General features: G+C 35.7%; 4 protein-coding genes across 5 annotated transcripts; 2 read left to right on the forward strand and 2 right to left on the reverse strand.

The window, feature by feature from the left end:
- Positions 1 to 23283: 23283 nt before the first annotated feature.
- LOC138315456 (alanine aminotransferase 2-like) lies at positions 23284 to 51328 on the forward strand. Its single transcript, XM_069256495.1, has 11 exons — positions 23284 to 23391; positions 23718 to 23848; positions 27213 to 27329; positions 27648 to 27777; positions 28498 to 28577; positions 29171 to 29304; positions 29976 to 30084; positions 31118 to 31183; positions 32152 to 32307; positions 42916 to 43028; positions 46901 to 51328. The coding sequence occupies exons 1-11, from the start codon at positions 23313 to 23315 to the stop codon at positions 46989 to 46991; spliced, it is 1206 nt and encodes a 401-aa protein (XP_069112596.1). The 5' UTR covers positions 23284 to 23312; the 3' UTR covers positions 46992 to 51328.
- Positions 32302 to 38543, reverse strand: LOC138315455 (uncharacterized). Its single transcript, XM_069256493.1, has 2 exons — positions 38405 to 38543; positions 32302 to 36679 (listed from the first exon to the last, which is right to left on the reverse strand). The coding sequence occupies exons 1-2, from the start codon at positions 38526 to 38528 to the stop codon at positions 35463 to 35465; spliced, it is 1341 nt and encodes a 446-aa protein (XP_069112594.1). The 5' UTR covers positions 38529 to 38543; the 3' UTR covers positions 32302 to 35462.
- A 14230-nt stretch (positions 51329 to 65558) lies between the features above and the next one.
- On the forward strand, positions 65559 to 92801 carry LOC138315457 (RNA-binding protein fusilli-like). 2 transcript variants are annotated; one of them, XM_069256496.1, is made up of 13 exons: positions 65559 to 65927; positions 66537 to 66680; positions 69163 to 69388; positions 78171 to 78260; positions 80514 to 80568; positions 81576 to 81686; positions 81974 to 82149; positions 82516 to 82610; positions 84399 to 84614; positions 86129 to 86383; positions 86611 to 86869; positions 87118 to 87410; positions 88691 to 92801. In XM_069256496.1, exons 1-13 carry the CDS (start codon positions 65802 to 65804, stop codon positions 88847 to 88849), a joined length of 2205 nt encoding a protein of 734 aa, XP_069112597.1. In that variant the 5' UTR covers positions 65559 to 65801; the 3' UTR covers positions 88850 to 92801. The 2 variants fall into 2 exon arrangements, with proteins under 2 accessions (XP_069112597.1, XP_069112598.1); XM_069256497.1 differs by having other exon boundaries at positions 65610 to 65927; positions 87118 to 87280; positions 88691 to 88829.
- Positions 92802 to 100809: 8008 nt separating this feature from the next.
- On the reverse strand, positions 100810 to 106811 carry LOC138315458 (uncharacterized). Its single transcript, XM_069256498.1, has 5 exons — positions 106284 to 106811; positions 105278 to 105374; positions 104675 to 104822; positions 103575 to 103724; positions 100810 to 103020 (listed from the first exon to the last, which is right to left on the reverse strand). Exons 1-5 carry the CDS (start codon positions 106467 to 106469, stop codon positions 102819 to 102821), a joined length of 783 nt encoding a protein of 260 aa, XP_069112599.1. The 5' UTR covers positions 106470 to 106811; the 3' UTR covers positions 100810 to 102818.
- Positions 106812 to 144179: the final 37368 nt, after the last annotated feature.

Genomic DNA, 144179 nt, shown 5'->3' on the forward strand with positions numbered 1-144179 from the left:
ACCAGGATTGTCATCTGACTTTATCTACCAATGACACAGATATCCTTGTGATTCACCAGGATTGTCATCTGACTTTATCTACGAATGACACAGATATCCTTGTGATTCACCAGGATTGTCATCTGACTTATCTACGAATGACACAGATATCCTTGTGATTCACCAGGACACAGATATCCTTGTGATTCACCAGGATTGTCATCTGACTTATCTACGAATGACACAAATATCCTTGTGATTCACCAGGCTTGTCATCTGACTTTATCTACCAATGACACAGATATCCTTGTGATTCACCAGGCTTTTCATCTGACCGTATCTACGTACGACACTGATATCGGTGTGATTCACCAGGCTTTTCATCTGACTGTATCTACGAATGACGCGTTTATCCTTGTGATTCACTAGGCTTGTCATCTGACTTTATCTACCAATGACACAGATATCCTTGTGATTCACCAGGCTTTTCATCTGACCGTATCTACGTACGACACAGATATCCTTGTGATTCACCAGGCTTGTCATCTGACTTTATCTACAAATGACACAAATATCCTTGTGATTCACCAGGCTGTCATCTGACTTTATTTACCAATGACACAGATATCCTTGTGATTCACCAGGTTTGTCATCTGACTTTATCTACGAATGACACAGATATCCTTGTGATTCACCAGGATTGTCATCTGACTTATCTACGAATGACACAGATATCCTTGTGATTCACCAGGCTTGTCATCTGACTTTATCTACCAATGACACAGATATCCTTGTGATTCACCAGGATTGCCATCTGACTTTATCTACGAATGACACAGATATCCTTGTGATTCACCAGGCTTGTCATCTGACTTTATCTACCAATGACACAGATATCCTTGTGATTCACCAGGCTTGTCATCTGACTTTATTTACCAATGACACAGATATCCTTGTGATTCACCAGGTTTGTCATCTGACTTTATCTACCAATGACACAGATATCCTTGTAATTCACCAGGCTTGTCATCTGACTTTATCTACCAATGACACAGATATCCTGGTGATCCACCAGGCTTGTCATCTGACTTTATCAATGAATGACACAGATATCCTTTTGATTCACCAGGCTTGTCATCTGACTTTATCTACCAATGACACAGATATCCTGGTGATCCACCAGGCTTGTCATCTGACTTTATCTATGAATGACACAGATATCCTTTTGATTCACCAGGCTTGTCATCTGACTTTATCTACGAATGACGCGTTTATCCTTGTGATTCACCAGGCTTGTCATCTGACTTTATCTACCAATGACATAGATATCCTGGTGTTCCACCAGGCTTGTCATATGACTTTATCTATGAATGACACTGATATCCTTGTGATTTACCAGACTTGTCATCTGACTTTATCTACGAATGACGCGTTTATCCTTGTGATTCACCAGGCTTGTCATCTGACTTTATCTACCAATGACATAGATATCCTGGTGATCCACCAGGCTTGTCATCTGCCTTATCTACGAATGACACAGATTTCCTTGTGATTCACTAGGATTGTCATCTGACTTTATCTACCAATGACACAGATATCCTTGTGATTCACTAGGCTTGTCATCTGACTTTATCTACCAATGACACAGATGTCCTGGTGATTCACCAGGCTTGTCATCTGACTTTATCTACCAATGACACAGATATAGTTGTGATTCACCAGGCTTGTCATCTGACTTATCTACCAATGACACAGATATCCTTGTGATTCACCAAGCTTGTCATCTGACTTATCTACCAATGACACAGATATCCCTGTGATTCACCAGGCTTGTCATCTGACTTATCTACCAATGACACAGATATCCTTGTGATTCACCAGGCTTGTCATCTGACTTATCTACCAATGACACAGACTTCCTTGTGATTCACCAGGCTTGTCATTTGACTGTATCTACGAATGACACAGATATCGGTGTGATTCACCAGGCTTTTCATCTGACTGTATCTACGTACGACACAGATATCCTTGTGATTCACTAGGCTTTTCATCTGACTGTATCTACGAATGACGCGTTTATCCTTGTGATTCACTAGGCTTGTCATCTGACTTTATCTACCAATGACACAGATATCGGTGTGATTCACCAGGCTTTTCATCTGACTGTATCTACGTACGACACAGATATCCTTGTGATTCACTAGGCTTGTCATCTGACTTTATCTACCAATGACAGAGATATCCTTGTGATTCGCCAGGCTTTTCTTCTTTGACGATTTTTTGTTATATTCCTAAACTACTGAGGAACTTTTTTCCGTTCTCTCCACAGGGGGCCAGTTCAATGAAAATGGATGTTGTCATACATTTTTTTTGTATTTGGAGGATGGAGTGATGAATATTCTACCTAACAGTCATGTGATTTTTTTTTCAGAAAATACGAGATTTGAAAAATTATTTAAAAAATCAGGATATTTACTACTTTAAAGAGATGATTGAACTGGCCTGTGGTTCTCATAGAAGCTTTGTTTTCTTTACCAAGAAAGGTGAAGGTCATTTTAGAGCACTTTTGCGTCTATGCATACACAAATACACAGGATTCCCTTTCATCAATATTCATTAAGTTTTAAAAATTTACCCATGTTACCTCAGTCTTACTGAGTCTCCTAATTTCAAATGACCACAGAGGTTTTGTCACAAGTTAGGCAGTACTGAAAAAATAGAACTTATTTATGTTTTATTTGTACATTGCCATTGGAGTTTCATGAGCTAAAGAATACTGATTAACTAAGTGGTATTTGAGAGTTTTGCTATTTGAAAGCTATACGCGAAGGAAGGAGGATGAATCCAGTTAGAGCTAGCTAGGTTACCACAATAGTGCCACATCTGGTAGTCGGCATGGTATCCTCTTGTCACAACTAGTGATGGTTACTGATAATTAAATAATCATGGCTTGTTTAACATTCCAGAAATAGTTGGCTTTATGTAGGATCGTGTATAATAAACCTTACGATTTGGAGTCACAGATAATAAAAATAAAGATAAAATCACGAAATTGATAGGTTTTCTAATCGAAAACATGTCTGTTAGGTTCAGAGGTCAAACCTTCTAACAGCCCATAAGGATTTTCTAAAGAGCAAAATAGTTTTCACTCAATGTTAAGACATATGGAAGAATGTATAAGGAATTGTAGTTGCAACACCAACGCCTTTCGAAATCCCCAATAAATATTTTAGCAATTATAACGTCAATCACGTTCATATAGAGATACACAATATAATATCAATTAGGCCTATTTGTCATTATCTTTATTTGTGGGGTCAGAATACATATCATAAAGCTAAAGCGCGAGGACTTAATTTACCATTTCTTGATTGAAACATTACTGTATCAGTGTGCTACTGCTTTTAGTTTCCAAGTTGATTTCATATCAATGATATGAATTAGTGAAGTAGATCTTAATTCCGCTTTAACAAATATCGAAATGCATTTATAAATCTCCTAACAAACATAGACTGCATCACACAATTAATGAGGTGCAAAAGGAAAATACTGCATCAGTTATTGGCATTCTACCATTTTATGCATGATTTCAGAACAAAATCGATTTTTTAGTGTTCTGGAATTAATAAAACCTACACACAGAAGAATCATATACATGTTTACTTTTGTTCTTATTCCTTTATTGTACCTTCAACAAATGAATAGTTTTCACGCTTGTCAACATACCTGTTTTGGAACGAGCATCAAGTGGTTGGTAAATGTTAAAGTTTAACGATCGACATTATCCTTGGCATGTTGTCATTATAAATCAGTTCATTCCTACGAAGGAGGAAGAGAGACAACTCCAATGGGAAACATTTCACTCGGTGATGAAATAATTTTTAAGCAAACAAAGAATATTAGCCTCTTAGGGCATTCTGACTTGTCCCTTCTAGCATCTTGTAAGTCACACAAAATCCCCAACAAATTAAACCAAAAAAACTAACGGGAGGTTAGCGCTAAACAGGAAGTCGTATACAAATCAGAGAACACAAGCCACTGATCACAGTAAATCGGTGTGACCTAGAATAAAAAGGATTGGAAGACAAGTCCCTAGAAACGTTTGAGTGTTCACAGAACTTTGTCAATTTGACTATAAAGAAGCATTGCCGATAGTGTGAGGCAGTGGTGTACATTGTTATGTTCAAAGTATATTTTATCTCGCACACAAGGGCAGTAATGCAACATGCAATTAAATTACTCTATTTCTCTATTTTTCTTTCAGTGTAATTAGTAATTACCCAATCGCATGCAATTACGTTTGTTCAAATATAAAAGTATTTCCTTCCAAAAAATAATTTATCGTTCCAAAGCATTAATCGTTCCATCGTTCTGAAGTGTAAATCAAAAGATTGCAAACAAATGTTTCACAACCCGATGGAATCTTGGAAATAGTGACATATATGCCTATTTTTTTTTTTCAATCTAGACCTACTTGAAAAAATTAATACGCAACATCAAAGTCTCTATTATGACGTCATGATAACGTCGGGTTTTGACGCTAATCTCAGAATTTTTTTTCATAGAGGTATGAAAAAATATAGACCAATCAGAGAGTCATTTTTAATATGAAAACTAGGGGGAAACAGTTAATTATTTGTATCGCACTGAACAGATTAATAGCATTGCAGTCCCCACATTCATAATCGGATGAAATGTGAGTAAACGCAATGGACGCTGGGAGAGATTGGAGAACGATGGATAAATTATCACCATGGATATGATGCTTTATATAAAGTAAGCTCATTATACTACCTGGCGGTCAAACGCTCTTGTGTTTCCGATGACGTAATTTTTATCCGACAGACGCCCAATGCTATCATTTTTATTTGGAAATGCTCCTTTTTTAAATAACTTAAGATTTTTCTTCGTCAGTTCGGTTTGACAATAAACTGTTTTACAAAGGGAGATAAGATACTAATAAAAGTACACTGAACGAACTAATAAACGAAGGAGGCATGGAAGATTGGGGTTGATAGCAAACACTTCAATAAACAAGATACAACACAAAAATGACTATCAAATATTTATTACAATAATCACACAACAATACGTCTGCACAGCAGGCACTGTAAATGGGATACCCATTACAGGTTATGAACAACTATGTTATATATTTTTTTCTAACACACATTCACGCATCATTCATATCCACCTAATGGTTCTGTTACTAGGTACAGACTGTGGCATGTGCTCAATTATCTACAGAACTTTGTACAGAAAAAAAGACACAAACCATGGCTCAAAAGAGACAGAACACAAAAACGACACAACTGAACAGAACCGATAGAAATACATCTCGGTCACTACAAATGAGGCAGAGCTTTCGTCTACTGGCCAACGTTCTGACCGTCTAAACGGTACGGGTACCGCGCAGAGTGTCAATAACTGCCGAGAGACATTCACAGACAGACGAATGTAAAAGTAAACATGTAGACAGACAAATAGACAGACAAATGGACAGATAAGTATTAACACAGTCGGGAAATATCGAATATTCAAATAGATGTCCATCAGACAATACAAAAGAGAAAGAGCTTTTATCAGTTGGCAAACGTTCTGACCGCCAAAGCGATACAGGTACCGCTCTGGGTGTCAACAACCACCAAAAGACACTCACAAGCTTCTTTCTCAGACATAATCATGGAGACAGACGAATTGACAAACAAACCTAAACACGTTACATGCAGACAGACGAATTGCCAAACAAACGTAAACACGTTACATGCAGACAGACGAATTGCCAAACAAACGTAAACACGTTACATGCAGACAGACGAATTGCCAAACAAACGTAAACACGTTACATGCAGACAGACGAATGGTCAAACAAACGTAAACACGTTACATGCAGACAGACGAATGGTCAAACAAACGTAAACACGTTACATGCAGACAGACGAATGGTCAAACAAACGTAAACACGTTACATGCAGACAGACGAATGGTCATTCAAACGTAAACACGTTACATGCAGACAGACGAATACACAAATAAAGATACAGTAACACATTCAAACGACACAACCCAGCCACTCATTCGCAATGTATTAATCTGAAAGGTATGATATCCAAGTGGAAGTAGAGTTTGGTTAGCAAGTCCTCGATCTTTTACACGGAGCATTGACCATATCGTCGTCATCGTACGCGAGCTTACGTTTGGTGCCCGTGTATCTACTGTAGTTGATGTATATGTAGCCAAGCCTACTATTGATGATGTGGTCAAACTCTTCCTCCTCTGCCGACCGATGTAGAGCATTGTCCAGGAGATCACTCAAGTCGATGTCAAGGTCATAGTTTATGGGCACATTACGGTCTTACGTTGCAAGCAATATATGATGGAGTACCATTGCTTGGTCTGGTATATGGCAAGCCGTTTGGGTTTTTACCTATTGAAATGAAGATATCTCTATTTAATTAAAGATATCTCTTTTTAAAATGAAGATATCTCTATTTAATTAAAGATATCTGTAATTCAAATAAAGATATCTCTATTTAATTAAAGATATCTGTAATTTAAATTAAGATATTTCTATTTCAACTGAAAATAGAGATATCTTCTTTTAAATTACAGTTATCTCTATTTCAAATTCAGATATCTCTTTTTGAATTACAGATATCATTAATCTTAATTGAGATATCTTTATTTTAAATAGAGATATCTTTAATTATTGTCCAATTAAAGATATCTTTATTTAGAATAGAGATATCACTATTTAAATTAAAGATATCTCTATTTAAAATAAAAATATCTTGAATTCTTTTTATATAGATAGGTCTTCATTTGAAATACAGATATCTGTAATTCAAATACAGATATCTCTATTTCAAATACAGATATCTCTATTTAAAATAGAGATATCTTTAATTGAATTACAGATATCTGCAATTACTTTGCAATACAGATATCTCTATTTAAAAAAGATATTAAGACTTGCGTAATTGTAATTGTGATTTAAAATACAGGATAGATCACTTTAGTGTTTGTCAGATGACCACAAGAATTAAAGATATCTGTAGATTAATTTTGAAACACAAAGAAAATAATGATTACTCCCTAATCCTGATCAATTTTAATGAAACGCTTTTAATTGAATTAGATTTTAAGAATCCATATGCATGTATGATAACTGTAGGTCTATCAAACCGATAAACTTGCTACATGTATTTGGAGGGGATTTCTTAAGAACAGGACATGGCAACTGCTCTCCGAAAAACAGCGAACTGATGCAGCTATAATTGAACAAGAGGCCCAGAGGGCCTGTATCGCTCACCTGGTTTTTGTGTTTTGTAATTTATCACAAAGACTCGTACAATTAGAAAAATAGGTAAAATTGACTCCAAAATTTGTTTAATTTTGAATCCCAACCATATCATGATGCTATATATACCATACAAATATGTTATCCAATACAAAGGTTCAGAGAGGAAGTAATTTATATGAAAAAATAGCCTAATTGACCTTTTTGGCCCCACGTCTAACGCCCCAGGGAGTCAGCCCTATATTTTTTACAATTTTAAATCCCCATCTTATAAGGATGCTACTATTGCATTATGAGTGATCTTCCGTGCTGAGTTGCAGAGAAGAAGTCGTTTATATGATAACAGCAAAAATTGCTCCCTTTCGACCCCGCCCCTCAGCCCCCTGGGGGATCAGTCCCATCATTTATACAATTTTGAATCCCCACCCTATAAGGATGCTACCATTGCATTATGAGTGCTCTCCCATGCTAAGTTGCAGAGAAGAAGTCGTTTAAATGGAAATAGCCAAATTGACCCCTTTTGAACCCACCACTCAGGCCCCCGGGGGATCAGCCCCATCATTTGCACAATTTTGAATCCCTACCTTATAAGGATCCTACCATTGCTTTATGAGTGCTCTCCCATGCTAAGTTTCAGAGAAAAAGTCGTTTAAATGGAAATAGCCATATTGACCCCTTTTGAACCCACCACTCAGGCCCCCGGGGGATCAGCCCCATCATTTGCACAATTTTGAATCCCCACCTTATAAGGATGCTACCATTGCATTATGAGCGTAATCCCATGTTTAGTTACAGAGAAGAAGTCGTTTATACGGAAATAGTCATATTTACCACTTTTGACCCCACCCCTCAGGCCCACGGGGGGGTCAGCCCTATCATTTGTACAATTTTGAATCCTCACCCTATAACGATGATACCAATGCATTATGAGTGCTATCCCATGCTTAGTTTCAGAGAAGAAGTCATTTATATGGAAATAGCCAAATTGACCCCTTTTGACCCCGCCCCTCAGGCCCCCAGGGGGTCAGCCCCATCATTTGTACAATTTTGAATCCCCACCCTATAAGGATGCTACCATTGCATTTTGGGTGCTATCCCATGCTTAGTTTCAGAGAAGAAGTCGTTTAAATGGAAATAGCCAAATTGACCCCTTTTGACCCCGCCCCTCAGGCCCCCGGGGGGTCAGCCCCATCATTTGTACAATTTTGAATCACCACCCTATAAGGATGCTACCATTGCATTTTGGGTGCTATCCCATGCTTAGTTTCAGAGAAGAAGTCGTTTAAATGGAAATAGCCAAATTGACCCCTTTTGGCCCCGCCCCTCAGGCCCCTGGGGGTTCAGCCCCATCATTTGTACATTTTCAGTTAGTAGCCCATAAGGATGCTACCAGTCAAATTTTGTTGAAATCCGACCAGCGGTTATGGAGAAGAAGTCGATTGTTGACGGACGGACGGACGGATGACTGACGACGATTGACGGACGACGGACGCCACGATATGGCATAAGCTCACCTTGGTCCTTCGGACCAGGTGAGCTAATGATATTGAAAGCGGAAACGTTGTAACACCGTCTGCATTCCCCGCCATATTTTGCGTCCAATCGGATCACCTCGTCATTTTCTCCGAAACTAGACTCGGACCCTAAGTAGTAACCATTTTGAACTACTTTCGGAAAAAATGGCGGCGCCCATGGTAGCACGCTTCAACGTAATCAGTTGGCTATAAGAGGTATTTATTCCTCGACTGCATCTATATCTACTGTACATGAGTTATAGATGATGGTATCTTTGATTTTGTATATAGATTACAACTAGAAATTTGATTAATTGCCTCATTTTTGATAATGACTCAGTCGCTCTCTTTTGGGCGGTGTACGGTCAAACAGCAAGCCTTGATTCAAAAGGTCCCAGTGAAAACAGTTCCGATATGTAGAGTCATCAATGTAAAAATTAAAATTCAAGAAACATTTTACGACTTTGTTGTTTATTCATTTTTCAACCGTTTACGTTCAATATTTCAAACTTATACTATCTAAAAGTATATATTTAAATGTCTAGAATTGAATTTTATCTAGCGGTAGTAAGATAATTTAGCATATTGGAGGGGATCCTGTGAACAAATTAATCAAATTTTTGCACAGTCTCTTTAAAAAAATCTACCCTAGGAGTAATGGTAGAGAAAAATATGCTATAAAAGGTGTTTTTTTTTCATTACGTATCCCTACTTTGAATAAAGTGTCCGATAGTTGTAATTAGGGCTGAAACGATTAGTAATTTTTGTATTCGATTATTCGGTCACATGTAATCGATTACTAATCGATTAATCGTTTGAATTGAAGGCAACTATATTGTTTCACTACTGACTACTGAAAACGTCCGCCATGTTTTGTTATCAACTAATAATAACACCTACCGTATAATATGACAGAGGACATGCCTTATATAATATAAGCCTACCAACAAATAAGAATAGATTTATTGACAAAACAAACGTATTTTATCCCAAACAAGCTCTGAATTCCGTTCCTGTATTGTCTTCCGTAACATCGTTTAAATCAAGTCTGCTAACCCGCTGTTTTGACATGACCTTCACACCGACGACTAATCAACCAAATCTGGATCGCCACGGAGCGACATGACCAAATTTTCGTCAATGAACTTTTTTTTTTATTTCCGTGATCAAAAAAATAAAATAAATCAACAACTCTTATATTCAATTAGAATATGAACAAAAACATTCTTTTTATATGATAAACACATGCAATAGTAAAATCTAAATGTTCAAGATTACTGCTCCTTCCGCTCCCGAGCATCCCGGCGGCGATTAGGCCTCCGTGACGTAACAACATGGAGTCGATCGCTAGTGAAAATTGACGAACAGCGTGTTGCAAGCTTTCTCATGACATCCACTTTTTCATTGATTAATGACTTTAACTTCCACAGAGACGTAATTTAACAAGTATTTCTCACATCATATATGCTTTGTTGAGTTCAAAACATGTACATAAAGAGATGAAACTCCAGTCGGAATGGCTTACTCAGATATCCATGATCTGTCAACGTGTTTAGTCAGCTTACAATGCACTGGCTATGCATGTTACGATTAACGATTAATAAAATCTTTAATCGATTATCAGCAATTAGCTTCATTAATCTAATCGCCTCCGATTATTCGACTAATCGTTTCAGCCCTAGTTGTAATGTCCTCAAATTTCTTGTGGTAACGAAGATGAGTTGTTGTAAAATAAGAAAAAAAAAAGTTAAATAATAAATGCAATTGATCTTGTGAACCATCAAATGCAATTGATCTTGTGAACCATCAATTGCAACATATATAGATAACCTTTTTTATTTAAGGAGGGGCCGGTATGTTTGGGTTTTTGTGTGTGTGTGTGTGTAGTTTTTTTTTTTTTTTTTTTTACACACAAGTCCGTTCTGCCACGCGTCCCGCTCTTGAAAGTTATAATTACTGTACGTCGCTATATTGTACAATTTAACGACTAACGACTTTTATTTTCGTCTCATTCCCCCTTTCTTTGATTTATTTAAATGATGAAAATTGTTCCATAATATTACTTTCTCGGAAAATGTTAAATGTGATTGCAATGTATACATGTATATACTCTTTAACATCATAAACGTTTACGTATTTCAAGATTATGATCATTTTCGCAATTTTTAAAATTCGCTACATTTCGTTTTTCAATAGCATTTTCCGTGTCTCTTATATCTTAGCAAGTTAACTACAAAGTATTTTGTCTTATTTTGAGTACCGCGTTCGCATAAATTCCAGATACATTATATCTGTTCTGGGACTATCGGACCTTGGAATAACTGGCCTTCGGACTATTGGGCCGTAGGGATATGAGAGACGGGTATATTTCTAGATTTAATATGACTTAGCCACACAAAGCTAAAACCAAACACGAAGTGGTAATCAATTAGCGTCTTTATGGTACATTAATGCTAGGAATGGGGTACATGTGGCTACTTCAAACAGCGATATCAGACTCAAAATGTGTTTTTAATGGACATCACCAATTTTGTTAAAAGTGAATGTCTTGTAACATGTAATTGTTTTATCTTTACGTATTATTAAAATGATGATTAAGGATATCATTCAAAAGGTTTTGAATATTCTATGAACTTCTTTAAAACCATGATTACAAACTAATGAAATTAGCGGTATATTAATAGCTGCAGTATAAGTAAATTTGTTTGTACATGTATGATTATAATGGCTGATAAGTAAAATCAGAAGAGGAGTTTGTAATAATTACGATAATGTTTCCTTGATTGTATATATGTTCACGTATATATATATTTATATCTCATTTTCTGTATCTCTTATTCGAGGAATAAAAGTTTTAACTATGGAGAATTAAATTTTTAATGATATATTAATTGAACTGATAATGCCACGCGACCGGAATCACGGATAAAGCATGTAAACAAATTAGATTATTGTCTATATCGTTTTCATATGAAAAAATGTATCTTATCTGGTCTTCAAGTTGGAACAGTCACCACACAAATAAATGAATATTTCGGTACAAATGTGTTTTTAAGATGCTCCATCGCCGACAGAGAATAAACGATACTCATCATTTGAAAAAAAATGGTGTTTACTCATGTAAATGTATGTCTTACTTACACAAAAATATGTAAAATAGTATATTTTACTAAATGGTGCATGCGTGATCAGTACTTTATTCCATATAGGACATAGTGCTATGGACTTTTTTGGAAAGCAATTAATTATTTTTGACATTTTTTATTTTGAAGTAAAATTAGAAGCTCAAACTTTTCAATGACGGTAACTTTATTTACAAGCACAACATTACATAATTTGCATAATGTAGTCACGATATGTAAAGTCGAGAAGCGTTCCGAAAAACAAATGAACATGGCGGTGACGGTTAAAGTAAGTGAGGTACACGATGTTTAAATGGAGTTTCTACAAAGTACGGGTCATGACACCTCCAAAGGAGATTGTGGATGAACACAGTTATGGGTACTGTTTACCACCACAAGCGTAGATTTTGTGATTTTTGCTTGGTTTTTGAGGTACCCATTAGAGCCGAGACGACATTTCGACCGGACAGGGAAATGTCTACCTAGCATATTTTTCGTAAATTTCCCGATTCATCAAGCCATAACTTCGTCAATACTTGGCCAATTTTGTTCATCAAGCACTCAATGGAAAGATAAATTATTTCTCTTTAAGGTAAGATATCCGTCAATGTTGTATATAACCCATTTATTAAAATAATCATGGTTTTAAAAAAATAGGTCCGTTTTTCTCGACCGCCGAGTTCATACCCTTGATACTATAATATATATATATGTATACTATTGGTTAAAAAGTTTTCGTGCCAGGTCCCTGTGTCCGGGAGGAGTCCTTACCCCTATATCCACGGTCCGCCACGTAATCCGTAAAAGACCGCGGCACAACTTCGCAAGACCTGGCTCAACTTGAATACAAAGACAAATATAGCCAAAATTCCACAGCGCACTACGTTTCGGGCAAACGGGGCTACCATGGTTGAACATAGTGTAAACCTATTACTTGAACCATCACTGCCATGTTCATTTGCTCTTCGGAACGCTTCTCGACTTTACCGACAACCACAACACTACAAAATTTGCATAATGTAGTCACGATATGTAAAATCGAGAAGCATTCCGAGAGAAAAATGAACATGGCGGTGATGGTTAAAGTAAGTGAGCTATTCCGAATTTGCATATTACAGAGTTATCTGCACTTACGGGTAGGTATTGATTGTGACGTCATATGTTTGCGAGCGTAACGTCATACGTTTCGGAGAAAACGACGTGAATTGCGCTCACAAAACAATGACGTAACGATCGATACCTATCCGCAAGGGAGCTTACTCTAGATCTGTAATATGCAAAGACGGAATACCAGGGGCGTAGCTAGAGTCTTTTACATGTGCAAGCCCTGGTTAGGGGGTTCAGGGGGGGGGGGGGGGGGGGGGGCCCCGAAGCCCCCCGATGGAAAATCGTTTTAAGGAAATGTTTAGCCCCGAAAATGATATTTGATAATGCTTGGTATTGCTAAACTATATTTTTTAAAATCAAAGGTATAGGACTGTTTTCTACCTGTACCTGATAATTATGTGTTAATGTTTAGTACTTAAAAAGTGTATGAAAATCTCATGATAAGTCCTGCATGTATCTTGAGTGACTCTAATGGGATTTGATGATAGATTGACGGAACTTTCTTACGTTATCGATTTTTTTTATGTGTAAAAATCGAATTAAACATATATGTGAAAAAATGAATGAATATAAAATCAGCGCCTCATATTGTAAGGCATAAAAGTCGCACTGATTGAAAAAAAATAATAGTATTTTGTCTTCTTAAAGTCTATCTTGACGGGAAGTTTTAATTCTCTATACAATGTATCGCTCCAACATTTACTAAATAGAATCTTTTCCGCTAAGCCTGCCTATATCATATGTTGTTTTTTTTGTCTAATATATAGACTTTATATTTGGCAAAAAAAAATAAATAAAAAGCCTTATAATATAAGCAGGTTTTAGCGGACTATCTAAGTAGAATCTTCTCTGTGTCACTATAATTTGCGAGGTGTCACTTTCGATATTTCATCTGTCGTCCTTTGACTTTGCGTGTCTTTCGTTTTAATCTTGAACAAACCATCTTGTGTCTTAGAAGATTCATATTAACGCATAACGTATATTTCAGTATTATTAATTTTAGATAAATCATCTACGTAAACGTTTAGGTTATTTTAACTTTGATTTTAATTTACATTTAAGACTTTGACGGATCTACATAGATGTTTTAACTTTACAAGACAATGAATAACCCATACTAGGATTTTTTATGTGCAAGCCCGGGCTTTTTTTTTTAAAGAGCAAGCTACGCCCCTGTAATACGATGTTTAAATGGAGATTCTACAAAGTACAGGTCATGACACCTCCAAAGGAGATTGTTGATTAACACAGTTATGGGTACTGTTTACCACCACAAGCGTAGATTTTGTGATTTTGACTTGGATTTTTAGGTACCCATTAGAGGCGAGACGACAATTCGACCGGACAGGGAAATGTCTACCTAGCATATTTTTCGTAAGTTTTCCGATTCATCAAGCCATAACTCCGCCAATACTTGGCCAATTTTGTTCATCAAACACTCTTTGCTAAGATAAATTATTTCTCTTTAAGGTAAGATAATGGTGTATAGAACCCATTTATTAAAATAATCACGGTTTTAACAAAATAGGTCCATTTGTCTCGACCGCCGAGTTCATACCCTTGATACTATAATATGTATATGTATACTGTTAGTTAAAAAAAGTATGCCAGGTCCCTGTGCATAGAATCTAGAGTTAACAAAATTTAGTATACATATAACTTCAGTTACAGTTAATATGATTTGGTATTGCCTAAAAGAAATAAGGTCATAAAATACCACTTTGTACGAACATTTTGTTAACAATAATAGTCTAATTGCATTTAATCTGAAGTCCTCCAGTTCATTGAGATAAATGGTAGTTAAATATTCCACCAAGGCGAACATGTAGTAGCTGATAATTTGACGTTGAATTGAGATAAAAAAAATCTCTCTCTTTCACAGTACTGAGAATTCACCACAGTTGGTCTTGCATGTGCTGGCTACATTCAAGTACACTGTGCAATATGAGACCATTAAACCACAAAAATGGCACAAACATACATTTTCATTATCGCGTATTTCTACGCATATTTTAACAATTCGATTAATGCATGAACTATACTGCGGAAAACGTAAAGCAAGTTTCCATAATGCACATGGTTGTATGTTTTCATGTAAAAGAGAAAAACGAGAAAAATCTTTGTCAGCTTTCATCCTTTCACAAAGTTGAAACTGATCATATTTTTAACATTGACATTTACTAAACGTTTCCATTTGCATGTGTTTGGAAATGTACCACATTTTAAAGGCCTAATAAACCTCTTCCGGAGCAAAATATAAAGGTTTCTTAAAGAACATTAAGGGGGGGGAATAACATCAGAAAAGCACACCGATAGACCTAAAATAAGGTTACGACACCAAACATATGCAAGATTTCCTGCGTAATATATGAAAACAGTGGAGAGTCCATTCGCTGTTTTGCCGACTGGCGCAGTGATAGTCAACTACCGCGCGGTATTTTAGGACGACGGTGGGAAACATAATACGACCCCGCGTTAATGAAAATAAACATTTTATTTATTTTAATCAAAATCGTTCAGAATGTGATGATAAATGTAGTATTAACAGTAAGTTAATAATTGTTAAGACTCTACAAAATTATCGATCTTGTTTTACATTCCCATTTTGAAAATTAAAAGCCGTTTCGGAAAGGTAGTGTCCCTTTAAACTCCATCCAGAACAAAAGACATATCATATTTATCCAAAATTTGAACAATGTCAGGGATAAATCCTCTGTTTAAAACTGCACAATTTAAAGGCCCATTACCTTTCTGGAACAAAATATAAAGGTTTCTTAAAAAACATTAATAACATCAGATAATGCATACCGATGACCTAAAATAAGGTTACGACACCCAAACATATGCAAGATTTTCCTGCGTAATATATGAAAGCAGTGGAGTGTCAATTCGCTGATTTGCCGTCTGGCGCAGTGATAGTCATCTACCGCGCGGTATTTAGGACGAAGGCGGGAAACATAACACGACCCGCGTTATGAAAATAAACATTTTATTTTTTTAATCAAATCGTTCAGAAGGTGATAATAAATGTAGTATTAACGGTAAGTTAATAATTCTTAAGACTCTACAAAATTATCGATCTTGTTTTACATTCCCATTTTAAAAAGTTAAAAGCCGTTTCGGAAAGGTAGTGGGCCTTTAGAATTGGAAAGACGTTTTATGAAAATTTCGCGAGTTAAAACTCCTATATCCATGGAACATCTTCTACCTAGGAACAATAATTTTTTATACTAATATACACTTCCAAAGAAAACCAACCAATTAATGATATGGACATGTCTGTCCTCGTTCTTATATCAAAACCTTGTATAGATTTGACAATGCAATTTTGTGCTTTTTCTAGCATGTATACTTCATTTTTCTTTAATTGCAACAGCTCACATCCGTAGAGTGCAGATGGATAAACTTTGTACTTAGTAATCTTAGCAGTGGTCAAAGGATTCAGGACACAATGATGAGCACCAGAATGAATAAGAGACACTCATTTACACCACAGGCGTTTGGCTCTATAGACATTTTTTTCTATATATATGTAATACTGTGTAACACAATATTACATAAAATGTCTTTAGAGCCAAACGCCTGTGGTTACACCACACTTTACGTTCTGTACGTTGTACATTGTTACTTTTACAATTCAATGTTATACCAATATGAACAATTGTATCTACAATGTACAATTGGTTGTTTATTTTCATAAACTGTAACATTACAAGGAACCTTTAGTTTCTTTTTGGAAGTAAAGATTACAATCTTAGATTTAGAAGCGGAAAAAGTAAACCTCCATTTTATACTGTAGTTCTCGCAGAAAGTAAGTATTGAAGGTTAGCTAAATTATTGCTAATAATGTATTTGTCGTCGGCCTGGGTTGGTAAATTTACACGCGATGAATTAATTACCGAACCTTTCCCGCTGAATTCTACTTCATTAAGCAAGTCGTTGAAGAAAACGATATACATTTTTGCAGATAAAGAACTACTCTGTAAGATCCCTCTTTTTATTATTACACTTTCCAACATGAAACCATTAAAGGCAACATTACTGGAGAAGGGGGAATATATCTGTTTAAGAATAATCCATACCTTTCCATTGATACCCCTTCTTGCCATACAAAATCAAAAGCCTTATTGCTATCTAAAAAAGCAACGAGTTCATTTGATCCATTATCCAGGTTATAACTGATACTTTCCTGTAGATTAAAAGATGTGACTACACAGTCTTTTTACGATATGCTGATTGATGTCTGTTAGGAAATGTCCGTGATTCTAAAAGTGGACTCAAACGGGAAGATATCCCATTCCATAAGTCAGCACAACCATATATCCAGATACCTATACCACTTTCTTATACATGTACATGAATGTGCGTATAGAGCTACATATGTAGCTGATGTTAGTTAATTCTGGTGCGTTTTGTATTGATAATTAACTCACTCTTATCCGGTTGCGCAGTATAAAAACTTGGATAGAACTCAAAAGGTACTTAGCACCAATTCTTGTAATTTAAACGATTTTTAAAAACCTTTACAGTTGGGCTTCAACTAGTTGAGTTCCACAGATCCACCACTCGCCGACTAATATGCCTTAAACATATGCACGTGTATGTTACTGAAAGTCCTACTCTGTTTCTTAGTTTCATAGTGTTTCCTCTGGTTCTAATGATTGTGTAAGTAGCTTGTTCTTACCTTATTTCGACATGTCGTTTAATTTTGAACATACATACTTCAACAACATCGTTACGTTTGCGTGTATACTCTAGTGTTGGAAATCCTAACATTGTTGTTCATGTTTTAACTAAATATTAGTCCTATAATGATATTGGCTTTTTAACTGATTTACATACATGTTGGCTAAATTCAAATGCTTGTCAAATGTCACACCTAGGTTATTTTTCTGTGGATACCTTTTGTATTGCTCATGCGGAGAAAATACTATTAGAATTTTGTGTTAATTCACTAATTATAATATACATTGTACATATACATGCATTGTAGATATCTAATCAAAATAAATTCAATTAATATCTTTTTAAGAAGTACGAACACATTATGATAAAAATAAAAGATAACATGACAGAAAATATCTAAATGGGATCGTGAAACTTCTGTCGCTGCCGAGTGTCGAACCCCTTCTGAGTTTTCTTGTGTATTGTCTAAAGAGAGTAACCTCCCTTGGATGGAAATATTTGTTGTATCCGGTTTCATTTCGTCATATAGTTATTATTCAGCTCTATTATTTTATGCTGTTTACGCGTGATTTGTTGGCATTCGATAAGTTAAAGGTGATATAACTTTGACTTTTATATGTAAGGTGCTCCGTGAATGCTATAACACCGCCATAATGTTTCGGAATTGCTCGACACGGCTGTGTCGAATTTCACCTGTTTGTCCTCTGCCTCAGGCTCAGGTCAACCAAAATTTGTTATGTAAACAAGGAAGGCACAGGAACTTTCATTCACAAAAACCATGTCGTGGGAAAGTGTTGACGATAGACAACATGAACCCTCATTTAAGGGTGATGGAATATGCTGTTCGGGGCCCGATTGTCATTCAGGCGGGTAAAATAGAAGAGGAACTGCAAGCAGTGAGTATGACACTTGAAAGATGACAACAAGCAAAGCAGTTTGATCGAGTTACACGTATACGTACCTTGCCCTGACAACACACGTAGACATTTTGACAAATATATATTCCTATACCAGACATTTCTGAATGTATGTTATAGTGATATTTATATATATAACTGTCTACTTTAAATCAAACTCTTTCCACATTTAAGCAACTTATTTCTTTTATTCAAACAAGAATATAAATTGTACATTTATACATATACAGAATACACTGTACAGTTGAAATGGATTACATGTAAATTAGAATGACATCCATGTATTGTGTTGTTCAACAGTTTTTATATAGACATTGTGTTTGTTCATTTGAACTTATCTTCTACTAGATTGTATAATAAAGATTAACTTGTATTTGTTTTTACAATTCGAGCTTTACATTTTATCAACAGGAAATTTAACTAAAGCACACAGCAAGTGATTGTACATGTAATTTTGATACAGTGTACAAATTTATATTCTACACTGCAACAATATGACTACAATGTAAACTGTAATTTATGACATAAAGACATTGTGTACCAGGATCATTATGCAAAGTTTACACTTACAGTCCGGGCGTCCACACTTACGGATGCCTACATGCATAGTTATTCAACCTTACGAGGTATTTAGAATGTCATGCGGGACGCCTAGTTGAAATTGATGTGTTAGGTGCCTTTGTTTTCAGATGCAATAATATAAGGTTATTGTCAGGAGCAATATTGTTATAATTTTAAAAAACCTGTCATTTTCATCATGTGGGACATGTCCTTTAAGGTTAGAGGTGTGCTTCGTGGTCATTATGATTGAATCGCAATGCCCCTATCTTGCACTCGTTCGATTTTTCTAGTTGCAGAAATACTGCAGAAATATTAGGTTTGATTTTTATAATGCTTTTATGACATTATATCTGTAAATTGTGTTACAAGTGTACGATACCTAAAAGTTTAAACACTGTATTCCTTGAACTTTCTTCTGGATTTGCCTCTCATTTCCATTATTTATGTCAAAACCTCTTAATTAAAACACTTAAACTTTATTAAGATTGTTTATTTGTCTAAATAACCTAGGGTATTGTCTTGTCGGCCATAGTTTTATATAATGTGGGGGACGCCTTTAAATGAGTGGGAACACCCCTGGTGATGCCCCCCAAACAACTGACTGCGTTCCATGTTCCAATAGCTACCCATTTCTATAGCCCCAACCTGGTATTGCGGCAATCTCAAGGCCTGTATCCAGGGTGATGAAGTTGACAACCTTTGGGATATAGCAAAAATGTAGGAGATCGAAAGATTTGTGATACACGTCTTCAGAGTTTCGCCTTTATTTTCACCATCGACCGGAGGAGTATAAAATTGGATGGTACTTGGTTAGGGTTTGGAGATCTGTCTCCAGCCACCAGTGCTAAAAACTATGAGTTAAAAAAATTTCACCAAAGCTTTGGTTTTGTTCGCAAAGTAGTAAATGCTACAGGACAAGTACATTCCTCACGGACAGGTAAGTTCACTGGAATATGTGTATTAATAAACATTAAGTACATGTACCTTGTACCTTGTATAGTACAGTATAACTTGTTTAAAACCAATGTTTAAGGGATCAGCATATTTGGCCGAAGTAGACTCGTTCCAGTTTAAAAGGATTTTATTTTCTAAATATTAAAAAGGAAAATGACATACTAATGCCAGAATAGGCAGGTATCCAGATTAGACAAGATTTGGTTTTGACAGGCTATCCTGTAAAACAGAGTACTGAGTAAGTGAGTATGGACTGTTCTTTAAAGGATTTGTGCAGTCAAAAATGATAATTTCAGTTTATGCTGGAAACGGCTTTATTAGCACGTGTAGAAACCTCTCCGTTCCGCGCGCGACCGGAATAACCTGTAAACCGTCGATATCGAGGTCCAAACTTCTGACCGCCCGATTATGCATATTTTCTAGCTCTAAACCGTGTGACGACACAATAGTCCGTGGCTTATAGCTGTACTATAACTGATGTGCTATCACTTACATCGACGGTCACAGGAAAAGCCGATCGACGATTTTTTATAATTACTTTTGAGTGAAGTTAATCGTACAATAACTTTGGCTCGAATGTAAATAACTAAAAGAGTGAAATTTGATGTTTCAAATACTCTAATTTATGCTCTAATAGCAGGTATCTTCGTGTAACTATGAAAGAAAATCCACACAGAAATAAAAGTTTCGGATTTTTTGTTGGAGGAGTTCAGCAACGAATAAGCTTTAATTAGATAATATTTTCCTGTAGTCTGTATCTTTGATACATTGTGAATTACAAAGTTTGTGACTGTAAAATGAAATTTTACGTAACAATTTACGAAATCCTTGATTAAAGTATATTGACGTACATACCAGAAACATATACATATATGCATGTATGTTTCTGTACATACACACCGATGATTGATCATTACAAACATTGTGTTGTGTGTTGCTAACTGAATAAATTGAGAGTGAGAGTCAACATGTGATAGAAAGAATTTATTTTTGATATTATAAAAGATCTAAATATTGAGATATTAAGCAAAACAAACTATTTTTTCAGACCGTGCGGTCGCTTTCATTTTTTAATCGATATACGAGTAGATACTTCGATGTAAATATATTATTAGCCATGCCTTTGGTTTGATGGTTATGTAATACCTGGACCAGGATGTTTTTACCTGTACACCATGCCATTCATCGAACTCACCTGTAATTACCTGGCCGCGGGCAGTTTGCTATTCGGTGGACTATTTCGGGTATTTGCTATTGTCTTACTGTCAATCAGGTTATGACATCCGTTATTTGAATTCTGATTTGAATTATGGAAACCCCGTACATCTATGCTCTAGATTTTTTATTGTCACCTCCATGTAAAAGCAAATGGAAATAAAATATCCCTGATCATACCTAGGAATATATATTAAATATATACATATATATATATATATATGTCGTACACAGGTAAAACAATAATGGAAGTTGACTTAATCTGAAACAAAAATGGTTCTAAGAACTATTTCAACTAAAGATTTAACCTTAAAAATAATTCCAGTCTAGTACTGTAATTACGGGAATGGTGGCATACCCGTAATTTCTAAGGTATTAGTAAAAATTCTAAGCATGTATTTTCACCGTTTCGAATCTACAAGTATAGTTATACAAGAAGGGTTACAGCATTACCACACTAAATATACTTATTTAAATATCACTAAGTATATTTTTGAAAAGGTACAAGATATTATATCTATTTATAATACCTGTATACAAGTAATTTCATTTTTCATTTGAACACTATATGTGGTTACTTTTTGGATTATACGAATCTCGGTATGGTGTACAAAAGGATCGACAATGAATATACTATTTTAATGATTTAGTATAATTTTGAAATAGTGAATTTAAATCTACACTTATACTGTAATTTAAAACATATATCAGAAATATCATTGATGTATTTCTGCTTTTTAGTAAACGTTATGGATAAAGTTCCAAAGGCAACAATATAGATATACATATTATTTTCGGTATAAGATCGGTATTGTTACTCCAATATCACGTAACTGATAACCGTCCACATTTTATTTTTACTCAAAAACTGTGCCGTGTTTGCATCGTTATGGCTGAAGTTTGAAATAAAAACACGGATTCTAGATATAGTCATGCTAAATTTTCGGATTTTAATCGTAAAAAGATAGGTGTTACATTATACTGTTTTTTATTACACCGAATTTACATAATATGCTATCTTAATCTCAGTCCAGACTGATCCGAACATCATTTTGATATCGCTATCAAATTGGACTGATTAATTAATCTAAAGTTAGATATACGCTTGTTTGAATGTTTGAAATGGTGTAAAATTGAATGTTTTGAAACTGAAAATATCTACATCATAAAGCTAGAATAACCATTTACTCGAAAAACTCAAATTGTAGATCTAACGTATACGTGTATGTGCTGTATAGATGTATAGTACTAGGCTTACCTTGTGTAGCCGTGGACTACTGTGACATCACAAGACCACGTGACCGCCTAGCTCATTATCTCTGAACCGTAGTCGACACTACCCGTAAATCACGACCAAAACCAACCGATAGCGCTAAAAGCTAGGCGATTCGTTGGGTGGGACTTAATTTTTCATCCATCCAAAGCAATATCCTGACGTATTATCAAAAAAAAATTTTGGCTGCACAAATCCTTTAATAGCATATTTATGTTTGACCTACATACATTTTTATACCCATGTACACTGCATATCAAACAATTGACCTCTGTGAAGCATTATTCATAATTCAAGACTATATTTATTAAATTCATTTCTATAAGCCTTCTTCACTGGCAGGATAGCCCTACTACTGTGTACTGCCGTGTGTCTGATTCCACTTATTATCTACATGTACAAATTGTATAAAGATGAAAACATTTTTGATTACTATACTGCTAGTTGTTATTGTTGATTTCAATTTACCTCTTTACCAAATTAATTTGATAACTGTCATTTGATGATATGGGCTTTCATGAATAACAGTTATGCATTAAATCTAAGTGTAAAAAAATTACCATATACCTAGTATTAATTATAATAATAAATTTTATTGAATTATTTGACAAGTGTAAGAGTTGAAGCAAAATAATTTTGAATGTTGTGAAGGTGGTGGCCTTGTGTACAGACCCAGCGACGCTGATGACTGACCCTCGATATCCTTCGGATGCTAAGGAGCGAGCCCAGCGTATCCTTGACAGCTGTGGTGGTGCCAGTATAGGTAGGTAATGTGACTTGTTTTAAAAAACCTACTGACATTAGTAAAGGAACCATGTACAAGATTTAAGCCACTTTATCTCAAGTTTTGTGATCCTTTACGGCCAATACATGTGATTTGATGACTTGATACCTAACAAAGTACCGGTACTTGTCTTAAGAATATGTTCACATACAATTTTTTTTCACAAAATTCATGATCACAGAAACTAGAGGAAGGTTCTTCAATTTGATACAATGTATTTGCCTTCCTTATATTGAATTTTCAAATGCATTAAATGGCCACGAATGAAAGTTGTGTACTGTAAATGATGACTGTTGTATCTACAGGAGCCTACAGTGACAGTTCTGGTGTACCAGTGGTGAGACAGGACATAGCTAACTATATCCAGGAACGGGACGGCCTGCCAGCTTCACCAGATGATATATTCCTGTGTACCGGTGCTAGTGATGGCATCAAGGTATTCAATACTTATTTAAAAAAATCGTATAAATTGATTTGTTGTGCTCCCAACATGGCAAAATTTAAGGTACATTTGAAGTGTGTTTTCAGCATTGCTTCAGTATATTTGTCAATATTCTAACACAAAGTATGATTTTTAAAATGATTAGATTATCTTGAATAAAACCTCTTATGTCATTCTTTTGTGTATTCTACACAAATGCTGATAGTCTACCTAATAAATTTGAGGAATTAAAGCTTAGGCAATTTGGAATCGAAGCCGACATAATAGGAGTTACAGAGATGTATCCAAAAAACTGCAGATATCTACCTAACAGAACAGAATTTCATATCCCAGGGTATGACTTATTTATGAACGAAAATGCATTACATTGTCATAGAGGGGTTGGTATATACACAAAGGAAACACTGAAAGGAGTAGAAGTAAACATAGGAAATACATTCAAGGAAAGCGTATGGGTGAAAATCTGTAATCTTGCTGATAAAAAATTGCTTACTGATAGGATGTCTGTATAAAAGTCCGAATTAGAGTCCTGAAAACGTAGAGGAGCTTAACAAGCTCACTACATCTGTATCATCTGACCCAGAGTACAGTCATCTGTTATTAGTTGGCGATATCAACATGCCGAAAATTAATTGGAATACCTGGTCGTCAAACCACGACAAGGAAGGAGAGAGCTTTGTCGAATGTTTGAGAGACAACTACCTCTATCAGCATGTCAAAGAATATACAAGAGAAAGGAAGGGAACAGAACCGAGTATCTTAGATCTTGTTATAACTAACGAAGATGAAATGATAAGAGATATTGCTTGTGAAAGTCCAATTGGAAGCAGTGATCATTTGGTACTTGTCTTCAATTTTTTCTGTAAATCTCTAAAGACTTTAAATCAAAAGCCACGCCTAAAATATAGTAAAGGCGATTATACCAGTATGCGAGAAGATATGCCAGAGGACTGGTCAGACATACTCCACGGAGATATTTCTGAAGTGTACACAAAATTTACTAATCTAATTATTGAGAAAGTAAATAAGTTTATTCCAAAACACAAACCTCGCCTCTACCAAGGAGATCAAAAAGATAGGACACCATTAAAAGGGTTATTTTGAAGAAGATTAGGAAAAAACATAGAGCATGGCAACGGTATATGGAAACCAGAACCGAAGAAAAATTCAAAGAATACGCAAGAATCAGAAATCAGCTTAAGTGGGAGATAAGAAAATCCAAACGAGAGTTAGAAAGAAAAATAGCAGAAGACATCAAAGAACAACCTAAGAAATTTTGGAAATATGTCAACTCAAAAAGAAAAGTTAAAACAGGCATTTCCGACCTCAAGGGCCTAGATGGAGATCTCCAGAAAATTGCTGTGAGAGACAAGGACAAAGCAGAAGTACTTGCTAAATTTTTTAGTAGTGTTTTTACCCAAGAACCACCAGGAGGCTTACCAGACTTCCAAGAAAGAGACATTAGTTATCAATTTGAGGAAATTAACTGCATGCCAGAAGCAATTGAAAAATTGCTATATGATTTAAATGAAAATAAATCCCAAGGACCGGATATGATGCACCCTAAAACCCTCAAGGAACTACGCAAGCAAATAAGTAACCCTCTAGCAGAAATTTTTAACAGATCACTCCAGGAAGGCAAACTACCAGAAGCTTGGAAAGAGGCAAATATAACAGCAATTTTCAAAAAGGGCTCAAAATTTGAGGCAGGAAACTACAGACCAGTCAGTCTTACAAGTATTATTGGGAAAAAACTGGAAAAATTAGTAAGAAATAGCATTGTAAATCACATGGACAAAAATAATCTTTTGAGTAATAAACAATTTGGTTTTATAAATGGGAGATCTACGCAACTTCAGCTACTAATGGTTTTGGAAGAATGGACAAAAATAATTGATAACGGTGGTCAACTGGATGTAATTTACATGGACTTCATGAAAACGTCGTCTAATAAAGAAACTTAAAGGATATAGAGTGAGTGATAGGGCTACTAACTGGATAGCAAATTTTCTTAGCAATAGATGCCAAAAGGTCATTGTAAATGGAGAAACATCAAAGATATATCCTGTATTAAGCGGCATACCCAGGGAAGCGTTCTTGGACCAATTTTATTTGTACTCTACATTAATGATTTACCGGAAAATACAGAATCCCAGTTGCCACTTTTTGCAGACGATACAAAATTATACAGAGAAATCAGAAGCATAGATGATAAAAACATTTTGCAAAGTGACTTGATAAATCTTGAAAAATGGTCTGAAAAGTGGTTACTTAAATTTCATCAAAATAAACGTAAAGTCCTTGCGATTAAATCCAAAGAAAAGAGAGTATATAGTATGTCTGGAACAACAGGCGAGCAATTAGATCTTGATAATATTACATCAGAAAAGGATATTGGAGTAACAGTGGATGAAGATTTAAATTTTAGAACACACATCCAATTAGGAGTAAATAAAGCAAACAGCATTTTAGGACTGATAAGAAGAACCTTTACCTTCCTGGATGAAAAAATGTTTTAAACTACTGTTTAAGGCTCTCGTGAGACCCCACCTGGAATATGCCTCAAGTGTGTGGAGTCCTTATATGACAAAGGACATAGAACTTATTGAGAACGTCCAACGAAGAGCTACAAAGCTCATACCAGGCTTTAAAGACTTGCCATACCCAGAGCATCTACAGAGACTAAATCTGCCTACCCTAGAACATCGTAGGAAAAGAGGGGACCTGATAAATGTTTTCAAAATCCTGAAAAATATTTTATGATGAGCGCGTCACATCGTCTATTTTCCAAATGGATACCAACAACAGGACAAGAGGAAACTCCTTAAAAATATTCAAAAAACGATGTAACACTGATATTGGAAAACATTTTTTCAGTTTTCGAGTTGTAGATACCTGGAACAATTTACCCCAGCATGTTATAGATGCAACAGATGTCAAGAAATTTGAAATTCTTTTAGACAATCATTGGAGAAACTGTCAACAAATATTTTAACTTTAATATATGCTTATTAACTCAAATGAACATTAAATTACATGTATATATTATGTATACTGTATACTCTACATATAGCGATTAGAAGAATATGGATACAAAGAACATTTATAATTACACTAGAAGTAGTTATCATTGTATCATTGAATTCATGTAATATTGATATGGATATAGAGGCTAAAAGTCTGCATCAATTATATGTCGTATTAAATCGTATTAAATTTTAAAAAGTCTACTGTTTACAGTATGTATTAAAGATATCATTAATGCTTAGAAATGTGCATAAACCTGACTAAATACATATTAACTTACTATGTTATGACGCTGACTGGTTTTATTCTGCAGCTCTATATGTTGTTGTAGACTATAATGAAGATGTTGATGACGGGGGAGTCAGGACGAGGTCGGGCGGGCGTAATGATCCCCATCCCCCAGTACCCCCTCTACACAGCAACTATAGCAGAATATAATGCATATCCTGTAAGTAACAATTATGTTTATCCAAGGTTGTAGGTGCTTATAAATCCTTGGTGTATTCTACTCTCAGAGCACCACAAAAATAATCAACTTGCTCTAATTGTTCCATTTTTAAATGAAATAATTTTCTTTATATATTGTTGTTTTTGATTTAAGATATTCATTATACTTTACATTATCAAATAAAAAACAGAAGATATATTGACTGTATGTACTGTGTGTACTAGTGTATATTGAGTGTTTATTTCAGTTTTCTGGACTAAAAAATGATTGACTAAAAGAATTATGACAGAAATATACAAGTTGAGATAATCGTTCCAGATTAAGTATTACATGAATGAAGACCATAATTGGGCACTAGATGTGAGTGAGTTAAAGAGAGCAGTGGATGAAGCCAGACCAGAATGTAAACCCAAGGCCATTGTTATCATCAATCCTGGTAATCCAACAGGTAAGTGACAGTTACCTAGCAACACAACATGTAGAATTCTGTCTTTACGTATTAAAGAGTTATCTGCCCTTGCGGGTAGGTATTGATTATGACGCCATGTGTTTAATGTTTGTGAGCAGTACATAATACTTTCCAGAGAACAAAAAAAAAGTTTCACTCACAAAATGATTTAATATGTCACAATTAATACTTTCCTGCAAGGGAGCTGCAAGGGAGATAACTCTGTAATATGCAAAGATGGAATTTACCATAGTATAATTGTATGAAACATTTCAGAAGTTAGTGAATACATTTGTAGGTACCAAGCAAGCCAAAGAATGTGATATTAATAGAAACCAATCATAAGGATATGATATTAATAGTAACCAATCATGTAGGATGTAATTACCACGCACCTTTTATAATCCAGACAAAATTTATATGACGGCCCGATGGCCAAGTTTACATTGTTAAGATTTTCCGACATATTACCACAAGCCCTCCACCTCTGGTAGCAAGTTCAAGGCCCACACGGAGCACAGTTGCCAGGTACTGACCACAGGTCCATGGTTTTTCTTTGTGTACTCTGGTTTGCTTTATCGTAAATCATAATAATAAATAATTTACATATGTATTAACAATTTGGATGTTTTTTAATGTATTGTTCACTTTTCTGTTGATAAATTGTTGTAAAATATTTCTTATAAATATTCTCAGATATATTCTCTTAATATTTAACAGGTTCAGTATTAGATAGACAAAACATTGAAGATATTATAAAGTTTGCCAAGGACGAAGAACTTTTTATTTTAGCTGATGAGGTGAGGAAAATAAATATTTTTTGATAATATGCCTCTGACAACATAATAAGATATCTTGATTATGACATTAAAATTTTCTGTAAATATGATATTTGACATCTATTCTCCAAACTTAAGATAAACCATGTTTTATGTACTGGTATCATAGTCCTAGAGTGCCAGTGCATGATCTGTATACACATTATATGTAGATGAAGTTATTACCTGGTTAAGACCTCTCTTTATATGTTGTGTCCTAGCTACTTTCTCTATATTTTATGTGCCCCACTTTCTCTATATTTTATGTATTCTACTTTCTCCCCATTTTTCTCTATATTTTATGTGTCCCATTTTCTCTATATTTTATGTATCCCACTTTCTCTTTACAATATGTGTCTCCACTTTCTCTATATTTTATGTGCCCCACTTTCTCTATATCTGTGTGTCCCGTTTCCTGTATATTTTATGTGTCCCATTTTTCTCTACCAGGGTATATTTCATGCATCCCACTTTCTATTTACGATATGTGTTTCCACTTACCAATATTTTTTTTCTGTCCCGCTTTCCTTCTTTCATATTATCTATATATTATGTGTCTCACGTTCTCTCTACAGGTGTACCAACATAATGTGTATGCTGAAGGATCTGCCTTCCACTCGTTTAAGAAGGTATTAACGGAGATGGGTGGTGCATACAAAGATATGGAACTGGCCTCTTTTATGTCTGTCTCTAAAGGCTACATGGGAGAGTAAGTATAGCATATAATGTTATATTGACATAATTAAGGTAGACTTATCCTGATAGATGTGTACAATGTTTTGTGATGGTTACCGAGTTAACTGCTCTACGCACAGGGACTTCAGCACACATTTCCAACCAACGATCAATATATCCAGTATGTATCTATTATATATGTACATAAAGTATATAACATATTGACATTTGTTTGGAAATTCATGCCTAGTCTCTGTGGCTCTACCACCTAACTATTAATGGTAATTAACACCCCTTCCTCTATAAGTTAACAGCAATTTATGAAAGATTTTTAAGTCGAGTCCAGGAGACTAATTTTCAAATTTTGATGAATACAAAGATGATATTATGGAGGATTCTAAAAATTTTGGTGAGTCCCACAGGAAAATCATGAATCCAGGACTCGTCTAGGCGAGTCCCATAAATCACTGAGTTAAATTCACATACAAGTCCCACTTTCTGTATCATGTTGCTCAAACTATATATACATCACTGTAGACTCTCACGCAGGTCAACCCTTTCTTAAAGGCCATGGAAGAGAAAGAGAGGATATTAGCCATTAAGAATCCAACTGAATTTTACAAAATTAACTAAACTTTAGAAATCTTATGTCCTGTTATTGAAGTGATATTCCTATCTTATGAGCCATTATTTCAATTTTTACAGGTGTGGATTCAGAGGAGGCTTTTGTGAGGTCATAAACCTTGACCCTGAGGTTAAAGTTCAACAGATAAAATCAATATCAGCAAAGTTGTGTTCCGCTGTGGCTGGGCAGGTAATTTTCCTCCTTGCTCAATTGGCCCGATATCTTTGTGGTCTGCATGTTGTTCATCAAATTGTTTATTAAATCACTTCTAGTCATAAATTACTGTCAATTTTACCAAATTTATCTGTCAATCATACATGGAAGAAGGAGAACAAATTTTGTAATACAAAATACAATACAGTACAAACTATGTATATATACCGTATTCGACCCAATATGTGCCCATGTCCCTATAAGCGCCCTTCCCCCTTTTTGAGGCTTCAATTTCAATTGCCCAGGTATAAATAAGGACCAAAACTACATAAAACGGTATAGATTTGCAATAATATTGACTTATTAGCACCTTTTCATTTTTATCAATGTTTTATCAAGCCCTGGGTGCTTCTTGGGTCGAATACGGTATTTGGACCTGTTCCCTAAAGGGGCTGGACAGCAGGTACAGAAAAATTAGCAAAATACATTATATTTAGTTTGAGGCATTTTTGTATTAATGCAAAATAATTTTATTTTGTATAAGTTGTGATTCAGGTCCCTGTAGGTAAGAGTGATGTAATCACAAGATATCTGAAACAAATCTTTAAAATATTTTTTTTTTTGGCTGTAGGATTAATTAAGGAAATGGATTATATTTATTCTGCACATCTTTCATTATTATGATTAGACTTTATATCCTTGACCTGGATGTGGAAAGCAGATTCTTTTTCTTCATACTACTATAATTAATATTTATTTGTTTTCACACTAAATCCGACTTTCTGATTGGCTGATACAGTGTCCTTTGAAGAAAAAATCTGAGAATGTTATGAAAACCCGACGTTATCATGACGTCACAATTTAGACGCTGACGTTGTATATTGATGTAGAAAAAATAATCCATTGGAAAATCAATGGAATCGTATGTTTAAACAAATTTTATGTTATCAAGTAGTGTGAAAAATTAATTTTAAGCACAGTTTGCAAACAAAATTTTGTTCATACCCCGATGAAGTTAAAAATAGTGCCATCAATGCTGAAATGTTATGTATATTTTTGTTGATTGTAGGCAGCGATGGATGTTGTGGTAAATCCTCCACGCCCAGGAGAGCCCTCATATGATTTGTTTATTAAGGTTATTGTATAAATTTATTTTAATTCAATTCAACTATAAACACTGCACACACAATATATCAATCAACAAACCACAAAACACTGATGATGGAAGAATATCTAAAAGAGAACTGTATGCTTGCTCTTCAATTCGTCAAATAACAACACAATACAATGTTTTTTCATGTTTTTTATTGTAAACTCTTTTAATGAAAAAAAAGAAATTATCATCATAACTGTTACATGAATTGTCATGACATTTGCCTATGTTATAATATCTGTTACATTGTATCAATCAATTTAATATTTACTCTTTTAAAATTAATAAATAAAGTGAAAGCAACTACCAGGTATTTTTAAACTTTAGTCTAGAATTTATGTAAATACATTAAAACTAACACAACTTTGATTTTCCCCCTTAAATAATCTAATACAGTTTACTTACAACACACAGTATGCCATTCTGTATTCAGAACTAATGACCTCTTAACTTTGTTAACAAGATGCTCATTTGGATACTTAGTAGCCAGTTATTTACACACATCAATAGTTTTGCCATTTTAACTAAAAGTGAAAAAAATGATCTTAGCGGCTTTTACCTTTTTGCGATTTGACTTTAAGGATATACAGTATATGATTCAATCAAATTTTTTGTGATCATGTGAAACCTTGAAAATATCATCCCCACAAAACTAACTGGCTATACAGTGATATAAAGTATCTAGTTATGGGATAATTAGGATGGATGCTTCATTTCAATACATCCACTGAATGTTACATATACATGTCATGTAGGAAAGGTAATATATAAAGCAAGTATGGTAAATTAGTTTAAGGCATCAGTAACAGTTACACAATGGAGGTAAATCATTGTAATAACAGTCATTTACTTTTGTCACAACTGTCAGCTCCATTACAGCGTTAGAAGTAAACAGTGTAGCAATATTAACATTTATTAATGTAAACTGCAGTGACTTTTTTGTTTTGTAGGAGAAAACAAAAGTTTTGAATGATCTGAAACTGAAAGCTAGTATGGTGACAGAGACATTTAATAGTATGGAGAGGTTTTCTTGTAACGAAGTCAAGGGAGCCATGTATGCCTTCCCTCAGATACACATGCCAGAATCTGCTGTACAGGCTGCCAAGGTAGGTCATAGTTCATATTATTTACCATATTTAAAGTTATATGTGCCGTATTTTTCATACTCACGAATCAAGATGAGCTGTTAATATGTTATTCATCACCAAAAATTACCAACTTTTTGAAAATTACAGTGCTTTCAATGCATAGGTTTTAATTTTACATGTATAAATAAGAGCTGAAAATGATTTTTGGCAGTACTGCCAAAAATCATTTATTTACATCAATAGTGAAGTGAAATGAGTACATACGGTGAGACCATGAAGCCAAATTGTGGTCTACAATTTCATTACACATTTTTACAATGTTTTTAGTAATTATAAAGTGACTTCTGCAGGTATGTTTTCATTTAAACATATTTAAGGCATAAAAACAACAATTTTTCAGTACAAAATTCCTGTGTTATAACTAACATTTATAAGTCATCTGAAGCCATTTGAATGGTTTTTACAGCTTTAGTCATCAAACCTTATGGTTTTTAATAAATTAATGATGAAAAATAGCACGTCAAAATTATCGCCCAGTTACGGCACATATAACTTTAACCTCAAGTAACTCCCTCCCTCTATACAGTTGTACGGGAATTGCTAATTTTATTCTCAAATTAGCCTCCTTCCTATGTTAAAGTTCATACAAAAGTAACTTAAAAAAAAAAAAAACTCAACTTACATTATGTACGTATAAATGTTTACTGTAAGCATGTACATGTATATTCCCTAATAAACCTTTCCCTTTTTGTTACAATTAACTGAATGACTGCTTTATGTACGCTCTATCTTACAAGATAATTTTACGAACTATTCCCAAAGAAGACCCTCTCCATGTAAATTAGTACCAATCACTCTGATGTATCAGAGTTACGTCCCTTCATTTCACTCCAGGAAGTAATATTTAATTCTGATATATCAGAAAGACTCCAATAGGACCCCTTGCCAGAGTCAGTGATAATTAGAAAAAAAAACGAAATAAAGCCCTCCACAATGTAAATATTCAATACCATATTTACGCTCAAAAAGTTCCCTTCCCATTGTGTTAAAATTCACTCTATTCAATTCATACTAAGATATTTTCAAATCCTCATGTACAAATTCACTTTACATTTGTAAAAATCTACAGTATTGATACTTTATTTACTTCATTCTCATATTGCCCTATAATCATGCATGAAATATAAAATAAATGACATGAAATGCATATTTCACACAAATGCTGTGTCGATACATGTAAAATGGTAATATCAATTGTATTGGAATATCTTACCCCATAATTGCTGCCATAAGATGAACGTATGACAATAAAAACTACTTAGTATATTTTATACCTGTTTGCACCAGATGATATAAGAAATTTTGAACAAAAAAAAAAAAGCTTGCTTCTGACAACAAAATTATGGAGTAGTCTGAATTATTACATCAAATGCCAGAATCGTGGAGTAGTCTGGATTCTTACTTTAGATGCCAAAAGCAAAGAATAGTTTGAATTCTTACTTCAAACCCTAAAATTATGGAACAACCTTAAGTCTTAAATAACCCTATATTAGCTAAGGAAAATCTCATTCACACCTGAAGATGCATTTGAACTCTTCTGGAACAGTAATGTTCTGGGGTGAATGAGTTAGGTATAAGACTGTTTCAGTATCCTAGAACCAAGTGGTAAAATTAATGACCTTTCACTACTTATTCCGACTTAGATGATGATGCAATGGAAATCTTATTATATAAAATGTGACATCAATTGAGGAAATATAACTATAAAAAAACTATACAGATATGTTTTAAGCACAAAATATCGTGGCAAAATTATGTAAATATGAGCACCAGATGACAAATATCACAATGAAAAACTACTCAGTTATACTATTATACTTATTAACGTCAACTTCAGGTGACAAAATAGATCGTTTATAATGTCCACTTAAGGTGAGGAAATATTACTGTAAGAACGTTTTATATACTTTAAACTGGCAGACTATTTACAGGCAAAAAGCTTTACTGGATTTGTACAAATGTAGTTGATTTGTTTCGCAGCGCATTATTTTCTTGAATGGTTGGTTTACAACACACAATTATTTTTATAGTTTTTTTTCGGCTTGCTTAAAACACTGAAACATTACCATAAAATCATACAATGTTAGTATCGAAAGATGAAATGATCAAATGAAGAGCAGAGACTATCGATGGTATAAACTTTCGAGGATGAAAATTTAAATTTAAAACATTTGATCTACATTTATTGACTTATTATATATACAACATTATCATTTCTACAAATGTTCACAGATAACAAAGTATTAGAATAAAAAGAAAGCGTTTTACAGTTGTAGATTTTTATGCACACGGTTAAAAATGAATTTAACAAAATATTCACTCTGATGAGGAAACTTTTACTTAAACAAAAGTTTAAAAATAAATATCGTATTATTATCAAATAAAACAATAAATGACAAATATTACGGGTAAAGAATCGTATTACTAAAATCAAATGCTGGAACTTTAGGATAAAACTGATGTAAATAGTAAAAATATTATAATACTTGAAAAATAATATTTGACACAAGATATGGGGAAATTCAAACTTGATACAATTAATGTCTGTTTTACCTATCAAGCATAGAATTATATAATCAATAGTGATAATCAAGTAGTAAATCATCAGTAAAAATGAATCAACAACTGTTTAGGAAACAAGATGTCATTCCCAACAGACAATTTGGTGAATGTTTCGTATCCATGGATACCGTGTTCGATGGTTTTTATACATATGTTATAGATACAATCAGTTTTACATACAATATATTTGTAAACTAACACAGGAAATAGATTGTGCAAGGTCGTACGTTGAATTTTTATTTCAAAGAAAGATTGTTTTTGAGTATTTTGTAGATACCTGTAATGCCAGAATGATTTATAAGACTAGATGATCCAATAGATGTATACGTGTACCAACAATGCCTAAGAAATTACTTTCAGGTTTGGAATATTCGAACACTCCATTCGATAATTCAATTATTTCATCAACCTAAAATTAAAAAAAAAAACAACAACACCACAATGTCTTGTTCCAAGCATCCCTGTCCAGATCCAAGTTTTTACCTCTTGCATATAAATTTGTGTTCTTATGTCTGATGTTGGCTGAGCGAATATTTGAGTGTCGTCTCTCGCTATGTCCTCGTAGTACACGATACAGTTATCGAGGGGGACAGTTTTGGACGTTCGCGCGCGGTACTCTTACAACCGGCCCTCCCCGTCTCCCAAACATCACGTATATTATGCAGGTCAGACTGGCGAACGAAAGTCTGGTTTCCCTGCGTTCCTTCTTTCCATTTGAAATACTTGAGTTCCAGAGTTTGTGGCGAGACTGCCACACAGTTCTGATCAGTGATACTGTAGTTGTAGATGATATCGCCGAAAGGCTTCTTCCTGGTGGGTTTCACATAAGACAGCTGCATCCTTATGTACTTAGGCTCCACATCGGGAGGAATACTCGGACATTGTGCTAACGGCAGAGTACTGGTAATTGATGGATGTATCACGTTGTAACAAGACAGAGATTCGCCTGAGAACGGAGATGTCTTCTTTATCCATATCTTTTGTGATGTTGCAAACACACCAATTTCATGGATGTCCGACTCACTTGTAGTGGATCCCATTATGGATTTTACGCTGGTCACATTTAACCAGTGACCGCTGCTTATACCTACAAGGACTGGAGATTGCATAAATACAACCACTCCTAGGAGATATCGATCGGCATCCGAGCCTTTAAAGCCGTCGCTGTCAAAATGGATAATTTCCGTGTCGAAGTTGATTTCTAAGTAAAACACAGCAGCAGAAAATCCCAAAATGATCAGGGATAGGATCAGCGTTAGAAAGAAACAACATTTACTCAGTCTGCCTCTCTCAGCAGTGCGGCAGAATGTCGCAAGCATGATGATGACAGCGATGACTACTTCAATGATTGACGATGATGCCTTAAGTATTTGTACGATGTTGGTAACTTCCTCTCGACACAGAGCAATTGCGAAGTTGATGAGGACCTGCGGTAAGTCCTCTATGACTAACGTTACGACTGACATCACATCCGAAATTTTGGATACCCTTTCCAATCTCTTTGTATCGCACTCATATGGGTTTGTGCTCCATTTGTATTTCAATATGTCTAATATCAGTTCTATTATGAAGGTTGCGGTCCCTATGCAACAGAAAACAAGTGACACATCAACAAGGACTTTGTCTTGACGCCCGAATACCAAACCGTCTTCAGCATTCTTAATTTCGCCATAGAAGACCCAATCCATAATAAAGTCGCTCAGATTGCAAAGTTGCGTAAGAAAAAACGCAAATTTGAAACACCCGTATTTCGCCATCTTGACAGGATCTGAAAAAATAACATAAATATATACTTATTGCGTTGCCAAGAGTAACAAAATTATACCCAGAACAATGTTCAGTGTATTATTTCTTCTAATTTAGGCTACGATGCTGGGCTTCCGTAAATTTCTTTAGTTACATGTCTGAAAATATAGTGCCAATTGTAGAAAATGTTTCTTTACATGTATTAAATTCTCCTGAAGACACAAGTGACCTATTCTTATCGCCGTTTGTCCGTCGTGTGTCCGTAAACAATCTACAGTTTAGATATCTCCAAAACTACTGAAGCTAACTGCATATTTTGCATAAATCTTCTATGGTCTAAGCTTAAGATTGATAAAACTTGTGAAATAATTGATCCCTACCCCCAGAGGTCTATGAAAGGGACCAAAAGATGTGAAGGAATCAAAATACTATTCATAGCGCAACAAGACTATGGTCCTTTATATTCATTTCATTGCTCTGGCATCTCAAATTTTCAATAGGGGAGGAACCTTTTCACTATAGTTTATATAAAAAAACACATTTTCGAACATTATTTGTTCAAAATCAATAGAAAAGGAATCAAACTTGGTTAAAATATAGACATGGGATGGTAAATGAACATTACAACCACAGAGACCTGAGTAGTGGGATCAAAAGGGATCAAATGCAAGAAAATAAGATCAAATATTCCGCAATTATGTAAGGCCACATACAAAATTATTAATTTTATGGCGGCCCTTGGAGTTTTTCCTTGGGAGGGGTCAATTTTACTATAGTTTATGAGTATTATTATTGTTTGATTCACGTAACGTTATCATGACTAATTTGTTATCGATCCATGTACATGTATGTGGATATATCAAATGTATTATTGTATATTATTTTCAATATGTATAGAAAATTATTCAAGTTTGGTTAGAACCAATGACATGATATTGTTTTAGAGCCATGAATATACATTGTAGTTTCTAAACAATTTGTTCATTTCCCCAAAGGATGCTTCAGGTCGAAGTGTTTCTTAACCAAAGAATTTTTTTAAATTTTTACGAATCGAACTTACAAATCAATTTTGAAAATGAAAGTGAAAGCAAAAGTTCTTTGAATGGGTCAAAGTACGTTTACATACATTCAAAATATTACTATTTATTTCGCATGCCCAACATCATATAACACATTTGGATACATGATTTGATTTATCTTATACATCACATTTAGTAATACGATTATTTATTTCCGTGTACGAGTATACATTTATATATTAGTGTGACTACACCACGCTATTTAAAAAAAGTACTTCCCCGTAGTTTGACAGTCTTTATTCGTTGTGTCGATAATGTGATAGGTTTGAACTGCTACCTATATATTCTGTCCTCAATAAAAAATATACATTTAATGTTGTTTGTAACACTAGAGGTAGATAAGCCTATATCTAAATAACAAAATAGCAGGCGTCCAGCAATAGTCTATATCTTATTAAGAGTGCTTGCAGTTATGGGATGCATGTGTATGATAATTAAATGTCTTTAGATTTCACACGTAACCTAATCTCATAGGTCCACAACATAATAATGTGTACAAATAAATATGACATAATTCACACAAAGGCTATAACTGAAGAAAAAATCACAAATTAAGAGAATTTTGTTTAAAATACATATGTACATGACTATATAAACAATTTTTAAACACATATGCCGATGTTTTATAAGCATAATGAACTGCTATTAAAATATTTGATAAAACTTACCAATTGATTCCCTCACAAAGTGCTGTGTGTCCTTACGATGTCGGCCCACTGAGTCAGACGAGCTAATGCACACGTTGCAGTCACGAAATCGCGGGGAATTCCAGCCAGTGCTATTTATATACATGTATTGTAAATTTCCAATTGATGAAGATCGCAATGCATTTTAGGAGCTAATTATTTTACGAACATTAAACATTATAGTTTGTATATTTTTTAATATTTTTTTTCTGAAAATGACATTACTTCAAAATATGTCTTTCATCGTTCCTTTTCTTAACTTAATTGTATGCAATTTCTTCATTAGTTATTTTCTCATACGTTTGGAAAAAGCGCCGTTTTAGTTCTGGCGTTTATTTCGAAATTCAAGTGATTCAAAATTCCGTGTTGTGTTGGCAAAATAACAATATGTGTACTGAAGACAGTTGAATGTACATATTTGTAGTTAGAATCGCCAAGTAAAAAACTAAAACAGCACAAACTACACGTTGGAATTCCCATCTATTAATAGAATTAGCATTGATGGGAATGAAAACAATTTCGTCATTGTTCAATGCATTTAGGAGTAACACTAGATAACTAAGTAACACTTATATTGGCATCTATTTACTCCTTAGAGCGATTCATCTCCTATAATTTAATAATCACTGGATATCGATGTATCATTATCTTGATTGCACCACCCATATAACCTACTTATAGTTCACATTATACATGTATTCAGTAAAAGTGAAAGTGAAAGAACTATCAATTCTTAGAAACAGCTTATGTATTGTTTCAGAAATCAGGCCCTGGTGTCTCTCAGCTACGGTCAGCGATATATAGTAAATTCATTATGCTTTGTTTGATGCCCGCTACGTTTCCGTAACGAATATAATTTACGTCAGAGCATCAATAGAAGGCCTGAGCTGAAATTCATAACACGAAACAAATGAAAAAGTGAAGTGTAGTGATAGTCAGCTTATACTGCGACACCGGAAAACACCGGAAAACAGAAGACGGGCATGGTCTTTGTAATTGCCATTTCATTTATTTTCTTAATACTGTTCAGGAAATAATGACTAGTGTAGTCTACACGATAAGCTAATAACTTTTGCGACTCTACAAAATCATCAAACTAGCTTAACATTCATATTGTTTAATAAAGCCGTTTTGGTTGGTATGTACCTTTGGAGCCAGAGATATTTAAATCTAGTTCAAGATTTAGGTCAAAGCTAGAAAGCTACACGGAAAAACTCGATCAACAGATAGTCTTATTGGTCCAATAGAAATACAATGTACGAAACAAATTCATTGTTTAAAATAAAAACTGGATCCTCTTACAAAATAAGAAGTTTTTGGTACATACAGAATACACGGTTAGTATCTTACAATACAAGGTTTATTTTGGTGCGAGACTATAAGGTAAGCCGAGATGACGAGCCTTTGCCGAGTCATCTCGGCTCTCCGTGTCGAGCTTGTCCAGAAAATGTGTGATTATGAATTAGAATGTCTTGCATATAAGCTTATGTTATGGTGCAGCGTCCGTCCGTCGTCCGGCCGTCCGTCTGTCCGGCCGTCCGTCGTCAACTTTTCCATTTAAACAACTTCTTCTCCAAAACTTGGAGACCTAGAGAAATTTGACTTATAGCATGCTGGGATGAAGGGCTACCAAGATTGTTCAAATGAATGACCTTGACCTTCATTCAAGGTCACAGGGGTCAAATAAGCGAAAACCTTAACAGACTTCTATATATTCAAGAGGCCTAGAGACCTGAAATTGGGCCTGTGACATGCTGGGATGAAGGGCTACAAAGTTTGTTCAAATGAATGACCTTGACTTTCATTCAAGGTCACAGGAGTCAAATAGGCTAAAAATTCTTCTTAATAACCAAGAGGGCTAGAGACCTGATATTGACATGGGACATGCTGGAATCAAGGGCTACCAAGGTTGTTCAAATGAATGACCTTGACCTTCATTCAAGGTCACAGGGGTCAAAAAGGTGAAAATCTTTAAACGACTTCTTCTTAATAACCAAGAGACCTAGAGACTTGATATTTGGCATGTGACATGCTGGAATAAAGGGCTACCAAGTTTGTTCAAATGAATGACCTTGACTTTCATTCAAGGTCTCAGGGGTCAAATAGGCTAAATATTTAGATGACTTCTTCTTATTAACCAACCAAGAGGCCTAGTGACCTGATATTGGAATGAATGGCTACAAAGTTTGTTCAAATGAATGACCTTGACCTTCATTCAAGGTTACATAGGTCATATAGGCTAAAATCTTTAAACGACTTCTTAATAACCAAGAGGGCTAGAGACCTGATATCGGGCATGGGACATGTTGGGATGAAGCGCTACAAAGTTTGTTCAAATGAATGACATTGACTTCCATTCAAGGCCACAGGGGTCAAATAGGCTAAAATCTTTCAACGACTTCTTCTTAATACCCAAACAGTCTAGAGACCTGATATTTGGCATGTGACATGTTGGGATGAAGCGCTACAAAGTTTGTTCACATAAATGACCTTGACTTTCATTCAAGGTCTCAGGGGTCAAATAGGCTGAATATTTAAATGACTTCTTCTTATTAACCAACCAAGAGGCCTAGGGACCTTATATTAGGCCTGTGACATACTGGGATAGAGGGCTACAAAGTTTGTTCAAATGAATGACCTTGACTTTCATTCAAGGTCACAGGAGTCAAATAGGCAAAAAATTCTTCTTAATAACCAAGAGGGCTAGAGACCTGATATTGACATGGGACATGCTGGAATCAAGGGCTACCAAGGTTGTTCAAATGAATGACCTTGACCTTCATTCAAGGTCACAGGGGTCAAAAAGGTGAAAATCTTTAAACGACTTCTTCTTAATAACCAAGAGACCTAGAGACTTGATATTTGGCATGTGACATGCTGGGATAAAGGGCTACCATGTGTATTCAAATGAATGACCTTGAACTTGATTCAATGTCACAGGGGTCAAATAGGCTAAAATCTTTAAACGACTTCTTCTTAATAACCAAGAAGGCTAGAGACCTGATATTGGGCATGGGACATGTTGGGATGAAGCGCTACAAAGTTTGTTCAAATGAATGACATTGGCTTCCATTCAAGGTCACAGGGGTCAAATAGGCTAAAATCTTAAAACGACTTCTTCTTAATACCCAAACAGTCTAGAGACCTGATATTGGGCATGGGACATGTTGGGATGAAGCGCTACCACGTTTATACAAATGAATGACCTTGACCTTCATTCAAGTTTACAGGGGTCAAATAGGCTAAAATCTTTAAACGACCTCTTGTTAATAACCAAGAGGCAAAAGGACCTCTAATGTGCTTAGGGGTGATATAAATTCTTATTTACTCTATTTGTTAAGTTCGAACCATGCATGATTACCAGATTGCAGGTGAGCGATTCGGGCCCATTGGGCCCTTGTATTGTAAGATACTAACCGTGTATTCTGTTTACCCTGCAACCAATATGAAATTCAAAACGAAAATAAATTATCAGTTTTTACTTGGTTTCGCTCGAAGCGAGACGCTTTTTTGATGCGGAGGAAAAGATTCATTCACTAAACCAAATGAGAGTGTACTCCTTTTTACTTCCGTGGGAAATATATCACCGCATTCGCAAACAGTACCAATATTTCTATTTAGAGTGTAACATCGCTGAAACAATATGGAAACACTCCAAAAACAATGATTACCCATCAAAGAATTACTTTACAATACATACCTTTACCATGAGTCAAGAAAACGACGCTACCGCCATACAAGATTTTTGATATCGAAAAAATGTCGTCATCCCGGTGAATGTGACGTCACTAAATGTCGTTTCATGCACTTGAAGGTTAAAGTTTGTGGTCAAATTAGAAAATGTTCCGCCACAGGTGGAACAAATTCACGTGATCGTATTGACGGATAAAGCACAGGTTTATCCGCCAGTAGTTATCCGTCAGTATGTGGGGCAGTTGCAGGATAAAAATAATTAAATGACTTAAATAGATGCATAGATACAATTTATTCATATACCGTATAGTTGATATTTTCGCGATTTTGCGCGATCTTTGTTAGTCACGAACCTGGATTCCAAGTAATAAGAAGCACATTCACAATAACGTGAACAAATAGAATAACAAATAAGTACAGAATACAGGACTTCCAAGTTTTTACATTTTGAAGTAAGGCCTCTGTATCATTTAAAGGGGCCGAACTTTAAAATCATCACCGCTCTGCATTCAGAATTTTTTCGTGTACTATAATATTATTATTGTATGGCAAATTAGGGTGTGCTTAAAACAATATGTAAGTTTTTTTCAATAATTTTCTCTGGCATCTTGAATATCTCATCCTTCCCAAGGACGGCATCATCCACTTTCAGATGAAGAATGTGATAAAGAACATTTTTGTGCAAAACATTTTGGCGAACAATTCCTTTAACTTATTATTATTAAGTGGTCAATCGCCTTTTGTGACACGGACTTCACGTTATTATCAGTCTATAAAAAATGTTTTCTCTTGTTGAACAGGCCCTGGGAAAACCTGCTGATGTCATGTACTGTGAGAATCTGCTCCAGGAGACTGGAGTCTGTGTTGTTCCCGGCTCTGGATTTGGACAAAGGCCTGGCACCTATCATTTCAGGTGAGAATAATGTTTCTTAGAGATAATTGTGGTGAATTTTGAAGCGAATTGAAGAAAGATTGAAAGGTTTCAACTTTAACGTTTAGTCATTCAAGGATTGTTAGGTTCACTAAAAGAGTTGACAGAAAGAAAACCACCGATCGACGCCAATACTAGTTTATTGATTTAGGATGGCCTTGAACTCCAAATCTAAGCCTTGTCGGACCCAGGTGCATGGTAAATTACAAATCAAAGTACTGAAAGTACTAAATGGCTCGGTCTCGATGATTGGAGGAATATATTTCTAAAGTCAACACTTTTTTTTGGACAATAAGAAATAAATTTTGCTAGTGTTCCTTCCAGTTTGGACTTTTGAGGATTTCTTGGACACCAAGGTGTTAAATAAGAAACACATACTAAACTCTTGGGAGCCCATTCTAATATTTCCTATGATGTTATATGCCAAATGATTTTATAGCATCTTTAACCTTTTCCTTGTTAATTTGATGTCAATTAAAATATCCATTCTGAATTGCTATTCTCATCAAGTTTCTGGGAACACAGTATCAGTTAACATGTATTGTTTTGCAGCAGACAGACAAGAGGCATATTTTTCTATGCCAAAATGTCTTAAATGTAGAATATGTCAGTCCTCTAGAAGACTTATCAATACAGTCATACCATTTCTGAATAAATTGGTCAATTGGTCTACTTTTAACAAGTTTTTGTAATTATTCTTTTGTAAAACAGCAAGTTGATTGATATAATATCCAAACATGATTTAAACTAGCTCTGGATAAAATATCTTAAACATCTTACAGACATTTAAAAAACGTCTGGTCCATTTTCATGTAAAATATACATTAATTTATAAATATTACTTGATAATTTATTTGATGTTATGTAGTTATGCCAAAAAGTAATCATTCTACATTTTATTTCAATATCAATTGGTTATCTTGTTAGCTCGCCATAGACCATGAATTGTTTTATACACTTTCCTAACTTGAGGAAATTACAAATGAATTTTTCTACAATATTTGTATTTTCAAATCCCAATACTTCTGATGAGTATAATAAAACTGGCATTACAAGTGACTAAAATATTTTCAGTTAAAAATAAACAGGAAGAGATACATTCCTTAGTTTCTTAAAGATAGCAAACTAGGATTTAATTGTTTGTTCTGCAGTTTTTTCCTTTTCTTTAAAAAAGCTACCATTAATGTTAAAAAATATACCTAGATATGTATACCCTTCTTATCAAAATAATTATATATCCCATAACGTAAACTGGTGTTGTTGGACCAATTTACGTTTTGAGAATATTACAACTTTTATCTTTCTGATATTGGGTTATAATTTCCATGTAATGCAATGTTGTTCAAATCTGTGTAACATTTGTTGTAGAACAGTGTCATCGGCATATAAAATGATAAAAAGTCTGGGATACATTTCAATATTATCTATAATTAATTTGTCAATAGTTGTCAGACAATTAACATTCTTTTTTCCACCAGATAAGATTCCAAGTCATCAAGGTAGATTGAAAATAGGAAAGGAGATATAAATAAGGTACCATACTGTGCATGTATATGTTCAAGGTAAATAAACAATATGTAAGCTGATCTTGCAGAATTGCAGAAAAGGTAAAATCACCACTTTCAGAGTGATCAGAGAAGATTGATCGTCAAGGAGGGAAAACCACCTGTGTTAAGCGAATTAACATTTAATTTATTTTGAATAAATTGTGCCGAAGATGATGATTAGTGTATTATTAACGATAATCTAAATATGTTTTCTAAAAATATTAACAAATTATGTCATATAGTGTTATAAATTTAATGTTTTATTTATTCTTTTTATTTCAAGCATGTACATGTCATAGAAAATAAACAAATACCAAGTATATGCTTAAATCATATTAAAGTAAAATTCACAAATCACAACACTTATGTGTATTGTATATATGGAATGAAGATGTCATGATGATGGTAATTATTTGGATCAAAAATGTTTAAACAACATTAAATGTATTATACAAATGTATGTATGGAATTTGAACATGATGTTAGTAATTATTTTCAGATCAAAAACTATTACAGTATTAATTAAACTACCACAGTTGAACATTATTTCTTTCATTTTGTTCACACAATTTTTCTCCTGGACTGGTTCCAATTGAAATGATACTTGCATGTAGACATTCTGTAAAACATAAGGAAACAATAACTGTATTAACAGAGTAATTACTGAAAAGGCTAATATCATATAATTAAACATTTTTTTTTATAAATATCAATACCAGTTTAGAGAGTAAATATTATTGAAATTTATTTCCCGTTGTTCTTTAGTCCTCCTGTTCTTTAGAGTTTTGTCCTTCATAAGTTGATTGTATTATAGCAGTTGTCATATAATGTATCTGATAATGTGCACAAAGAAGTATAAGTATACGCAGGTGTGCATGGGCACGTTGATAAGTTATTAAAAAACTGGCGGATGCTGAATATGAAAGGCGTAAAGTCTATTTTGCCGAGTAAAAAAATCAAAGAACATATATTGTTCATACCCAAAGATGTAATCGCACTAAAAACAGTGATCATGTAGGCTTTTGTGTGAGTGCATTTGTAAGACTTTGTCATGTGGTAGAGATTAGTTTCGCTCGAGTGATCACACAATGCAAGTGAGAGTCGGGAGTATGTTTATGTAAGTTTTAATTGCTAATCTCTGATGATTGTTGATAAAATATAACTCAGGATAATTGCTAAACATTTAACAGTTTTCTCCACGTTTGTTGTAGATTGAAACAGCTTTTTAATGCCGTTCTACGGTAGAATTATGAAAAAGAAATCGGCATTTTCATCGATCTACAAATGTAGTAGTCCAAAAAAATCTCACTTCGAGTTATACGAACATTTTATGTATGATTTGTGCCATTCGGTTCAAATATTTACTTCGTTAATTACGTAGTTTACTGAATATGCTACATTGTATATATATTATCAGAACGTCAAGCTCCTGTAGGCCTACATTTGATGAAAGAGGCTAAAATGAATTTAAAGTATGGTTTAGTGACAACCTCTAAATGTTGTATATATAATCTGATAATGTATACATGTGCTTATAAAATTATCGATAATTATGGATGTGGTAAATATTCATACCTTATTAACTGCCGTAAGTTGGAAGATTACGCCACATTTAGAAAATGAGCAGTAGACAAAGTTTATCCTAAAGTTTGTTAGAGTTGTCTTTCTTCCATTGTGGATTTACACGTACATGTGGCATAACGCAGCCGTGATAAACAAATCTCCATTTCGTCCTGAAATTTATCTGCTCCCGCACTAATATGATTCAAAGAACAAAAATCATTATTGTAACAATTTTGATGTTTTAGGTGAAATATTGATTTCATTTTTTCCGTTGCGGGATAATTGTCACTAGTAGGGACTAAACGCGTGGGGCGAAACGAAGCATTTTCGGGACGAAACGTCTTCATGCGTTGTAAACAACATTTTCGGGACGAAAAGTCTAGATACATTGTAAACAATTCAAGTTAAAATTTTCCAACCTAAGATCATTTGGATAATGTATATGGTAAGGATATGAAAGCAGTAATCTACTAATCCTATTTCAACATTACAGATACGCTTATTTCAGTAACTTTCATATTCAAAATTTGCTATTTAAAATTCCCGGTAAAATCAAAGTTGTTGAATACATTGCCGTTAGGAGCGCTAGTATCTGCGAGCAAGTTCTTAGCCAATCATATTGAGGAAATTGACTGAAAGAGAATTTTGCAACCACGATCACAATGGCGAGGTGATTACCTCGCCAAAAAATCAGAGCTGGATGAATGTTAGTTATAATTAGCTATGCTATTTTTCATTTGACAGGACCACCATTCTTCCTACTGTTGAACAACTAGCTGATATGCTTGAGAGATTCAAAGTTTTCCACGAAGGCTTTCTACAAAAGTATAAGTGAGGTGGTTTGAAAGAAGACCAAAGAAAGATGTTTACCAAAATATTATATCGAGTCTTTTAAACAGTTCATTTCATTTTACACTCCAGGGTCTGATTATTACAGACCTGTCAAAACTAACCTCCATTTTATGAAATATTCAAGATGCATTTATGTTTAATCCACTGAACCTGTTGGGTAACCCAGAACATACTGTATAAACATGTTGACACATTAAGTCTATTGTTTATATACCATTCTTAATGGTTTATCAGAAAACCCCCACTATCTTATATCTGTAGTGAGTTTTCTTCCTTATGGGTAGGTATCGTCTGTAATGTAAGTGCCGTTTCTCCTTAAATATGTCATTACACTTATAAACACGTGACGTAATAATTAGTACCTATCCACAAGGGCAGATAACCATGTTACGTGCAAATACAGAATATGTTGTTGCAAGATGCTGACAAGCTAAATTGATATAATAGTGGATCAGTTTAGAAGTCATTCTCCAGTCTTTCGCGTTGATTTATATAGATTTATGTCATTCTGTTTGTACATGTAAATATATGTAAAATATGGAGTTTCTTCCTTTCTTTGCTTGTTAATGTGGATTTATTGACAAATGTCATACATGTAGTTTAATCTATAGATGATTTTTAAAAAAAACTAAATGAAAAATATAAATTAGAAACCCACTTATCTATGTGCACTATTATTTGAAGATATTTACCATAGAACAGTACTTAGTGGGTTGGTCAATAGATTTACATGCTGATAATTTTTTGTTTGGTATGAAAAGATTATAAAATATGTAATTAACGTAGTTCCAATGTTGTGAGCATAATACTTTTACGATGAAAAGCGATGGAATACAATCTGCGATATAATGTATAAGATATATGAATAGTAAGTGATGGGAAAATAAGTTTGCGCATTTTGAGATAATTTTTATCAGATCCCTTGTAATGTAAAATATATTTGTTATGGCTGTTTTTAAGTCGAAGTTAGTATTTTGTTTATTAGAGTTTGTTGTTTTGTCCTCATAATATTTGAGAGTAGGCTTGCATTATACTGATAATCTAGTTCACGACCGTTTAACGTTGCTATTTGTTAGCTGTATTTGTTACAGTATAAAAATGTATTGTTACCGTAATTGTTTAATTGTTTGATTCACCATACCACGGGTTTGTTGTTGATATTTACACAGGTTAGCTTGTAGCCAAAGTAGTGATTGTTTTTAAAAATTTTATCATGTAATTTTTGAAGTACTTAACCGTTTAGGCGATTATTATCTTGTGAATGATATTTTCGCGCTTTCACGATAAAATGCTTTGATCGCGCAAATTTCATTCGCGAAATGTTACGAAATAGTTGAATCATAAATATCGTTATAGCCAGCTAGCGGAAATTAAAAACCGTTTGTTAAAAACAATTTGTTTTTTATATTTGAGCTAAATCGCGAAAATGTACGTATACGCTTCAAAATAACTGGCTATACGGAATTTATTGTTATTCGAAACTTTAAGTTCAACTCTATCAGTGGTTTCCTTAGTTATATTGTAAAACAAACAAAATTGAGCTTATTTGTGTAATGTTGAATTGTTGCAGTAAATGTATTTCATTCTCATGATACTGAAACTGTATTCACCAAAATCGTAGATTTCTCATTGATGATTAAATCGCCAAAACTGCCGATACCAATACCTCTTAAATATTTATTTTTTATAGTAAGTAAGATTTCGTTTTGCAGAAGAAATTAAACCGACATACTGTGTAATAACGTTACATTCATATACTTTGTTGCATTTTCATGATGTTTTCGCATCTGTTTGTTATTATCTAAATTAAAAGCAGAATGTTTGTATCCCGTGTAGCTGGTTAAAGTCATAGCTACAAAGGAGTTTATTTTGAAACTGTATTTAACAATGAGAAAGGTGATCATGTATCTTAATCAGTAATCAACCGTATAATATCAGTCGACTTATTGTTATACACTATACATGTATGTATGTAAATCTTTCTTGTATAGTGAATCTTGTGATTTATGCTTAGATAGGCAGATACTTGTATACAGCAATCATTTTTGACATTGTCACACATTGTCAGACATTATATCCTCAAATATAGATGGGCAGATACTTGTTAAATGACTACAGCGAAATTTTTTGTCAATGTCAGACATTAATGTATATCCCCAATATAGATAAACATACACTTGTTAAATTACTACAACGATCATTTATGACATTATCCGGAATTATATCCACAGATATAGATGGCAGATACTTGTTACTACAACGACCACTTATGACATTATCGGACAGTATATTCACTGTATACTTTCTGCTATATTCAGCATCTAATTTTCTTTTTTCAACGTTATATATTAGATAGTATATTTATACATATTATGTAACCGTATTTCTGAATCTCATTTTCAGCTAAATTAAAAGATCTGCTATAAGTTATTTATAATCGTAGGTGTTCAAAATCCTTTTTGGAAGTCCTTATTTAAACGAAATATTTTACTTCTATACATTTCGATTTATACATTTTATAACAGTGTTTTAGCCTGAATCTTGTCATCAGTTTTCATCTCTATAAGTTTTTTTTATTTAAATACAATAATATAAACATTATATCAAAATTTGTTGTTAGTTTCCTCCTAGTCCTCGTATATTCTTTAAAATATATATTTTTTATTATCTTCTTTAGTATGCAGAGTTGTTTATATATTTATGTGAACTAACATTCACTGAGTAGTCAATTCAAAGTATACTGTAGTCTGTTACATTACTATCGAAATTCCTCCCCAGATCAGCTGACGTTGCACGATCTCATTCGGACCAATCAGAGGTACTTCCCTTTATTTGACTCAGAAGGAGTGAAACGAAAAAAGTGACTTTGATAGATTAGAATGCAGTATCTAAATGTTTACAACGTTGTATTAATGATATAAGGTTTCAAGACAGATATATATTTACTCACATTACTAGTTTGGTTGTATTTTGTCACAAGATAAAAGATTTTGTTCAATATATATTTATTTTCAATACATTATAATATTGCATCGTATATTTTAGCGATACAAAATGTTACTTTAGTCAAACATGAGTTCTTCATTACCGCATCAAATAGTTCTTTTGGCACAATTAGTAGATTTTTTTCTTCAATTGATTTTGAACATTCTAATACAACTCTAAATTCGTACAAATGCATACTAAAAGAAAATTGTTTAAGCAATGTGTTATAGTTTGTAATGTACCCAAAAACATAGAAATTTAAGGCCCAAAATAAGTTTGGAAAAAGAAGCATGGCATTAAAGACAATTATTCTTCGGTTCCAAAAGTGATGATGAGCACGAATTAATAATCTGTTTTTGATACACTTGTTCGCGCGTTCGTTTGTACTATTTCATATGTCATGTTTCAGTTTAAATATTATATCCAAAACCATGTCAAATGACACAACTTAAAACAAAACTAGCACAGCATCACCAATTCATGAAAAGAGCACATCCAGATGTCCCTTAATTAAAATCTCTGCTTGATATCTCAACTTACGACAAATACAATAACATAGAAAATAACTACTAAAAACACTTCGATGTTCTCTTTGTCTACCCATGAACAGATGGCAAATACTTAGAAACAAAACAAGATGATACATAAATGATCTAGATACAAATTTGATTTTACATCGAAGCATATGTACATGACCTTTAAAACAACATTTGGTGCGGCTGCCTTGAATATTTGCACTTAGTGTGTGTTTGTTTTGTAACGGTTTGTTTGTTTTAATCATGGTAATATAGCTACTCGGGTGCGTTCTTTACGAAAAAGACATCCATCGAGACAGTACAAAAAGCCTTCCAAGGGAATGAATTGTTGTTCAACAAACAAAATATTGTCAAATAGAAAATCAAAATCGCATCAATTTACTGCTGAAGGATAGGTTATAAATATATCGACTATCATTCTTTGAGTATATAACAGTGGGCAGATAGTGTTTTGCATTTTTGACAATACATTATGCATGAGAGTTTGATTGCTGATGACTGAGATCAAAGTTAATGTTGTGTCGTGAAATAGTGAAATGAGTGTAAAATGCATGTCGACAATATGTAAATAAAAGTGTTATGAATACTATTTCAAAACCTATATTAGTATTTGGAAAATTATTAGGAGGCGCCATAAGATGCTGATAAACTATTTTATTAGTTTCCAATGTGATTGTTCAGATCAGCATTAGGTTGTTCCTTAATGATATGTGTATCATTTTCATTTTCACTCAAAAAAGCTTTATTTCATAAACATCACAAAGTAGGTGTTAAAACAATAAATACATCATATGTATGATTTGTCTATGTGTTATTTCTTATGTTTTGTACAAATGTAGGGATTATTGTGAAACCTAAAATGTTCATAACAAAACATCGTCCTCAGTAAGGCGCACACAATTTATGGAACTTTATCACCTATGGACCTATCATTGCACTCTCTTACCACACGTAATCAATATTATATTCAGATAATAGAGAAAACAGTAACGGTAATTACGTAAATGCGTACCATATTAGTAACTACGTGTATTACCGTGCATAGGACTTGTTTTAAAAACTTGAACTATACGAAAACTTTTTGACCTGGATCATTACCGGGGTATCTGTATATTGCAGTATAATTATAGGTAAAGTATTGTCTGTACCTTTAATGATTTCATGTAGATTTTAAGATTCCAGTTTCAAAACTCTTTTCATGTCTCATACAGTGGCATCGTCAATAAATTATCGTCCATAAGCACCTTTAGTCAAGGGCGATAACTCGTATGTACTTATCTCTTCCCTGTAAACTCAAAAGTTATCTCCACTGTTGCAACAACGTGCTGAAACAAAATTAATAACAGACACGTTTTATTGCTTTATTTATGGACAATTCATTAAGATTCTATAAAGAACTGCTTTTTATTGCAAAGCCAACTTAACTAATGTTAACTAATGTATCAAACTCAAACTCTTGAATAAGCATGACATTTCGGAGCCTAATTATGTATAAATTATATGCATTATATTAAAGACATTGACACACAATTAGACTGGTTTAGTATAGTTTTAAATGGGTTGAACATTGTTATTAAAATCAAATTGCTTTACTGATTTATTTAGGTTGTAATTCGAACAATAACCAACAAATACGACGATTGACTCACCATTAATTTATGCATTAGCTCGGTATAAGATGTGAAATTCGATGTCACCTTAATATCTTAATAATTCATAGTTCATTGAATTAAGAATGAATTTCTTTTACTTTCTTCGTCTGTTGTTATACTCGTTCAGCTGCTAGATACGCTGCATTTTATATATAAAAAAGACATTTAAACTAACTTAAGTTTTGGTGTCATATGCATTTACGTCGATATTAATTATGCCTTTGACTTTCACATTTAAGATTTATTTGTGTTTTATTTCGTTTGTATTCTTCACGCACGTGTTAAGGACTTGGTACGAACCTAAATGGGTAGATATGATTATATTACTTGTCATCACAGAAGCATAATCGCATTTATTAAACAATATATGAACAACCTTTCTAAATGCTGAGCTGAAAAAATTGCCGGAAAACCTTTTTTTATCAGCCAGCGAATTAGGAATCATCGAACAACGAACCGCCAATTACAACTGCTTTCAATGAAAATGACAAGTAATTCATACTAAAAAACAAATATGTAGTTCATGACCAACCTTTATAAATGGAATCAACAGAATACCGGATTTGGAAAAGATTTGCTAGATGGCTGTCTCCGGTGAAACAAGAAGAGAAATTTTCATTTCAATTTCACAAGTCAGACGAAATGTATGATCATCGGTGCAACATATTCACATAGACTTTGCTACCCTGTTGGAACGTTTGAAGGATTGTTACCTATCTGGTACATATACATCTTGTTCTATCCTCCTAGTATGTTTTCGAGTCACTGTATATCTTTATGTTTTTGTATTTTTGTTTGATGTTACATTATCCATTTTTGCATATTGGTGATGGTTTGTTTAAAGGGACAATTCATTCTACGAGAACATTAAAATTTGTATATATATCGGAAAACCCCCAGTTAATGAAATTAGATCAGTCAGTTTTACTGTGATATTTCAGAAAATCCCATGGTGGTGAAATGCGTGTGAAATGTTCAAACTCACTCGCTGTCCGCCATTACACATTGTGGTCGAATATCTTGTATGCCGAACCCTGTCCCTTGCTCGTAGAGTAATGCTACTTTTGTCTAGAACAGCTCAAATTGCTCTGACAGAAGTGTGTTTACCTTATTAGGTGAATTGTCTTGCCTAAAAAATCATTATATCACCTCCACAGTGGTTATGTAGTTCATTTGTTTAACATGCGTGACTTTGGCTCGGATATGGGTACAGCGTACATATTGTACCTGCTTAATCGTATTGAAACGATTTGTAATTACAACAGTTTCAATTAAAATACAGAACAATGACGAGGAATTTGTTAATATCTTATGTTATATATTTCATAAGAAATGTAGAACAATACATTTATGCCATATTTTGCTTCTTGGTTATGTAAAAGAATTAGCCTGAGTGAATTGTAGTTTAATATGTTACAGGTGCGCTTATTTTTGCCATTATTTTATACCGTTTGTTAAGATATGATTAAAATTTAATTTCTTTACTGAGATGAAATTTAACCAAGAGTTTAAACAAAAGTAAAATATATGCGTCTAATCATTTAACACTTTTTGTCGTTTTAGATATATACGAAAATTTGCACAGTGTGGCAAAGTCTATACATAAACTCTCGTTCTGTAACATCTTTAAGTTCAACGTATGGTCATACATGTCGTCAGACTCGTGCAAGTTGAAATGAGAATTTCTCTACGAGCGGTAGAATCCCGCTTAAGATACAGCTGGCTGTAAGATATTTGCATCACAGTATTGTATATTGTGTCAATGTGTGACACTATTGTGTGGAGATATTGTATCAATGTGGGACACTATTGTGAAAAGATATAAATATTTGAAGACGGAGTCTGTATTAGACTTCCCTTGTATTTTTTTTTCATTTATAGTTATTGAAACAAACATACAACAGCTAAGTTGATTGATTTCGAAATCTGATAATCAGTAGGTACTGTATTCATGAATTCTTAAAAATACTACAACAATAATTTTTTTCAAGACGGTAGAATCTTAAACTCGGACTTACATGTCCGGACACTAAACCTACGTGAAGAAACAAAGTCCAAAGCATCGAATTCCACATACAAATATTACTTTCTCTTTGTGGTTTTGATTGGGTTTGCTTTTAACGATCAGTACGATACCCAATCAGTATTGATCATATCCCAAGCACTTAGACATAGCGATACAGACAATAGAAGACAGTGATGATTTGTGAGGTACCATTGTGTGGATTGCTCGGTTCGTGAAATGCCTAATGTTTCATACAAACCTTTATAGACTCCGGTGGTTCAGTCACAATAGATAAAAATGTACATACCATCTCATTGTCCTTTGGCTACGTGTGACACACAATTCACCTACAGTACAATGCGAGAAATTCTAGATCACTTTCCTTTCTCGGGGAAACAAAGAAACTTTTGTCCGGCGTTGACAAACGCGTTATAATCGAATCTAAGATATAGATAGTAAGTACTTATAACTAACTCTGATAATTAGGACAATAATTACAACTAATTACAATATAAAACAATTTCTTTTGTGTCTAGAGTCTAGTTAAGACTCGTTTGTTTATACGTTGAAAGTGAAATTTTGAAGAAAGTTGTTATGAGGAAGGTTTCGAGTTTCCTTTTATAGACAACTTTACCATTACATTTGTTCTTTAAACACAAGGACCTGGAGAAAAACTCACCACACAACAAGCAATTTTATGACAGATGTACCTTCTTAAAATTACAATTACGCCTCTATTATTGTAAATGCTAATTGCGGACGAAATTGGCTAAAACTTCATTTGTTAAGTTGCCTATGATAACAAAATGCATTATATGTTGCATCAATTTTCAGTTGTAGACGCCATTTTTAAGAAGTCTAGTGATATACATCTATTTATATATTGACAAATTGTTTCTGATATCTTCTCACTGTCACTGTATGTGATTACACTTATTCTTTTTGTTAATATACCGGTGTAATCAAGACTTAATGTATAACATGAACTATTTGTTGTATAGAAATGTCCCGTTGTTTTGTTGTTGCTAATGAACCACAGAGATAAAAACAACGAAATTGGTTGTAATCATTATTCAAAGTACTATTGCATCAGCTTACCACGAATATTTCAACTCACGCATTGAGTTTTAAGTTCCAAACAAAAAAAGAAAGTGTCCAATCATGAACATTCTCGTTATACAACAATTATAAACTAATAGTTGTGATCATGATTTATGAAATGAAAGAATAATGATCCCTTGTTGCGTCAAGTAAAAATTAAAATATAATATATAAAGAAATAGACTTATAATCAAATTAAGAATAGCAAAATGCAGATGTCAATATAACTGAGCTGATAATAAAACGATACAATATAGAAGATATCAAATAATTTACGTTTGATATACCCTCTGGGGTTAAAAAAATCAGTTTCACAAAAATGTTAAATATGGCAGTGGCAGATTTATAATCTTAATGCGATTTGTTTTTATTTCACCTTTGAGAATGATATTATCTCTAGCAGTGACAACAGATATTAAAATTAAGATTTGTCTATGTATGTCACTACATTTTACATTGCTCTATTGATTGCTCTTTACTGACATTTTATCAAAATGATTGCCTTGTAACTACGTATATACGTGTAGCAAGTTGCAATATGAAAAGTGTATCCGAACAGTTTATCACATGTAAACTATCATGAATATCAAAAAAAACGGAACAAGTAAACACACAAACCCCCAGTTTTATACCGTAGTATAAATATCATTGCAATATCTTTCCTCAGAAGAAGATGCTTGTATGACATAAACAATAACAATGAACCATCTTAAGGGACAATAACAAACCTGTCCTCTCCACGACCTCCCAGCATAAACATTATGTGACTAGATTTGGGACAGAGACCTTCTCTGCAGACGTTTCTGTGACATAAAGTAGATTTTTATACATATTGAATAAATAGAGGGGTTGCAGTGCATGTAACAAATGGTCAGGTCTGTAGAGAGTACATGTCCTCTCTATCATGTACTACTACGGAGTGCTAAGAAAGGATGATTTTGTAGAACGCAAGACTGCAAATGACTTCATTTTTAAAGTAGTCCAATTAATATATTAATTCTATGGGAAAATATGTTTATGTAGCATATGAATAACTTGTTTAATGAAGTAGTAGATTTGGATTAAAGACGTCAATAGAGTGAACACATATTGACAAATCTAGGCGATCTGTCCCTTTATCAAAATATTGTCAAATTTTGGGGGGATCAATTGATAAAGGGGCAGAAATTTGGCAATATTTTGTAATATGTACTCAGATTTCTGTTATTTTTTATGTGACTAACAAACAAGAAAAGTAATTAGGTCTTCTTTGGAATTTCCCTTGAAATACGCTCCAAAGAGCTTTCACATTCTAAATACATAACGTTGGTAAACACGGGAATATTATCAACGAGAACACAAAAGGTGACAGACAAGAAGAATATTTTCCAACTTCTGACAGATAACTGGATTCCTGTTTTGGCTTGATTATGCTGCAAAACATTACTCACAGCTAATTACCAGAATACTTATGATAGAGAAAGCTTACTAACACTCTTTGTTGAGCCTCAACAAAATAGAAAGCATTGTTGGTGCTTTTCAAAAATGATTCTGTCTTAGTCATAAAGTGTATTATCTCCTTCTGTTGACGAATTTATCAGGAATCCGCTAACATTGTTTAGAAACAGAAAGGTCTCCTTAACAATGATGTACAGGTAACGATATAACAAAACACTTAGACTCGGATTCCTTAACCCTAATTACATGTAGAGTAAGGGTGAACCTGCTAACGCGGTAATGACTTAATTTGGTGTGTGTATTATGTGGACACATAAAGACATTGCATGACAGCGACGTACACCTTAGCAGTCTATAGTAACAATTACAATGTCACATACATACTCAATCCAGTAGTAATACACTCTACTAACACAGTAGTGAAAAGTAATGCATGTTTGCATCTAAATATAGCCTCTTTATTTCTTCTTTTCTATTAATGAAATATATTTTTTTTTCTGTTTTAAACACTATATTAACACAGTAGTGAAATGTATTGCATATTTGAAAATACGTATATTATCTTTATCTCTTCTTTTCTATCATTTTTTCTGCTTTAAACGATGATGTCAAACACAAATGAAAGTAGATTCGTCTATGAATGCCATACAGTTAGGTGTGTCATTTTTGGTATGTGTATCCTATTGATATTTTCTTCATTTAAAGATGTCTCTGGCTATTGATGATGACGGAAATCCGATGCTTTAAGGTTGGTTGATGAAACCTTCCATATAACAGCTAATGTCATGTTAGAGCGACCTCCGTGTATGTAATGTTTTGGAGACTGTGGTACGTTTGTGTGGTGTATCATTTTAACAGACCTCCGTGTATGTAATGTTTTGAAGACTGTGGTACGTTTGTGTGGTGTATCATTTTAACAGACCTCCGTGTATGTAATGTTTTGTAGACTGTGGTACGTTTGTGTGGTGTATCATTTTAACAGACCTCCGTGTATGTAATATTTTGGAGACTGTTGTGCGTTTGTGTGGTGTATCATTTTAACATACCTCTGTGTATGTTTTGGAGACTGTGGTACGTTTGTGTGGTGTATCATTTTAACAGACCTCCGTGTATGTAATGTTTTGGAGACTGTGGTACGTTTGTGTGGTTTATCATTTTAACAGACCTCCGTGTATGTAATGTTTCGGAGACTGTGGTACGTTTGTGTGGTGTATCATTTTAACAAACCTCCGTGTATGTAATGTTTTGGAGACTGTGGTACGTTTGTTTGGTGTATCATTTTAACAGCAGAAACTCTGTTTTATAGTGATGTCTCGCTGAAGACATTTGACTTCCACCCGGTCACATTATACTGACAACAGGCAATACTAGTCGTCTTACTACCTTTAAGCTGACAATTGTTTTGTAGACTACATTGTTTCTCGGTCAGGACCCAGCTCACAGGGCGAACCCCAACTCTAGACCACAAATGTGACATTGCTAAGGGATTAAGAAGTCAGATAGGAAAAACAAAAGAGAAAGATTACATCCCAAATTTAGTCGCCTTTTACTACCACGCGATTTGGGCAAAATGTAACGAAAGGCGCCATACGATATTACCAAGAATTACGATATACACAGTACCTTTCTCTTCACTAAATGAATAATAGAATCTGTCCCTGCCTTAAAGGTAGGACAGGGAAATCTCTACCAGAGGAGGAGATCCACGACTATCTACCCCGAGGCTTGCCGAGGGTTAGACTGTCGTGAATCTCCTCCGAGGATAGAGATTTTCCTGTCCTTCTCTCAAGGTAGGGAGTGATCCTTGTAATTTCCCCCAAAAAATGTTAAAACCACACATACGCGATTTCAGAAAAAAAGCAAATGTTTATTTACTAATTGATCAACTTGGACAATTTTATTTTACTTGGTCAAAACTAAAACTTGTTGCACTGTGACAAACAAGAATCTAAATCAATATACACACGTATTGTATCAAAACCATTTAAATACTCTTTCTATTGGGTAAGCATCAACGAAATATGTGAAGGCATGTGGACTTCCGATTGCGATGATCATAAGGTCAAAGTTCAGCACGCGCGTGAAGCACGAGCTCGGGGTCAAGGGGATATGAATAGTCCAATTGGACTGCACATGTTAATGTTTATTTGCATATGGTTTATCACGCGACCATGTCCTACACGTGCAGGCTGTCTTGTCCTTGGTAAGACAGAGAAATCTTACTCTCACCGGAAGTGCAAATACCTCTGTCCGATGGGGTAGAAGAGTAGATATATCCCATGGCAAGCGAAGATGGCCATACAGACATCATGGTCTTTTTTTTTTTTTTTTTTTTTTTGCTCGTCTGTGAAAAGCACATTTGTTTCTTTTCTTTCTGTTGCAAATTTCTTATTCTGAAATATATATCGACAATTAGAAATAAGTGTCTGGTATGTAAAGCAGGAACTGCCGGGGGTTACTGAGAATGAGGTAGATGGCCGGGTACGTAGTTTTACAGATACAAATCGCGGTCTGTTTCCGACCCCGGGGCCTCGTGTCAGGTGATGTATAGATAACTTCACTGAATACACAGTCGTAAACATAAAACTCTGACTCCCGTGTAGATGACGAATTTGTGACCTCCAGTTTTACTCGGAAAAATAACACTTACGTCTCCTAAATTGCCAAAAGTAGCTGTGGAATATATTAAACGTTTATCTCTGTACGTTTGCCAGAATGCGTGAAGTCATATTCAGCCTCGTTTTTTCTCTGATACATTAGCAGGAAAAATAACCTAGAGGTATCAACTGAATAAAAAAATTCCTTTCGGGAAATATGACTGAAAACAAAGTCAAACAAAAGTATATGTCATAAAAACGCGAAAATCATAAGCTTTCAGGTTGTTTTTCTCTACAAACATGCATAGTTTTTCTTTTCTTTTCTTTTGGTGTTTTTTTACATACAAATGTGATTTTCTTATAATTTTGCTGAATATTTCATGAGATATCATTTTTATTCTTTGCTCCATGAAACAATTACTCCATTGTGTAAGCGGGAACGCCAATCGCAAACGACGTTACAAATGGTATTTGTATAGCTAAGAAGTGATAATGCATTTCTCTCAACCAATGGAACTAACACTTGTAAGAAGAAAGATTGATTAATGGTAATATATTACGTTCCTTGCATACCGTCCTCTTACGTTTGCAAATGTTCAGCAAATTATGGCATTATTGTTCAGAAGAATATTGTATTGAAATTTTAATCAATTTTCTCCGTGATAAACTGATGTCTTCTTTTATAATACTAAACTTTATATCATTGATTTCATTGCCAGAGGTTTTTTTTTCATTTTTCCAATGTTTTATACAGGTGAGTTGAGTTACTGTGCATCTGATCTGCAGGTAGGGTGTAAGAAGTGTACCTGCTGTCCCGATTGCATGATCGTAAAGGCGACTAAATCTAGGATCTCACTCTTTCTCTCCTTTCTAACTGACTGTCTTCTTATAACATCTTCCTTGACACCGCCTCACTTTTGGCCTTTTGTGGAGCGCTCACCCCATGTATGGAAGGATCTGGATTCTGTCTCCTAGCTGAGACACACCATAGTCTATAAAAGTTGTCTTTTCTGCTCTTGCTTGGAACTCAGCATAAAAGGAGTGGAACGACTGGTTCCTTCGTTGTCAGTATAATGTGATTGGATGGGATGTGTTTGTTCGGTGTCTATGATGACATGCTTCAATGAAATAAAACAATAAAAATGGCGGGAGTAACTCTATTACAGGAGACATAACACGAATACCGGTATACCGCAGCTTCCAAAACACACATACCTCACACACGCAACACATCGCATACACGGGAGGACCTCCTTGAATGACACTTGCTGTTGATAGGGCATTAATATAATCAACTAACCAGCCAACTCATTCTGAGTTTGTAAGCTCGTACATATTTTTTCTGAAAAAAAAAAGTTTGTTTTGACAATTTTCCTTCAAAAGACAATGGCCAATGATATGCAGGACCTCTGAATGGCATGTGTTAGAACATCAGCCTGCTATTCAGTATGGTTAACCCAGTAACTGTAAATACCATATAGATGCGTCAAACTTGAAAAAAAACCAGACATGTTCTAGTGGATGGTTAGACAACAGGACGGAAAATGTGTGGTTTCAGATTAAGATATAGAACACGAGTTATTGTAAAATGAACAATATGGTTTCCATTTATAATTTTACCAGATCAGATATCATTCTTTTATCCGATTTGGAACCACCAGTGTCGTGACGGCAGTAACAAACTGGGATTAGTAGTAATAATCGCTATATATATATATATGATTTTAGTGCGTGTATTGCGTGTGTAGTTATCGGTATGGTTTGGGAGGCTGGTGGTATATTAGTGTTGTGTCCCCATGTATTTAAAAGAACTCTTGCGATATAGTGCTATTTCACTGAAACATGCCGCCAAACACACCGAGCAGCACACCTACCCGGTCACACTATGCTGACAACAGGCAAACCAGTCGTCCCACTTTCTTAATGCTGAGCGTTAAACAGGAGCAGAAACTAACACTTTTATCAGAACTCAACCAACAATAATGAATATGTTAATTGTGAATATCCGGTATAAGAAAACAACAATTTGAAATGGTATTGGAAAACAGAACATCTCAATTACATAAGATTGAAGCTAGAGGATCATTCAGTCTAGTCCTATATGGGGATACAAAATATGGAGTATGGAAACGTCAGTTATTTATAAAATAATCAAAGGAATCATTTACGTAGCGGGTCAACAATGAATTCCAAGTGACAACACACATGTTACGTGTATTGGGGAGTTAACATATTGCTTTCAAAGAATAAAACATCATAAAGCAGACGACCATATTGATTAATACATCTCGTCCAGTCTCGCCGACAGCCGTGATTACACAGATGTGACAAGGCGCATGCGCTGCAATGCGCGCAGCCTTTTGAAGGAACCAGCTGTTTCCCAATAGTCATATATTTAACTGTAGGGAAGTCGGTGTCCGTGACTAGTTGAGTGGAACAGCTGGTAGGTCCCGCTAACTGTACAAAAGTGGACAGAGGACACAGCTGTAGGGATAAATTTAACTCGTAATAGGTCCTATTGATGTCCAGCGCGTTTTAATCAAGAGAACTTATTAAAATTAACGGTGAAAAATAATCGATATATTTAAGATATAAATTAACAACATGGTGTCAGCTTGGTGAGAAGAACGCGTGTGCTGGTACATACTAAATCATTATTGTCCCTACTGAAACCAAAATAGAAAAAAAATATCCAAACTATTTTCGATTTGGTAATTAGAGAAAACTCTTCGACCTTAAAATAAATTACGGCGATCTAGGATTAAGCGGAAAACACCGGAGTTCTTGGAAAAAATAGTCGACCTTAAATAATAAGGCAACCCAGAGAATAGATTGTACTTATATATTCCCGTCGTTTTGTGGGATTTACTGGTGATTAAATGTAGCTATATATCTATATAAGTGCCTACACACGAGTGATGTTGACTATGTCAATAACTTACGTACCGTTATACTAAGTGATTGACCACCACAGACCCCTAGTATTGACGTTATTGTTACCAGTAGTATGTACTCACTACCTTTAATCTGATTCCTAAGTGTGCACTCATTGAAGGTCAACCCTTAACACACACTAAATAAATACATACTTCACAAATATTTGCGGACGTCTTCTCGTAATATACTGTTCGCGCCGGTATTTGTTCTTCGCCACTATAAAGGGTCTGGATCTTAAAGGAACAAAACTTAAATCGACGCTAGCATGTCAATATAGGCAGGTTGTGCTCGTTTGATTTCAATTAAACAAGACTGAGATTTCTTAGCTTTTGTGGAATCATACAGTGCGATTTCACGACTGAGTTGTCATGAGCTGTCATTCCTTTATCGATAAAGATGTTGTAATATATACCAAAAATACACATATACAAAAAATATACCAAAAATAAGCCTACATCTCCTTTCCGGCATATCTGGATTCAATTTACCTTTTATCAAAAATCGAGGGTTTATATCCGTATTATTGCGTAAACAGAAAAAGAGAGACATTTTCATATGTGCTCTATGTTCTCACATAGAATGATTAAGATAACACATACTGTTACCAGCTATAAAACGTTTAAGTTGTAAAATCGCAAAATGAAGTGAACAAAACATCATCAAAACAATAGGTTTAACCTTTGTCCATATGATCCCAAAAGCTCCGCACTGTACCTGCATTTAGCCTATTTCAATAATCAATTAAAACAATCAGGAAAAGATACGATATCATAAATATAGAAAAAATATTGAAGTCCGATACCGCACTCTTTTTAGCCTGCTGGTAGTTTGCTCCCAGCCTCTGTACCAATTACACTTTGGGACTGATGAAACCGCCACCAATGGCCGTATAGCCTTCGGACAATTCAGACTTCCAACAGAAAATCCACGGCAACATCACCCTCCAGACCTAACCTGAGACCACTCAGACTTTCAACAGTGCCGCCGAAACGGTCTCAGCCTCCGGACCATTCATACTTCAATCAGAACAATAACCGGACAAGCCAGACTTCAAACTGACCAGCCTCAAGCGCCGGACCGGTCAGAAATTAATTCTTCGGATCAAAGTAAACAACAGTGTTGCCAAGGAGGTCTCAGCCTCCAGACCACAAAGGCAGACTTGTGATTGACCCTTTCCCCTCCCCCATCTCTCATAAGTTTGAACAAAATTAACTAGAAGCATTATAGTCTTAGAAAAGTTTCGTTTCGGAAACGACGGTACTTAGCATGTTATCCATTGTACAATGGATACTAATAACAGGGTCTTTAATATACGAAAAGATGTGTCTATTGATTACATAAATAACACAAAATCAGTTTACTACACCTTTTAATGTTTTTGATATATCAAATCGACATTTTATGTCAACGCCGTAATTCCAGTGGAACGCGATGGGTTGTTTATCTATTTTCGATGATTAAACGATATTTATCCACAAACTGCTTTTAAACATTGTACAATGAAATATCATAAGTATATATGATTATCTAAGCAAGTTTCGGCATTATATGTTTGCGCTGAATGTTGTATGTATTTCTCTCATTATGCGTCATATCTTTATCTAAAATTGCGATGAGATTTAGGTTGTTTTTTGTGAAGAATGTTATTTTTTAACTAAATATTGAATACCGCAGTCATCTATATATCAATGTTAGTACCTTATTTCATTAAAAATTGTTTTTCACGCGTTATATTTCGCATTCGTATGCATGTACATACTACTAGCAATATAGTTTATTTATTATACAAAAGACTATCATATATCTTTAAAACTAATGACAAACAGGTAGATGCATTATAAACATTATAGCTAGTAACAACATGTGTAGACTTTCCACAGTGTAAAAACGCTAGCTCTGATGCCCTACGCATGAAAAAATCAAAATATGTCGAAAAAGTCACTTTACAATTACTGATAATTATGTAAAATGTGTAATGAGGGTTAAGACCACTGTTTGGCTTCCCGATTTTAACACGTATGTAATGTAGGTTTTCTGCACGATAGACGTAAACATTGTAAAATATAACTGTGTAGGGATTGAATGTATTTTTCTAATTTTCATAGCGGCTATAAATAACAGAAGCTATCTCCATATCCCATGGAGCGCGTTAGGTTTCCGATTAGTACTACCCCCAAAGACTTCATCAGCATGATCTGACCTGGTCTAAAACAAAGACAATTAGTGATGAGATAGAGTTTTAACTGAAACCTGACCACGACATATAATTGTCACCAATTACCGATGGTATTAGAGTTAATCTCGACTCCCGTCGACAATTCGCACTTGTTATCTGCTACAATGGGCGATCGCCGATATTGACTCGCAAATAATATCAGAGTTATTACTGCGTTCTCAACACATGTTCTGTTACTAATTGTCCAGGAGTTTCATTACAAAATCTGGTTATTAATTGTGGTATCCGTTTATTGGCTATAAAAACTTGTCTTTCTTTGGTGATATTAGGATAGGGATATAGGCCTACATGTGGGATAACGACACACATATAACTGCTCTCTACATCACAGTACACAATTACTCGCCAAAATGAGATAATTTGAATAATAGGTATAATTTGAGCTATTATCGTCTGAAATTGACTGTAATCGGTTTTGTAGGGCTCGCTACACATAAAATCGTGCATATTCTGGCAATATGAACATGTATACAAATGTGTCAAGTGTCATAACGAACCCGGGGGACTGGCGCTAGGAGGGACAGGCGCTGGAAGGGAGTACATCATATCATAGACGGACATAAAAAAACCAGTCCGCACCCACGGGGAAAGGACTTTTTTCCGGATGGTCAGGTGTGAAAACCCCCGAGGTTGTGTTCTCTACTGAACTGATCAGGGGTTATATTTATAAGTAAAGCGTATGGAATTTTGAGTTCATATTACTTGTGATTGTCGTGTGGATCAGTGATCATAAGCTCTTGGATATATATGTTTGTCTCTATCCTGTGTCAATATACTTACTGTGGAGTACCTCACATACCTCTGACTAACTCGCTACTGTTGTCTTGTCCGATTTAAGCATTTTTATCGGATCAAAAAAATTGCACTGGAAATAATAGACACACCGGAGTCCTTTGTATGTCTCAGGTGTGTTGACACTTCTTCTCGCCGCGGTCTCACAGAGGAATTTTTAAAACCCAGTCGCGTTTGTCTTAACTGGGCCTGTTTTGTATTTAAATGATCTTCTTCATTGATTAGCGCTACTATTGTGAACAATTTAACACCGTGACAGCTTATTCAGTAAACTTTACCTATTCCCGGTGCTATCTCTTTTCGGAACTGTGCGTGCGCAGGGAGCCCTTACTGCCACGTTAGGACGAGCCTGTGTTTGGCCAATAAGATTGCTCAGGGATAAAAAGAGCGCGTTATCGTCACAGCTGGCTGGCTCGAGTGACAAAACATTTCGTTTGCATTAGAGTTAGTTATACAGGTGAGGATCGTACACCGGTGTGGATGTGTGGCTCACTGTGACACTATACCATACCAGCATGGCTGCCTCTCACCTTCTCATATGTTTCTGTGTGACGGCAGGAAAGAACGGAGAAGATCTGGGAGTGGACGAACAACAGATAGTCGTATTTGTATCTCTTCTTTTCGATGTGACCAATTGTAAGGTATGTTACCTGTGTATTTTGTTTGATAAAACTTTACAGAATATGCCTCAAGTGTTGTGTGGCTATTTATAAACACCCTCATCCGGTTGAACACGGTGACAGTAGTATCTAGTTTTTGATAACACGTTTCCCTTCAATAGAGGACCCTATCGATAACTTTGGCTACTTGTATTCTTGTTTTAAATGTGCACATATGGTAGCGCTTAATTTGCCCCTGCCACGTTTTGTTGTTTTGCAGCGGTACACGCACGTTACTCAATGTTGACAAATTTTCACCTGTGTGTTTACGCCTGTATATTTGGGAGGGGTGTAACTTAACCAACTATTTGTAACTATACACGTGTATTCAAGTAAATAAATATCCTGGCTAAATATCCACATATCTACCTGCTGATTAAAACTTTTGAAAGTTTTACAACACGTAATTAATTTCGTACCTGTCAGCGTTTGACCTCAGTGTTAATGTCGGGCTACTGTATATGTATATACATCCACACAGAGTAAATTAGCGCTTCTGTATACGTTTTTATGTTTATATATCATACATGTTTTACATGTATTATGTTTTACCTGTGTTAATTAACATTGTTTACCTGTATTAATAAATAGGTAGTCGCCGTCCAGCATCAGTATGTCCGACCACAGCCAACAGAACTTTCAGAAACCGTCCTTACTGAGGAATGTAAATTGGAGACGGGTCTAGATGAGGATGTAATTAAGAACTCCCAGCCCCTCGAACACGTTCTCGATGAGGTAAGACCTTATGTGAACTCCACACGATGTAGGCCCATTAATTTCTATCCACTACCATCCATAGTAAATACATTATACCATACACCAGTGACACACATCAAATTGAACGCACCATAAAATGGATTACGCTTTTCAGGAGCTGGAAAGTTGGACAAATGTAAAGAATAGATGTTAAAAGTTTCCTGCATCTCATAGAATATGTTAAGCTTATAAATTCTTGCTACATTTGCGAAACTTTCTTAATTTGATATAAATTGTTACGCATGGACAGACTCTTTAATAATCGAGAAGCATACAAATTAACAGATATGTAATAAGCAATTTGGAGCAATCCCAATTATTTTCTCACTTGTAAGGTCCACTCCCCAAACTAAACTTCCGATAGTCCAGTTGACTTGACCACACTAACCAGTAACGCATGTCTTAAAGATAGGAATTTGATCAGCGGACCTTGAAAATAAATATTATTGTAAGATCTAAGGAGCATTACTAGTATTAACTCAGTATAATGTTTGTCGCCTGTAAAATGTTAAACTTGGTCACGCCCACATGTGATAGTGTTGTTATGATTCATACATACATATATCTACTTCATATATTTTACTCTTATTCTGGGCGGAAAAAATGGAATATGTATATTTGTTGTATAGATCGATGCTGATATTTTCTATTGAGCATACTTCACAAAAGCATTGTACACTTAATGGTGACACTTTAAAAAAAATACACCAATTTGTCAACAGTTTGGATTTAGTCTATTCATCAGTAAGCAACATAATTTTATTATAAAATTGGTCTGTTGTAAACTTTGAAGTTTTAAACGCCGAGGCAGATGTTTTGAAAATGACAATAGGTTTAACGGTAAGCTGACAATGCTATAGCCATTTGTAAACAGCTGTTGCAGCGACTGTCCACGTGTTCGCGAGGAGACAAGCGCTGTAATATTAATACGATATATAATACAATTCACGATTCCAACCCTCAACCTGTTACCTCTCTCGTATCGATTTTTCTCCTTGTAATTCTAAACTTTCCGCATATCATAACCTTAATCCTGTGGAAATGATGAAATAAGATTTTTAGGTTGTAAATATGACCAAAAACGGTAACAATATATTGCTTCCCTTATGGATGTAATGCTATATGCTTTTGTTAACTTTTACCGTTCTATTTACCGTTAAAGTGTAATGACAGCTGTAGGAAAATATCACGGTTTGTTTGTTTTTCGTTCAGTAACATGCATATATCTTATGAATTACTGCTTATTTATATTTTTCGTAAAATTTTACAATTTTATTCCCGAGAAGACATATTGGGACTTGAGAGGGTCAGATGATCATGGCTTGTTTATGTTTTCCGTTAAATCCTCTGCTGTGCCAGAAGTCTATAACCTGCTTGTCTGCCATTGTCACATAGGGGATTATCCTAGCCAGGGACTTATAACATACGGTCATATTATCTAATCTCTCCTCGACACACGAACATGTGCCTTCTCCCGTAGTTATACGGTTAGACCACGAATAAATGAAAACTCCGAACGAGGATTTTAAACAAAATGGATAAGATAAGAATCGCCGTGTCAAACATGGTGGTGATGTAATGTCTTCAACTCTACCCGTGTTTCTAAACAGCTGTTCGTAAGAGTTAGCATTACCCCAGATGTAACGTACCCAAACTAATCCATTGTTTTTACTGACAGAAGTAGGGGAAGGGTAATGTGTAGTTGGTCGACTGTGTGTGACTTTGGCTTATCGGGACATCTGACTGTACCAACGAGTGTTACTTCTCACACTTAAGTTACATACCATGTGAACAACACAATATGACAGCCTTACTAAGATATACCTGTAAACCCGTGTAATCGTCAAGAATTCTGAAAAGGAAAATGCTATGCCATTTATAATTTATGACCCACATCCTAAAAAATGCACCCTTTCCCTTAAAGAATCATCCTCCACCTACCAATAGACACTGAGTTTATAAGTGAATGAACGTTGATCTACTCGATACACAGTGAAGTTAAAGACTGGCAATGTTGTTCCCATACTTAAACTGTTTATTGAACGAAAATAATTACCCAGAGGCCACATACCGTGAATTTACACAGACAAATGCTGGCAAGGGTAGGACATGGTTGATAGCTTCTGGTGACGTTTTAAAAGTTTGTATTATATGCGATATATCTCAATTACTGAAAGACACGGGGCTATACGTGTAAAGTCTTTCAACACCACAATTCGGGTTAGAAAGGGCCACCATATGAAGGGGGATATAGTAGAGGGAGGGGACTTAAAAAGGGGATAAGGCGGAGGATGACGCGGTGAAAGGGGAATTCATTACAATGGGGATAAAGGGATAATAAAATCGCAAAAGGTATTGAGCAAGTAACAAGCAACATAACCTTCAACCGTGTCTATTACCTGTCCTTTGAAATATTAAATATATTTTCTATTATATTTTGTTATTTTGTTTCCTTTTATAGTTCGAAAGATTCCTATCTGCCAAGGGAGTGCATCCGGAAAACGGTGGGAAGTCGTTTTGTCTGTTGACTGACGGACAGTCACATTTGCGTCAGTGCCTACACCCAGAGGCCAGCAATAAAAACGTTACCATTCCAAGTTATTTTAACAAATTCTTCGATCTACGGAAACAGTTCAGGAAGTTTTACAAAACGGACAATATACACAACATCAAATCGATGATAGACTGTATCCTTTATAACAAATGATGTGATAATTCTGTGTCTTTTTGGAATATATTGTCAGGTAAGTATGTATCTGCTAACCGTGTTAAACTAATTATTAGTGACCATACCTGGGTTAGCCATCTGTCATAATGTCCATCTGTTGTGCAAAGAATGACCTCTTGACCGAAAATAGTCATGCTTTACCTGTATCTATTATTGATACATTGACGTAAGAGACATGCAAACCACGCATATTAATTATGATTAATCGTATGGGTTATTACCATATATAAAACATTATTTGATATTCATAAATGCAATTGTCCCAAAATAGAAGCTTATGTCTATAATCTAATTTAGCAAACCACGACATATAAATTGCTTTCATACTAAAATATAGCATGTTGATCACGAAAGCTACACAGGTCGAAATGAACTCTCTCGGAATGCTTTAATTTAGAGCGAAGTAATGGAAACCTTTTGTCCGCGAGAAACCTACTCCCAAAACGAACCAGCGCGATTGTTGAAGACACGATCAAACGTTGATAACATTGTAGTCTGATAATGCTGGGTGTTACTTTGAAATATTTTCATTTTAAAACAAGTTTGTTGTGACTGACATAAGCGTTTTAAAGTCAAAGATACTTGTGTTTCCTCTTTTGCTTTACCTTAGAGCGACAAAACTTTAAATTTGAAAACGAGAAATATAGTTGTCGTCTGCTTCTGTCAAAATCTGTGACGTCACAATATTTGACAGCAAAGTGTAATACATGATCATTTAGAAAAAAGTGACCGACGGGATACATTCTACGTGAAATTTATTAACTGGAAAAGCTACTCATAAAGATATTTTAGAGTTGCCTTTGGTAAATATCATTGTTATAATGTGTACTTTAATTCTTCCTCAGCGCGTTAGTTCGTGGGCCCATTGAGCAGAAGGACTTCCGAACAAATGACATTGAATTGTATAATTGTTGTGTAGTTGATAGCTTAAGTGAAGGTGTAAGTTTCATGTCGTTTTTTCTCTGTATGCTTTTTAAAGCTGTAAATTTTGTATAAAATCAAAACAAGGCATAAGGACAGAAACATCGAAAATGTATTCAAGATATTTATTAATAAACTGTAGATTTGAAATACACTGAAGACATGTAGCATGATATGAAAAAATATGACAGCTTAAGGGATTGGTCTAGACCACAAGACATTACTCACATGTACACAAAAACCATCTACTCGAAAATAAATGTCATATGTCCCTCATTTACTAAATAAGCCGTTTATAGGTGTATGGTTTTCCTATTATAAATGAGTAATAAAAATGCGGAATAATAACAAACTTGTCACAATACACCGGTAACTGGATTAGAACTCGCCTAATGAAAGCGAGTGTATTTTAAAGTTCTGTAGCAGAATATATACTTATCTTAGTGTTTGTTCAGTGCGGATTAACTTTCAAAAGAGACAAACTAAATGAAAAATGGTTCCTTCAAACTGCCAAAGGGGTTGTCGACTACGCTCCTGACATGTTTAAACTGTAGATTATAAATTGAGACTTTCTAATGAACTTATAACTTGATGTTACCGTCTATAATCACCCTGGACGTCGGTAAATGGACTCGAATAACAAAAAGCGTAAGCGAACGGACAAAGAGGCCCATCGCCGCCACGATATACCCTTATTGAACAATGTTTCACAAATTGTGTACAGACATTTTTAATTTACAAGGTTAAAATTTTAAATAGCCCACATACATACTGGTTTTCATAACATTCAGCGGTAACTCTGTGGGCTGGTTTACACAGCAAGCGACATTCTTCTGCTGTCAGGCTTAAGCCCGGAGTTTATCGGTCGGGTAGATGTACCCCAAAGTGCCGGGTCATGTATTCTGGTACTGAGGACCTGTGGTCATTGTTATAAATCTCTATTACGTGACGTTTCCCGGTCCTCTCGTCATATTTGACTCTCTCCCCCCTCCCCTCCCCCATCCCCACCGCTTTCTCCATTACGGATCTGTCCCCCGACACTCGTACTCGAGTGTTGTGTTATTGGAAAACTCTTACACCCAACACATGCTCGATACCTCGCCGTAGTAATTCCTGGAGGACAGAGGTGTTACCAGGTTTTAGGAGGCTCAGTATTTTAATCGTCTGCTAGATCAAAAACATAGCCGATCTGTATCTTATTACCATTCTGCTTTATTATATTTCGTTTATAAAATTGTCATGACGTGACATAAAAAGAAAACAGGATTTCAAAATTAATACAAACGTATGAAAGGTGCATACGTTCAGCATAATTAATTAAAACACCTATTGCCTATTTAAATACCTCGAGTCACCCGCCAAATATTTACATTTTATACTGTGTTTACCGTTGCGAAAACGCAATTAACTCAGACAAATTAGGGACTTGACATATCTTTAATTTGTCTTCACTGTCATGTCGTCGACTATATTGAGTGAAGTGTGATTCTGCTATTTTATTGACCGTGTTTGCTACTTTTAACTGTCGAGGGGCTGTTAGATGACTAATATCTAGACTGATAAGTTCATTGGTGCGAGTCCGTACAGTTAACATATCATTACTTCTCCTCTTTGTTTTGGGTAAGAAGACGTAATTCCATCCCATTCACCCTTTCGTTAAATGGAGTGGCCGATGATTATACATTTTTCATATTTTAGCTGAGCGATATTTGCTGACATTAGATAGGTTAAGATAGCGACGGAGCACCAAGAGTTGACGAATGTCAAAGTCATTTCGAGTACTACACTAGTAAAACCCCTAAATAACCATGACCGTTCTAAAATTGATGTTGCTAACCACAACTTTGTTCACGAAAACAAATGCTGTAAGTATTCCGACAGCGTATTTGCTAGAGTGTAGTATATGACACATCCCCGACTGCTTCCTTGAGTGTAACGAACGCTTGACGTTGCCCTCCCCAATTCCTGGTCTCCCCATATGTTAACAAGACGTTTGTCTGGTTTGTAACATGCTGTATTGAAAGCATGTCAAGCTTAACTTTGTAGGGCTTCTTCTGATCTACTTCTATTTTTGATAATATCTACCATACTAATTGCAAAGCCATCATGCACTCTGAGCAATTCAGCTAGCCTGTGCTTGTCCCTCTGTTGCAATTTGTAGACCAAATGCAAAAGAGATATTAATTATACATTTCTAATGCGATTAGACACAATATGATAACAGCCTGTTTTGTTTTTCCTGGTGTTGAACTGAGCATTAAACATCCAGACCGCTTTATAACCTGCACGTTATGTTGTTGCCGCCCGAACAGGTAGAAAGAACGGTACACTAGTTTAATGTATAAGGGCCCGAGGCGATGTTTCGGCGGACAGTGATGGATGGGGCAGAATTCGGGGACTTTCGCCATGGAGCATTTCCCGACCCGGGGCTAAAAGTGACTAGCATATATACAGGAGGTGTTATAATGTACAATTGTAAATACGACTGTATATATCTTATTTTCAATTAGCACATTCACGCATAAAATCCGAATTCCTCTGGAATGTGTAATGGTGTGTAAACTGTACAAATAGTGACTACCGCTAACTAATACCATGTATCTCGAGACGTACATTTTTACTTTTGCTCTTTATTTCTCCCCAATCGAATCAAATCTATATATCTGAGAAACACTTAATGTAGAAAACACTATAACAAGGTAACACCGCCCAAAAATATAGAGAGAGTCCATTGCCGAAATTGTTTTTTTGTAAAGCTGCAAAATTATTTACGAACACTCTCCAGAAACATTCTATTTTAGAGGTCATGCTCATATAGTTCTCTACTCACAATTAAATAATGAGAACTTTTGATTATCACTTGTAACTACATTCTGGACGTTAGTTTTATGACAATCTAATTAAAATCTTAAGAGCTTATTTAATTGAGTCCATTGAAATTAGAAAAAACTTTAAACACCAAACACCCCAGGAAATATGTTATTTAGGATATTTAATTAGTCTATATATCATCTTTACTGTAAATAAGTAGCATTCCTCTAAATGATCTGATACAAGGCCAAATCACCCATAACTTATTGGTCCTATAGTATAGTGTAATTCTATGTGTTGCCCGTTTCTGTAATTGCTCGGAGAGCTAAGAATTTAACCAGTGTGGTTGCCCATTTGCAGAGCAATGTTATAATACTGTATATGTCACCAACATGAAGAACGCGTTTTTTTATCCACTAATTACCGCGAGGGGTGACTGAAAGTCATTTTAAACCAAAGCTATGATCTGTAGCGTATGACACAAACCAGAGCCGTATAATGTCCCCAATCTCCGTGGATGGGACATTCTGAAATATTTTCACTTTCAGCGATACGATCGAATCTCTGTTTAATGTGTTCATTCACATGGAACACTGCTACAGGTTCTTGTCGTTCACACACGGGTAACATTTACGGGTAGATACTAAGTCAAAACTCAACCGCGATCAGCGTAATTTGTAGCGATGTGCCCTACTTATACTAAAAGCATTAGGCGTTTGACGAGAAAAACATGGCGTATAAAGCATCCGAACTGAAAATCGGTAGCCGACCAAACGTTTGCTTTTCTACAACAATCCACGCCTTTATGATTTGTAATTGAATTTATTTAAACTTGAAATTACATCTATTTTTTAACAATAATTTTAACCTTCTGACATATAAATATGCTCAAGGTAGAAATATAATTTATGTTCAATGTCAAGAGTTTAGAACTGATATTTTCTTACCCCTATCTACAATGTGGATTTAATGTCAGATAAGAACCCGTCTCGGGCATTTTATGGGATATCGTAAGCACCCATAGGGCACATATCGATAAAGATCAATAATGGACTGATTGATTTTTCGGACAGGTAAGATCACAGGCTGTAAGACATATGGAGTGCGGATCAAGTGTGTTTCTTTCACCTGTCAAAGTAGGGCTAAAATTTCGCGTGATGTGTCTAGCTGTAGGATCCAGCCAGTCAACGCTCTATCCCCGAGCGTTGTGATAAAACCACGTATCAGCAAACAGCCTTGTCTTCAGTAAAATATATACAGCGATGAACAAGTGTGCATAAAGTAAATCTTCAAACAAGATGTAGAGAAACTATCTCCGATCTCAGGAAAATAGCTTACGACTACAATGGGTAGTTAAAGCCATCATACATATAGAAGAGTTTTAGGGGCGTGTATATTTGTAAAGGGAGAGAAAACTAGACAGATTGTCATCAGATGTACAAAAAGATATTTATGTATAGTGTATTAGAGGAAGAAAAAACTAAATAGAAAACTAGGTAGATTATCATCACAAATATATAAAGTATATTAATTAGATTCAGTAGAAATCAGATAGAAAGTTATGAGGAATTCCATCACAAGTAGATTTATTGTGCTGTAGATTTAATATAAAAAATAATCTGTTATCTTCTAAAACATCACATGGATCTTTAGAACGACAAGAAAGGCAAAGCGGACATTTTGATACCACAGCCTGAATTCAAAGGAGTTGGGAATAACTGAGAACATCTTACGGGACAGGTTGTTAAGAAAAACACAAAATCATAAAGCTAGAAGCTATTCTGGACCAGAGAGTTGTTGATTTGTGGTGGGGTAAATAAGTTAGAATGGATGGGTTCGTGTTTGGTAGGTGGGTAGGATAGATTAACTTAATTGGACAGTGTTATATAACGAGGTCCGTACATTAACAATAGCGCAGTGTTGTAAGACATCGTCTCCTGCTAAAGGTACACCACAGCGACATTAATGCGGGCCCCTCACAAGCAGATTAGCATAACATTCACTGATACCACGTTTATTGGTCGTAAAGAATGTCGCCAGTTTTTAAAAGATAATGTAATTGTATATATTTTATAGAATGTTTAATACAGCAAGTAGGACGATTTGTTAACGTTGGACACAAGTAAGAATTCATTTCTGACATTAATTGCGATGGAGAATCCTTTCATGTATAGAGGTAAAAAAGTGAATCCGGAATATTTCTGTGTGTGGCTTTTTCTGAGGATGTCAACAGTCTGTGAAGGTATCTGTGGTGCCTTCTGGTAAATTGTGATGGGTAAACACATGTTTGTGTCCCACGCCAGTTTTTGGAATGTGTAAATTTACAGCAACATTAGAATTATATTAAATATCATGTTCGCGTCTTACGCTTCCGGCGGTTGCGCAAGGGGGTCATTCTATGAGAATAAATTATTAAGATTTTGTTTGCAAATTGTAAGGTTTTATGCTATATTATTACAACGATGTAAACATACCACGTAGAATACTATTATTCTAGTATCTGGTAATATAGCATCACTGATAACACTAGAGATTTATCCACAGTACAATTAGAAAAGCTAAATGGGTTTAAATGTGCTCTTTTTATAAAATTTAAATAAATCTTTATTGGAACGTTGTGCAATGATTTATTGCTTGTATAAACATTCTTAAAACATGGCATATGCTTTGAATATTGTGCCAGTTGCATCTTGTTACAGTCTTCTTTTAAGTTACTTTTGTTTTAATTTTTTAGCAAATCTGAAACCATTGCCAAAAGATTTAGATTCATTGACATTAGACCCTTACTCCTCTTCCGAAACACAACGGTCACACCAGTGACTCCAATGTCCGACCCAAACATGTCTGTATTATCCCCATAACAATGCAATTGTCACCTAGTTCGGCCACTGACCAGAGGTGACCACTACGATAATTGACCAGCAAGGCTTATTCTACTCGCCAATGTGATAAAACGTTGTGTATAGAGATTGACAACTGTAGCAAACGTCCATGAAACATTTCCCGGCCAGGTAAACAGTGATACTATTGTGGGAGAGTAACACCAACTAACCTTTCACTGTCCCTTAGATCGGCCTCAGTGATAACTAATGACTTTATGATGACGTAGATAGGGCATTTGCCGTTATCTCGTGCCTCCGAGACAAAACGGTAGGTCATATGTATACAAGGGTAATTAACCATCACACCTAGCTAGGGGGCGCTGTCATCTGGCCTCCGAACTGTCCGTGTGTCCGTATTCGACGCCAGTGTGGTAGTCTTTCGCAGATAAGGATTTTTTTTCGTAATTCAGACGTATATATCTAATTAACTGGTTGATATATATTTTTTTCTAAATTAAGTATATGTATGTCAGATAAATACTGTCTGTTACAATATAGTCAGGTTACCAAGGTTTGTAACATTATCATGTCTCTCCTGCATAATTTTAGGATAAAACACAAAACAAATATAGAAAGAGCCGAAAACTAGATATTACATCTATTCTAGTTTCCTTGTTACCTTTTTGCGACTTTATGAAGGCAATAAAGCTCTTTGTTTCTAATATAAGATAGCAAATGATATTATACTCGAACTTATCCCATCGAATAACAGTTAAATTGCCGTCATGTTAATGTCTCGCATAACTCATTTGAATTCATCACGTCTTCGAATGATCTTGTAAAAAAAAAACTATGGCAAATTTGTCAAAACAAAGCCTTCTTAAATGACAAACGGATTTGATCTATCGCGCTTTAATGCAAGTTTAAGTAGAACAGATCTGTCTACGCCCCTATTGTTTATAGACTATTTGAAGTTGTTACGACATAAACATATTTTTTCTAGGATTCATTACACTTAGATTGCATACGTCACTTCAACTTACTCGTTTGTACTTCGATATTTGCTTCGAAATAACGAAAAATCTACGCAATAAAAATTATGTACAGTGTAATATCAGTTTTGAAATTGATTGTTTTAAATATGTTGATTAACATTTGTTTTCATGACTACGATTAGATACATAAATTTAATAGGTAAGAACCGCTTGTCGTCAGTGAGAAATGCTATCCGGTTTTTTCCTACGTCTTCATGTAACTCGCATTGTACACATGTGTACGATTAACATTCGGGACCACCGTACCGAGAAAATAGGCCCACCCTCCAGACAACGGTTATGTCACATGTGTTGGAACAAGATAGTTGATGGCGATGAAAAAGTTCCACCTTTCTTAGATTTTCAGTTTATGTACGTCTCTCAGATTGTATCTGCTGAAAGCGTTTGAAAATTGAGACTAACTAGGTCAGAGGAAATGAGACAGCATTTATCAAGTCTTGTTAAACAGGCGGATTGGTAGTGCCTAAAGTTCCAAATAAGGATAATGCCTTACATGTTTAGCATATTACATATCATTGGCCATCTGGGTCAGAATCATAGTGCCTGCTGGTCCTTATCGTGGAGATCAAATAGTTGCAGTTTATCAATGTCATCAACACTTTGCATTATGCATCCCCATTGACAAGTATGCAACGTTTCACATAGATATTAGAAACTTCACATGCATTACTCTCGTCACTGCCGAGAGTACGCAGGTGCTGATTCAGATATTTCAACCAGTCGTTTTTTTAAAACTATTTGATTACAATTCAACTTCGTTGTACTTTGAGTTTGAACGACAAAGCAACTCTTGAAGTACACATACCAATAGTTATACAGTTATCTAGGATACCTTCTGCGTTAAGATAAAAAAAAATGCCTTATAGATCTTTGTTTATAATGTAAGCAAGTAATTTACTCAATTTCTTTAGTGTTTTGTATTCATATTTGTCTACGATACTTTTATTGAAAATAAAGATGCATTCTGCAGATAATTAAGATAATTCACTGACCAAGAATCTAAACTAAATTGAATATAACAAATAATAAAATAATAACCGCCGGGTTCGTAATGTTTTCATTCAACAGATTTCATTTTAAGTCGGCTATGTCTTTTTTTAAACCCATTACTATCCTTGACCCACTGCCTCAGATTTAGGATTACAGGAAGATCATTCAGTAGAATATGGCGTCCGTCAAGTTCAGGAAATGGCCGGTATAGTGCAACGACTCATCAACGATGGTAAGTTCACCCCATGTTCTTATAATACACTATATAGGAAAGAAAACAGTGAGGAAGGATGGCACATTGATGGTATAAGTGCACAAAACAAACGAACACTTCATATGTAGGCCTATAATACAGTAACAACATAATGACCCTATTGGCCTCTTTTTTATCAGTTGTTTTCCTCCTTTAACACGTTAAGTTCTCATTTAGTATTACAAGTCTCCACTGCCAACTTATAAAACTCACACGTGACAAGAATTGGGTTCAGTGTAGAAGTGTCGGTGTGCAATTATGTGGAAAATGAAACTTAATTAAACATACGAATGTAGATGAAAGAATAATATTTAGAAATGGAATTGTGTTATGTATTTGTACAAGGCCTTAAGCAATGCCCATTTCCTAGGTAAATATATATCCGATTAGGAGTATTACATGTAGGTTTAGTATTCCGGAATTGTCCAGGGACCGAATTATACCTGAGTAGTAAATTCACCTGTCACAACAAATGTGGGATCATTTCTCTCGCCGGGATTATCTTAGACAGGGTCATTCTCTTTAGTTTCATGCTTTGTAGTTTTCTGACAGATCAGGGGCTTTACGGCCTTACACAGGTAGAGCAGAAAGAAAACTTTCATCAAGTTTATACAAATGATTGGAAGGAATTTATCCAGAACCCGTTCTTGCTGAAACAGTGTTCTGCTATGTACACACCTCAATGCGCTTCAGTTGAAATTATAACTTGATATCAGAGAGGTTTTGAACTAGATTCGTAATGCTAAATTGTCCTTGCTCAGATATGATATGCTAGTACATTTTTGGTAATTAAGGATTTCTCTTCTTATTTTTTTTCTTCGGCAATCGTTTTTTCCGTGTATATATGGTAAACTTTGCGAAGCCAGTTTTCATAATACACGGAGTTACTTCTATAAATGTTTAAAATGTGAATTTGTTTAAATCATCATTCTCATGTCAGTAGCAAAACATCAATAATCTAGCCCCGAGATCTAGTGTTGAGTTGTAACAAGTTGTGTACATAAATGTGTTCATTTAACACATTACTTAACACGCGATATACATCAGCATACAGCAGAAATATTTAAACACTGGTGAGAAATCATTAGCCATCAGTGATACTTATCACAATATATATACCAAACACGGCAATCCTAGACACATCTCAAAGACATTGTGGTCCAATAGTATGGACTGCCCGTCCATTGTCCACAGGTATTGTTTGTCGGTAACAGACATTCCTCTATTGTTGAATGTTCATAGAGAGGATATATTGAAGACAATAGCCTTGCTAATGTGGCGCTACAGATATGAACTTCCCGAGTAAATTTCATCTACAGATATTGATACCTTGATGTCCTATTTCGATCCGATATATTGATAGCAAGGTATTGTAACGGTTCCTTGTGATGTTTCTGAACTTGGTATAAAAGGTGTCGACATATATGCTGTTACGCATGATTGCTACGCTGTCGAAGACAAAAGAATATTGTAGCTAGGAGCACGATAACAGAAGGTGTTAAACTAATCTTGGAACTGATCATCGGTCCGGAACGTAAACTTGCTACATGTTGCTTCTTGTTTTATTTTACTAAATCATTATAACAAGTTTGTTTTTATTTTTTCTTAAAAGACTTAAAACAAGTTTATTTTTATTTCTTTCCTAAGATATTCATACTTACTTGGTTATAATATATGCTTAGATTGAAAAATTCTTACGAGGTTGATATTTATTTTCTAACATTGTCACGAAGAAGCATGACCTCTACGTTTTTGTTGTAACAATTTTTTTTTGATGGTTTTAAAAATTTTCTTCCATAGAATGATTTTGACTATTTTTGTTAATTAAGTTTATCATTTTAATAGTGACGATAGTTAAGGGGTTAATTTTTTCTTCTTAATTACTAAGTAGCGTATCCACCGTGGTCATCTGTACGTCCAAATTGATTATGGAATAAATTCACTAATGTTATGTAGTTTGGTTATTTTTTTTTGGTATTTGCATAATGTTTACATTATAATATAATATAATATAATGTATATAAGCTATTCTTTAAATAATTATTTAGATATTAAGCATACTTTCAAAAATTAATGATATCGGGTAGAAACATAGATTTCATCGGTTCATGCATTCATCATATATTAGCTGAATGTTGTATGACCATACGAAATTGATTAATCCAAATTAATATTTCAATAAATATATGTATATGGCATTATCGCTATACCGAATTTCATTAACCTTTTCAGGTCATACATTTGTGGATCCCGACGTAATTAATGAAAGGCTAGAACCAGGAATATGGTGAGTTATCAGGTCTTATCAAAATTTGAAGTTATATTGTCATATTTCATCGAAATAAGAAATTGCTCCATGGCAACACGTGGCAAGTCAGAAGTGCGAATATGCTGCACGCTTTGTAAAGGAAATAATTAATTGGTTAATTAAACGCAGTCTGAAGTGAAGGAACACTGGTATTGTTCCAAGATGTGTGACAAAGCCCTTCAGCCAAGAGGTTGGCCATTTGTTATATCCACACGTTTTATTGATACAGTGCAGTTAATGCATGTTACGAGTCAACCGGTCAATACATCGTATATAGTTTTATCCGCTTACTGACGAGAATATGCCAGTGACTCATATCGAAAGATGGCGACATCTTGTACAGACCAGATGTTACATCAACCCATATTGTGTACTTTTACTTCATAACTAGTAGACCAATAGGATTTGCTAATGGGCAATTGTTATAAAAAGAAGTATAAATAAAACGTAGTATACATACATGAAAGTTTATATGTAACAGAAACTTTCTACAATGAAAACTATGAAAATAAAGAAATTACTAGTTTGCTAATTTTAATGATCTATATGAAACGCTTAGAATATTATTTTTTTTATGTTTGGTTTTAAAAGAGAAAATGCCTGCGGTTGGTTTCAGCCGACTTTATGCATGCTGGTGATAATGTTGATAGGTTAGCATGATAATGACATTTCACTTCTATAGCTATTCTAGAAATCATTCACAAAATATCTTCAAAGACATTTGCCCTCGTTATAATGTAAGTTTATTTTTGCATACTTTTTTAGGATGTTAGAAATAAATAAAACTGTCTATTGATAATAACCGAGGCAGAGAATATAAATTACGACCGAATATACATGGTGGCTACGCTTTTGAATTCGTTAGTGTAATTAAATAATATTTTCTATAGTTATATAAATTTCATTACGATAGGACAAACGTAAAATAGGGTAATATTTCAAACATTTAAGTGTTTTATTCATAAACGATTGTGTGTGTTGTTTAGCTCTAAGTCTGACATTGTCGACGATAACTCGGTTGTGCGAGCACGTGGTTTACCTTGGCAGTCGTCGGACCAAGATATTGCTCGGTTCTTCAAAGGACTCAATATAGCCAAGTAAGTTTTAAGTGATCAAGCCATTTAATGAAACTAGCATTATGCATATTGTCGAGTCATTTCCTGCTCTTTTTAGAGACACATACAAAATTTTACTAGAGATAATTATGAGAAATATTTTTTATATATATTCTTTCTGCTACACATATGTCGTTTATTTCAAGACATTAAGATAATAACGAACGCTTTATATTAAAACCTTTCAAATGATAGAATTTTGTAAACAATTTATTTTGTAAACCAATAAAATCTGTGTTTGAAAATAATATGTGTTATGTGTTTATCAGGGGAGGCGTGGCCCTATGTCTCAGCCCTCAGGGAAGGAGGAATGGAGAAGCCCTAGTCAGATTCCAGGATGGAGAACACAGGGACCTGGCCCTGAAAAGACATAAACACCACATAGGCCAGAGATACATTGAAGTCTACAAGGCATCAGGCAAAGACTTCGTAGATGTAGCAGGAGGTATGTTCATTAATATTCATTTATGATGGTATCTTCTACTAACGTATATTTTAATGTAAATATGTGATGTAACTTAGTTATAATCACACATAAAACATTCATATTAACATACATCGATACATACAGTTTCAGTCACATTACAATATTTATGGTGAAACAAGGATAAGAGCTGGAGTAAATATACTCATTACATTTTCGTGTGCTTCTTATTCGAGTTTATTTGATTGTATATACCGGGTACTTGTTCGCAAGATAATTTTGAGGGTGTCTTAAGATCAAGAGTCCAGTTCTCGAGATACTGAATTGAGTGCTTTACTAAAACGTCTACCAGACGCTGTAGTTATATTTTGAATTTTGTTTGTTTAGGAAGTAACACTGAAGCTCAAGCTTTCCTGTCACGTGGTGGACAAGTCATCATACGCATGCGTGGACTTCCATTCACATCAACTTCACAACAAGTGGTAGGTCACCCGGTACAGTGGTAATGGGAACTAACACTAAAATCTCTGCATGTACAGCTGTACAACGATATCTACAATTTATAACTTACTGTTCAAATAAAGATAATTCGTTCGTATTGTAAAAGACATGCGCGATAGTCGCCTCTTTGCTTGTAAGCAATGGTCAGACGATACCGAAAAAACTATATATCATATTTGAAATTTAAAATATGCCAATAGAATACGATCATATTGTTCTATCAAGATTTGACGCCATTGTCTGGCTGATGCTAGGAGCTTGGAGGGTTTTCGATTTGTTACAAAGGAGAGTTTCTTGTTTTCTGGTATTTGGGGTTGGTAGATCTAGTGTGATACGAAATGTTAACCTAAACAAACGAACTTGCTGCGTTTTTTCAGTTTGAAGGCATAGTACCTAAGCTATGCATTAGTGTGCGCTAAGGTAAGTAAGCAAATACAGCAGGTCGTGGTTAGGGTTTCTGAGTGTGGAAGGGGTAGGGTTTGGACGGGTTGGTGCCAAACTGTGGAGTCGGATACAAATTTGGTGTTAGTGACTGGGCCGACGGTATATTGCAAGTTTTACAGAGGTGCGGGGCGACAAAGGTTGCTGGCTCAGTATAATACTTGGAATCTCCACGTAGTTGTGGGGATGGTGAACATATACTTATTGTAATATTGTGGGCAAATAGGTCACTCTCATAATTATCTTTCAATTCATGTATCTTACCCTCTCAAGAGTATCTCAAAATGAACTGATATTGTCAACTGATAAGAGAAAACAAATGTTTAGTGTGATTACGATCACAGTAGAAAAGCACAATACCATTCACTTTATTTAGTCACATGGTCACGTATATCACCTTGGTGATAAGACATTTGGACAGGTGAGAGGTTCTAACATCCATAGATCTCTACAGTGTGTACCCTAGTTTATGTGCGGACATGTCAAACAAGCACAGTCAGTCGTGGCCAATAGCATCATTTATATTCAGTTATCGTAATTATGTAAAGCGATATATTGTATACAATTGTTAGTTGTTCTTAATGTATTTATGTATTCCATATATCACTTTAACGTATGTCATAACGTTATGTAGATTTAGTACAGATACTTTAATAATATGAATTAATGACTAGTACTAATTAGAATAGTAGATAAAATAATATAAGAATACATGAATAATTATGTTTGAATTTTAGAACATACATAAGTAAATAGTAGATAGGTTTATATTATAGAAAACTTAAGAATTATAGTGACAGTTCGAATCATTAAAATATGCATATGAGAAATGTTATAGATTGAGAGTGATGTGAATAGCGTAGTGATAGAATCAGTGATATTTATCGTATTGTTGTATATATAGAATGTAGTGGTAATTATAAAGAGTCATGATTACATCATCGTCTGCGAAGAGTGTAGTCCCATTCTTTACATTGGTCACATGTCATTGAATATCCGTTAATATGCAGTTTACACCCTATTAACACATTCTAATTCAGTTGCTACAAATCCTAATTTATAAAAAAAAAAATATGTATATATTTTCTAAGATTTGTTGAATTTATATAAGAATTTTAGAATTTTTCCAAATGGTTTTGTTATAAAAATAAAATTGAAAATTCTGACACTTAAAAGAAGAGTTCATTTTGAGATATCTCCATAACGACTTACGACAGAGAAGAATTTACAACGGTATCGGGTTATTGGAGTGCTTTTTACTGCATGAGGGTACAGAGGTACGTAAAATTATCAACCGCTGTTGCTATTATATGTCTTTGCGCTTACAGCTAGAATTCTTTGCAAGAGAACCCAATCCGTGCACCGTGCTGGACGGCGAGGAGGGCATTCTTTTTGTACACTACCCAGATGGCCGATCGACAGGAGACGCCTTTGTGCTGCTGGCCTCCGAGGACGAGGCTTGCAATGCCCTTAAAAAGCACAGGGAGATTATGGGAACCCGCTACATAGAACTTTTCAAAAGCACAACAGCGGAAGTACAACAGGTACTAATCATATAGTGGGCAAACATTGTACAGGAATTCGCGAAGAGTGATAATAGTAAATGAGAAATGTTGGTAATCAATGTCTGCGATAAAATGCATTGGAAATTAATTCGTATTATTAAAAGCATTATTGTCCTCACTAAGTTTATGCTGCTTTTGACGAGTGTCTTTAATGCCTTACTAAAACAGTTCTTTTCGATATTGACAACCAAATGTACAAATTGGACATCAAAATGATATAAAAATCTAGGTTGAGTTTTTAACATTTGTTTTATATATAAACTATTATTGTAAAGGATAAGGAGAAAACTGAATTTAAGCAGATGTCCTTTGCTAACACAAATGAGTCAAGACATTCTACTTGCATGCATATATTACTAACAATACAGAGGTGAATGTTTACACTTCGAGAAAATTGTTCCATCCCATCCTCGTTTTATCCGAAGATATCACTTTTTGTTAAATCTCGTTAAAGCTCTCTGTTTAAAGTAACTATACGAAAGACGGTTCAATGTAAGATCTAGAAATGTTGAAATGACATAAATAGCTTTATTCAAACCATTAATAATAACTTATGTTAATGTAATAAAGTCGTATATGATAATATCTTACCTGCAAGCCTATGTATATGTTCAAGGTTCTAGAAAGTAACAACTCTTGCTCTACAATCACTTTGAAGAGCGGAGTTAGTGTAGTTCAAAAGTTCAAGAATAATTTATTTTATTAGCAATATAGTAATTTAATCATATGACACGAATTACTAAGTGATGGCACTGGAAGCATACATACTTCTGACTCGTCTCACGGGTATGCTAAAATCTGCACAAACTTGTCAGTTTAAATTTGTATTGTCAAGAAAGACATCTTATGTAATACTTTAGTAAACAGTTATTTTCATCTTTAATCCCGCTTGTCTATATTTTTATCATTCTTACGTTTTGCATATCATCTTGTTCTCTGTATATAGATTTGCATATTATATCTAGATAGTGACAGCGTGAGATGTACATGTGTGTGATTAAGAAGTAATGAGGCTCGTAAATTTGTTAACGTTGGTGTCAGCTGCGTGGCAGTTTTATGTTGCCTCTCCCCACATTCATCGTATATAATTAAAAGAGGCAAATGCCCGAGGATTATGCATCTTTATGGAATCGTGTAAAATATATATCCAGATATTTGATCGGGCGTGAAAGTTGAAAGTTTACATCTGCCGCATATCTTGATAATTTCGAAAGATAACACAAATAAAACTCTTACCTATGTGTACACGTAGTTTATAATATCTACTACATCTTTGATTAAATCATTCGTGTTTTTTTGCATCGCTCTCTCGCAAATAAAATATGCAACACAATAAAAGTATTCCACAGAACTAAAATGCCTGTGTACATCACTAGGTTTCTTAATGTTTCGAGCAGCTGGAAAGAAATGCCAGAATTTCAGAATACATAATCACTTTTGGATAAGGTTTTAATCCAACTGTCATTAAAAATCATTCACATTTTGATATCCAGGTTCTGAACCGCAGCATGGACCCCCGTAATCCCGAACCACTTGAGACGCAGTTGCCCCCTCTGATAGCACAAATTCCACAACAGGCGACGCTGCCATACATTCCACAGAATCTGATCACGAGCGGCACAAAGAGAGATTGTGTGCGTCTGCGCAATCTACCAAGCGTTGCCCAAGTGACAGATATTTTGAATTTTCTGGGAGAATTTTCACAATTTATTGTATACCAAGGAGTCCACATGGTATATACAGCTCAGGTACAGATGGCTATTTAACGTTTCTTTCTGATAAAACACTGTGTAAAAGTACAGTTTTGAAATTATCCATCACACATATTCCATCAAAGAAAACACAATAAATTTTTTGTTATATAATTTAGTATCATATATGGACAAAGCTGAAGATAAGAAATGGATGTTTTGTTTGTCCTTAAACTCCTCTAACATGCATACAGTACCTAACTTTGTAACACTATTTCTTCCAGGGAGAACCTTCAGGTGAAGCCTTTATTCAGATGGACTCTGAAGAGGCGGCGCAGTTAACAACGTTGAACAGGTACAAGAAGGCTATGATCTTTGGCCAGAAAAAGAGAATAATAGACGTAATTCAGTGCTCTGGTGAAGACATGAACCTTGTTTTGACCAGTGGTATTAGCAGTTTTCCTCCAGCTATCCAACAGACCACTATTCCCCAACAACCACCGACCCAACTCGTTCAACGCCAGATCATATCGTCAGCCATACGTAAGTGTCGTTCATTATCCATTGTTTCATAGAGAATTCTTGTATAATGTATTTCATAAAAGAAAAAAATGTATATATTGTCATACACCATTTGCAAATAAAGTTTGGTGAAAGTTATAATAAGTCTGTCTTTTGAAGTCTTATAACATTTAAATTTTATATTAGATTATAACATATTTAGATGAATAGTGTATAATTCTTGAAAGTATTTTTGCTTTGTTTTGATTGGAATAATTGGTTTTTTGTAGATCCTGCTGGCCCGACCATGATTCCAACTTCGGCGTTGTCCGCACTTACCACACCTACGCTGCCATATGCCCACTTGCCACAGCCGTTTCCGGCGACATTTCCACCAGCGACCGTGAGCCCGATGCCTCCACGCCCGGCGTATTACCCGCCGATAATTTACTGGTACCCTAGTCCTCCTATCTCTCCACAGACTATAGTTTCACACACAGGGCCATGTCCTGTCGTCTTGCGAGGCCTTCCTTTTAACACATCCATGCAAGATTTAATGACATTCTTCAATGGCTTTCCAGAGGTACGTCATAGTTCTCCTCCTCCCGGTCAAGATTTACTTTCGATTTCGGAATCTGAAATAAAATGATTTCATTGAAAAATGTTTAACTTCGAAATTCAAATACATTTTCATCTAATGAACATCTTGATGTTTAAGAAAATGTTTGTAAAATTTGTAAGTCAGTATTTCAACAGGACCGCCCCAAACATAGGAGAGTAATGACAGACGTCTTGTATGTGTTTGTGTGTTTATCGACTACTTTACACTGCTGTTTATCGGCTATTTTACACTGCTGTTCATCAACTACTTTTCACAGCTTCTAGTTAGACGAATTTCTATAACACTGTTCATCTCTTAACCGTCTTAAGTCTTTTCTATCCATTTTACTCAGTACTCACTTACTAATAAACACTACTGCGCTATATTCACTCACAGGCTTATTGTCTTCAACATGTTTTAAGTTTTTCTGAAGCTTTGTTGAAGTGTCTTTGAAACAGTATACTTTTGCTATTAGACTATTGTCTACTGTATTGCTGTCCGGTTATTTTCTCAGATTAAAACTTATGTAATTTCCTTTAAAACAACAAATTAAAAAATAATAGTTAATTTGCCTTTAGCTCGCAATTTTCGATGCAAATTTTCTGGACTATTTGAGCTGAGCAATATTCCATGGAACTAACCATTGATACGATATTTTGAAAAAAAAATGGTTATATTTACAAAATAATATGTTAGCAGTTAGAGACTCTTAGTTAGTAGAACACAAGTTGCAAAGACACTTCTGACTCACTTATTTCTGTATATGATTGTAATGTATTCACTAAGCTGGGAATATTCTAACGATTGAATATATGTGCATATTAACATATCATATTAGGGCCAGATTTCATATACTATTCATGGATATGATAACTTTGCTAGCATTTAGACGTTTATCGAGTTTTTCCTGAAGATAACATGGAATGCATCATTATTATTTGATTATACATACAGATATTGGAATCAAACTTTTTTAATGTAACAAATGAATAATCATAAAACGAGAAATAATTTGATGCAAATTTCATTTGATCAATTTGAATAGCAACTTAAAAATATTTCAATTAAACTGTATTTCGTTTTAATGTTATATTCCTACATGATTATAATCTTTTATAATACATGTAGTACTCTTTATGATGGAGGAAACAATCACTACCAATCTACATTTTAATTACTTTATTGCTTGTTATCTTTAGAATTTTCTTCCAAACTGTTTTCTTATCTAAATCGTACTGACCTTTTGTTGATGTTGTTTGTAGGTAACCCCTGAAAGTATACAGCTCCAGGTCCTACCAGACGGCAGACCCAATGGGGAGGCCGTCGTGACATTCATGACACGTAGTGAAGCAGAACGTGCAATAATTCAACTAAATAAAAACACAATTGGAAATTGTGTCATAGATTTGTTTCTCGTGTGATGATGGCAGTGCATTCGGACGTTACTTCAGCAAAATGGAAGATTTGGAAGCATTTTCATTGACATCTTATAATTGGAGTGCCTGTGATGTTAAATGACATTGACGTATGTGTGTGCATGTGTGTGATTATGTAAATATATGTGTAGAGATGAGTTTATGTATTAATGTACTGTGATGAATGAAGATACCATTATAATTGGAATCATACGATATTCCAAAAGCCAAACAGCTCAAGCGAGTCACTATCTTGCCATGTCTCACAAACGTGGTCAAAATGTACCAGCCATGATTTTTTTCAGAGCGTAAATATAAATTTAGCAAGTGTGTAAATAAAAATTCAGAGAATATCTAATTAAGAAACGATCTTCCGTTTTGTTTCCTTTTTCATCATACATCGAATAATTGTAGTTGTTACACATTTGTGCCTTGATTATTCAAATAAAACATTTTTTGAAAAATATATTCTTCTTTAAATAAATAGATACCTCCTGAACGAGAAGTAAAATCATGTCAATAGCTTGATAAATAATATGTATTCAAAAGTGTTGTGAATTGTTTCAACATTTTGTAGGTCGACACCGAAAACACCAATTTTCTTGGAATATCGACATAGAAACTTCAAGTTACTGGGGGTTTCCATAGTTCCCTCGAAAATTAACGCATATTTGTATCAAGGCTGTGTACAGAAGTGGCATTTGATGACAACTGTGAGCCGGTAGAATTTAGATTTGTAGTTTTTAACCTATTTAGTAGACTTTTAATAAGCACCTGTAAGTGCCTTGCTTTTTTCTCTCTTTTTCATTTGTAGTTCTGAAATCGAGAATTTTCATGAATATAACGGTTTGTACATATCATACCATGACATTGTTTTATGTGACATTTAAATCTTATTGTTGTTTTATCGCCCGATAGAAAGACATTTTTGTGTCGTTGTTATTTTTTGTGAATTTATATGCGTTTAATTTTTCTTGTTTTTATTGTATAGATTTTTTCAGTATAATTTCTAAGTATGTAAAACTTTAATGGTTCATTTGCCGAAATATTCAAATAGATATTATACATGTGCAAAATACTTTCGATGGTTGTCATAACTAGTAGGACACCAAGATGAAAGAAAATTTAGATAAATATAATCAAATGTGATTTCTAGTCACTGATTTTAAATATCACCTCTCCGAAAATATTGTACGATTAAACTACATGTATGTAATGTAGATCTGATAAAACTTCAGGAAGAATGACGTGGCGGTAAAAAATATAAATGACATGTTATATATTGTTAGTGATTGTATTTATTGATGATATCGTGAAGAATAAGTGCTAGGTGTCGAAAGCTAGATGTATTTTTTGAACTCATTCTGATTGGTTTTTAATCATTGACCATGACAACTAGAGTTACTGGTTTGCAATTAATATTACTATGCAAATTAGCTGGTTGGACGCGAATTGGCTGAATGACTGTAAAATAACAATATGATTGGATGTAAAAGGTTAATTACCATGCAGAATCTCTTATTTAGATAATTGAAAATCTCTATTATTTTTATGTAGGTTATTTGTACTGCAATAATATGAACCAATCAAATTCACCAGTTGTGTTTCGTCAGTGATGAAATCAGATTAATCTGTTCAGGAAGAAAATATATATTTCATGTTAATTATTATTGAATATTATATATTATAGAATCTCACTGTGGATGTGAGAGGAATGTGTCTTAATGGTTTCAATATTGTTGATAATTATTTGTACATAATATGTATATTATCATTTATGATATAACACGTTACATTGTATGTCAATATGCACATGATACATATGAACGATTTTACATTCCCATTTTGTGTATATGTCGGTCTTTATCAATAGCTACATTCCTATAGTAATGCCTGTACTTTGTGCAATAATGTATGTTCAAACACGTGACCTAATACTTATCAGAAGCATGGCTACTTCCATTAAAATTTTCTTTTCGTTCGGATTATTTCTGAATTGATATTCTTCCTTGAAAAAAATAAAATTTGTTTACATAAAAACTTTCGAGTATGTTTCTAAGAAAATGTTTTATGAAAATCATGAAAACAATTTTAGTCTGATGACAAAATACCATTGTCCTGTACCATGTGATTGACAGCTGGATTGTTTTAGGTCACGTGGTTTGTGATCCCCCAGTGAAATGTAGTGGAACCGCTATGTGTAAATTGTGACACTAACAGTTTTGTGGTTACGTGGTACATTGGTTGCTGGTGAGCGGTTTGGCATGCTGATGTGGTTGTTGTGCACACGTGTATGAGGGTACCATAAAGGGACCAAAAAGGATTGTTTAGCTAAGACTGAAATTTAAACAAAAAATTCAAAAAACATACAGTTACTTTGACATAAAAACTGTTTACAAAAAGTTTTCAATGAATCATTCATACTTGGAAATCATGAAAAGAAAACGGAAAGAAAACAACAAACTTATTTTCGCTATCACAGTGTCCCTCTATGGAACCCCCGAATTTATGTTGATTAGGTTGTGACGGGATAATGAAGAAGATGACAATTAACAAAATCATTCCGAGTTTTTCATACAAAGGGTATTTTTGAAACGTTCACTCTTTTTTCAGGATTACGTCTACGCATTTCATCTGATGAAAAATCATTAATGTAATACCATGTTTATATTTGTTGATAAATTTTGATGTAGATACTTATATTATCATATATATAAATACATACTAGCATATAGCTTAGAAATTTACATATAAAATGGCAATAAACATTCTAGTTTGCATTATTGGTGGTGGTTGCCGGGTTTTGGTGATTGGTGAAGGCTTCAGCTTTGTTTTCTATCACTTTAGAAAACTGCGCATCACATGGTCAGTATGACGTAATCATTCGTGTTCATGAAATAACGCATATCTTGCTTACGTCACTGAATTTGCATATCAATAATAACTGGACCGGTCTTGCTCTAAAGATTGTAGGGTTTGGGACTAATATTTAAATTTTATTGCGTAGTAGTTTTACCTTGCGGTTTGGGTAAAGATTATATTTTCGTTTTGAATTAATCTGTGATAGCATTATTAATTTACGTTTTATCAATGTTTTCTAAGAAATTTTAATTTATTTAACTTCAATTTTATTCCTAGACCAGCATTACTGAAGAGACGAATACTCTTTTGTTATGATATTTTATTTTGTTTTTTAATTTATTATAAATTAAAAAAAAAAGATATACGGAAAAAACTTTGTGATGCGCAATTTTCGAATTACCCTACTGAGGAAGAGACGGCGTTCACGACGTTCAATAGAGGTGAAGGCTAGACAGATGATATGGAGCTGTCCATACCGATATCCGTGTTTTATCTCGTAAAACCCTGAAATGTGATATAGAATATATATGCATATATTCTATTTTTGCTTTTACAAGATGCAAGATGGTTAAAGCTGTTGTGTGCCATATAATTTTTATTCTAAAACGCCAAATACTCAACATTGACGCAGGACCTGAAAGGCCATGATTAGTCACGTGGCCGCTGATTCAAGTCTCCAGAATCATACCAGTGCATTTGTCTCGACTGGGCTTTCCGGTCAGTCTTGTCAGCCATAGGCCATCTTGCTAGGTAGAGTGTCCCTGTGCAATACAATCTTACTGCTGACGTGGATTCTTCAGGGTCATTCGGGCGCATGCTGCTGATCTAACTAGTCAAATCGAAACGATATCATTCCATTCACAATTTGCATGTGTTTTAAATTATTTATTCAAACATATCACTTTTTAAAATGTTGCTTTATTTTTTTTCTTTCCTGACTTTTAATCAAGAAAAGACATATCCTCGTTTATTGCGACAGAAAATGTTTACGAGCTGTGTTCACGTATTGTGTTCAGTCAAGGGAAGACTTTGTTGAAAATGTATCTTAGTTATTTTGATTAATAAATTCTATTTCAAAGTATACACTATAAAACAACTTCCGTTGTGCGCGATAATTTATTTCATCTCATGTGTTCCATTTTGAATTCAGCTGACAATTAATACGCTATGAATATCTCCATCAAATGTCGCCTAGATGTTTCATGCCACGAAACTGACAAATCCGTTCAAATTCATCAATCAACACTTTGATAAACCTACACGAAGTTAATGATACATGTACTTTCACACTATTCATGTTTAACATTCTAGATTACTTATACAAATGGATTACTTTCTTTACTAAAATCTATACAATTTGAAATTTCATGAAGTTTGAAAATAGTTTTCTTTCCGTAGCTACACTACATATCAGATTTGGTTTGCTTCTAACATAACAGTGTTTCACTTTTATAACTAACTGATCAAAACCAATAATGATCAACTGTAAAATTGACATCAAAAGTTTTCATTTCATATACTTAATTAACCCTCGCTAACTTCATCTGATTTACTTTTATCTTCATTTAGGTTATACGAGTATGTAAGGCTGTAATACAGTTTCTAAGACAAATCGTTATTTCCCGTATTTGTGTTTTCAATAATTACATTACAAAATCCAACTAATGACGGTTATCACCGCGGCCTAATTTGCACAAACAGCTAGACTGACCCGAAAAGCTAAGTAACAAAAACATATAAATAATTGTAAGATTTTCTGTCTGAACCTATGTCACCAAGAGGACATCTCAAAAAGCCTTCATTCTGTTAAAAGTTAACCATGTACAATATGAGTTATACGATATTACTTATGCTAAATGATCTTGATCATTTCTATGATATTAGATTATATAAAAATCTAAACTTTAAGCTAGACAATTCGGTATAGGATTTATGTACAAAATCAGCATTCAAAATATTTCAATAAAGCATAATAGACTCAAAAAGGATATAACAAATACAAGTTAAAAATGGTTTAAATGTTTTGCAATAAACCTATGTTAAACCACAATGCAGAAAAATGGAATTAAAATGACTAAAGCATATATATGATGGATGCATGTATAAAAAATAGAATTAGTAGAATGCGTAAAATATAACTGCTAGATATACAGAACGTCTAGTAAGAATTATAAGCATACCATATGAAAATCTGGAGTACGATATCTGCTGGCGTTCAAGATGAGCGAGTCTTTTGCATCACCTGAATGGAAATAAAGATGCAATGTACAATATTGGCGGAGAGTAGGAGCATACAAGTACATATTATATCTTAAGAATCAATTAAGCAGAAATAGGTTATACATTAACATGATTCCCTCAGACTATAGTTCAATTTAAACATAAACCACTATAGGATTAAATGGTTGTTTGACAATACAGGCACACATCACAATAGAAAATAGCATACTGGTAAACATAAACCTCAACTAACTTCTGTGAGGGAGGCACATCGATGGAATTCTTATTTCCGAAATTAGCAACAGAATAACAAAAATAACGAATTTCCGACATTTATGATTAAATTACAATCAATACTCAGGATGGATTCAAAAATGGCAGCTATACAATCATAACAGTTGTACGTACCAAGAGAACAAGACCAGATGTTCCAGAAGAAAAGAACGCTTCCAGCTTCAACGCCGAAACGCGTCACACACATTTTGGTCAAATCCGGTTCAAGTCGCAATCTCAAAGTATATAACTAGACCACACGACACATATTCGAATTCGTACTACATTTTGATTGCAAAAAAAACCAGCAAGATAATGTTATCATCTTTACATGGTTTTCAAACAGTTGCTTACCTAAATAATACATGTGCATGTTCGTCCAGGATGGGGAACCCGATTGATAGCGGGAGAATTGGATGACGTGCCTTATTCGATATTTTCAATGTTTACACCAATTATACAAATTTTATTTTCAAAAAGAATATAAAATTTACTTTCACACTTTATAAACCTAAGAAAAATAACATAAACATTAGTGAATATTCCCCGAATCCCCTAGAATCAATGCGTTTTTACATACTAAAGTTTCCCATGTTAATGTTCATTCTATGACCGTGTCCATAAAATGATTGTAGTTTTGAGAAGACAAAAGACAAAAAAAATGATGATTCTGAGAGGCACTACAGATGTATTGGACACGGTCATCTAACTATTAATTAGACAATAAAACATTCAGAAGAACTGAAGCACACAATGTTAAATAGTGTAGCCAGGGTGACCTTGAAATACGGTAGAGGTAATGTATATGAACAGACTTAGTTTTCCTTCATCCCAGCATGTTATAGGCATCATTATCAGGAATCAAGGGCTCTTTATTATTGAAAAGAAGTTGTTAAAATATTTTAGCCAATTTGATCCCTGTGACCTTAAATGAATGTTAAAGTCATCAATTTGAAGAAAAAAATGGTAGCCCATCATCCCAACATGCTACAGGCCCAATATGAGTACCCTGAGTCTTTTGGTTCATGAGAAGAAGTCGTTTGAATGAAAAGTTTACGTTCGGCGGACTGCGAATATTGATGGTGGACTGTGCAATACTTTCTTATATTAGATATGCTCCGATTTCCTGCATCTTTCATTGGCTGATACTCTGTCATGTTGAGGGCGATATTTATCATATCGACTCGATGTTTCTATTTTAAGAAAGCATATTGACTCGATGTTTCCGTTTTTAGAAACCACCGAGTCAATATCCTCTATTGCAACGTCACACCCGAGTCGATATTCTTATTGTGACGTCACTCCCAAGTCGATGTTGCGATTATGACGTCACAATACCCCGACGTCGAGTTTTTCGGGAAGATGTAGTCGAGCCATTCTCCATGCATTTCTATATTACTTAGCACGAAGCAAATATTTAAAATAATCATCATATCTAATATAAAAATTAAGGACCTTTGTTTTGGTTCATATGGTGTTATATTGCCCTTGTAGAATTTAAAATAATGACCTCGGGCAACGCCCTCGGTCATTGTTTATTCTACTCGGGTAATATAACACCATAGTGACCTCAACAAAGGTCCATAATTGATATATATATATATATATATATATATATATAAATTTCAACTGAATATCAAATTACATCAATGGTATTAAAATTAATATCAATTAATTTATATCGAAACGTTTGATACAGATGTTTCGCTCATCATCAGTGTTGTTTGTCGATAATAATGACACAAAATTGAATATTATACATCCACCATATAAACTCAGCCGTTTATTACTCCCGTACATTATACAAAATTTCACGTTTAATGCAAATGATCATCCATAAGATATTCAAATGTCACAATACAAATTGTATGTCAAATTTAAAAGCCGCAAGATAACATATTGACACAGTGACCAATCGTTGAAAGTAGTTTGCACTGTACAGTGGTTACATTTGGCGAGTGGTTTATCTTTGCTATGATGACGTTTTCACTGAAATAACGCGAATTCTATAAATGCCAGCGAAATATTCAGAATTCCATTGACGTATCTAAGAACAATAGTTCAAGGAATTTAACTTTACACGAATGTAATACATATAGGAAACCGCGAAATATTGACCCCGCTAATTTAAATCGCTATACAGTCTATGGACCATTCCTACTCGTTACTGTGTTGCCAATGTTGTAATATAAATAGTATATGCTAGTAATGGCTCTTAAACAACTCAGTGACCAGTAGAAATTATAAAGTTAAATGATTAATGATTCAAATGTTTCTTTGTGGTCTTATATAGGTACAATAAAATGAAGGTATGGCAATTGTTTATAATGCCTTCTTACAAAACGATTTGGTTCGTACAAAAACAAACAAGAGATACAAAGTCAACAGCATTCATGTTCGATCCCGTTGTTACTTCACAGTAAATCCATACAAAGGTACATATCTACATGTCCAAACCAAGTCCTCCAAAACTACTTGTATCTTTCACACGATCACATTGTTTTCAAGTTTATTATTTATCATCCTCATGACATTTGTTCTTGTTCATTTGCACGTTATTCCGTTCATTGTTCGATAGATGTGATTTGTTCCCCACCAGAAATTACCGGTATTCATTACCTATCGCCTAACCATTATCCCCGGCTAAGGAGGAACTCGATATGTGTTAAAGTGATCCCTGACACCAACCGATTGTTTTGGACGTGCTCGAATGATTGTCAAATATATCAAGACAGGCATTGATATAGACACGCGTGATCGAGACAACATTCTATTGTCTTCAAGTTCATTGTGTTCTTCAAACAATTAACCTAGATATTTGGTGCGTGTTTATGGTTGGAGGTACATTTGAAAGGTTGATATTAGCTACTTGTTTGTTTCTCTGGCTTAGAGTTCTGTATTTGTTTAAAATCGATCTTGAGTAAAACAAAGCTTTAGACCCAATATTCATTCGTTAAGTACAACTAATCTGAAAGAGTTTGCAGACACCATAATTACAATTAATCATTATAATTAATTACATCATTATATACTATTATTAGCACTGGCGATATTTCATGGGTTACTATCACTGTAGTTGTATGAGGATGTGATGTCAGTGACTGTTACCGTGGTATATCGAGGATATAGTATTGTTGTGGATACTTGTTATATTTTATTTGCTGTATCCATTCTCAAATGTCATAATGATTCCTACTGTAGAATACTGATTCTGTACAAATTCAAAAGACCCAAAAAATACTAATTACAGTCATTTCCTTTACACACATCTAACGTAAATGTTGAAAAGGGGGCAAATGAACGCAAAATGAGTAACAAAAGACGATTTAAATACTAGAAATTAACATTGTTTATTTTCTGTAACTGAAAATTCTTACAAAAGAAACGATTTTTGTATAAATAATAATCGTCACACTATCAGAACGTGATAAATATCGAGAAATGTGAAAAATCCACACTTCTAGTTCTTGTATTCTTTCACATTTGCGTTTATGTCATAAGACGTAAACATTCTAGTATGTCTATGTAATAAAGTCAAAATAAGGAAAATAACACTATGCGGGTGTTTCGTCTTTTTAGGACTGCCAAGTGTAGGAAAGGGTGAATGTAAACCTCACTTTAAAGACGTATAATACATTGATGCTTTTCAATAGACTTTCAAACTTTAAATATCTTCTTTGGTACATCAATACGTCATTAATCTACTTAATTAAAAAAAGGACAAGCAGACATCCATCAATTTCAGAATAAAATCTACACTGTCTATCAACGGATATCAAATGATTTATATAACCTTCTATAAATCGCCAGCCAAATACTTAAGAATACTGAAAATTCGGGAGAGAAGGTAATTATTAAGAAAGCAAAACAAAAATATCATTCTAGATTTCGTTATTTCAAAAAAAAAAAAAAAAAAAAAAAAATAGCATGCTTATAAATGCTTTATTCCAAAAATGAAGTTATTAAGATCAATGAAAAAGGGATATATACAGTGTATCTTAATTTCAACGTTAACTTAACGCATTAAGTTTTGTTATATTTTCGATTAAAAAAACAAACAATTAAACTTAATTTTGCTTACTGATAGAGTTTATGTTTGAACAAAACTAAATGAAGATTAAGTTAAATTAATTAGGAATACTGATGCTTAGTTTTAAATTATAGAACGTTCATTAATTCTACGTTGTCAAAAACATAATGGGAATTTAAAATGTAATTAAACATTTCTTTTAAAAGTACTGCTGTAATTGCAAGATCATTATGTTAATTACCCAATGGAAATCAATCATTTGCTTTGATGTTTAAGAGGCTAGCTAAAGAAACCATACAAACATCGGTGGATAATCACCAGTCTTAATAATTATTACCATATTCATTATCACTTAGCGCGATAACTGAAAATGGAGAGAATCATAAATACGTCAAGGGAGATAACTGTAATATAGATATAGGGAGATAACTGTAATATAGATATATTGTACAAATTCTTAATATGCGTTAAATTTCTTCATGAGGGAAGTATTAGTTAAAGCAAATTCAACAAGATCTAATTGTGACGGGTGCCGTCACACAAAGTTCCCCCAATCTCAACAGAGCCTAATTTGACAAGAGTGACCTCCCCTGAATGATGACGTGACATTGTTTTACCGGTAAATAAATCTTATTTCGCAGAAGAAAAGTCAAATCATTTAAAGTTAATATATTAGGCACAGCAATGTCTATAATTGTATTAGATTTGTGTTCTCAACCATGTTCCTTTTTGTTCATTTTTGACCAATTGCATGCCGTGGCGGCCATCTTGGTTCCTGTTTACCAAAAATGACCCCGAAATAGCTTTACATCACTAGTTACAACAAAACGGATCATTGCTGAACAGTGAATAAAAGGAGATAACTCTTATTGGTTTTAGAAAATTTGAAACCGTAACAAAATATGTGTTTTACTCATAATTATTGTAATTTTCACTTTAAAAGAAAATATCATCTGATTTAAACTACATACTGAAACCGATTCTAGGCAAATCGGACCAGTAGTTAAATATATATAAGGAGTTCAATTTTAAACATTGAAAGGCTGTGGCGGCCATATTGGATGCTGGACCCGTCGACAGATCTGCAGGTCACCAGAAATGACCTCGCAAAATTTCATGGCAACAGACTTCTAGTTTTCGAGAAAATGGTTGGACAAAGTCGCGGTGGAAAAAGAAGAACCAGAAGAATAAGAATAAGAAATAGAAAAAGAAGAGTAATAATAAGAAACGAAGCAAACACAATAAGTTCACCACTTCGTTGGGGAATCTTAATAAATATCCCAGTACTTTACGGTTTTCAATTAATCTCTTGCACTTCAAATACATGATTTTCAATTAAATCCCTTGCACTTCAAATACATGATTTTCAATTAAATCCCTTGCACTTCAAATACATGATTTTCAATTAAATCCCTTGCACTTCAAATACATGATTTTCAATTAAATCCCTTGCACTTCAAATACATGATTTTCAATTAAATCCCTTGCACTTCAAATACATGATTTTCAATTAATCCCTTGCACTTCAAATACATGATTTCAATTAAATCCCTTGCACTTCAAATACATGATTTTCAATTAAATCCCTTGCACTTCAAATACATGATTTTCAATTAAATCCCTTGCACTTCAAATACATGATTTTCAATTAATCCCTTGCACTTCAAATACATGATTTTCAATTAATCCCTTGCACTTCAAATACATGATTTTCAATTAAATCCCTTGCACTTCAAATACATGATTTTCAATTAATCCCTTGCACTTCAAATACATGATTTTCAATTAAATCCCTTGCACTTCAAATACATGATTTTCAATTAAATCCCTTGCACTTCAAATACATGATTTTCAATTAAATCCCTTGCACTTCAAATACATGATTTTCAATTGAATCCCTTGCACTTCAAATACATGATTTTAAAATAAATCCCTTGCACTTCAAATACATGATTTTCAATTAATCCCTTGCACTTCAAATACATGATTTTCAATTAAATCCCTTGCACTTCAAATACATGATTTTCAATTAAATCCCTTGCACTTCAAATACATTATTTTCAATTAATCCCTTGCACTTCAAATACATGATTTTCAATTAATCCCTTGCACTTCAAATACATGATTTTCAATTAAATCCCTTGCACTTCAAATACATGATTTTCAATTAATCCCTTGCACTTCAAATACATGATTTTCAATTAAATCCCTTGCACTTCAAATACATGATTTTCAATTAAATCCCTTGCACTTCAAATACATGATTTTCAATTAAATCCCTTGCACTTCAAATACATGATTTTCAATTAATCCCTTGCACTTCAAATACATGATTTTCAATTAAATCCCTTGCACTTCAAATACATGATTTTCAATTAAACCCTTGCACTTCAAATACATGATTTTCAATTAATCCCTTGCACTTCAAATACATGATTTTCAATTAATCCCTTGCACTTCAAATACATGATTTTCAATTAATCCTTGCACTTCAAATACATGATTTTCAATTAAATCCCTTGCACTTCAAATACATGATTTTCAATTAATCCCTTGCACTTCAAATACATGATTAAAAAAGTTACATCATAATGATTTTATTTTGTTATTCTATATATTATTATTGAACTTAATACTAGCACATTATAATACACCATTTCAACATTACAAGCATCATGATACTTGAGTTACCAAGTTATTAGAAACAATTATGTATGCATTATATATATCTATATAGATATGCATTTAAACTGTCAACAATACCATCATATTTTAGCTATAATATTTAACATACATTTTCGCAGATTGTAGTTATACATTAAATATCGGAGGCAGAGCTACCAAACTTATAGAAAAATGATAAATATATTAGATGCGGTTGATTTACAATCTTGTTTTAGTAACCTGAACCTTCTGGCATCATCAACCGATAACAAATCACATACGCTAAAATAAGAATGTTTGATGTTCAAAAGGTTTCGTTAATTTATTCACAAATGAGACTACGATGAAGACAGTGTCTTAGCGAGAAACAAAAGACACACAAGCGATTTAGCACCTTGTAAAATAGCTGTAAGAAAAAGTTGTGAAATTTCAGGACTCATCAGTCAGTGATTATGAAACATATACGAGACCTTATGACAGTATCCCATTACGATCAATAAAACAGACAGATATATACATCACATATAAGTACAATAATATGTGTAGAGCAATATGTTTTCTACAAGTTGTCTTTAAAATGATCAACATTATTTTTTAAATAGTCTTCATATATATAACCTACATACTTCTATCTTTACAGACAGCATTATGGCATAGCAATACAGGTAAACATGTTCAATTGATCCTTAATATCGTGCATATCAATTATCATAATCACATTCTGATTAGGCGCAAACGTTGTGATGCATCCTAATAAGTCCACAGTACGTAAATATATAGTCTAATCATTATGATTCTGTCTGATGAAACTTTTGATGGTTTTCAATACAACTGGACATTTTATTACAAGTATGTTTTTTTTTCAATTTTAACAAAATTTTATTTATTTTTGTACTACAAATCACACTTAACGTGACGCTACCCAAAATGGCAGAATTTTCAGTTTACAATCTAAACTAACAATAACTGTCCTGAACAAAACTTAAGGTGCTGACTAATAACTGTGACAATTTTAATATATCATTTTCTTTCCAGTTGCCTATTACCTGTATTTAAAAATGAAAATAATGAATTATTGAAAAAATCCGGGAAACTACGTAGTGCGACAACCCTGAAAAAACATATATTTTAAAATAAGAAAAACAATAGCTGAATGAAATATTTTAGAATGACATTTGACTTGAATAAACTAAAAAATGTTTGAACTTCCTTTAAATGAATTCAAACATTTTTATCATACCTTGTTATTTATTAATCAAACTTTATTTAGGAGGTGTTCCATTTTGGGTACTCAAACCTGCTGAAACATAGGGCTGGACCGGGCATGCTTTTAAGCTCTGTATTTATAAATATATGCACTGCTGACAAGTAATTAAATCATGAAATTTAAAATAAAGGCATCTATTTTTGGAATATTAAGAAAAAAATATGGATTCATGCACAAGTAAGAACATTTTTACAATTATCTTCAAAAAGTGTTCTAATTTGGGTAGCGTCACGTTAGCCTATTTAAGTCTTTTTCAACTTAGTAATTAATATATATATAATCTGCATTCATTTAATTATCGTATATAAAATATAATGATTTTATAATACTTAATTAAGATGAGATAACTACAGAAGTTGGTTATCTGATATGAAATACCATTTCTCCCCCTAAAATTGATCTTGAGTTACTTACAATTAGACCGGAATCTCCAACGTTAACTTAAATTCCACAGGTCACCTCATCATCCTGATTATGACACCACAATGGCTATAATAAACTAGTAATTTACAAATAAATATTAAATGAACAAATTGAACACTGATATTAGGAAGATAGGTCTAGAAAAAACTTTTATCCTTTCACTCCTAAAGATATATTTGAAATATTCTAATTCTTTGACTGGTATAGTGCAATGTGAAACTTAAGGGGTGAATGAGTTAATAAAAATCCTGGTTGAGTTCTAGGGATATGAGTACAGCTACGGGTAGCATAACAACACAGCCAGTCAGACCCTCGCCGTTCATCTTCCACTGTTGTCCATAGTATACCCCAGGAGTGTTAGTATAAATACTTCCAAGGACATGGGGATTCAAATGGTTCCACCAGAAATGAAGAAACGTACTTGGCCAGATAGAGTAGCTGAAAAATTGTTGAAAAATTGTTGTATATAATTTATTATCGCATAGGAACAATGATTTATTATCATCATATTTTGATTCCATAAGCAACAATCAAGAGTGCTTGCAGTTAACCAACACAAATACATTTTGATTTCTTATTTATATATTTATTTATAATGACAGTGTATCATACCTGTGATGTATGGACCTCAAAAACAACCACAAGCAAGCACTTATGGCAAGAAAAATCTGCCAAAGAAATATCAAAATATCGCACGCGAAAAGCATTTTATCTCGTTTCAATAACAGCAATACACATTACTTATTGTCGTCTGTTTTAGCAGGCAATGAAAATGATGAAACCTTTACAATATCACAACGTGTTCAGACGCAAAAAAAAATTATAGCATCGTAAAAAACTCATACAACTGAGTTTTACATCGTCACACTACAATGTACTTTGTAGCCGCTTTCAGAAAGTATGTAATATATACGGTGTATAGTTTTCCGCACCTATCACAACATATACAAAAACAATGAAATGTTTTATATCATTCAATATCAGCAACTCACCCTGATTTAATGGCGAGCCAGCCATGGGGATAAGCGCAAAACACACAAGCTAAACACTGCACAACTATCGTTCGAACTGGAAGTTCTGTTTTCAGTCGCTTCGTTAGCAAGATCATCACTGCTACGTGAAATAATCCCCATGCAATGCCACTATGAAATCATTACATTTAAAAGTCAGCATTTCATCAACACATAATGTATTATTACTTCAAATACAAAGTAATACAAAAATATTGGACAATCGTGTATTTGTTAGTCGAAAACAGATGAAAATGGTTCGCTATAAAAAACCAGAGTGATCCAGTCTTTGTATTACACCTTCCTGTTTATTAAAATATGGTTGTCTGTCGACCAAGATTTTACCAAGATTTTTTTTTTTTTTTTTTGTATATTGGTACTATTTGCGTATACTTTTTTCATATTTTTGCATTGTAAAGTTTCGAATACTATTGTTGTTTATGTCGATATATAAATATCAAGTTAGTTGAACGTTTCCCCATCTTAGCATCGTATTTCAGTGTTACATCAATATCATGCATGAGTTTTTCATGTGTTTTAATCAAACCTATTTTATCCCATTCAATCTTTTTATAAAATTAAAATTCACAATCTGTGTTTTTAGTTCTTACTTGCTTATGTCTTATCCTAATATTTTAGATACAATCATTACTTCTTCATTTTCTGTCCTTGAAACTGTTGCATGACTTGTAGTTTGGCCCTAAATGACCTTAGTTGTCGAAGGGGAGTAAAACACAAACAAACAAAAACAACCAAATAGACGTAATGACAGCTATTAACAGTTAAAATCATTTGAGGACGGCTTCTCCGGTATGCGATATTATGTACGTGAATGGCTACATGTTTTGGGAGGCTGCGATATATGCTATAGTCATGTTGTGTCTCCTTAAAATAGTGAAAATATTATCCTTCATAAGTGCTATATATCCTATCGAAACGTGCCGTCAAAGACACCCAACAACACACCCTGCTATATCAAAATATACAGAACATGGGCGAACCAGTTGTCCCTTTTCCTTAAATACTTTACGAAAATAATAGCAATGTTTTATCACGCACCAAGACCAAAGGAAAATGTTTACCTGATAAAAAGTGCCACTGGGGGAGTAAATAGCGACATGAGACAAGGGAGTAGATAACATCGCCATCCCATCTCTTCTCCAGCAGCCCTCAGGAACCCAGTGACCGACATCCGCTTCTGCACGGTGACTGACACGGGCTGAGACTTAGCTTCAACGATGAGAAGAAGAGGTAAGACAAAAACGTATTTATTCAGCAAATGTACAACTATAAACAAAACCTAAAGCATATCAAATAAGACTGAACCACACATGCTTCGTCCTTTTTTTCTATTCTAAAATCCGTTTTTGACGCCGTATACAATAAAATTGATAATGGGAGGTAATTAAAACCGAAATATATTTGTGAAGATCAAACCAATAAAACAATGCCACCAGTCTATACTGAAAGGTGGAAAAGACATGTATTTTAGTACAAACACTTGTGATACTTTGTAAAAGAGAGACTTGACAAAAATGTTCCAATCCACCTCGGGGATTTCACGAACAGTGTAGGTCACTTGTAAAAAGACAATGTGTAAAGGACTACAGTAGAAAGATAATTATTTTCATATCGCGTTCGTTTAACATTTTTTTCATATCACGTGATTTCGGCTAGGGTGATACCTGTCCATCCAAGTCCAATGCCGAGACCTACACAGCCATACACCAGTACGTACGTCAATACTATAGCAACGGCGCAGTATACAACACTTTTATAAAACTGAAACAAAGTATGTTAAAACTAAGCAAACGTTTCACAAAAGTGATACATTCTTATCCTCGTAATAAACAAGAGGCCCAAAGGGCCTGTATCGCTCACCTGGTTTGTAATGCAAAGTAATGTTCTGATCACAGGACCATTGTTCCTTTTCTGATGGATTTTAAAGATTTACCTCTAATTTCCCTATTGGGCCCCGACCTCCTGCCTTCGAGGGTCAATGTGAAAATGTATGTAAATTAATTTTGTCCGGACAACTCCTCTTACACTACTGGGTCATTTTCAATAAAACTGTTTTGGACCATGTGTAGATGTGCATGCAGGTTTTCGTTTGTCGACATTTTGGTTGCCATGGGAACCAAGTCACTATACACAGGTTTCAAAATTTGTCTGAACACTCCACCTAAACTCCTGTATCGATTTTAGTGAATTTCGGCAGTATTGTTGAGAACTATGTCAGAATGTGCATTCAGGGTTTACGTATGTCGAAATTTTGGTCGCCGTGGTAACCAGGTCACTATACACAGGTTTAAAATTGTAATTTTTTGTGACTATATTTTTTTCAAGAACAAGTAAAACACCTCCAATAAGAGGAAGCGGGGGTATATAAGTCAGCCGTCGGCTTACAGTTCTTGTTAGATTCTAATATTAAGAATCGATAACCTACGGTAGTCATTTTCTATGTTTTCTATGCTAAAACATTTGACTGTGGTATGATATGTAGTAATAACTTGACTTACATATAAACGTGATACAAATAATTTTGCATCTGAAAGTTACATAAAATTTTCATAACTATTGTTGGTTTATGGATATGTTTATTGCTTTAGAAAGAATAAATTACTTAAAATTCTTGAATTTGTACGTAATAATGAATATGAGGACTCTAGTAAATACGTGTATATAACGTACCGATTGAGTGCCCATTATCTGCCATAGATAGGCGCCGACATCATCCACGAAGGCCAGCGAAAGGACACCTGGTAAGTACATCGCCTTGGCCAAAGTCGGGAACGACATGTCCCTCGCGACGAAAACCCATAGTGACGTCACAACATCAACCAATGCGGCATATAGCAGACAGGTGTTGACATTCATTATGAAAGGATGTGCTGAAGAATTGTGGAAATGTTGACAACGACGTAGTATCGATTGTTATGCAGAGTCATGTAAACTGAAAGCACAGTCACCACGGAAGCAGACTGACCCAGTCACACTGTCGTATTATGTTACTAGCTATAGAAGGCCTATTTATCTCAGGTGCAGACTTCCTCTATACGTTACCTGTAGTAGAATCATACACCATACACATACCATAGATAAAACATGATCCGAGCCATATTTTAAACAATATTTTGGACTTCATGCCTACTGTTTAGAACGTACGTGAATATACACTGTGGTCAATACTGATGAGCCAGAAAGAGACACCATCACACTGTAAGGGAGCGCAGAATCAAACCAAAAATAGATTCCTGGAAATCCCCTTGTGGGCACGATTTCATAGAGAGGTGAATGTTTCGGAGCCTGCTGATCGGGAATTCAGAGCATACCAGTTTCAAATGTTTAATGGGTGGGTTGGGCGATACATGTAAAATATAAGTTTAGCAAGATGGTAGATCTTAAATAATTTCTTTTTATTCACAGGTATGCGAGATGCCATTCTTCAAAATTAGTGACAGGTGGCCAGACTTGAAAACTCCATTTAACCCGGACAGTGGGAAACGTTAACAATGTCGTCTATTGGAACTTATTTGGTTTTTTGATTAATTAACGTCCTCCCATGAATGCGGTATGTTGCGTGTATGAAATATATGTGTGTGTTTTGGGAGACTGTGGTATATTCGTGTTGTGTCTTCTTGTAAGAAACTCTTGCCCTTTTATAGTGCTATATCACAGAGGCATTCTGCCGAAGACACCAAGCAACACACTCCACCCGGTCACATTATACTGACAACGGGCGAACCAGTCGTCCCACTCCCTATATGCTAAGCGCTAAGCAGGAGCAGGAACTACCACTTTTATAGACTATGGGGTGTCTCGGCCAGGGGATAGAACCCAGGGGCAAGCGCTTAAAAGAAGACCAAAAGTGAGGCGGTGGTGTCAAGGGAAACGTTAGGAAGAATACAGTCAGTTAGGAACGAGAGAGCCTTTTACGATCATGCAATAGGGCTGTAAAAATGAAATTGTAGACCACAGCTTCACTTCTTGGTTTGACCATGTGTTCTCTTTCCATTGCATTGAAGACGTAAATATCATGAATATTGGCAGTATTTTCATAAATCAATTTGGGCTCTTTTATGATATTGTAAAATTAAACTTATGCATTATAAGTATTGTAATTCTCAAATTGTTGGCTACTTTTGGTGATAAAATCTTCTTTATTCGTCAGTATGAAAATGACTTTAACATTTTACGCAAATAAAGAAAGATTACTGTTTCGTCATTTTCGATGCACATTTACTCTTCGGGTTTCCAGAGTGCCAGAGGCCCGATTTGGCCGATCGCAAGAATACCAAAATCCACTTTGCTTTATTTTGGATACATGCGGATACATTTGCATTCTAAGTGTTTCGTCACTAAATGAATCAACCAACTGACGAAAACAAACATTTGCCTATGAAAATACTATGAATTCACTATGCATACAACGATTCTCGTGCATCGATCAGTTGATTTCAAACATCACGCCAGTTTCATATCAATAAAGAAATAGTCCCCCACAATATTTTAATGTAACATCTTAAATGCGTTGTTTATTGATATATAATCAAGTAGTATATACGATTTGCATAAGCAGCGGTAGATTATTACTTTAGTATCAAACAGATTCACGTGTCGATCTAACGTAAACAAGAATCTAACATTGGAACATCGTTTTGTTTCTAAATAATTAAAATCGATTTATAACTTCGAAAATAATTACTTGTTCGTTTTAAGTGTTAATAATTTAGGTTTTGATCAAAAGAAGGAAATGATATTGCCTATTCACATGTAGGAGGGTCAAACGGAGGTGCAAAACGCCATCTCCGCCTATTCGAATACTTTTACAACCTGTTATTTAGTAATTTTAAAAAGTGTTTATTTCAATTATAGAACATAACTCGGATACTAATGTTTTGGTATTATTGCAGCTGTAGTTGTTATGGGAAACTGTCCTCAATATGCATACATTATGCAAATGGTAAAATTTGTCAATGTTGGATGCCATTTTTCATCTAACAAATTATAGAGCGCGGAAACAAACTTAATATTTCTTCCAAAGATGTATCTTTATCTAATTCGCTTCAATTATACATTTTTATTGTTATAATTTTGCGTATATGATAACCAGCATTTTCTATATAAGATTAATTTAGAAAGGATCGATAGATTGTAGGTAGGTCGGGTGAATTAAGTCGATATAAAGCGTCACACATTTTAATAACTCATCCCAGCATCACAGCTACCCACAGTTTATAGTGTGGCATGGTTGTTCATGTTTAGACAATAATTAATTAAAAATGGCTGGTCAGTAGCTATTGTTATACATTAATCATATGTTTGTTGATTAATTAATTAAAAATGTCTGGACAGTGGTCATTTTGACGAGTTCCGGAGGACCAACATTTTCCATGCTCACACGACGCACATCCTTCAGTCTGCACCGGTCTATCTAACTACTGTGGTAAGCTATTCCATCCATCGTTATTTTCCTTCTTTGTCTAATTGGGGTACGTGTATCACATATATGTTAATTCAAGAAATTTGATCATTTCAATGTAACGTATATTTCAAACTGATTAATTTTTGGACTGGTAACGGTCCATAATATTAATGTAAAACGCATTTACTGTTCCTTCTGGTTGTAACGTGACGTCAAATACATGTTGTAATGCCATCTCCGTACACTTTATTTTCTTGAATTAATGAATAGATTTATCAAAAACTAGGCATGTTTTTCCAGATTACAAACCTGAATCTAGTGTGAATTCTAAATAAACCGCAAAGTTCTTGAAGGACTTTTTTCTATGAAATCATTGCGCTGTTGTTTCGGCGACGTCCTATTCGTACATTATGAGATGATCACACACATTTTAAAACCGGTACAAATGTTTGTTAAGGTTAAAGACGCCATTCAAACCAGTACAAATGTTTGTTAAGGTTAAAGACGCCATTCAAACCAGTGCAAATGTTTGTTAAGGTTAAAGACGCCATTCAAACCAGTACAAATGTTTGTTAAAGTTAAAGACGCCATTCAAACCAGTACAAATGTTTGTTAAGGTTAAAGACGCCATTCAAACCCGTACAAATGTTTGTTAAGGTTAAAGACGCCATTCAAACCGGTACAAATGTTTGTTAAGGTTAAAGACGCCATTCAAACCAGTACAAATGTTTGTTAAGGTTTAAGGCGTCTTTTAAACCAGCACAAATGTTTGTTAAGGTTAGAGTCAGTGGCGTAGGAAGATGAAACGGAATGGGGGGTGGGGGGGGGGGGGGGGGGGCAAAGGGCCTCAATATTTTGTAAACCCCCCCCCCCCCCCCCCGCCGCCGCACCTACAGGAGGAGATTAATTCAACTCCCAACCATATATGCTTTATGTACATTTTTCATATATCAGTAAATTAAATCCTTGTACACATTTATAGACAGTGGGGTCGCTATAAAAGGATATTAACGAATACGCAAATTGGCCAGATTAGCGTGTGAGCGCCGAAGGCGCGAGATTTTAGTGTTTTAGGTGTCTGAGGGTGACCCCCGGAAAAAATATAGTAATTTAGAATGGCTGAGATGAGTTTTACAATGTATTTTGATGATTTTGCGAGCGCCCGAAAGCGCGGGATTTTGGTATTTGGGGGTCCGGGGCCTCCTCTAGGAAAAATATTACGATTTAGAATAGCTTAAATGAGTTTTGATGAATTTGCGAGCGCCCGAAAGCGCGAGATTTTGGTGTTTGGGGGGTCCGGGTGTCTACCCCGGAAAAAAATTACGGTTTAGAATGGCTGAGATGAGTTTTACGATGTATTTTAATGATTATAAAGCGTTCTTAACATGGTAATTTTTCTATTTAAAGCTGCTTGCATTTAGAAATGATAATTGTGTCGTCAAAACATTATGCAACCCTACTCGATCTGAATACACCGGCTTCACACCATGGTTGTGTAACATAAAAAATGAATTAATATTGTCTCGCTAAGACATAAACAAATTGATCTTTTAAGAGAATTTGTTTTAGGTAGTACAAAGAATCCTTTGATGGACATTTTTAGTCTAGTTCTGTGTATTGAATTTTGACTAGGCCTATTTAAGGTTTGACATTATGTGCTTGAACGTTTTAGGAAATACGCCGCGCAGCGGAAAATTTTCTAGAATGAAGTACGAAAAATGTGCAGGAGGACCTTTTCTTCTTTCAAAAAAACATTTTTAGAAAATTTCAGTCGGCGAAAATGGGGGGGGGGGGGCAAAAAGACATGTTTGCCCCCCCCCCCCCCCCGTCCTGGGGAACGGGGGGGGGGGGGGGCAGTTGCCCCCCCCGTGTTTGGGGGTCCGGGTGTCTACCCCGGAAAAAAAATTACGGTTTAGAATGGCTGAGATGAGTTTTACGATGTATTTTAATGATTATAAAGCGTTCTTAACATGGTAATTTTTCTATTTAAAGCTGCTTGCATTTAGAAATGATAATTGTGTCGTCAAAACATTATGCAACCCTACTCGATCTGAATACACCGGCTTCACACCTTCACACCATGGTTGTGTAACATAAAAAATGAATTAATATTGTCTCGCTAAGTGTCGTCCTATGGATGGATGTACATGTGTTGGTCGAAATGACGACAAGGAGTAGGGTAGAAGCTTGTTGACGGCTTTTATTCAAAGTGTAGACAAGAGTTTTCACTTTCTCTCTCTCATGTGTGTGGCCCTAGCGGAGGCGGTGACGTAGGTGTGTGTGAGGCGGAAGTACCCAGTCTCAGTCTTATTCCCGTCTGATGTCCGTCTGATGTCAGTCTAGTTTCAGTCTAGTTTCCGTCTTCAGTCTAGTTTCCGTCTCCGTCTGGTTTCAGTCTGACTGGGGCCTATTGCGGCCCTCTATTTATAATGATTGGGTACGTGACTGGTACCACGTGCCGTTGGGACAATGCTTGCCCCAAAGGTTACCCAGCTCATCATAAACTGTCAAAATTTACTAATTTTAATTCAGAATACAGCCTTACCGGCGCCTGATGCAGGCTTAACAAAATATAAATGTTTTGATTTTCTGACTGGACTTGGTTGAGGCTGGACAGAACCGCCTGTAATATGCACATTTTGCACAAACTATACTGCGCAGTTAAACAGGTGTGTGGACTACGCGATGTCCTGTCATTCCTTCCAGAACATTCCACGTAGTCCCTACCATACCCATACCTATTCGGTAACAATTAACTAATAAGTTGGTCACCTAGTTTAACACGTGCATAGACCGTGCGATGTCCTGTCATGCTTTCCAGAACATCCCACGTAGTCGCTACTAAGTAGGTACCGTAACAATTTACTGATATTTCGGTCACCTAGTTTGGCCATGCCTTAAAACAACAACCTAACTCTGGCTGCAAACATGAGTAAACAATCCCGCATTACTGACCTTTAAATATACTACACACCAATACTAGGTCTAAGCAACACTATATACACCACAATAATGCACTATGAAATTAAACACAGCCTAATAAATATATACATGGTTGTTATTAAATAACTAATACTTGTACTCTTATAAAATACACTATAATTTAACTCAGCCCCGCGATCCACAATTATACACGGCTAAGATAACAACTTCTGTCAAGGTTCAACAGGTACCCCACTTCCTGTTTACCTAGCGGGAATATTCAAATATCATATCTATTAATGATATTCATGGGGACTTAAGCAGGGCTACTAGCCTGTCTATCTCTATAGGTTTACAATCGTCTATCACCAATAATATCATTGGGGCTTAAGCAAGGCTACCAGCCTGCCTACCTCTATAGGGTTACAATCGCCCCTTTCTTCGAACAAGACAATATGTAAGGCATTTCTCAGAATGGCTTACATATTTCTTAACGCAAAGTATTAAGTATTATTAATATTTCAATTTACCACCGCCTCCTTTAAAAAATATTCCCTAAATAGTAACTAGTGGCCATTTCATTCATTTCTCCTTTCAACCTTCTTTCATTCGCATGCGTCATGCAGTATATTTTTAATTATCGCGAAGTTATCCTATTAAACGTTACAACTCTTTACCTTAATGCACAATATGTACATACACATATTCTAATTATCTTGGACGTTCTACTTTAAACATCTCTTTTATATATTCATGCAATATAAAATCTTATTTACAGTCACAGTTCTATGGTCACAACATCTTAAAATTGGCCAGTAATTATATTTCACAGTTCGTCCATTGTAGTTCAAACATATTTCACAGTTCGTCCATTGTAGTTCAAACATATTTCACAGTCACGTCCATTGTAGTTCGAACATACAATGTATTTAACAGTCACACAGTTCCATGGTAACTACATCGTTGAAAATAAGTAATATTATTTCACAGTCACGTCCATTTTAGTTTGAACCTATTTAACAGTCACCGCGTTCCATGGTAACTTCATCGTTAAAAATAATTCGTAATAATATGGCTGCTCCTATATAAAAATCCACAGTTTATCTCCACAGTTGCTGCTTATTTAATTACATCCAGAGCTTCTTTATGTTCTTAGGTCCGTCATCCACCACGGTTCTTGAAGAGGTCACATTTTGTCTTATCCGCATTAAGACATTGTGATTTTTTTTTAATTGATTAACGTTAATATCCAGACAAGAGATGGTCTTGTTAACACCAAGACGTTTCCTTATTGTCTTGTAATAATCGAGACATTATATGTATATCTTTGTCTCGTAAGTCTCTTTAATCATCAAGACGTTAAATATCACGACATAATGTTTCACCGGGTCATTATCATTTCCTTCTTCACATTTAGACATTGTCTTGTTACGACCAAGACGTTACTTTATATCTGTCTATGGAAGACTGAGCTCTTTTCTTAAGTCTGGGTATATTACACTTCGTACTCGGGTTGTAAGGCAGTCTTGTTTACCCGATTCAATTCCTCCACTTCCTGATGGGGCAGTTACATCTGCCTCGGCGAGGTCAACGCCCTCAGGGTAATTTCCTGACATCAGTGTAGGATTTTCTTTGTTTTCTTGTTCCTGGTGGATGAGTTCCTTGATGTATGTTGTCATCAATTCTTCTAAGGCTGTCATGTCTTCTGTGGATTGGTTACTTTTGTGTCTTTGCGTGGGTCTTGAGGCTTGCGAGACACTCGACTCTGACTTTCCCCTTTTCACTGACCATTTACCTAACCTACATTTCTGACATTTATCCCTGATTCTCCTACGACATAAATATATCACTATAACAACAACTACTACCACACCTACTATCGACAAGTAGGTCGAGAGGGGCAAATCAGATTCCATAGGTTCAAGATCAAATGAATTGTCAAGTTCATTTATCAACTCATCAATGGGGATTTCCTTTATAGGCTTAAGTTTATGGGGAATCTTAATGTTTTTTACATTTGATAGTCTTTGGGTCATTGGTTTCCAGAGTTCAATAGAGCCTACATAATATTTTGAAATCACCTGTTGAAAATGATCTGTTAGGTTATATTTACTCTCTGAATGATAATATGAGGGCAAGGTCATATATTCATTTGATGCAGAACAACCTTCCGCAAGGGATAAGGTGTCAATAGGGTATCTGGTCACCACAGTACCAGATTGGGCTCTATAGGGGCATTTCAGTGTAAAGGTCAAGGATCTATCATGGACAACTATCCATTGGCCATTGGTCAAATACTGGGCCATAGGGGAAGTGTTTGTATTTTGTACTACTGTAGTACAATATTTAACTAAATTACTGGTCCAATTCATAAAAGATTAACAATACATTTCTTATTTCCCATTATAGTTTACATTGGACTACGAAACCTGCAGTAGTTTTTAACGCTATTTACACATTGATTCATCTCCTCAATTGTCATTGTAACCAATTGTGTTTTCGCTTCATTGATTGCAAGAGCTTCTGCTTCTAATTTATAAGTCGCCAAAATATTTGTTTGATTCGATCCAAGGTACGGAAGAGGAAGGTTATGTGCTCGGTACACAGCAAACTTGCCAATCATGTCTATTAATGGAATGGAAATAACTACAATAAGGCTATCAGTACTAATAAGTGTCGTACAGGTCACTGTCTTATAAAATTCCCAAAGGTCAGTTTCCGGGTCAAAAGGTACTCTTACACCTGGGTCAAGTTTGCTTTCTACTTCTATAAGGAGTTCGTACAAGTCTGGGGGTGAAATGACTGAAGGGCTTAAATGTCCTAAAGATAGCATATTGATCTGAAGTTTCAAATGATTAAGATAATCTCTAGCTAATCCAACTAATTCCTTTGCTTCACTAAGGGCCCTGTCGATCTTAGTGTATGTACCTAAATATTCATCAATATCTTAGATTAAGAACAAAAGCTTATATTTCGTTTTCTGAAACGATAAGAAACGATTCACTAATGAATCTCGTTATTGATCTCGAAGAAAATATTTCAGACATTTTTTAAATAGCTCTGAATTGTCCTCAGAGTCTCTTGATATATTTCTCTTAACTTTCTTTGTCTGGTTCTTAGAATCTACATCTTTTCTATTGTTGAGCCTATCATCTTGACATGTTTTATCTACTGCGGTGGAGATTTGGGTCGTAACTTCATTTGCTAATTTATTTATCGCATCAATCTCCATGTCATCAGCAGTACCACCAGTCTCAGACACATCTACAAAATCATCATCATCGTCGTCATCTGTCTGAGTGTCAGCGTTATTGTTTTCTTTTAACTTACCTTTCAATTGTGATAAAGGTATAAGTTCATCATCTGAATCAATAGGACTAGCTTTGTCCAATTCTCGAGTCCGGAGCCTTTGTCTTAGCTCCATTAACGGAATATCATCCTCAGAGTCCGAATCTGACCTTTCTTGTCTTCTATATCTTATGACTCTTTTTAAGGATGTTTCCTCCTCTGACTCCTCTGAACTACTCTCAGGGGGAACTACATATGCCGATTTCCTTAAAGGTCGACCTATATTATCTTTGGGCAACTCCCATTCATCAACATTTGCTAATCGTAAATGCCTCGCGTGTGTCTTCGTGACTTCACCTGTAAGCTGGTTTCTTACCTTAAAACTTACTGGTCCAGTTTGCTCTATAATCCTATAGCACGGTGTCCATTTATTGTCCAGTTTTGAGGTACGCTTATGGTTTCTTATGTAAACCGGATCTCCTGTCTTAAGATCCTCGTCTTTACAGTTCCTATCAGCGAGTTTCTTCTGTTTCTTCTTCGCTTGTTTCATGTGTCTATGCACTAGAACAAAGGACTTATGTTGCTGCTCTAATGCGATCTTGTGTAACTCTTCACCGGCATACCGCCGTCTTGGCTTTAAGATTGTGTCCAAGGGGAGTACTACATCGCGGTTATAAAGCAGGAAGAAAGGCGAAGCCTTTGTTACCTCACTGACTTGAAATCTTACTGCGGCCAATACTTGGTTCAAGAAAAGATCCCACGTGTTAACGTTTTCTTTGATCTTCTTGGCTAAAATGTCTACCATCGTTCTATGAAATCTCTCCACCTTTCCATTTGACTGGGGGCAATAATAAGAAGTGGTAACATGGTGGATATTCAATGCTTCTAGTGTCTCCTTTACTGATCTAGCGATATTCTCTGAACCGTTATCTGTAACCAGTTCTAATACGCTACCATATCTTGGGAATAGTTCTTCCAAGATAAGATGTACAATGTTTGCTGCTGATTTGTCAGGGACTGGAAATGCTTCCGGAAAGCCAGAGTAAACATCTATGAACGACACAATGTATTTGTTTCCTGATAATGTCTGGGGATAAGGGCCTGACAAATCCATTGCTACCTTAGCAAAAGGGTATGGGGGTATCTGGCTGTCTTGAAGAGGAGGATGAGGGTTACTGTGACTTCTTGTCTGACAAGTCACACACTTTTCAATGTGTTGGTGAACCTTCTTGTATAACAAAGGAAAATAATACTTCTTTCTTATTACGTCATATGTTTTGTCAACTGCCATATGACCTAGGAAATCATGATACTGTCTTATCACCATTCCTTCAAGTTCCTTCGGAATGTAAAGTCTCAAGACCGGGTCATCTGATTCCGCGTTTGACAGATAATACACTAAGTTATCTACAACCAAGAAGCGCTCCTCCTCACTCTTGGTTGCTTGTCCATTACAAAGTCTAAGTCTCAGCTTTGATATGTCTTCGTCATTGTCTTGAGTTTTTCTTATGTCTATGTCTTTAGGGAGATCCATATGAGGTTTAACAATATCGTCTGGAGTATCAACTGTACTACTGACAAAGTCTCTTGGCTTAAATTTGTTAGAGTTGAGAGCTCCAATCTCTAAGGCTCTGTCATCTACGTCCAAGACATCATGAATGTCTTTAGTTTCCTGGGTTTCTCCTTGCTTATCCTCATCTTCTTCCGCTGTATCTGTTGGTAGTCGCGATAGTAAGTCCGCGCAACAATTAAATCTACCTTCAATATATTCTACCTTACAATTATAGGACGCTACAGTAAGGGACCATAAGGAGAGTTTCTTATTCAATGTCTTCTTGTCTGAGAATATGTAAGAAAGTGGGCGATGGTCCGTTCTTATTACAAAGGAACTGTTGTGTAAGTAGTTATCAAGCTTCTGAAGAGCATATACCACAGCAAAAGCTTCCTTCTCTATCACAGACCACCTACGCTGTGTGTTGGGCTAAGCTTATGTGACAAGTAATAAAGTGGCATTTCTTCACCTTCCTTTGTCTTCTGTGTAAGACAAGCTCCTATGCATGTGTCTGATGCATCTGTATAAAGCACATATGGTAGGTTTGGGTCTGGGTATGCTAGTAGAGGTACTACTGTAAGACTTTCTTTAAGATAGTCAAATGACTTCTGACATTCCTCAGTCCATTTGAACCTAGCATACTTCTTGGTTAGTTCTGTAAGACATTCCGCTATTTTTGAGAAGTTGGGGATGTGCTTCCTGTAGTAACCGCACATTCCAATGAATGCTCTTACATCTCTTACGCAAGTAGGGGTTGGTAAGGCCCTAATAGCTTCAACTTTCTTTTGGTCCGGCTTTACACCTTTGTCCGTAATCATAAAGCCAAGATATTCCGTCTCTTTCTTGAAGAAAGTGCATTTCTTAAGCTTTAGTTTGAGACCATGTTGTCTTAACCTGTTGAAGACTATCTGTAAGTGTTTCAGGTGTTCTTCGCTGTCCTACTGTAAATTATGACATCATCAAGGTAAGCCGTGGCGAATTGTTCGCATCCTTGTAAGACAATATTCATTTCTTGGAAGACAGCAGGGCGTTACTTGGTCCGAAAGGCATTCTGTTGAACTGAAATAGTCCTTTGTGACAGGCAAAAGCTGTCTTTTGCTTACTTTCCTCGTCGAGTTCTACTTGCCAATATCCACTTTTCAAATCTAATGTAGTGAAATGTTTTGAGTGTCCTAGGAGGGTCAAAATGTCATCTATCAAAGGAAGAGGTACTGACATCGGGGTAACGATCTTATTTAAACTCCTAAAATCTACACACATTCTCTTACTTCCATCTTTCTTATCAACTACCACTAAGCCAAAACTCCAGGGACTTCTAGACCTATCTATGACCTTTGCCTCTAACATCTCGTCAATAGCTTCGTCCACTACTTGACGTTTCTTCAGAGGTGTCCTCTAAGGTCGGTTCTTAATTGGTTTGTGATCTCCTGTTTCTATATGCATCTTAACTGTTTTTGTATGTCCAAGCTGAGAATCCTTTTTGGCGAATAGATCCTTGTTTCTTCTTAATATCTTTACTGTTTCAGCACTGTACTCGTCTGGTACATCTACCTCCTTAAAATTTTCTTCGTCTTTGTCATCGTCTTTTGTCGCAGTTATACTTGAAATGTCTTTGTCTTCTAAGGCCTGTGCTTTGCCTACTACACTTCCTCGTTTTAGGTTAATCGTCCTGTTTGTTTGGTTTAAGTATCAAGATAGGTATCTTGCGAGGGTTCGTGACCTTTGTTACACCGTTTTGTAAGGTCAAACCAGGTTCACTATATATACAAGTGTCATTTGCTGATATCTCTAAGAGCTTTGATCCTGGTATCTTAAAAGTTCTTGGGAGTCTTACCTGACATACCGTTGCCGTTTGCGGTCTTAACAATGTCTTGTGGGTGGTCCTTATTATTGAGGCAATATGTATGTCTTCCTCTAATTGAACATAGGTCTTACCTATACGCATACATGCAAGGTCAAAATACATTCTAACGCCATTTTGTTTAAGAAAATCTAAACCAAGGATACAGTTTCTGTTCATGCCATCAACAACATAAAATTTATGTCTTAAGGTCAAATGTCTTATTTGAAATGAAATGTCTGCTGAACCTATTACCTTGAGCGGTGTACTGCTGACGGATTGGAGAGTCATGCTTTCTTTTCTTAGTCGTGGTTTATTCGGTAACATCTTAAAAATCCTATTGCTGATTATGGAAACCTCAGCACCTGTGTCTAAGAGAGCTCTTAATTTTTGTTTACCTATTTTTATCACAGTTGTACTTGGGTTACCTGATATTTCTATTTTCTTAGACACATGCTTCTTATTTCTTTTCAACCTCGCCCCATCGGTTTCCTTATGAAGCGAGGTCCTTAGTTTAACGGCCTACCTTTTCTATTTAATTGGGGGCAGTTCTTTCTTATGTGACCTTCTTCATTACATTAAAAACATCTGAATTGTGATCTTTGTTTATTTCGACCTAATGACTGCACTTGTGGGGGGTTCTGAGTTTGCACTCTGTTACCTGTACTATACGACCTATTTTGAGTTTGGTTATGATATCTGCTATTGTCTGAATACCTATTTCTAGGGGCTCTATTAAGGGGTGTCTGCATCTGTGTTTCCCTAAAACTATTTCTGTCTTGTACTGGGCGTGGTCTATGTCTTATGATATTGTTTTGTTTACATTTATAACACTGTCTCTGTCTGGTGTGGTCAATGTCCATTGGTACTTCTCGCCTCGTGTTAGTTTCGTTATGTCTAAGGTTAAAGTATGTGTCTTGCGTAGGGGCTACCTGAGGGTCATATACATGTTCCTGTCTTGTCCTTAAGACCATGTCATTGTCATTATTCATGTCTTGTCTTAGATTGAACCTTTTCCTAAGGTTCTGTTCGCGCATAGCTATATGTACCGCCCTCTCTAATGTGTCTGGGTCCTCGCGCATAACCTTCATCTTAACATAGTCGAAATGCAACCCATCACAAAAGGCGTTAACTAATTGTCTTTGAACAATGCCCTTTTCACATTCCTGGGCATCAGGATACGCGTCTTCTGCTACTTGCAGGAGTCGTTCAGCGTATATCTGGACGCTTTCGTCCTGTTTCTGTATCGTTTTACGTAATAAGGCCATAGCTTGATGCGAATCTGTTATGTCAGCGAATCTTTGTTTGAGGAGTTTCTTAAGGTCCTCCCAAGACAGATCTCCCTCTAAATCGTCTAAATATCGTTTGATAAAATCCCCTACTGAACCTACACTTCTTTGATACGCTATATTAGGGATTGCCTTGTCATCTAGCCCTACTAATTTCGCGTATTTTTCTATTTCTTTTATCCAGGTCTTGAATTTAGTGGGGTCACCCTCAAATGACCTAACGACCTGGAAAACTCCCTGTGCTGTCATAGCTGCAGAGAAGTTCTTAAAATGTTGTGCCATGTTTCTTAACACTACCTCACTATCGTCCTGAGAAATATTCTGATCTGTGGGCATACTTTGATTTTGTTCTGTCTGTGTTAGACCTGCCATACGCTCAGTTAATTGGGCCATGTCTACATCTAAATTGAGAGACATATTTCTTTTTAAGATATTGCCAAAAATATGTATACTGACAGTACCTGGTTTCTAACTAACCAAATTATACCACTAAATACCTAAACAACACTTAAAATGGTCAGCTACTAGAGGTACTAATCAAAGTAGAGAAATTTCGCTTACCTTTAGCCGTCCGTTTTCTTCGTCTTCAGGTTCTTTCTTTTCTTCTTTATATTGAAGAGCCTGGTCATGCAGCACCAAATAACATAACCCCTTACCCCACCTTGTCGTCCTATGGATGGATGTACATGTGTTGGTCGAAATGACGACAAGGAGTAGGGTAGAAGCTTGTTGACGGCTTTTATTCAAAGTGTAGACAAGAGTTTTCACTTTCTCTCTCTCATGTGTGTGGCCCTAGCGGAGGCGGTGACGTAGGTGTGTGTGAGGCGGAAGTACCCAGTCTCAGTCTTATTCCCGTCTGATGTCCGTCTGATGTCAGTCTAGTTTCAGTCTAGTTTTCCGTCTTCAGTCTAGTTTCCGTCTCCGTCTGGTTTCAGTCTGACTGGGGCCTATTGCGGCCCTCTATTTATAATGATTGGGTACGTGACTGGTACACGTGCCGTTGGGACAATGCTTGCCCCAAAGGTTACCCAGCTCATCATAAACTGTCAAAATTTACTAATTTTAATTCAGAATACAGCCTTACCGGCGCCTGATGCAGGCTTAACAAAATATAAATGTTTTGATTTTCTGACTGGACTTGGTTGAGGCTGGACAGAACCGCCTGTAATATGCACATTTTGCACAAACTATACTGCGCAGTTAAACAGGTGTGTGGACTACGCGATGTCCTGTCATTCCTTCCAGAACATTCCACGTAGTCCCTACCATACCCATACCTATTCGGTAACAATTAACTAATAAGTTGGTCACCTAGTTTAACACGTGCATAGACCGTGCGATGTCCTGTCATGCTTTCCAGAACATCCCACGTAGTCGCTACTAAGTAGGTACCGTAACAATTTACTGATATTTCGGTCACCTAGTTTGGCCATGCCTTAAAAAACAACCTAACTCTGGCTGCAAACATGAGTAAACAATCCCGCATTACTGACCTTTAAATATACTACACATCAATACTAGGTCTAAGCAACACTATATACACCACAATAATGCACTATGAAATTAAACACAGCCTAATAAATATATATACATGGTTGTTATTAAATAACTAATACTTGTACTCTTATAAAATACACTATAATTTAACTCAGCCCCGCGATCCACAATTATACACGGCTAAGATAACAACTTCTGTCAAGGTTCAACAGGTACCCCACTTCCTGTTTACCTAGCGGGAATATTCAAATATCATATCTATTAATGATATTCATGGGGACTTAAGCAGGGCTACTAGCCTGTCTATCTCTATAGGTTTACAATCGTCTATCACCAATAATATCATTGGGGCTTAAGCAAGGCTACCAGCCTGCCTACCTCTATAGGGTTACATAAGACATAAACAAATTGATCTTTTAAGAGAATTTGTTTTAGGTAGTACAAAGAATCCTTTGATGGACATTTTTAGTCTAGTTCTGTGTATTGAATTTTGACTAGGCCTATTTAAGGTTTGACATTATGTGCTTGAACGTTTTAGGAAATACGCCGCGCAGCGGAAAATTTTCTAGAATGAAGTACGAACAAGAGGCCCAGAGGACCTGTATCGCTCACCTGGTTTGTAATGCCAAGTAATGTTCTCTAAATACAGGTTCATTGTTTCTTTTCTGAAGGAATTCGAAAATTTACCTCTAATTCACCTACTGGGCCCTACCCATCCTGCCCCCGGAGGGTCAGAGCCAACATTTTATAGAAGTTCTGTTCCCCTTCCCCAATGGATGTTTGTGGCCAAAATTTGGTCACAATCCATGCAGAACTCTTAGGACAAGTAGCGATTTATAGGATTTACCTCTATTTCCCCTATTGGGCTCCACCCCTCCTGCCCCCGGGGGGTCAGAGCCAACATTTATAGAAGTTCTGTTCCCCTTCCCCCAAGGATGTTTGTGGCCAAATTTGGTCACAATCCATGCAGAACTCTAGGACAAGTAGCGATTTATAGGATTTACCTCTATTTCCCCTATTGGGCCCCACCCCTCCTGCCCCCAGGGGGTCAGAGCCAAACTTTATACAAGTTCTGTTCCCCTTCCCCCAAGGATGTTTGTGGCCAAATTTGGTTACAATCCATGCAAAACTCTATGACTAGTAGCGATTTAAAGGAAATGTTGACGGACGGACGACGGACGGACGACGGACGACGGACGCTGCGCCATGACATAAGCTCACCGGCCCTTCGGGCCAGGTGAGCTAAAAAATGTGCAGGAGGACCCTTTCTTCTTTCAAATAAACATTTTTTAGAAAATTTCAGTCGGCGAAAATGGGGGGGGGGGGGGGGGGGGGGGGGGGGGGGGGCAAAAAAGACATGTTTTCCGCCCCCCCCCCCCCCCCCCCCGCTTCCTACGCCCCTGAGATTAAAATTTATTAACTTATTTTTGAGAGTTCTGCGTTTTTCATTGTATTTACTACAGGAGAAGAAGTAATGTTCAGTGGTTTCATATGCATTACCACACTTGCACAATGGTGATTCTGCTAAGTGATCATTATAAAGATCAAAGTTTAAGTTACTACAAGCAGTATCCGTAATTGACATATCAGAATATTATCTTTCCTTTTGCCTGAATTTAAAAAAGTTTTGTACTTAGAATTATCTGTGGGTGTGATATCACTTAATATTCTGGTTTAGATTCTTTTTAATTGGTTAATAGAGGTGATATTGGTTAAATCAAATCGAAGTGCAAGTTCATTATATTCTTTCAGAGTTTTTGTAATAAAAACTATTAGCATAAATGGTAGATCTACTAAAAGGAATTGCAAACAATCTTTCATTTCTTAACAAATATGGGTTTTCATTTATAAAAGTATTGTTCAATTAATTCGTTTAGATAGGAGGGCAGCAGTTCCTGACTAAAATTTTATAAAGAAGGACAAGTCTATGTGTTTTTGCGCCAGTGTTGTGGCAAGTGTTTCCCAGCCAAGCTATCTGAGTAAAGTATATAATGAGATGTTCCCCTTACGCAATCCAGTGATAATTCGGGCAGTCTTTAATTGAATAGATTTCAAGAAGTAATGCTTCCTGTTGTGACAATTTAACAAACAAGAATATCACCATATTCTAATATTGGTCGAATACATGTATATGAAACATAAAATATTAGTTTTGGAGATTTGCCACTCAATTTATATTTAACAGTTTTTAAAAAAGGTTTATACGATTACAAGCTTTTTTGTAGATATAGTGAATATGGTGGTGCCATTTACCATCCTCAGAAAGAGAAATAAGCCTAGATGTTTGTGGTTTTGACATTTTAGATGACTTCATTTTGGAATTTTACATCTGGACCATATAACGTTTCTTTTCCGACTGAAAGTAAGCGATTCTGTTTTATCTGGTTGAATTTATTATCCCATTTTTAGGACCATTTATCTATATTTTCAAGGTCCTCAGATAAACTATTTTGTTTTTTATATCTAAAGGAGAGATGTCAGTGACCTTAAAAGTGAGGTATCATCTGCAAATAGTCTTTTATCAATTTTTTATACAATCAGTTATGTCTGTAATTTACGGATAGATTTATAATAGATTCACATGGCCATCTCATAGGGATAATTTGACAACATTTGACTAATTTCCTATAATCAAATTGACCAAATAAATGCTCAAAAATTGTTTTCTCTATATAAACTATACTAACTTAACCCCCTCCCGAGGGGAAAGATCCATGAGGACCCCAGGGTACATATAATTCACATTTTAGTCAGATGGCAGATGTTATTGCCCTTTGCATCAATGAATTATTTTTGATTCTCCCATATATCTGTGAACATGATAACTTTTTGAAATATTAGACCAACTTTGGAGACCCCTTTCGGCCCCTCCCACACACCTGTTCGAAAATCAGCGGATTTGACATTAACTTACAGAGTTATTGCACAATTTTGATTGGCCTTATGTAATTAGATAGTTTGTGCACAATTTCATTGAAATTACTTATGCACCGTTTAATGAAACTTTTAAAGGAGTCTAAATTGTAAATTGATTTCGGACAGTTCGAAAATCAGCACGGACTGTAACTTACTAACAGTTATTGCCCGATTGCAAAAATATATAGGTATTGAGACTTTCTCAGGTTACCTAAAAATTGTACATTTCATTTTGCAAGTTTTAGAAACTTGATATATACAAAAATATCACTAAATGCTTAAACGGGGTATTAAACCTTAAAAGCTAGATTCTATTGTAAATACGTCATTTGAGAATGCAATCCTACATGACGGAATTGTCTACTGAATACACGTTGAAACCTTAATAGTTATATGCAATTTGAAACTTTAACTATTTTTCAATTAATTTAGCCACTTTTTCAACATAAAACGACACAGGAAAATTCGAGATGGCGGCCATCTTGTACCCATTCGAACGTTGTCAGTTGGCTTGCATAACCGGATGTCAAGTCCTGTGACATTAAACGAATCTGGCCTTATGCAATGTTAATAATTTGAGGAGTTGTGATCAGTGGGTCATAAGGGTTCAGAAAAATATTGGTTCGGAGGTTTGGGGGGGGGGGTGCATGTGGGACCCTCCTAGCCCATGGCCTAAAAGGGCTTTAACGGTAATATGACTACCTTGGCAATAGTAAAATTAATTTATATATGGTGCCACTTTGTTAGGACCATGTCAGGATCATATTCAATTTCTTTCAACAAATTTTATTTCAAACAAGAGGCCAAAGGGCCTTAACATATTGTAAATTAATTAGATATAGTGTCATGGTAGCCATCTCCTGTTTGGGATCAACCAGAGATATAACAATACTTTGTCGGGACCATGTCAGTTTCAGCCAAATCGCACCTGTAGAACTTGAGAAGAAGTTCAAAATGTGTTTTCAAGATGGCGGCTGTGACGGCCATCTCGGATTTCAGATCAACCCGAAATATAACAACACTTTGTCGGGACCATGTCAGGATCATTTCATGCAAGTTTCAGCCAAAATCGCACCAGTTGAACTTGATGTTTTCAAGATGGCGGCTATGGCAGCCATCTTGGATTTCAGATCGACCCGAAAAATAACAACACTTTGTCAGGACCGTGTCAGGATCATTTCATGCAAGTTTCAGCCAAATCTCACCGGTAGAACTTGAGAAGTTCAAAATGTGTTTTCAAGATGGCGGCCATCTTGGATTTCGTATCGCCCCGGAAAAAAAACTCTTTGTCGGAACCATGTCAGTATCATTTCATACAAGTTTCAGCCAAATTGCATCGGTTGAACTTGAGAAGAAGATCAAAATGTGTTTTCAAGATGGCAGCTGTGGCGGCCATCTTGATTTTTGGATCAACCTGAAAAATAACAACACTTTGTCGTGAACATGTCAGGATCATTTCTTGTAAGTTTCAGCTAAATCGCATACTGGTAGAACTTGAGAAGAAGTTCAAAATGTGAAAAGTTAACGCACGCCGGACGACGACGGACGAAACATGATGACTATAGGTCATCCTGACCCTTCGGGTCAGATGACCTAAAAAGATATGACAGACTTTCCGATGTTTATTGGTTTGTAGTCAAATATGCCGTACACAGCTTCATGGACTAACACTATAACTCGCCTCCAGCTATTAGTGCACAGACGCACAGCTTGGTCTCGCAGTAACCGTTCATCCGTTTACGATAACAATAGGTGGGTACGTGATATCGCGAGAACAGCCCTAGTTACTTATCCCAATTAAATTTAAATCTTTGCTTATGGTCAGTTAGTTTTGCATCATGGATGTGTCTGAATATTAATTTTATTCCTAAAGACATGTCAATACCAATAAGCCAACTGTAGCGAAAAACTGCGGGAGTTACGTGTAATTACGTATTCCCGTCAGGCACCCACCACAATACCCGAGTTTTGATTAAAGTAGAGTGGGTCGTCGAGTAAAACACAATTCAACGCCGTTATAAAGTTCCACGTGTATTCAGCAACAATAGCATTTACAGGATACAGTTACAGTTCACAGGATAACCACTCCGCTCTCTCTAGCATAGAAACGTGCACTTAAACAATAGTCCAAAACAGCAAACACATAACTCCTTCATTTAACCCAGCGAACACCTGAACTCTGTCATTCAAACCAGCAAGAGCTTCAGTTTCATGCCCCTTTTATACCAAACATGCAGGAGCACTGTAGGAGCACCCCGCCTCTTTGCAGGAGCGGTGGGCTCTGGTTACCAAAATTGACAGTAACACTAAAACATAACACTTCGAAAAACGATTAGCCACAAGTAAATGTTGACCGTGTCTAATATAGATGTGGACACTGGCAGATTTTCCACACCGATGTAGCCATTTGTTATAGATTATGGGGATGGGAGGCGATTGATACCTGTCAAATAGGGGGTCAATAAAATTGAGGGAGCCCTGCAGACGATAAGTGCCACGACCGTAGATAATTAATTACTTCACGGATTAAGGGTCCAGCGTGTCCCCAATCTAATTACCAGCTGTCAACAGATAGATGCGCTATAGAAAAGCACTAAATAATGATGTATAGGCAAATATTACAGAATATAGAAAAACACAATAGAAAATATAGAAAAATAGTACGCTCACCTTCCTTTGAAACACTGAACTTCCACTGTTCAGTTAACCGCTTGCCGTCTTAAAACTCCTTATTCTTATAAAGATGTTAACGTGATTATGAATATGAATACAAAAAATCATTATTTACAACACATACCAAAACTAAACTAAATCTGAATAGCATCTAACAAATCTCACGCCTATTCGGCATGATAATCATCGATGTCCAAAAACTAATGAGACATTACCTCGTCCCTATTAAACTAACATTACACTTGGATATTACTAATACTAGTAAAATAAAATGTTAACAACAATAATTTGTTCCATGTACACTACTGTAGCAATACCAATAATATACTGGAATTACCCGTCTGCGTTAACAATGTCAACTCATGATCATCTAATTAATCGGCCTGAATAATCGGGAGTTATCAACTTAACTTGTAACAACTCATAAAACAAACTCGTGAAACAAATAGTAACTCTTGAAACAAATAGTAACTCATGAAACAAAAAGTAACTCGTGAAACAAAAAGTAACTCATGAAACAAATAGTAACTCATGGACCGGAAGTTCAATTTTACATAATCAATCCAAAGTTTAAATTCTGAGAAATTCCTAGCACAAAATCTCGAATGATGACATAACGATACTCACACACTTTCAGTCACATAATTATATATCATACATGCATAATTATAATTGAGGCAACGTAATCTGACGAGGAAGACGATCAAAACGTTTAGTATTAAAATTGATCAAAAAAAATGTCACTGCCTTACTATTATAATAATCCAAATAGAATGTACAGTTCCGCGTTAATATATAATCCAAAATGAATGTCACAATTCTATCTTTATATTAATCCAAAAGAATGTCACAGTTCAGCTTCTGGAATAATTCACAGTTCAGCTTTAGTAATAATCCAAAGGAATGTCACAGTTCAGCTTTGGTAGTAATCCAAAAGAATGTCACAGTTCAGCTTTGGTAGTAATCCAAAAGAATGTCACAGTTCAGCTTTAGTAATAATCCAAAAGAATGTCACAGTGCAGCTTTAGTAATAATCCACAAGAATGTCACAGTTCAGCTTCGGAAATAGTACATTTTTAGCTCACCTGGCCCGAAGGGCCGGTGAGCTTATGTCATGGCGCGGGTCCGTCGTCCGTCGTCCGTCCGTCCGTCCGTCCGTCCGTCGTCCGTCGTCCGTCCGTCCGTCCGTCTGTCCGTCAACATTTCCTTTAAATCGCTACTAGTCATAGAGTTCTGCATGGATTGTAACCAAATTTGGCCACAAACATCCTTGGGGGGGGAGGGGGAACAGAACTTGTATGAATTTTGGCTCTGACACCCCGGGGGCAGGAGGGGCGGGGCCCAATAGGGGAAATATAGGTAAATCCTTTAAATCGCTACTTGTCATAGAGTTCTACATGGATTGTAACCAAATTTGGCCACAAACATCCTTGGGGGAAGGGGAACAGAACTTGTATAAATTTTGGCTCTGACACCCGGGGGCAGGAGGGGTGGGGCCCAATAGGGGAAATATAGGTAAATCCTTTAAATCGCTACTTGGCAGAGTTCTGAATGGAATGTAACAAAATTTGGCCACAAACATCCTTGGGGGAAGGGGAACAGGTAAAACTTGCTATAAATTTTGGCTCTGACCCCCCTTGGGGGAACAGGAGGGGCGGGGGGGCCCAATAGGGGAAATAGAGGTAAATGTAAATCCTTTAAATCGCTACTTGTCATAGAGTTCTACATGGATTGTAACCAAATTTGGCCAGAAACATCCTTTGGGGAAGGGGAACAGAACTTGTATAAATATTGGCTCTGACCCCCCCGGGGGCAGGAGGGGCGGGGCCCAATAGGGGAAATAGAGGTAAATCCTTTAAATCGCTACTAGTCATAGAGTTCTACATGGATTGTAACTAAATTTTGCCACAAACATCCTTGGGGGAAGGGGAACAGAACTTGTATAAATATTTGCTCTGACACCTCGGGGGCAGGAGGGGCGGGGCCCAATAGGGGAAAATATAGGTAAATCCTTTAAATCGCTACTTGTCATAGAGTTCAGAATGGAATGTAACAAAATTTGGCCACAAACATCCTTGGGGGAAGGGGAACAGAACTTGTATAAATTTTGGCTCTGACCCCCGGGGGCAGGAGGGGCGGGGCCCAATAGGGGAAATAGAGGTAAATCCTTTAAATCGCTACTAGTCATAGAGTTCTACATGGATTGTAACTAAATTTTGCCACAAACATCCTTGGGGGAAGGGGAACAGAACTTGTATAAATATTTGCTCTGACACCTCGGGGGCAGGAGGGGCGGGGCCCAATAGGGGAAATATAGGTAAATCCTTTAAATCGCTACTTGTCATAGAGTTCTGAATGGAATGTAACAAAATTTTGCCACAAACATCCTTGGGGGAAGGGGAACAGAACTTGTATAAATTTTGGCTCTGACCCCCCGGGGGCAGGAGGGGCGGGGCCCAATAGGGGAAATAGAGGTAAATCCTTTAAATCGCTACTTGTCATAGAGTTCTGAATGGAATGTAACAAAATTTGGCCACAAACATCCTTGGGGGAAGGGGAACAGAACTTGTATAAATTTTGGCTCTGACCCCCCGGGGGCAGGAGGGGCGGGGCCCAATAGGGGAAATAGAGGAAAATCCTTTAAATCGCTACTTGTCATAGAGGTCTACATGGATTGTAACTAAATTTTGCCACAAACATCCTTGGGGGAAGGGGAACAGAACTTGTATAAATTTTGGCTCTGACCCCCCCGGGGGCAGGAGGGGCGGGGCCCAATAGGGGAAATAGATGTAAATCCTTTAAATCCTACTTGTCATAGAGTTCTACATGGATTGTAACCAAATTTGGCCAGAAACATCCTTGGGGGAAGGGGAACAGAACTTGTATAAATTTTGGCTCTGACCCCCCGGGGGCAGGAGGGGCGGGGCCCAATAGGGGAAATAGAGGTAAATCCTATAAATCGCTACTAGTCGTAGAGTTCTGCATGGATTGTAACCAAATTTGGCCAGAAACATCCTTGGGGGAAGGGGAACAGAACTTGTATAAATTTTGGCTCTGACCCCCCGGGGGGCTGGAGGGGTGGGGCCCAATAGGGGAAATAGAGGTAAATCCTTTAATTTGCTACTAGTCATAGAGTTCTGCATGGAATGTAACCAAATTTGGCCAGAAATATCCTTGGGAGAATAAGAACTGAGTTTGTATAAATTTTGGCTCTGGTCCCCGGGGTAGGAGGGGCGGGGCCCAATAGGGGAATTATAGGTAAATTCTATAAATTGCTACTTAATTGTCCTAGAGTTTTGTATGGATTGTAACTAAATTTGGCCACAAACATCCTTGGGGGTAGGAGAACAGAACTTGTATAAATTTTGGCTCTGACCCCCTCAGGGGGCAGGAGGGGCGGGGCCCAATAGGGGAAATAGAGGTAAATCCTATCAATCGCTACTTGTCCTAGAGTTCTGCATGGATTGTAACCAAATTTGGCCACAAACATCCTTGGGGGAAGAGGAACAGAACTTGTATAAATTTTGGCTCTGATCCCCTGGGGGTAGGAGGGGTGGGGCCCAATAGGGGAAATAGAGGTAAATCCTTTAAATCGCTACTTCTCATAGAGTTCTGCATGGATTGTAACCAAATTTGGCCAGAAACATCCTTTGTGGAAGGGGAACAGAACTTGTATAAATTTTGGCTCTGACCCCCAGGGGGCAGGAGGGGTGGGGCCCAATAGGGGATTTAGAGGTTAATATTAAAATTTCTTCAGAAAAGAAACAATGAACCTGTATTCAGAAAATTATTTGGCATTACAAACCAGTGTGAGCGATACAGGCCCTCTGGGCCTCTTGTTTTAGAAAGTCGTTATAACTGCTCTGCGTCTTCTGCGCTTCTTGAATTTTGGTAATGATAGTGGTCACTTATCTCTTCACTGACAAATGTGAAGAGACTGGTCCAGCCAACATTTAAGGTGGAATATGTTGACCGTTTCTGCTGGCATTGAACGTCTGGTCCCTTTTCTGTCGTCACCCTTTCACCTTCCCTGATAGGCGTACAACAAAAGTTTCTTCTGAAACGATAACCCTTACTCCATCGCTTTCTTCTTCCTCCTCGTCACTCATCTCCTCTGTTGTTTCATTATTGAACTCTTTATCACTCCCGATGCTATCAGCATCTCTTATAGATTCAGAATCTGAATTGTCGTCGCTGATAACGATCGGGGTGCTGACAGGAGTAATGTCCTCAAAGATAGCCTCCGCGGGCTTCTGAGGACTTGGTTGAGGTTCAAATTCCTCCAGCAAATCAAATAGTGACTCGTTGTTGTTGAGATCGCCGTTTACCTCTCTTACTTTGCATTCAAATTCGGCTTCCCTTGCCAATATTCTAGCAGTCTCTATTGGGAAGTTGTGTACTCTTATTAAGTGGAATTTAAAGGATTTGTGCAGCCAAAATTTTTTTTTGATAATATGTCAGGATATTGCTTTGGATGAATGAAAAATTAAGTCCCACCCAACGAATCGCCTATCTTTTAGCGCTATCGGTTGGTTTTGGACGTGCTTTTACGGGTAGTGTCGACTACGGTTCAGAGATAATGAGCTAGATGGTCACGTGGTCTTGTGATGTCAGAGTAGTCCGCGGCTACACAAGGTAAGCCTAGTACTATACATGTATACAGCATATATACGTACATACGTTAGATCTACATTTTGTTTGTTTGATTAATTAACGTCCTATTAACAGCTATGGTCATGTAAGGACGGCCTCCCATGTATGCGGTGTGTTGTGTGTATGTTGTGCGAGGTACGTGTTTCGGGAGACTGCGGTATATTCATGTTGTGTCTTCTTGTATAGTGGAACTTTTGCCCTTTTTATAGTGCTATATCACTGGAGCATGCTGCCAAAGACACCAAACAACACACCCCACCCGGTCACATTATACTGACAACGGGCGAACCAGTCGTCCCACTCCCTTTTTGCTGAGCGCTAAGCAGGAGCAGAAACTACCACTTTTATAGACTTTGGTGTGTCTCGGCCAGGGGACAGAACCCAGAGCCTTCCTCACAGGGGCGAACGCTCAACTCAAGGCCAAAAGTGAGGCGGTGCCAAGGGAGGCATTAGGAAGGATTAAGTCAGTTAGGAAGAAGAGAAAAGATAAGATCCTAAATTTAGTCGCCTTTTACGATCATGCAATAGGGGCAGCAGGTACAATTCTAACGCCCTACCTGCAGGGCCAGTTAGATCTACAATTTGAGTTTTTCGAGTAAATGGTTATTCTAGCTTTATGATGTAGATCGATATTTTCAGTTTCAAAACATTCCATTTACACCACTTAAACAATTCAGACAAACATATATCTAACTTTAGATTAGATAATCAGTCTCTAATTTGATAGCGATATCAAAATGATGTTCGGATCAGTCTGGACTGAGATTTAGATAGCATATGATGTAAATTTCAGTGTAATAAAAACAGTATAATGTAAAACTATCTTTTTTCGAGTAAAACCCCAAAATTTAGCATGAATATGTCTAGAATCCGTGTTTTTATTTCAAACTTTTGCTATAACGATGCGAACACGGCACAGTTTTTTGAGTAAAAATAAAATGTGGACGGTTATCAGTTATGTGATATTGGAGTAACAGTACCGAACTTATACCGAAAATAATATGTATATCTATATTGTTGCCTTTGAAACTTTATCCCTAACATTTACTAAAAAGCAGAAATACATTCTGATACATGTACCTAATCACAGTTTAAGTGTAGATTTAAATTCATTATTTCAAAATTATACTAAATCCTTAAAATAATACATTCATTGTCGATTGTTTTGTATATCATACCGAGATTTAATAGTATGATATATGAACATTTTTCGTATAATCCAAAAAGTAATCACATAAAGTGATTAAATGAAAATTGAAATGACTTGTATACAGGCATTATTTTAAAAATATACTAAGTGATATTTAAATAAGCATATTTAGTGTGATAATGTTGTAACCCTTCTTGTATGAATATACATGTACATTTAGATTCGAAACGGTGAAAATACATGGTTAGAATTTTTACTTATACCTTAGAAATTACGGAAGATTGCTATATGCCACGATTCCGTAATTACTAGACAGGAATAATTTTTAGCTCACCTGGCCCGAAGGGCCGGTGAGCTTATGTCATGGCGCGGCGTCCGTCGTCCGTCCGTCCGTCCGTCCGTCCGTCGTCCGTCCGTCCGTCCGTCCGTCCGACAACATTTCCTTTAAATCGCTACTAGTCATAGAGTTCTGCATGGATTGTAACCAAATTTGGCCACAAACATCCTTGGGGGAAGGGGAACAGAACTTGTATAAATTTTGGCTCTGGTCCCCTGGGGGCAGGAGGGGCGGGGCCCAATAGGGGAAATAGAGGTAAATCCTTTAAATCGCTACTAGTCATAGAGTTCTGCATGGATTGTAACCAAAATTAGCCACAAACATCCTTGGGGGAGGGGGAACAGAACTTGTATAAATTTTGGCTCTGACCCCTCGGGGGCAGGAGGGGTGGGGCCCAATAGGGGAAATAGAGGTAAATCCTTTAAATCGCTACTTGTCCTAGAGTTCTGCATGGAATGTAACCAAATTTGGCCACAAACATCCTTGGGGGAGGGGAACAGAACTTGTATAAATTTTGGCTCTGACCCCCCGGGGGCAGGAGGGGCGGGGCCCAATAGGGGAAATAGAGGTAAATCCTTTAAATCGCTACTTGTCCTAGAGTTCTGCATGGAATGTAACCAAATTTGGCCACAAACATCCTTGGGGGAGGGGGAACAGAACTTGTATAAATTTTGGCTCTGACCCCCCGGGGGCAGGAGGGGCGGGGCCCAATAGGGGAAATAGAGGTAAATCCTTTAAATCGCTACTTGTCCTAGAGTTCTGCATGGAATGTAACCAAATTTGGCCACAAACATCCTTGGGGGAGGGGGAACAGAACTTGTATAAATTTTGGCTCTGACCCCCCGGGGCAGGAGGGGCGGGGCCCAATAGGGGAAATACAGGTAAATCCTTTAAATCGCTACTTGTGCTAGAGTTCTGCATGGAATGTAACCAAATTTGGCCACAAACATCCTTGGGGGAGGGGGAACAGAACTTGTGTATAAATTTTGGCTCTGGTCCCCCGGGGGCAGGAGGGGCGGGGCCCAATAGGGGAAATAGAGGTAAATCCTTTAAATCGCTACTAGTCATAGAGTTCTGCATGGATTGTAACCAAAATTAGCCACAAACATCCTTGGGGGTAGGAGAACAGAACTTGCGTAAATTCTGGCTCTGACCCCCCGGGGGCAGGAGGGGCGGGGCCCAATATGGGAAATAGAGGTAAATCCTTTAAATCGCTACTAGTCATAGAGTTCTGCATGGAATGTAACCAAAATTAGCCATAAACATCCTTGGGGGTAGGAGAACAGAACTTGTATAAAATTTTGGCTCTGACCCCCCGGGGGCAGGACGGTTGGGGTCCAATAGGGGAAATAGAGGTAAATCCTTTAAATCGCTACTTGTCCTAGAGTTCTGCATGGATTGTAACCAAAATTAGCCACAAACATCCTTGGGGGAAGGGGAACAGAACTTGTATAAATTTTGGCTCTGATTCCCCAGAGGCAGGAGGGGCGGGGCCCAATAGGGGGAAATAGAGGTAAATCCTTTAAATCGCTACTAGTCATACAGGTCTACATGAATTGTAACCAAATTTGGCCACAAACATCCTTGTTGGAAGCGGAACAGAACTTGTTTAAATTTTGGCTCTGACCCCCCGGGGGCAGGAGGGGCGGGGCCCAATAGGGGAAATAGAGGTAAATTCTATTAATCGCTACTTGTCCTAGAGTTCTGCATGGATTGTAATTAAATTTGGCCACAAACATCCTTGGGGGAAGGGGAACAGAACTTGTATAAATTTTGGCTCTGATCTTCCGGGGGCAGGAGAGGCGGGGCCCAATAGAGAAATAAAGGTAAATCCTTTAAATCGCTACTAGTCATATAGTTCTGCATGGAATGTAACCAAATTTGGCCACAAACATTCTTGGGGGAAGGGGAACAGAACTTGTATAAATTTTGGCTCTGGCCCCCTGGGGGCAGGACGGTTGGGGCCCAATATGTGAAATAGAGGTAAATCCTATAAATCGCTAATTGTCTTAGAGTTTTTGCTTGGATTGTGACCAAAATTTGGCCATAAAAATCCTTGGGGGAAGGAGAACAGAAAGTTTGGCTCTGACCCCCTGGGGGCAGGAGGGGTGGGGCCCAATAGGGGACTTAATGGTTAATATTAAAATTCCTTCAGAAAAGAAACAATGAAGCTGTATTCAGAACATTACTTGGCATTACAAACCAGGTGAGCGATACAGGCCCTCTGGGCCTCTTGTTAAGGTTAAACCTTTAGTTGAAATAGTTCTTAGAACCATTTTTGTTTCTGAATAAGTCACCTTCCATTTTTGTTTTACCTGTGTACGACATATATATTCCTAGGTATGATCAGGTATATTTTACTTCCATTTGCTTTTACATCTTCATTTTAAAAATGGAGGTGACAATAAAAAAAAACCTAGAGAATAGATGTACGGGGTTTCCATAATTCAAATCACAATCCAATTAACGGATGTCCTAACCTGATTGACTGTAAGACAATAGCAAATACCCGATAATAGTCAACCGAATAGCAAATTGCCCGCGGCCAGGTAATTACAGGTGAGTTCGAGGAATGGCGTTGTATACAGGTAAACAACATCCTGGTCAAGGTATTACATAACCATCAAACCAAAGGCATGGCTAATTATATACCTATAATATCGGTATATCTACTCGTATATCGATTAAAAATTGAAAGCGACCGCACGGTCTGAAAAATAGTTTGTTTTGCTTAATATCTCAAATTATTTGATCTTTTATAATATCAAAAGTAAATTCTTTTCTACCACATGTTGAAACGTTTACGGTATTGTAATAAATGTATCTCGATTTATTCGGTTAGCAACACACAGCACAATGATTTTGTAATGATCAATCATCGGTGTGTACGTATGTCAAGCATCATATCCTTGATGCTTTAATCAAGGATTTCTTAAATTGTTACGTAAAATTTCATTTTAAAAGTCACAAACTTTGCAATTCACAATGTATCAAAGATACAGACTACAGGAAAATATTATCTAATTAAAGCTGATTTGTTGCTGAACTCCTCGACACAAAATCTGAAACTTTTATTTCTGTGTGGATTTTCTTTCATAATTACACGAATACCTGCTATTAGAGCATAAATTAGAGTATTTGAAACATCGAAATTTCACTCTTTCAGTTATTTATATTCGAGCCAAAGTTATTGTACGATTAACTTCACTCAAAAGCAATCATAAAAAAATCTTTGATCGGCTTTTCCTATGACCGTCGATGTAAGTGAAAGCACATCAATTATAGTACAGCTATAAGCCACGACTATTATGACATCACACGGTTTAGAGCTAGAAAATATGCATAATCAGGTGGTCAGAAAATTTGACCTCGATATTTATGGAAGGCCGTTTCAGGATAAAATACCAAAACTACTTAAGTGTCTTTTTTACCACTTAAGTACTTAATGATTTTTAGGTCATGATGTGTGTTGTATTTACTTAAGCATTGTTTAGTTTTACTTAAGTGTAAGTTTCGTTCTTGGTACTTAAGTACATTTTACATAATCATCTAGAAAACACCCACGAACCAACTCGCCCCGTGCAAAAGAAATTGAGAAGACAGAAGTTGGTTGAATTGAATTGAACTCTGTTTCTGGCACGCGATGAAGTTGCGGTAAAACAATGAAGTACTTATGTAGAAACATTTGTATGCTAAACTACTTAAGTAGAAGTTTGTTAAAACACGAGGTAGATATGTTAAACTTCTTGACCAATAAACATATGTCTTTTGAGGGTTATACATTTGCAAAAAATATAGGTCGATCGGTCGGAAGGATTCTTCTTTAAGTATCTGAGATCGAAATCCCGACTGGTTTTTTTTCGTAGGAAAAGTGTGAACAAAATTAGGGTCGTGGGGTAAAACAACAAATAGGGTCGGTCGGGTTCACCATTAACAAGACATATTTTTTTGGTTTGAAACACTTCAGTAGGTTAAAACACTTATGTAGAAGTTATGTTAAAAAAAAATTTAAGTAGAAGTTTGTTTAAAACAATGAAGTACTTAAGTAGATACGTTAAAACTACTTAAGTAAAAGTTTTATTCCAACAATGACGTACTTAAGTAGATATGTTCAACTACTTAAGTAGAAGCTGGTTAAAACAATGAAGTACTTATAAATAGATATGTTAAACTTCTTAAGTAAAAGTTGGTTTAAACAATAAAGTACTTAAGTAGATATGTTAAACTACATAAGTAGAAGTTGATTAAAACAATGAAGTACTTAAGTAGATACGTAAACTACTTAAGTAAAAGTTGGGTTTAAACAATAAAGTACTTAAGTAGATATGTTAAACTACATAAGTAGAAAATGGTTAAAGCAATGAAGTACTTAAGTAGATATGTTAAACTACTTAAGTAGAAGTTGGTTAAAACAATGAAGTACTTAGGTAGACATGTTAAACTACTTAAGTAAAAGTTGGTTTAAACAATAAAGTACTTAAGTAAATATGTTAAATTTCCTAAGTAGAAAGTTGGTTATAACAATGAGTGTACATTATAGTAGATATGTTAATACTACTTAAGGTAGTAGTTGGTTAAAACAATGAAGTACTTAGCACGGAGAGTTTCTACATGGTCTAGAATAAAAAAAAAGCCATTTCCAGCATAAACTGAAATTCACATTTTTTGACTGCACAAATCCTTTAAGATACTCCGTCCTACTGTATGACCGTTGACAATCATTCTATTTGGACAGTGTTTATTCAGAGAGTGCTGTTATGCTGTGAGTTTTTGTGTCGATTCAGGTTCCTCTTCCTAGTAAACTTATTATCTCATTTCCTCGCTGACCCATTTTAACTCCTGTTTGCTTCCATGATCAAATTTGATTGAGTTAGTTTTTTAGCGATAACTAGATGGTACTTTTTATTGCCCCTGTCCTTGTAAACAAAGGCCTCCCGGTAGTGACGTCGGATGGTCGGACCAATTCGTCCCTTAATGGGCGTTCATGCTCCAATCGCCTTTGCCGGGTGTTGATCCTTTAATGATTTATTTTTGTTTTGTTCCTCACTCGTGCTTCTGTCCAAATTTCCCATTTGCCCTTTCGCCAGTGTTAGGTTTATTTTTGTTTGTTCCTCACACGTTGCTTCTGTCCAAATTTCCATTTGCCCTTTCGCCAGTTGTTAGGCGTTATATCTGGGAACATTTGGGTTTCTGTTGGCATTTCCATTTGTCCCGTATACCAAGATAATGGTTTTTTCCCCTGTAGGGTTTCAGATTGTCTCCGTGTATTACGACAGTAGGGGGCGTCTCCTTACACTGGATGCGAAACAGTACGTCCCCAAGTTATCTGTTTAATATACCCAGGGGCCCGTCATAGTGTCTTGTAATCTTCCGTTTTTCTTCCTAGTAAATATATGTGGTTGGTAACCGCCAGACCAGTTTTCCTTCGTAAGGGTGAACTTTTACCTGTAAGATGTCAGTATTGTTTCTTTTGTACTTTATATGCTTCTCTCTGTAGATGGTACCTCGTTGCAATTTTGTGAGTTTTCTGGAGGTTTTCCGTTGTAGAACAAATACATATTCTGTATCGCCATTTGATTTCCGGGTGGCTTACAGCGGGCCTCGGGTCCATAATGTTCATAAGGCCCATTTCTCTCCCAAATACCACTAAGTACGGAGGCGATATATTCGACTTTTTAATTCGCAGTGTGGGGTACTAATCTCGTACGGCCATCGCAAACAAATGCTGGGGTGAATGTCCCATGTCTTGTCTGATTCGACTTAATCAACATTTGCCAGGAATATCCTATAATTGACTTATTCATTCGCTCCACCAATGCCGTTTGACCTTGGGTTGGAGTGGGGTATTGTTCTTGAATTTGTGTATTTGCAATAATTTACACTTTTTCCGTGAAGATTGCACTCTCATATTGTCTCCCTTGATCAGAATTGTATCTCCAAGTGGGGGGGGGGGGGGTGGGGGGGGGGGGGGGTGGTTTTGGGGGGGCAGCCAATATCTTGATTATCCATGATTTACTATTGGTTTTCAGTGACAGTTTCCGCCTGCATGTCTGTCATTGGTGGTATATTTTGTGTATTTGGTAAGAGTAGTCCTTCACTACTAGAATGTACTTGTTGTTGTAGGAGGTTGTCTGAAAAGGGTCCCGCTATTTCTGTTTGCCAGTCACCTCGAAAGGTTCCACCTCCATGTACGTAAGATTGCATGGTGTGCAAGTTTTTTTTGAGTATTGTAGGATTTTTATAATCTCCCGCATAATGCCGCAGGATGAGTGACATAATTCGTGTACAGTTAGCACTGATGTTCCGCCACATATTATGGACTCATGTTTGCCGTTTCAATTGTTTTTTGTAACTCCAAAATGGCCGCTTATAGGTGGAGTCATGAAAATAACCATACATTTTCCTTCACCATGTCCGTCAGGAATACATATCCTCCATTTCTATACCTCCACCTTCTGTTGTGCCATAGTACGCCATAGGAAGTTGTTTTTGTATAGCCAGCATTTACACCATTATCCTGATCCAGTACGTTAAGCTCTTTGGCCATATAAATGTAGGAAATCTGCTGTCCAGCCTTTTTTTGTGTTATATATTTCTCCAATAATGTCATCTTCTTGTTGGCGTTTACTCAGCGCGTCTAGTGTGAGTATTGGAACGGGATGTTGTTTAGCGTGGGCCATTTGGGATCGGTTTGGCTTCCTCCCCCTCCTTAACACAACGCCTCCTGGCGTTTCGTCCTCGTCTCCACTTACTTCCGACTCCTCCGACGTCCAATCGTTCTCTATTGCGTAAGTTGTCTGGACACCTGTTGGGTCTTCATTCACGTTAATAAAATACCCGTTGAAAGTTTCTCTGATGATCTTGACCGTGTCGTGATCAATGTCCACTAAGTGTATTTCTTTTACTTTCTCTCTGTGCCTTTTAGCAAATAGTAAGAGTCCGTCTAGATAAGCTTTCGCACATAGTTCCTTTGGTATTCCAAACATACCAGAGCTTACAGCAGGTACTATTATTGTGGTTTCAAGATTCGCCACGCACGCACGCGTCTTTCCTTTCTGTTCCGTAATCGCTCCATTTCGGTCCGACACAATGTATCACCCCGCGATAAGGCAGCCTCCCTGCAGTCGTTGTATATACACTTGTCTCTGGTAGTCTATTGTGTGTTTTAATGTAGTTTTCACACTCCCGTCTGAAGTTGGCTTTAGCTGCGTCGGCTATTACACGCGCAACCCCGGCTCCATATGCTTATATACTCATTAGCTGCGTTAATGACCGCATCCACACTGACATGTCTGATGTCTCCTTGGTATATGTGTATCACATGGCCGGACTCTGTCTGATAGGTATGTGGAGTGTCAATATTACAATATACGGTAAACCTCCGGTTAATTCGAACCGCCGGATAGTTCGAACACACAATTTTTTTCCAGAAAAGTGGTAATTTTTTAGCTAGTGATAGTTCGAACACATAATCAATCCTATTTCGGATAGTTCGAACACGTCAAAGTATGAACGTAAAAGTAAGATTTTTGTCGCAAATCGGCGCAATGAGGTCCCTAAAAATGGCGATATATTTTGAATATTGCAACAGTTTTGATGTTTGGAATAAAGATTGTATAAATGATCATTATAATGACCATACGACAGACAAGTAATGAACATTTTAAGCCATAAATAAATAAATTATTTATGCCGATATATCATACACAAAGCAGCAAGGCCAAATGTTTAATCTTAGGCCCCGACAATGTATATTTAAATTCGCTGTACCCGATGGAAACACGTGGAAGAATCCAATCTAGATACGGATATCAGTTTAAGTCGACATTAAAATATGTATTCAATCTATCTTTAATCAGGCAATCAAGGTGTTAAATTACCTGTAAACAAGTGCCTCTCGCTGGCTTGGACAGGCCAGTTACGAGGTGTCACAGCGAGCATCAAAAGCCAGCCGCTGGGTCACAGCAAGTGAGTGTGATTACATATTCAGCTCCAGCCAAAAACAATCCACGTGTTGGGTAATGGAACTATAGGATACGTAGCTTTTCATCAGGTTAAAACTAGTTACGTAATTTTAGAAGCAGACAATATGCAATCGGGTTTTGGACAGTCTGACAGTCACAGTACTAGTGCGATTGTGACCTAATTTTACGAAATGAATGTAAACAAATATATAAATAACAGCAGTTTCGTAAATGCAACCGGATTTTCTTTAACTAAAAAAGTATATAAATAAAATTAAGTTTGTTACGAAATATAACAAAGATCTAACTAGATTTTCTGTGGTTTAAATAAAGTTTCTATCTCAGTTAACGGACGTCGATGTAAATTATAGGCCGCGATCGTGAACGGCCATAAGCATGCATTTTCAGGAAACTAAATACTTTCCCTATAGATTTTCTGCCTTACATTGCTTATGCCAGGTACATCGGGTACTCAAAACTGGTTTTTTAACCGATTTCAACTCGGATAGTTCGAACTCACTATTCTTTCCTGAAGCTTAATTTCGGATAATTCGAACTGGTCCATCAATATTTATTTAATTTTGTTCTAACTAACCGAAGGTTTACCGTATCCGATAGGTCACTATCTCATGCCTGTATTGCATGTTCCCGTCTCTGATTCCTGAGGTATCATTTGCACGGCTTGCAGATATCCTCATCTGTGTTACATAACCGAGACAGGGCGTCTGCATTTTCGTGCTTCCGTCCCGGCCTGTGTACAATTTTCATGTCGAATTGGCTAAGCTGCTGTACGATGAACCAACGATGAATTTGTCCGTCTGGATACTTAAAACGATGTAGCCCAAGTGAGAGAACCATGGTCTGTGCGCACTATACAGGGCTTCCCGATTAAGTAATGCTTGAAGTATTGGAGAAATACACAACCGCCAGCATTTCTTTTCTTGTAACGCAGTAGTTCCTTTCAGCCTTGTCCAAAATCCTGCTGCCAAAAGAAATAACCCTTTCTTTCCCATCTTGAACCTGAGACAATATTTCCCACCTACGGAGCTATTGGGCTAGCGTCCGTTAACTAGGGATAAATTCGTGAACGCATTTATTTCAGGAGGTAGCTTAATACATCAGAGTGCCGGTCAATCTCCTTATTAACTCGTTTAAGTGTTTTTTGTCTGCTTCCGATATCCAACAAAACTTTGAAGTCTTCTTAGAGAGGTCGAATAATGGGCATAGCAAATATAGAGATAGAATACCCTGTGTATTTACTATCCTGGAATTATGACATAATACAACAGAACTGGGATTTCTAGCCGCCATCCTACCTCTGTGTGTGCTTGTGTCACGCGAACGTATACGTGCGAATACGTTCGAGTCCCATTGAAATCCACTAGTGGAGTTTTTATACCTGCTCCAAACACAAATTTTACGTGAACAATCACATACAAATTCCCACCTGCTGCCACCGTTTGTAGCGAAAAACTGCGGGAGTTACGTGTACTTACGTATTTCCAGCCCACAGCCCTCGGTAGATGCCTTCTAGGGTAGCGTCAGCCAACCGCCACAATACCAGAGTTTTGATTAAAGTAGAGTGGGTCGTCGAGTAAAACACAATTCAACGCCGTTATAAAGTTCCACGTGTATTCAGCAACAATAGCATTTACAGGATACAGTTACAGTTCACAGGATAACCACTCCGCTCTCTCTAGCATAGAAACGTGCACTTAAACAATAGTCAAAAAAAGCAAACACATAACTCCTTCATTTAACCCAGCTAACACCTGAACTCCGTCATTCAAACCAGCAAACATCTTAACTCCCCGAGCTTCAGTTTTGTGCCCCTTTTAATACCAAACATGCAGGAGGCGATTAATACCTCTTAAATAAGGGGGCAATAAAATTGAGGGAGCCCCGCAGACGATAAGTGCCACGGCCGTAGATAATTAATTACTTCACGGATTAAGGGTCCAGCGTGTCCCCCATCTAATTACCAGCTGTCAACAGATAGATGCGCTATAGAAAAGCACTAAATAATGATGTATAGACAAATACTACAGAATATAGAAAAACACAATAGAAAATTAGTACACAACAAACATTATTGACAACGACCGCTAACAACTACATTTACAAGTACTGAATATCGATTTGAAACTTGGAATAACAGGAAAACTATGTTGTTCAACTATAGCAATACTATCACAATTGTTAAATTTTGCTCAATAGTCATCCCTACCGGACTATATAGCTAGAGTGCCCATGTGTATAAGTTTTGGGACGATTCGAGTCAAATTTGAAGCACGTAATGTCAAGTCATTTCGCTAACAGCCATTTCGGCTACACAATCACTGGAATTCTGTTGGGGTATCTGTAACTTAACCACACGGTTATATCTGAAATCACACATCAGACTAGCTGTAAAGTTGTCAGGGTTTTTAAAAATTAGAAATTCCGTAATTTGTCCACCAAGTGATTTTCTATTACTTTTTGCAAATATAACGATTTTAGGGACATTTATCAGCATATTAGGAAATATTGAATATAGATATAAAATCATATTCGCAATGTGTCCCAACTGAAAATTATATAACACTTTTTATTTTGATTGTGCGATCAATAATAAAAAATAATTGCGTATTTTAAAAATTCCGTAAATTGTCTACTCATATAACGACGTAAGACCAAACGTCACGACGACGCGTTACGTAACGTCAGTTTGAAACATGTCAAATTACATTAAAATCGGATTTCATGAAAAACAGTTACTTAACATTTGAAGACTCACCTCTACTATTAGATTTGTAGAAGACATATGCGTTGTCATACAGGTACATGTTTCTTCTATACACAATCATTTCACTTGTAAAGAGATCTAGAATGTATACAAAATTGCCACGCGCGTGATGCATGCTGGAAAATGTCCTTGTGACTGCATATCTGGTGCGACCTAACGGTGTAGTTTGCCAATGAACATTTATTCAATTTAACGTAAAAAAATATTTTTGATTATCCGAATGTAAGTGGTGTTGAAGAAGAAGATAAACCTAATAGTCTGGAGTTAAAAACTAGAAATGTGTTAAACTCTAGAGA

The sequence above is a fragment of the Argopecten irradians genome, chromosome 2 (genome assembly GCF_041381155.1).
Source record: "Argopecten irradians isolate NY chromosome 2, Ai_NY, whole genome shotgun sequence".
Taxonomy (NCBI): Eukaryota; Metazoa; Mollusca; class Bivalvia; order Pectinida; family Pectinidae; genus Argopecten; species Argopecten irradians.

Coding starts and splice junctions, on each gene's coding strand:
- LOC138315456 (XM_069256495.1), top strand. CDS start 23,313: ATGACTGACCCTCGATATCCTTCGGATGCTAAGGAGCGAGCCCAGCGT. Junction 23,392..23,717: donor CTGTGGTGGTGCCAGTATAG/GTAGGTAATGTG, acceptor TTGTATCTACAG/GAGCCTACAGTGACAGTTCT. Junction 23,849..27,212: donor GTGCTAGTGATGGCATCAAG/GTATTCAATACT, acceptor ATGTTGTTGTAG/ACTATAATGAAGATGTTGAT.
- LOC138315455 (XM_069256493.1), bottom strand. CDS start 38,528: ATGTATATAAATAGCACTGGCTGGAATTCCCCGCGATTTCGTGACTGC. Junction 36,680..38,404: donor CTTTGTGAGGGAATCAATTG/GTAAGTTTTATC, acceptor TTATTTTTTCAG/ATCCTGTCAAGATGGCGAAA.
- LOC138315457 (XM_069256496.1), top strand. CDS start 65,802: ATGGCTGCCTCTCACCTTCTCATATGTTTCTGTGTGACGGCAGGAAAG. Junction 81,687..81,973: donor AAAGGACTCAATATAGCCAA/GTAAGTTTTAAG, acceptor TGTGTTTATCAG/GGGAGGCGTGGCCCTATGTC. Junction 86,384..86,610: donor ACATGGTATATACAGCTCAG/GTACAGATGGCT, acceptor TATTTCTTCCAG/GGAGAACCTTCAGGTGAAGC.
- LOC138315458 (XM_069256498.1), bottom strand. CDS start 106,469: ATGAATGTCAACACCTGTCTGCTATATGCCGCATTGGTTGATGTTGTG. Junction 105,375..106,283: donor AGATAATGGGCACTCAATCG/GTACGTTATATA, acceptor ACTTTGTTTCAG/TTTTATAAAAGTGTTGTATA. Junction 103,725..104,674: donor CCAGTGGCACTTTTTATCAG/GTAAACATTTTC, acceptor ATGATTTCATAG/TGGCATTGCATGGGGATTAT.